Source organism: Sceloporus occidentalis, unplaced genomic scaffold, assembly GCF_023333645.1.
Source record: "Sceloporus occidentalis isolate IW3139 unplaced genomic scaffold, rSceOcc1.0.p SCAF_113, whole genome shotgun sequence".
Classification (NCBI taxonomy): domain Eukaryota; kingdom Metazoa; phylum Chordata; class Lepidosauria; order Squamata; family Phrynosomatidae; genus Sceloporus; species Sceloporus occidentalis.
This window is the reverse complement of record NW_028317093.1, coordinates 1,515,836-1,660,014: the sequence shown is the minus strand read 5'-3', so window position 1 is coordinate 1,660,014 and position 144,179 is coordinate 1,515,836. Positions and strand designations below refer to the sequence as shown.

At 38.6% G+C, this 144,179-nt stretch overlaps 2 protein-coding genes across 2 annotated transcripts; one reads left to right on the top strand and one right to left on the bottom strand.

Moving 5' to 3' along the window:
• The first annotated feature begins 77,739 nt into the window (after positions 1 to 77,739).
• Positions 77,740 to 101,020, top strand: LOC149282540 (islet cell autoantigen 1-like). The gene is made up of 15 exons (XM_089498110.1): positions 77,740 to 77,756; positions 78,368 to 78,539; positions 79,827 to 79,899; positions 83,653 to 83,776; positions 84,908 to 85,106; positions 88,826 to 88,951; positions 89,062 to 89,192; positions 89,703 to 89,754; positions 94,910 to 94,995; positions 95,602 to 95,717; positions 95,994 to 96,038; positions 96,138 to 96,194; positions 96,453 to 96,713; positions 97,498 to 97,593; positions 100,899 to 101,020. Exons 1-15 carry the CDS (start codon positions 77,740 to 77,742, stop codon positions 101,018 to 101,020), a joined length of 1,677 nt encoding a protein of 558 aa, XP_089354236.1.
• Positions 101,021 to 107,350: 6,330 nt separating this feature from the next.
• LOC149282539 (glucocorticoid-induced transcript 1 protein-like) lies at positions 107,351 to 133,003 on the bottom strand. The gene is made up of 8 exons (XM_089498109.1): positions 132,679 to 133,003; positions 125,648 to 125,799; positions 119,244 to 119,333; positions 117,578 to 117,685; positions 115,044 to 115,196; positions 111,831 to 112,044; positions 109,075 to 109,195; positions 107,351 to 107,714 (listed from the first exon to the last, which is right to left on the bottom strand). Exons 1-8 carry the CDS (start codon positions 133,001 to 133,003, stop codon positions 107,351 to 107,353), a joined length of 1,527 nt encoding a protein of 508 aa, XP_089354235.1.
• Positions 133,004 to 144,179: the final 11,176 nt, after the last annotated feature.

The following is a 144,179-nucleotide window of genomic DNA, read 5'->3' as shown; positions in this document are numbered from 1 at the left end:
AAGAGGCGGCTTTGACACTTTAAGGCCAGCAGCTGCCTGATGACATAGGTCCGGCCATTGTCTGTAGATCCTTCGCTCCACTATACATTATGAAGGTCCAACCCCAGTGAGTGTCTGCTGCAAAAAAAGCTTGACTGACCCTATATAATGTATGGTCATACCAGTGGGAGTCTTTAGTCTCCTCATCCATTAAATTATGCATTATGCAGGGCTAGCTGAGTCCTTCTTGCGGAAGAAACTTGCCAGTGTTGGGCCTGAATAGTGGGGGAGCTGAAACGACAACGTTCTTGTCAACTCTTTACCCTTTAGTGAATATAGCTCATTATCTTTGTTCAAGGCCATTGCAGAAGTACATTTTAGGTATTGATCTTATTCTACAGCACATTCCATTAAATTAAGAAAAAATCTAATCACATTTCATAGTAAATAGAATCTAACCATTCACGTGGCAATGGCAAGTTAATGTTAACATTATATTCACTAAAATAAATAACATGATGTTAATAGAGGTTAACTAAGTCTTAAACATGTTCAATTAAAAATGATAGACATTAATGAAAATAAGCTCCAAGTTGAAAACTAATATGGCAAAATGATATAAATATCCTATTCCCCAGTCTCTGACAAAACCAGATACAATTTCACTATTTAACCAACAGCTGAATCTGGTCTAAATTACATGGAGAAAATATGTATTATGCCTCCTTTCTACATATTTTTTAACATAATATATATATGACAAAGATCATAGTTAACAGTTTTTGAATGAAGAACAGGGATATTGCTTTAGCAAGATAAGAAGTGAATGAATAAAGCAAAATGAAAAACACACTCAGAGGTGTTGACGGGGCACACTTACATCACAGAAAGGGTTACAAAGCCAAATGGTTTTTTTTATTATTGTATTTATATAAGAAACTACAATATGTGACATTAGGCAGAATTATTGTTGCCTAAAAACCTTTTAATGGTGCTGTAAAATGGGGAAGGGACCTTACAGTGACTCCACCCATGTCCCCATATGCTCCACCCATGTTTTGCCAAGCCCCACCCACTGTCACATATTCCCTGTCCCTTTTTCTCCCCTGTCGCTAGCCCGTCTTCTACTTATGCTCTGCATTCAAAACCTTTTTTATTTTATTTTTTAACATACAGGAAGTTATGTTCTACCTGCCTGAGTGAAAATGTTATGTAGATACTAATATTAAGCACAACCTCTTCACCTCAACAAAACCTCTAGATGCAGCCCAAAAAGTACCTAACGGACCCTGGATTGTTAAGCCAACAGATCTTGTAGATCTTGATAATTTTGTTGTCACTGTGGGCGAATCAATTTTTTTTGTTCTCCATATCCTCTTAAACACTGTTTAGATAATGTCTTTCATGTGACCTGATTTTTTTCACTACATACAATCAACATACCTGGAAACTTCCTGGGGTAGGCTTCTAAAAGCTCTCCCTTTACTGGGGGAGTAGCTCAATCAAAGGACACCCATTAGTGGGTGGTTGAGAGGCCAGGGAGCCGGTATGATCAAACACTGCTTTCCTGCTCAGAGAAAGGAGAAACTGACCTGGGGACTCTGAGTCAAACCTGAACAGTTTCCAGGTGTAGCATTGAATCTAGATATTTTGGGACATAATAAGTTCCATTTTTTCCATTTTGTTTTCTCTTTTAGTGGATTCAGTTTGAAAGAGGCTTTCTAGCACAATAGGCACATTGTCCATCTGGTACCCCTTCTTGTGTGCATTTGCTTGTTAACAGGGGCATAAAAAGGTGGGTGCTGCAGGTGCACGAGACCCAGTCACCCAGTAACCGAGGCACCCAAAAGGGTCAGGTAACATGCTTTATTTGACACTGCAGTGGTACGGCAGCAACACACACTTTCCATTGAAGGCGGGGCTCTGCAAGAGGAAAAAGAGAGAGGAAGGGAAGGACAAAGAGGGAAAACTGCATAGACTGCATTGATGGAGAGGGAGAGAGTGTGTATGTGTATGTATGTATGTGTATGTTATATGGTTTTAGAGTGTGCGTATGACCGTATGTGTTAGTGTATGGGGGTAGAGTGTGTGTGTTAGTGTATGGTGGTAGAGTGTGTGTGTGTGTTAGTGTATGGTGTTATCATGAGTGTGTGTCAATGTATGATGTTAGAGTGTCAGGCGTGAGAGTAGGGTTAATAGTGAGAGGGAGATTATGTTTATATATATGTAATTGTATGGTATTAGAGTTAGTGGGTGTTAGAGCGAGGTGGCCACCCCAGGTTAGCACCCAAGACAGCCACCAAGGTCGATTATAAGACTGAGAGTCAAATATGGTTTTAAAACCTAAGCAGTCTTTTCTTCTAAAAGACACATTCAAAAAAACACATCAAAAGTTAGTGTGATTCTACATTTTACAATATGAATGGCGGTTCACTAAAAGATATGACAACTGCTATAGAAGTATCTGTTTTTACACTCAGAAAATGACCCTTTAGCTTCTTCCACTACTGTATATAGAGCCAAATAATAAAGACTATGCTTGCATGACATTGTTTTAATAATACTAGCAGACCAGGAAAAAAATGTCTTTTTTTAGTTAAGGTGCTTTGATTTTCATTGCAGCCCAAAATAGTACCTTACTTTTCTTCCAAAATAGTTTATGTTACATAATATTGAGTGGTTAATTTGGGGTAATTTTGTGAAAAATAAGGTAACACTATGTACTAATGAAAAGCGTAAATCTTCTCTAGAATGAAAAAGCATCTTATTAAAATAGTGAACTCCTAAGTGGGTTATCTAAAACAGGAAACTTAGCTACTCAAAGCTAATTGAGCAAGACATTCATCTATAAGAAACAACTCTTATAAACATATTAATCTAGTTGAATCCATATTGTGCTGTGGGAATAAACTGTTTTATTTTTTTCATTATTTAGACTTCTACAACTACCATATTTAAAGTCTTCCTGTACTGCTCGTGTTACTTTTACATATTTTGCTACATCATTCAAAGTAAAGAAGACTATGCACTTACCCAGACAAGAGGGAATTCAGCGGTGGTGGCAAGGTGATTTACAACCATTGACAATCATTGAAAATAACCAGGGATGGACTGGCCTGGGGGGTATTTCTCCCCTGTGTTGATACAAGATTGTTTACAAAGGGCTGGTCCGGCACAGACCAGTTCAGTCCTGGAGGTGGGAATGCAGCAGGGTAACATAATGGGATGTTATGTGGCCCTACTGTAAAAGTGAGGAAGAATGCTGCCCACGTGGGGTAAGAGGGTTGGGAGGCAGGGAGGGAGTGAGAGTGTATGTGCTAGTCTGTATCTATAAGTGTGTGTGTGTTAGCATGTATGTATAAATGTCTGTGTTAGCATCAATGTCTATGTGTAACTGTGTGTTAGTTTGACTGTGTATGTGTAAGTGTGTGTTAGCAACAATTTGTATGTATAAGTAGGTGTGTGTTAGAATTATTGTGTAAGTATGTGTTAGCATGAGTGTGTACGTTAGCATGGATTTCTGTGTGTAAATGTTTGAGTGTTAGCATGAACATGTAAGTGTACGTGAGTATATATTAGCATGAGTATGTAAGATTTTCTTAGTGTGAGAATGAGTATGTGTAACTATGTGTGTATATTTGTGAAAGTGTGCATAAATATCTGTGCCAGTGTGTATGTTAGGTATCAGGAGCAAGGGACTGATTGGGCTACTTGGCTTTACCTGCCCCACAGGTCAGATTGTCAGCCCTCCCCTGACAATAACCCACCCATTTCTTTTAGAAAACTATTGGTAAACTATTGCTGTTTATTCATCTGCACCAAAAAAGGAACTTGATAAACTGAATATTTTGTACAACTTTCTCTCTGCCGCTTTACTGTATGTGAATACAATACCCATTTTTGTGAGAATGCTAAAAAAAAAACCTTAACTGACTTGAATCCAGACGTACTGTTCACATTTTATGTTTAGTGTATGACCACTTCTCTGGAAATGTACCCACTATACAAGCAGTATGCTCACTTTAGGTATCTCCTGTTATCTTACAGCAACCTACTCATGGTTCCATACTGCATGAAGGAAGCAAGTTGAGCCACCTTGTACTACAGATCTCCCCAAATGTAGAACAACTTCCATTATTATTGATATATTGATCATTGATGCATTAAATGCAGCTGGATGACGTCATTTGTCATTTGTCGAATTGCATCACAATTAAATTTTTAAAAGATTGGCCATAATCCTAGACTGGACTAGATAGCACATATGCCAGACTAGACATGTGTGTAGAAGACCGTTTTTTGCTTTAGAGTTAACGTGAGGTTTGCTGTATTCATATTATACTTTCCCATTTCATTTGAATTAAATAGAATTGGTGAACTTCAAATGCAATAAATATTTTCTTTTATCCACAAGCTTTTACTTATTTCTTCTGATGTTAGAAGTAGCTAAATGGATTTTTAAATGAAAAGTGTTTTAAAAGCAATGGACTTAACAAAGTATAGTATATTCTGTCAAGGGTGTTCGGAATCGCGTTATAAACCATTTTAAATATTCCTCGGTAAATCAAACAAAATATACCTTTTTATGCACAAAAACACCTAAATCATTAATGCTAAAGGAAATGTCATCTTTCACCGTACAGTTTTGTTATCTTGTATTTATGTCATTACAAAAGATGTATCTATGTTATTGAAATAGGTGTTTGGTAAAACATTTCATGAATTTTACCCAATAGAGAGAATGGCAGCAAATTATATGTTTTTGTAGGTATAAACTAACATTACTTTGTGTTTATTCTTTAGGTATGAAACAGTTATTGTAATGTATGACGGGTGAAAATGAGACATGAGCTTTTTACTAATTTTTTTTCTAAAAAGATGCCATGTTGTAGTTTCTACCTTCACTTATTCTCGATAATGGAATTTTAATTTGCACTAAATTAAATCATTTAACTGAATATCCCATGGAAGTTTGCTTGGGATGGTAAGTGTTTGGGAGGAGTTCATCCAGTTTTGCATGAAATATAAAGGACGGTTTAATGTCCGACACTATAGAAGAATGCATATTAAAGTAGGATCACCATATGTGAGTATTTTAATATGAATACTTACAAAAAAAAAAAACCTTTTCCTGGCAATGAATTTGCCGCCATAGCGCAAAATCTTCATTCTTACGCCATGAAATGAAATTTCTTGCCAATGACTGGCTGCTTAAGCTGTCAATCACTGGCAGTAAGGTACTTCCAATTAAATCAATATGAGTATTCTGTTACTGATTGACAGCCAATCATTGGCAATAAAGTTCCTCTATTGAAATCAATTATTGAAATCAAACTTTACACATGTGCATTGGCGTGTTCATCAAAACGAGTACCGGAGCTGACTGGAGGTAAGTACATTGCATGCAGAGAGATGCATTCGGACAAATGCATCTTCTGCAGGGCATTTAGCTGGGGGGTGAGGAAAGGGGCAAATGCATTTGATGGGGGATTCTGAAGAATGCATGTGCATCATGAAAATGTGCAAATGATGGCTCAAGTGCCAAGAAGCTCTTTGATACCGTGAGCTTACACACTGCTTCTTCTTTGCCAAACAACATAGTAGAGTCATGGTTAGAAGCGTAAATACTTTATGTAAATATATTTCTGCAGTATAGTTGAAACAGTACTTTAACCCAAAAATGAAGAAATAAATGTCTTTGCAGGAGTGTTCTATAATCCATGGCTATTAAAATCCAGACACCTTCCCATAAAAACTGTTGTCTCCTAAATTGCTTGCAAAAGAAAAATTCACGGTGTGCACAAGGAACTTAATTACAATAAAAGTGATGAGATAAAGAGTAAAATTATTTCTAGAGAAAAATCGTTAATGGAGAAAAATCATTATATTTTTATAGCAGTTCAGCCCCATACCGCTTCTGTCCCTAGAAAGCTTTGCAGCTTTTGCCAAGATGAAAAAGATCAAACTATTAATTGTTCCCTATTAAGTACAATCTATATTTTTTTGTGCGATGTGAATGAAACCTTGCTATGTCTCAAAGAATGGATTCTGTGTAAGGCATTGTACAGCTTGTGTTACAAAACTCTCCTGGGTAGCTACTCCAGATTCATTACAATATCCGCAGGCACAGTTTGCCGTGTCTTAGCACTTTATATGATTTATGGACATTGAAAAGCACAAACATCTTTCAAATGCCTTTCGTATCCTGCTTATACTGCTAATCTTTAATATTGCCTATGATCAGCAAAGACTGCCAAGGCCAACACGCCATTTTCTGAAGATCACAGATTGAAAACCATGATGGAACATCCTGTCATTAATAACAAAAATGGAGCTTTTCACGATTAATACCACGTATCAACAAACTTGTAAAGCAACATAAAAACTGGAGACTATAAAATGCTTGAAAGAAAGCCTACTGCAGTCCTATTGAATGCATTACCTTCTAAAGGAGTGATCGGTCAAATGACATTTTGAAATACCATAAAAGACTATGACCTTCATACATAACATTTTCAGGAAGTAATGTTATTTACATTTAAGTTCTCCTAAGGGTGAATTATTTCTTTGCAGCAAAATGGAACTTATATTTATAACATGATCCATAACCATAAGAAGATTTCTCTCAAGGTCAAGTAGAATACATGCACAAAATTAAGATGGTCTGTTTTTTTTCTGGAGAACCAGTATATTTTGCATTATTCTTACAGTTTGTGCTCACAGCCTCATTAGATTCCGTGAATAAGTGAAGCTATGAAGTAGAACATGACATCTTGTTAAAGAAAAAAAAAATGTTAAAATTATGCACATCAAAGAATATTTAAATTTAACTGTTTCTCGTTTCTGTTATTTTTTATAAATATGTTCTGTAGAAGAAACTATGGATTTTATTTTAGTTAACTGAGAAACAGTAACCCAGAGGTCCATGACAGTTCCATAATTTTGAATTATAAAATGCAAATGCTTTCAGTACGTGCAGAATACATACATTAATTAGTGTTATGTATTTTTAGACCAAGGTTAGTCAACAATAGTTCTTTAGTGGCTGATGAGAAACAAGCCACCTTTTTTGTAGAGCACAGACTGGTTGACAATCTCAGGAATTATAGTTCAGCCACAGGAGGTGGTCTTCCTGTTTTAGACAGCAGATTGATTCCTTGTAATGTTTTTGGAGCTCAACACATAACCATTAAAAACATTAAAATACTACTTGAACGCAGCTCAACAAGACAAACCTTGCCTGGATGAGTCACAAACATGGATGCGTTAATGATGCCCAATGATCAGCTTGCCCATGGCTAAGCTAAACCACTTGGAGTAGTTATGTGGCTTTTGGTTGATGATTTAGGCAGCAAATTATCATAGTTTTCAGTTAGCAGAATTCTACTAAAGATTAGAATTTTAAAGCATAGTACAAATCTATATTTGAGCTATGGCAATATGGACATCTGCTTAAACAAATCCTATATTAGTCAAAATAGAAATAGCCTATCGTTTGTGCCTTAAAAGGCTTAAAACGTAATCAGTCCTTTGTCTCGTCTTAGATTTAGGATAGCTGTATGCTTACCCCACGCATGCTTAAGTTCCCTCTATTAACTCCCACTACTTCTTCTGGGAGGCTGTTCCACTTAGCTACCAACCTCTCAATAATGTAAAACTATGTTACAATACATCTGACCCTCTGACCTTCTTGTTCTAATATTTCTCCTTCTTTGAAATAAACTTCCCTCCTTTACTTTGTTAAATCCCACGATGGTACATTTAATGGTATGAACGCACATAAAATGCTGCTCTGAAAGCTATTCAATGAGGTGTGTAGTTTGTATGACTACTAAAATGGATACATTTTCGCATATATAATTCAGACCATCCGTTTTTTTCTCTAACCTCCACTAAACCTGATTAAGCTTAATGTAGACGTTGTAGAAGAAAATAGTAAAACACACTGCACATGCGCAGTCAACCAAACCGAAAACGCAGCAAGGACATTTATGCATTGTTTCTGAGACAAAAACTTCAATTAACATCAATCAGAAGAGACACATGTTTCTAATCTGAGCTGGCTGAGCTCCCAGGCCTATTCTGGGATCTCTGCCAACTCGATTGTAACTTGAAAAGCCAATTATTGAGCTGTCAGAGATTCCAGAATAAGTCTGGGAATGCAGCCAACTGCTGTAATCTGCATTTTCTATGTCAAATTAGCCCCTAAAGTAATTTCATATCTTTCATTTCATCTCATTGGTGGTTTAAGTGGCTTTGCTATTCTCAATGCGCATGTTGTGCCAATACGGTAGAATTTTGTATGAGACTCGTTGTTGTGCATGGGCTCAGGAGCATTGAATTGCATTGAATTTGTATCTTGAATAAACATTCTGTGTTTTCCAATCATGACCAAATTTAATCAGGAGCACTGAATAAGCCCAGGGTCTCTAGAACTATACACAATACTATAAGTAATAAGTATAAGTAATACTGGCTCTACGTCCTGCTTGGTTTTTCCAAAGTCATTATATTTTAATCCCCATTAATCATGTTATCTTTTCCACTACGTATAAAAATATAATAAACTCCAGATTTGAAATATGCATTACACAATGCTATTGTTTTTGCTGTTCTGATTTAATTCACTGTTACGTGAGTTGGTGATGGATAAGTGATTGGCTGTGTATTTCTACCACGTGTACTAAGACAGGGTGTGAAAGTCAACAAAATCAGTAAGAAAGAGTATTACGCACCTCAATATTGGCAAACATCCATTTATTTCAATAAACTCATTCTCCAGAAATTTTTTCTGCCTAAAGAAATAGTTCTGTCCTTGAATTTAATGGAGTGGGCCAAAGACAAGTATATAGATGAATGGATAACTTTAATAAAAAAAAAGTAACTCTAACTAAACATATTAAGAAGTCACCCAGAGTGCTAGCACCTTAGGCAATGCTAGGCAAATGTTAAGCTTCAAATAAATGGAAAAAATATTATTTCAACAATTGTTTGCATCATATCATTATGTCATGTGACATGGCATATGTTACATTTCAGGAAATTATATGTGAATAATCAATTAATGGTCCTGAGGAAGATATTATGGAAGCAGGCAGAAACGTGACCAGATTTGATGGTCGGTAGTTTTCTACATTGAAGCATTTGGCTTCAATGCATTGAGACCATCCTCTCCAGAACATACTGTACTTTATAATAAAAATAAATGTATTCTTCTTGGTATTTTTTTTTTCCGAAATATAGACATTTCCGAGGATTGGGTCCAAGAAAAGATGCTTTATCTTATTGCACAAAACATTGTACAAATTACAAGTTCAAAATATACATTATTTGAAATACAAACCTCTTTGTCTATATTGTCAATGCTAAGCAGTTTAGTTTTGGCACAAGAGTATGAAAAGGTGAACTACATCATGATGAGAGGTATTTAATACTATGTTTCTTGGAGCATAACAAATAGATTGCTGCTTATATACCTTAACATCCCTGAGAGGTGGCTATTGGAATAGGGACTTCTGAATTAGGTGCGTTTAGTGTTTTTTGATCATTGTAAAATATCAGGTTAGAATTTGGAATGGTTTCTTACAAATAGGATCAATGGGAAAAAAACAAGAATAAATGGAATCAATCCAGGCTTTCAATTATAAAAGCATGGGTACAACTTCCATAGCACCCTATGCTCATTCATATTATCTACTGTAGTCTACAGTAGAGATCAAGTTATACATATTGAACAAGAATTGCCTTGAGACATGTTCGTATAGACCACGCATATGTACGGAAACAAATGTAATCATCACTGCAGAGTCAATATTGCATTAAAAAGTAAATTAAAGCATAACATACAATTGTGAGCATGTATCAAGTCAATATGAGTCTAAGTGTTCAATATACAAATACCGTATTTGCTCGATTATAAGACGAGGTTTTTTTCAGAGCAAATGCTCTGAAAAATACCCCTCGTCTTCTAATCGGGGTCGTCTTCTAATCAGACTTCAAATAGAGGTCTGATTATGAGACTAAGATCCAGATCCCCCGCACCGCTGCAGGGGACCTGGATCCTCCTGTCTCCCCCCCCCACACTTACTTACCGGTGCTTCCTGCTGTATTGCCGGGGCAGCGGGTTGACGTCTACGCGATCCGCGTAGACAACGTCCGCTGCAGCCGGAAGGAGGTGTGGCTAGCAGCGGGGGTTGTCTGCGTCCGTCGCGGATACCTTCCCCGACTGTCAGAAATCAGAGTTCCCCGCACAGGTGCCGGAACTCTGATCTCTGACAGCCGGGAAAGGTATCCGCGACGGACGCAGACAACCCCCCGCTGCCAACTCCACCTCCTTCCGGCTGCAGCGGAAGGAGACGTCAACCCGCTGCCCCGGCAATACAGCAGGAATTTGGAAGCACCGGTAAGTGTGTGTGCGTGTGTGTGTTAAATGGGGGACATAGGGCATTTCTGGAATGCCTTATACCCCTATATGCCACTCTGGCACTTAGGGGGTTAAAAGGCATATTATGGGGCAGAGTGGCATATAGGGAGTTATAAGGCATTTCAGGAAGCAGAGTGGCGTTAAGGGGGCATTTAATAGAGCACTCTGCCTCCTGAAATGCCTTATAGAGTGCTCTATACAATGCCTTTTAACTCCCTTAATGCCACTGCCTCCTGGAATGCCTTATACCTCCCTATATGCCACTCTGCCCCATAATATGCATTTTAACCCCCTAAATGCCAGAATGGGATATAGGGGTATAAGGCATTTCTGGAGGCAGAGTGGCACATAGGGGGTCAAAAGGCATACCATGGGGCACAGTGGCATATAGAGGGTTAAAAGGCATATCATGGGCCACAGTGCCATATTGGTGTGGCAAGCCTGGGGGCAGATGTGCGTAACTGGGGGACAGGTTGGAAAATACAAGGAAATAAAAACAAAAAAAATATTTTTCTCAATCATAGCTTTTATTTAAAAAAATAGTTTACATGAATTAACATTTACTGGTAAAACTTTTTTCCTTTAGGGTCGTCTTATATTCAGGCTTTTTCTTTTTTTCCTAAGTTAATATTCAGATTTTGGGGGGTCGTCTTATAATCAGGGTCGTCTTATAATCGAGCAAATACGGTAGTTGCCTCTAGCTATAAATGTAGTACAGCCACTAAATTATGAGTTTATTATGACACTTTCCGCAATAAGCAAACCAATTTAATCCTAGCGTTTACCAGTAAATTGGTATCTACGGCACAGAACAAGTACTGTCATCAAAGAAAAATGTAACTCCCTAAAACCAAAAAAATAGGGTAAATGATGAACTCCCAACATCTATTTTTACATAAAAGCAGGGCCAGATTGGCAAACCAGGCAAATGCAGCAGATCTTGTCTTTTAGTGTGTGGCAGCGGGCTAGATACACGTGGCAGCACACCGCGAGACTGAAAGAACACGGCAGCACACGGCTAATTTATCAGCCACTGGCCTTAAAGTGCCAGGACCAATTTTATGTTTGGCGGATTTTGATTCGGAGATTTGTACACGAAGCAAACACATGGCCATATATATTATTTGTTACATCAGCAGAAGAAATGTCGGCCCCTTTCATGAGTCCGTATCATGTGATATTGGTTATAGTTACATGAATGACCACTGCCAAAGAGATATGCTTGTGAGAAAAAAAGATAATCCACGAAAGGAAATATATTTTCAAAACCAAAACACACATAATTTAACCAGGTCCCCCTTCATTACAGATCGAATGACTAACTTATAGCATACTCTGATAAACTCTTCCCGTAGCCAGGCAATAGGTGTTTCGCCAGGGTCAATTTTAATCCCAAATCCATTCCTAAATGGAAGCAAGAGGTAACATTTTTATGAAACTAGAACAGATAGAAAGTTTGATTCTGAGTTTCAAAGAGTCTAGTCTACGTATTTTTACAGTGAATTATACAGCAAAATAGCTTATTCATTATAGACACTGATGCAAGATATTACAAACACCGGCTATAAGATGTATTTTATGTTTATAAAAGTGATGGGGGTTTTTTTGTTTTTTTTTAAAAAGCAGATCAAAGTGTAAAGAGACCACATGTGAACACACAATGTTCACAAAATAATTGCAACAAATCTCTTCTCTCTAGTCCTTTTATCAATCAAAAGCTTTGAACTAAGGATTCACACTATGAATGTTGTTAAAAGAACAGCTATGCATTATTCTATTGTGCAGTAGCCCAGACAAAGGTAAACTACCGACACACAGCTGATTCTGTTAACGGCAGAAACGTCTGAAAAAAAGGCAATTCTTTCTCTTTTTTCTAATTTTAGGAAATCAAAACCAAGCAGAGGAGGCATGTAATAATGTGTTAGACACATACGTCACCAGAAATTCGGAGAAGTTATACATATATATTGCGTGTATTAAATATATATATATATATATATATATATATATATATATATATATATATATATATATATATATATAGCACTAAATACTAAAGTACATGCACAACCTCAACATAACATTGTATGAAAATAAAAGTTAAGATGACCTGTTGAAGTAGCCAGTGATTAATTGAAATATTTGTTTGCAAGTCATGAGGTGAGAGACAAACAATTCATCTTTCCAACTTTACAAAGAGCCAACTTTGGAAAGTTTTTCTTGCAGGAAGTGTTGTACTCATACTAGGCAAGAAAATGACCAGTAGCCACTAAATGATGTATGCATGGCCGCTGGCTGGATATGTGTGGCTGTAATCTATGCTTTTATACCATTTCAGCATAAAACTGCGTAAATCCTGCCAACAGCCACACATCGACACACCTGATGCTGGAGAGGCAGTACCGTTAAGTGTGTGGCTCTGTTGGCCACCAGACCGCTGGGCATTTGTGTTGACCATGATTTAAGTAAAGCTAAATTTGGGAGATGACATTTAAGAATTTAAGTCACTACAAGTCCCTTGTTGGTTTAATTAATCACCAATATTAACGGGGTTTTCACCTTATTTCTGTAAATTCACAGTACTGCATTGTTCTACTGAAGGCAAGTTTTGCACCAAAGGAATATCCTCATACACTGCGTCTAAATTGGAGGGGTCCTAAGGGAGGGGCCCTAAGGGTCAGGTTTATACCATCTGAAATTTCAGATCCATCTACACCATTTACTCTGGAATTAGAAACTATTGAACATCAAAGGGACTGGGGAAAGGGGGTATATTAGGCTAGTTACAATGAGACAATTAAGAGAAAAAATAGTACAAATTGGCACAAATTGGAAGTAACTAAGAGAACTTGGTACCTGTACTGGTAATAAAAAGTGCAGCTTTGCAGAAACCACGTAAAATACAATAGGAATAAACTGTGCCGTTCCACTTAAACAAAACATTAATAACACTCTGTGGTATGCTAGACGTAGGCAACTTAACAGATCAATTATGTTTTCAGTTTAATCATTTATGTTTAATCACATCGAAACAATACAGAAACGTTTAAGAAGCTTTTCTGGTTTCTATGGCAACCACTGATCAACACCTGGTGTTCTGTCACTTAACAACTCAATTTTACATGAGTAAAGAAGTATCGGGAATAGTTTGGGGTATTCAGCAGTAGCAGGATTGGAGTTGGTAGAAGAGTCATTTAAGGACTGTTATCTGGGGTTGCTTAGACATTTTAGCTGACCATTGTTTCGCGGAGCGGTTTAACTTGTGTCTTATATTCCTCAAAACTGGTAATCACTTTATTTATCACATTGTGATTGTATTGGCCACTGAAGAGTAGAAGCGAAATTCATGTTAGAAGTTGTTTCTTTGTGATTGTGCTGAAATTGTCATTGTTGAAAAAAAAAAAAAAAATCTGATATTTGACTTCTGTCACATTCAAGCTTTTATTGCACTAAGTTGTTTCTTTCAACAACATTACTATATTCACCGTGAGCAATCCCACACACTTACTGAAATACTACTGACTGCTCATTTTCTACTGCTTGGCCTATTATGTTTTTCAATTACATCCCTACTTGCAGTTCAAAAACTATTTCACACTTAAAGGCTGCTTTTAACTTTTCCTCCCACATACTTCGATATGGAATTGTGCATCGGCTTTCAGTTTGGAAGGAAAGCAAGAAAAAAAAAATGTATTACCTGTAACTGCTTTGGAGACTAAAAAAAAACAGATTCCGGTCCAAATCAGTTGTTTTCACCCAACGTCATTGATGGAGACAAATAGGTTAATTTAGGTATGTCATTGGGTAAGAACAGGTGGGTAAGCTGCAATAACTAGTCATTGACCTGCTTATGCTTGTCCGTGGATACAGGGCAGGGCCGAGGATAACTAAGCGGCCCCGTCACTATAAAATAAGCCACTACCAATGGACGTACATGCAGCCACATATGACATGGTTAAACCCTTTCAGTGTGCGGTCGCTCGTATCCAGCTGCAGGACCCGATCTGCTGTTGGAGTAGCAATATGGGCCTTTTCAGCTCGGTGTGCCAGCTGGCCAGTTCGGGCCTATATGGATACATTGCTGGCTGCACTGTTTTGAAGTCTATAATTGGTGTTGAAAGCTAATAGACATGATCACCGTAGTCAAACCCCCCCCCCCCCCGAAGACATTCTTCCACTAAAAACCTAGTATCAGTGGTGATGTTTGAAACAGCAAACTATAGCCGGTGTATCTGTCATCTCATACACTGTTTTGACTTCCATAACATAATTGCACAAGACCGTCCTTTCTTTAGTCTGAAATTTATTTTTCTTTTTTCATACAGAAAAACAATGACATTTTCTCGCGCATTGTATTATGCATAAAGAATAAAGACAAAGTTGAAAAAGTTAATTTATATCTACCAAACAGGGAGCCTTGCTGCCATTATATCTACTGGGTTAAGTTCATTGAATGTTTTTACCAAACAATGATTACAATGACATAGATAAATCTTTTGTTGTGACATAAATACAGCATATAAAAATGTAAGATAAAAGATGACATAATATCCTTTGGTATGAATTTATTAGGTACTGTACTTTTTTGCATAAAAGAGAAATGCATATTTTGTTTGCTTTATTTAATGAATAGTCTTTATTAACCAAGGGTACACATGGCATTTACAGTGACATATAACTAAATTGCAAACACCCTTGACATACTAGACTTTGAGATGTCAATTGCTTTTAAACACTTTTCATTTAAAATCCATTTAGCTACTTCTAACATCAGAAGAAATAAGTAAAAGCATGCTGATAAAAGAAAAAAAAAGTATTGCAGTTGAAATTCACCAATTTGATTTAATTCTAAAGAAGTAGGAAAGCATAAATAAGAATACATGATGACTAAACCGGGGCAATACCCGCAGATATGAAGTATTCCCTCTTATAATTTTAAACATTCTTTATCTCATCTAAAACCTATATACATACATATATATATAGTAATAAGGTAAGTGTATATATATATATATATATATATACACTTACCTTATTAATGACCCGGGGTGATCTAGATATATATATATATATATATGTATATATATATTATAGACAAGCCCATTGCATTATTCCTAAAATGATTACCCTTTTTTATAACAGCCCTAAAACAGATCATTACATGGAAATAGGATTCAAAATCGTAAAAATCAAAAGAGTAACCTAAATCCCTAAAACAATCCCAATATCAAGACTGACATTTTTTGTTTCGAAAGCAGCATTATAAAATTGGTTTTAGAAATACCAAACCCATAACTCACTTCCCATTTACTCAAAAAGAAAATACAAATATTTTATATGTAGGCCATGGAGTGCTCTCTAACATAGAGATATATAAAGAGAAATACATATTAATACTCAGTTCACAATTTTATTAAATAAACTGGTCTATCTGCAATAGTTAAACTGCTCTACAGCACTTCCAGTCTTCTGGATAGATAGATAGATAGATAGATAGATAGATAGATAGATAGATAGATAGATAGATAGATAGATAGATAGATAGATAGATATTGATTGCTTCCTGAAATAGGATTGCCATCTTGGTCTACTGGTACCAGAAGCTCCCTAGTCACTCTAAAAATAATTTGTTATATTATGTACTGGACTATTTGCAACAGTTAAAATAAACTGCTCTGGAGAACTGCACGACACAGCTTTAAAACAATGGATAACAATCAATACAAGACGAAGACGTACACACTCTGTATTAATTAAACCAGCCAAATACTAGTAATATCAGTAGGAGACAATTAGCTTTGATACAAAGTGACAGGTGAATATTATGAGACATTATAAATTATTTAACACAAGCAGTAGAGCAGATAGCAAAGGCAACATGCCAACAGTGCATTCTATTTAACATGGGAGTGTAATATTCCCTCTGGGTGTCTCTTTCCAGAACACAATAGAGCAACTCTGTCTATGGAAGGTAAGGATTTCTGTAATGACTGGATATGGAAGATGATTGCTGCTTATTTAAACTACCAGTGAAATGAAAAGTCTAACAACCTTTTTATTGAATAAAAATGTGCTCCATTTAATGTTTCGGATCCTTCATGGAACTTTTATATCTTCTTGCTTGATAGTAAGTGGCTTTGGCTGCTTGTTAAATCAAATCTGCTGTGCTCATAAAAGGCTTTCACTAAATAACAGAAGGTTGTTAGAAGTCACTCACAAGAGGGTGAAGTGTCAGTATTAATGACTAGGAAACCATTCTAAGCTGTGGTTTACTTCAAGCAACATCTGAACCACCAATCAATACTATGCTCTGGGCACATTTATCAAAATTAAATGGAGCTCATTGAATTCTTATGACTTAAGTATTGTATCAGAGTTAAACAATGAGGCAAGAACAAGACTGTGTTGGAAATCAATAAAGATTCCTGTACATTTCTGGCAAATGTCTCATTTTTTTCATAGATTTAACACTGAGGTGGCCTCTTTCTATTTTGTGACAAGCCTACCCTGTATAGCTTCAAAGATAACAGAGACACACTAAGTACAGACTGAGTTCAGGGCAAAGAAGAATTGCAATCCTTCTATCTGCTGAAGCCATCGATCAGTGCCTTATACTCGAGTGCAATTAAATTACTATTTTAACCCTATGTTTCCACCCCTCTGGAAACTCATATAAGACATAAAATAAAATAAGGCTACAGGGAGGAGAGAAGATGATAATGTAAAATAAGGATGAGATTATCTCCACAGTATAAATTTCCTTTTAAGACAGATCTTCTTTATCTTTTACTGGTTTATTCATTTTAGAATCAAAGGGAATGATTTTCATTTTGTCACCCAAGGAACATGTCTTTTTTTTCTTTTTTCTTTCTAACTCGACAGGACCTTCCTTCTCTGCTTTATGGAAACTTATGAATCAATAGTGCCGGCTTGTGAGATGCAGGCGGATTGAGACGGTTCTGATCTGAGAGGAATCAGCTGTGGGAGCTCTCCGCGGTCCTGAAAGATCAGCTTCTCCGGCTGCAAACGGCCGCTGATCTCTACATAACGTCCGCTAAATGACAACAGCCCGAACCGTCACTCGGGGCTAGGTCCGTGTCTAAGCATGACATGCAATTTACTTTTCTAGCTGCCCCAGACAGTTTTCTTATCTACTGTATGATAATGCAGTTTTTCATCACAACTCACTAAAGCAATCATGGGTAACAAAAACGTAATGTTATATATGATATATAATAGTTATCAGATATCATATATTATATATATAGCACATAATATATAGTTATGTTTCCTATATTCATTTAAAGGCCATGCCCTGATTTACAAATTATAGGCATAAAGAATTATACACACATGCTAGAAACACACATACTGTATTGGATAGATGGAAAGATAGAGAGAGATGATTGATGAGGTAGATTGATAATACACAGATAAAGCTATATATATATCTATATATATATATATATATATATATATATATATATAGATGTGTGTGTGTGTGTAGATAGATAGATAGATAGATAGATAGATAGATACATACATACATACATACATACATTTTAGTGGGTAAAACATTTTAACAAAATGATAACCGACCGCAAAAGTTTAGCACATATTGTCTCCTATGGTTTCTAGCCAGAAATGTAGGAGCCAGAATGGACACTGTCAGTATATGTCAAAAAATTCATTTCACTTATATAGATGTAAGTGACCCTAATGCATTTAGTGTTTTTCGCTCTCCTTTGGATGGTTTTAGATCATTTATCTGTTACCCATCACTGGTAGCCTTTCTATGCCTCAGTAACGCAGGGAATTATAAAGATTCAAAACCCCAAAGCACAGATGGTTTCTAAGGAAACACCATTTTTTTCCAAAGCAGCAATTTATGTTATTGTGAGTAAAATAAATAGACCAAGACAGCCCTATAACATGGTCAATTCTGCAGCAGCGTTCATTTGGGGCTTTTTTTAGGGGATGGCTTTTTGTGTGCTTTTCTGTTTTTTTATGTATCCTTATTTTATTCTTTTTCATAACATTTTAAATGTATTTTTCATTATTTATTTTAACCTCAACCTTACCATTTTTTAATATATGTATGTATGTATGTATGTATATATATATGTATATATATATTTAATTATATATAATTTATATATAATTCTTTTTAAAAAATAGTCACATTGAAATTGCCAGACAGGGTGTCTTGCAACAGACAATGGGGGTGTAATTGACATTGAGTTTGCAGAATAAAACACTCAAGAAAGATTTTCAGTTTCTGCATAATGTAAATTCGCTGGTTGGTGGGGAATTAACCAGATATTTTATCCCTGCTCCAGAAAAGATGATTTGGGTGGCACAGAAATATATCCTATCAATAAAGCCTGCTCTTCAAAAGCATGCATAGTAATTGTGATTGGGGAAAGCTTTTGCTGTGGGTTGGCATTTCCTCATATCAATCTGACAAGAGCCAACTCAGGAAATTGCTGGTAATATTCATCTGGGGACCACTTTCATTAAACGTAATTCATTCGACTTTCACAATAAATTGAGTGACATCCTTAGAGCACAAGCTCTTTATCTTTGACGGAGTGCTAGGCAGGTCTTGTGTTTTCCTTCTTCCTTTATTGTCACATTTCTTAAAGCACAGTCATCAACATGTCAATCTGATGCTTAAAATTACTAAATCCGTATTTACAAAGCACCCATGAGGTTGTTTGAAAGCTCACTTACAAGAAGAGCTAGTCCAGAGCAAACTGCCTGATAAATCACAACCATAACTTGCCAAAAAAAAAAAAAAAAAGGAAAATGAAGTCATATGTTATCAGAGGCAAGCACCCAGAATCAGATTACAGAAGAAGAGGTGACAGCTCGGTACAAGTATAGGAAGGCTCCATGATGGGAAATAATTCTTAGGGTCTGGGTTTTGTTAATTACCCTTAAAATACTTGGTACAACTGATTATCCAAGTATCATATATATCGATTCTCTTCTTAATTTACAGGGACCATATTGCTTGAGAAATACAATCAGTGTATTTCAGATTTGTTATAGTTTCCCGATAAGCAGACTATATATATATATATATAGTCTGTCACAATGCGACTACATATAGCGTTAGAATAGCGTTACTGAGCGGCTAGATGCGTAAATATAGCGCTACACAATTCTAAATCATGAAATCGTGCTTGTACAGGATTACCTATGAAATTCAGATAGTAACACATATTACAATATTAGTTGTAACATGTTACTCTAACCTCGTCTATATAGAATTAAAGCTGTTTAAAGGGACGGTAAAGGGTTAAATCTATGGGACCAATAATATCTATAAGAGAGCTATCTGAGTGCTATCAACTACAAAAAATCCAAAAGGTAATTTACCTTCCAGCAAAAGACTAAATAGATGGTTACTTTATTACTAGTGTGACCTTTAAAAAAGAATGAGCTCAGCCTATGGTTAATATGAAATATATCATTATATAAGGTCTATTTTAAGCTTTAATTAAACGTAAAACTTTCTTCCTTCTTTAGGAAAATTATACACTACTCCCAGTGAGTCAGTATAGAACAGATAATCCAGTAAATGTACTATTTTCACTTAAATATGGCTAGATATTTTGGGGAGTCCCATTCTTAACCCATTGAATGCCAGTGGGCTGATCTGGGCATCAACAAAAATATTGAGCTACTCAATATGTTGTGTAAATTGTTTAAATTGGTTCATTTTAATCGGCTGTTTTTTCATATCTAATATAATCATTTCACAATCCAGATTTTAGTTGTTTAAATAATATGTAATATTGTGCGTAGATCACGTGGTTCCCATAAATAATGATTTAAAATCTTTTAAGTGCTCGGACTAAAATCTGTATGGGACTTAATGTTCAAAACTTTCGAAGTTTCGTTCACTTACTAATTTCTAGGTGTGTGCTCAACATAATGTTGAGAAATTAGATTTGGTTCTGTAATTCCTCACAAAGTGTCAATTGATTACAGTAAAATGTATCTAAATTATTTAGAAACACAGAGAGCTGAGTTTAAAAGCTTTAAAGGCAGAAGGCGTAAAAGCTCTTTTTTGCGAACTCCAAATAAAAAACTCCTTGATAAAATAAGACTAATCAGACTATGAAAGTCTTGTTTCTTTGTCTTTGCAGTCCTTTAATGGAACATATAATGGAACATATAAAATATAAAAAAATATTGAAATATTGAACATAGCATTTTTTACAAAATATCAGTTGCAAAAACCTTCTGAGCTGTGTATTTTCTGTGGCTTTTTCCTTTATGTTCCTTAAGAATAATATTATAGGTGTAGGTACCTATACATCTAATACTGACATTGGGCCTGTCTTGTCTCCAGGGAGTATGGATTTTGAAACTCACAGAAATTCTGAAGGTATGGCTAGAAAAAAAGTAAAATTTCTGATCTCAGCACCCTCTCCTCTATGGAAATTTTTGTATTTCCTATATAAATATGTAGCAAAAAATACATTTAAACACAAGACCAGGCAGAAGAGATGGTTATTATGGTGTTTTAGGTCCTTGGCATATTATGTGTGTGATTTTTGGTATTGAGAAGTCTTCTGACTTTCCAGTTGTAAAAATGAAAACGGTGTATTATATGCTGATAAGGCTTCCTGTATATCATTATGTTGGAAATGTATTTTTAAGTTTTGGGGCAAACACAGGAATTTTATTTATATTATTTACTGTATCAAATTAATACAGTATACTGCAATACGTATAATACAGCCTAACTGGCCTATTAATTTTCTTGGTGCAAAGTATGCTACTTATATTGAAATATTGTTTAAAGCCAACATGTGGGGTCTATGTATAGGGCAAAAATAAAATGAACAGGGTAAATTCTATCCTTTTTTTCTTGCCATTTACATAACTCATTGTACAAAGACTGGGCAGTTGGAATATCCTGGTGAAATAGAATGGTTGCCTTTGGTCCTATTTTTATGGCACCCCCTAAATAATGAAAACATATATATAAAATAAAAACTTTAATTTTTTTAAACTTTTTTATTTTATTGCTCCAGAAATTGTCTTGAGCGAAATTGGAAAATTGTATTCCTATTCCACAATTGCTAACCCCCTGTGAAAAGGCATTCAGGTAATGAAGTCTGTAAGTAAACGGTAATTGAATCAGCATAATTTGCACACTGAATGGTTTTCAAATGCTCCCAGTTCACAATTAAAGCAGAATTAATACGCTTGTTGTTCAGACTGTACTGCATTCGGATAAATCCAGCACAGTTCTTATAATGAGAGAAAATTGTACTTTAAAGTGCAAGAAAACACATTTCAAATTTAACATAGCATATTGATTCCATTCTGCTTTTGGGTAATTATTTGCCCATGTTATTACAATGTTAAATATCACTAAGTACCATAGAGGAGGAAACAGCCAGTGGTATCATTTCTATCTTCACATTTTTATACACACTGATTCACACTGTTACTAAACAGAGTTCCCAGGTCTAGTTTAAGACTAGAGTCTACTTTCGAGCCTAGTTTAACATATGATTCTACCGAGTAATGTTAGATTTAGCTGTTCAAATTGTCAGTCCCATTTAAGAGGTTGATAATCAGTCTGAATGGATAATTCTTCTTATTCTTCTTTGCTAGTAAAAAAAAATCAATGGGTCAAAGTATTTATGTTTGCACATTTCGTCCCACACCATCAGCTCTATAAAAGAAAAAAAGAAACATAATGTCTTTGGAAGACATTCATTTCTTGAATGTAATAGCATTCTGATGAATATTAATCAAGGGAAGATAGGGATAGGGGGATAGCTGTGTCTTGTGGTTAGTCTTCACCTGGCCAAGCCACAGTGCCAAGTACCTCTAAGTGTGATGCGCAGCGCCCTCTAGTGGCACAATTGGATCCAGGTCCCTAAGCGCAGGCGAGTCATACCTGTCTGGGTTTCCTTAGTAGCAAAGGTTAACTGCCATTATCAGTTCATTTCAGACTACAGCACCGGGATCACTAGCAACGCACTGCTGGGTGTTTGGCATTTATATGCAGACAGAATTCAGAGGTCATTGACTTCATGTGAATAATACCCCGTCACATGAGCTCATCCAGACACACGATTATGGAAATCTCCCAATCCAGCCCTCACACACATATGCTACAATGACACCTTCTACCGCCACCTGCATATGAATTAACCCTTTCTGAACAGAAGTGGAAGGCTACCAGCAGTAGATCAATAATAGTGTGACCCTTAAAGCACTTTAAATCCCATAATTATTACCATGGTCATCATTTATACTGTCATTTACTAGATTCATTAATATTACCTGGACATAAGCATTATGCCAGTTCGCAAACACACACAGGGGGTAACCCCTGTATGAGACCCTTTTCCAATTTAAGAGAAATAGTTGAAAAATACTATCATGTCTATAGCTTATTATTAGCATCTTGTAACTAATCATTCTATAACTAGAGGTCTTGTTAACCAATCTAATAAAATAAATGATTCTTGACAATAGTCCATGTTTCAATGAGCTATACACAACTTCAGGCACCCTTTGGTGCATCATTTTGAAATTTTTGCATTTTAGGATATCTGTATGGAAGCTAAAGTTTATAATGGAGAAAAGTCACTAATATTTTTGATGTATTTGGCATAAACAGGTTAACTGGAATGTTAGGTGAAATATATATATATATATATATATATATATATATATATATATATATATAGTGTAAAGTTCTAACAGGAGATTGATAACTTGGAATTCCAGAATCCAGAATGACTTTGTTAAACCTTGGCTGGCTGAGCATACTTAGTGTTGGCGTGAAAAGCATCTGGGCTACCAGAGAACTCTAAATTGCAATTCCCTGGTCTGGGAGCCTGAGAAAAGTAGTCTTTTACTTGGACCCCTATAGTGGAGGATGGAAAGGGAAGGGTGTTCAACTAACACTGAGCAATCTAGATGATATGCAGCAGGGGCATATGTACTTTTACCCAAAGCTCCTTAAGAAGGCAATCAGACTCATGAAAAGGTGGTAATTGCGATGATTAGCTGAGGTTATTACTTGTAGATTTGTCTGCATACATTATTAGGTATATAGAGTCAGGTAGGAAACTTACCAGGTGGAGGGTGGACTGAAGAAGAAGAACGGAGAGCCAATACACAGCCTGCATCCTCCCGGATCAAACTTACTTGGGATATCCTGTTTGATCTGTCTGTTCCTTCAAGAACATAAATCCAAGACAGGCATTCACTTTACAGAACCAGGAGAGCTCTCACCAGCCTAGATAAAAACGAAATTATAAACCCCATGACCACAAGACACAAGGGGGAGAAACAGTAAAGTGGAAGGGGTTGGAGATGAGAAAAATACGGCTAGATCGGTTAAAATGAAGTTAATCCAGCAGGGAAGCAAGGCGATCGCACCGATGTTGGATGCCAGGATAATTCTGCAGATAGATCACTCACGAACAGTCCAAGTGTGAGTGCTTTTGGAGGGTTGGGTGGAGGGGGTTGAAGCCAGAATGCAATAGGTTGCTGAGTATGAATAGGCAGCCCTTGCTTGCTGGGACTGAGCTTTTACTGATTGCGAGTCTTGGCTTTGCTGTTTGATATCTCTCGGGCTAAAAGCCTGCAAAGAGAATCACAGCCACATCCAGCAGCTCAGCATCAGAGTGACACAGAGACAGAAGGGGACAGAGCTGCTGGAGAGAAGATACCAAAGAACCAAGGGTAGGGAACAGCGACTCAAGACTTTCACTACATCTGAACATCAAACAAAGTCAAGCCCTATTTGCATATAGGGGACAATAAAAAGCAAGTCTTGTGCAGTAAAGAACAAGCCATGCCCCCACCCACATAAACGCAGTTCAACAAACAGTGATCACAACACAGAGGAACTTGAACCCACTTGCCTCCCTTTGCATCTGGGTGTGTGATGTGGCACTAGAGATCCACTATCATGGTGCACCTGGGGTGATCCAAGCTGTCAGGTTTAGCAGATGGCAGTCTGGGGCAGGTTGGTCCACCTTAGAAGGAAGGTCAGCAGGAAGGTCGACCTGTGGCCAGGTAGAGTGCTGCAAGGATCTCTAATACACTCCGATGAGGTTAGTGGACACTGTGGTAGTCCAGAGAGTTAAGAAGAAACGAAGTGTGGGTGACTTCTGTACTCCAGGTCATATAAGTTGAATGGACTGGTCATTTTTGGCTTGGCTGCACAATCTTTGATATAGGTAACCATGTCCTAACATGCCTTCTACAAAGTGAAGTGTGTGGAATCAGAAATAGTCAAGAAAGGTCAGAAAACACCCAGGAACTGTTTACGCAGGTGTGTAATGAATTGATATACCGTTCTTCTCCAGAGCGCAATGGGGACAAGAAACGTTTGCTTTATTACATAACCCTACCACTAGGGGCGCCGCTTCCATTAATATCCTTTAAGATGTAGCTGGCAGTCTAAAATGAAGAAAAAAATCTAAGCAATATGTGTAGGGGGCTCATTTAAATTAATTATCACACAGAGAGTAATTTTGATTTGCATGTTGGATGAAACAGACTCTGCTTGCAAGAGAACATTTTTTTTCTTGGATTCTTCCATGCTGGTCTATGGCATCAGGGAGGGTGGAGGAGATGTGAGTTGTGCCAGCTCTGTGGAGATAATGGATGATTTCTTCATTGAGAGGTACAATCAAAAGCCTACAACAAATAAACACAGTGAATATCTGGCTACCACTCCAATCTAACACTAATGCCAATCTGGAGACACTGCTTCAATATATATATATATATTGTGTATACACTGATTGTGTATTATTTTATCATTATTTCAGTTTGTTATAGTTTGCAATATGTCCAAAGGCCTTCACATATGGAATGTCAGATCACTAGCATGTCTTGAATTGAGTAGTGAGCCCAGGATCTGGAACATTGGTAGCATAATTACTTTAAGATTTGCCCTCCATTGATCCCTGCTAAATAACCCCCTTTCCATGTGATGCTATATAGAGTATGTGCTGTCTTCTCAATGTGAACACAATGTAAACAAGGAATTGCATTAACTATAGCACATAAATTGTGAACGCAATCCTGGGACAGCCAGACTTTATATTAACTATGGAACTAGATAATAAAGAAGTTTCTGTTATTTACATGAACTGCACTTTTTCTGTCTCTCACTAAGAGGTTCTGGCATAGTAATAGGATGTGGATGATTTCCAATTTTACATGCAATGTATCATGTTTCCTCTATTGGTGTGAAATTTAATTGAATGCATTAATAGCTACATGCAATGTCATGAAAGATTGTTTCCTCTTAGCAAAGGCTAGACAGTCTCTAGTATTGCTAGGATCTGCTGCTTGCACAGTGCTTAGCCAAAGGTTCAGTAAGCATGATGGGAGTTAAGCTTAAATGTACAAAATTACAGGTAAAAAGACTACAAATTATATAAATAGTGCTTTTGAATCTGCTGGTGCTCTATAATTCAATGTGATATATATATATATATATATATATATATTACAGTATTTATATACAGTATATAAATATCTGTTTATATATATACACACTAGTGATGTAATATTTAAGTGTGATATTTACTATTCTAATGATAACATGACATATGAAATGGGAAAGAAATTCATTGCCCATAACATGGCATTTGTATTTTTGTTATTTTAATTTTCTTTCTCTGTATATAATTTTTTTTAACATATAATAAGACAACATTCAATTATTACATTCTACTGTTCTTGTTTGCTGTATCTATCAATCATATCCACAATATGCTGCAAACAATGTCATTGAGTGATGTGTATCCATGAAATTAGAAGGGCACCTTTTTCCCTCTAACATATATTGTAACTAGCCACAGACATCAACAGGGCCAATTGACTGAACCCAAAAACTTGCAAAAAGGGAGTTCAGCTGATACATGCTATAAATAAATAAATCTGCTTACACACAAGGTGAATAACCCTCAAATATAACCAAATCCTAATAGGCTTTCTTAGCAGTGGTTAGCTTTCAATGAAAATTGTTTTGCATGAAAGAGAGAAATTTGAGTGAATTAAATGAGTAAAAAAATAGCATGATTTTAACCTTTTGTGTGCCAGAGATCTTAAGGAGAAACTGAAACCTCTGCTACTTGCTCAGAATCCATTAAAATTATGGTATGCCCAACCATTGTCCTCATTCTGCATTTATATTATTTTATAGAGATTTTTTTTATATGCTGAAAAATAGTAATTATTGAGCATTTAAATGATTTTTAATCCCTGTTAGAATCCTCTATTTTTCTCTTATCCTAATAGTATTTGCACATTCCTGGTATGTAGTACAATATCTGATCCGCAGTCTCTTAGCAGTGTTATTGTCTGTAAGATTGTATTGGCATTATGGAAACATATTACCATATTTCACCAGATGAATATCCTCTAAAGGGCAAAAATACAATAATCCTTCACATTTATGTCCATTTTATTATAGGTTTAAATTGGGGCCTATTTATATTCAAATATCCTATTGCTGATGGTTAATATGCTGTGACCAGCATTAATATTTTGCAGAATTGAGATTCTAATACTACAGTAGTTTTATTTCCATCATAGATATGGATTTCTGCTGTACACAGAAATTAGTTATCAAGACAACACCCAATATGTATTAAGGTGTAGGGAAAAAAATATGAAATATACCTTCAATAAACTAATGAGCCAGGCTTTACAAAAATTTAAATGTGACCAATTCTTATTACATAACTTAAAGTAGATTAGTATTACATTATTACCTAGAGTGCAGATAATTCACTTGGTCTTACAAATACAGGAGGAACTTTTAAATGTCCTCATGTGATCATGTTTGCAGCACACTCAGCTCTCTATTATCTACCTATCAATCACCTATCGTCTATTTCTACCTAAAACTTAATATTGTATATTATTATATTATGATGCATACGTGTATGTATACATTTTTACATATATATATATATATATATATATATATATATATGTATATATATATATATATATATACAGACACACATTGTAGCTTTTTTCCATATCTTCTATCTTCCTCTTTATTTTTTGTTTTTGTGCGTTATATTTTTTTGTGGGAGGAGGTTTCCAGTTTTCACAATGCTATAACTTTGTAATTTAGCTGTTTTCCAACTGGCAATGTTCAGTATCAGTAGAAGCATGCAGAATAAAAACCTTTAGGCTCACTCTCCGCATATTGCATTTAGATGCTTTGCTGGTTCTACTTCAGTTCCTTTAATGTAAGCTACTTAATTAACTTTAGATTAAAAAAACACAAAGCGATGGAGGCACCAGGGCTGAAGATGCTGAGCTTGAAACACAAGAATTCTAGAGTCAGGGGAGCAGAGTTCAGGGTGCAGCAGTGCTAGTAGTCTACAACAGAATGTTTTTATTATATCAACTTGTTCAGCACTGTAACATGCTACATTAATTTTTCTTATAAAATGTGAATTTTATAAATATGAATTGACTTCCTCTGTCACATCATTTTTAGAAGGTCCTAAACTTCCACATTGGGAGCAACCCTTTTCATAGTTAGGTATTGATATATATGTGAAAAGTCAAGAACTGCCTTTCGTTATTAAATGGTTAATGCTAGATCTTACTCCTGTTTGCCTGTGTATCTGGAAAAGAAGTCTGTGTTTACACTTGGTTTCTTTAGCCTTGTATTTAAGGCTATACATGTTGACAACCTCCCCTGACTGTACAAGCAACCTTTTTCTGAAAGGCATCCTTGTTAACAGCTAAACCCATTTACTGCCAATGCCTGGTGGTGTTACACTGCCACACAGTGTTCCAAGTGGGTAACAACTATTTCATTGTGTTTACTCTAACCAATTGCCTTATGATTGGCACCTGTGCTGTGCAAATACTAATAAAGTTGATAGTTCAAGGAAATTAGTTCCCATTTTTTAGAACATTTTATTCTGTGTTGGCTTTACACATTTCATAATAATATCAGTGAACAGTATCTTATATGTACCATTTGTAGTACTATTAATAAAAAATCAATGGATGAAAACCTGATGAAAAGCCATTTGAATGGGTAAATGTGTGTAATATTTTTGTAAAAAATATACAAAAAAAATTGTGGTCTCAGTCATGAGCGTCAAATTTCTGGACTCAATCATGGGCGTCCACAGGAAGTGGCAAGAGGGGCACTCTCCCCCTGGAAATTTTCTGACTTAAATTTCGCCCATCAATCATAAAAACACAGGGGCATTTCAAATAATTCAGTTGTCTATCTTAACGAGCAGAGATGGTGCTGGACAACCTGCACTACAGCAGAGATAAATCTATTTCAAGCTTTCCTGTTTCCAATTTCATCTAAAAACGAGGCTCCCTGCCGCATGGCCGTTCTGGCTGAATCTTCCAATTTGGCTCAATATCAGAGAGGAGCCGCAACATGATGTGCAGACGCACTGCATCGCCATGCGTGTCCCTCTCCAGGAGATCACCGCTGAGCAGTGCTGGATTCCTGGACAAAGCAACCCCTGGCAGGAATAATAAATAAAATAGACATGGTGATCTGTGTACTGAGTAGGTTAGGCTACTACAGCATCAACTGTAATGATCAACGATATTGGCAGTGCCAGTGTTTCATATCATTCTAATAATACTATGCCCCATTGGCATGAGTGGGGGATAATAGTCCCACGCATGCTCCACCATCTGCTTCTGCCCCCACCTCTTGGGCAGCGCTAGATTTTGCCTCACTGAATATACTCTGTGGACACACATGAAAGGGGATGTATAAAATCATCTAAAAGGAAGACACAACTGATTCAGTCTATGAGTAAATTCTTCCTTAAGCACTTCTTTTTCTGGACACACTGATGGCCTTGTTTGGCCAAGTAAAACACACAATAAAGGTTCTGAGAGTGGCCTAAATCACAGCAGCCCTCCTTGTCAGGGAGCGAGAGCTGTGTGAGCTGCAAGGATGATGGGAGAGGGAGTACTGTATGTGTGAGTGTATGATATTAGAGTGGGACATTGTGTATCTGTGTGGTAAGTGTATATTGTGGCAGAGTGTGCGTGTATGTGTAAGTATATGGTGGTAGAATGTGCATGCGTTAGTATATGGTGTTAGCATGTGTGTATGTTAGTGTATAGTGTTAGCATTAGTGTGTGGTGTTACTATTATTATTTGGTGTCAGTTTGTGAGGGTGCTGCTGTATGGCATTAGAGTTAGTTTATCAGCATATGGTGTTAGAGTGTCAGGGGTGAATCTACAGTTAGTAGTGTGAGGGAAAGAGATTGTGTACGTTTATGTGTTAGTACGTGTGTGTGTGCGTGAATGTGTAAGTATGTGTGAGCATGAATTTGTATGTTTATGTATGGGCGAGAGGGAGTGTGTAGCATGAGTGTGTGTGTGTTAGCATGAGTGTGTAAGTGTGTGTGAGTATGTGTATTAGTGTGAGTGTGTAAATTTGTGTGCCAGTGTGTATGTGAGTTACCAGGAGGGGTGCAAGGGGCAGATGGGGCCAGCCCCCCCATTCTTGTACTGCAATACAGCCGATGGCATTTTCAGATGATAAAGCCTACTGAGTTCAATGCTTGACTTTTACAGTAAAAGAACAGTGCACATGCTCTGAAGCCAGAAGAACATAGGAGATAAGGAACATGGAAGCTAAGTACCATTATTAATGTGATGTGAGATTGTACATTTTGCTCCAATGCAGTGTTCCACGCATTTGAACAGTTATGTAAGGTGTGATGCAAATAAATCTTGCAAAGAGATTATTTTTTGCATATGCTTATTCTGCACTTACTAGTGCTGTCTCTGAACCTTAAGGCTTGTTTTATGGGAAGAATCAGTGATGCAGAAAATTGCCAGTGAAATGTGTTTTGGGAAATATGCAATAAATTATGTCTTAAACTTAAGATCATCACAACTCAACATTCTTTTTATTGAAATAGTTGAGGTTCCAGAAATGCAAACTCAGAAGAGCAGTAAGTAGAAGAAACCTTGAAGATCCAGGTCAATGGGCCATCGCTATCTACTGATGTACCTTGCGTTTTAAATAAAAAAGAGAATAATCAGAGAGTAATTTTTGTATACTTTATGAAATAATAAAAACAGATTTATATAGAACCAGTATATTCTACAGTTCTGTATGGTGGTTGCAAAATTGTCTACTTTTTTTGCAAGGAAAGGCTTACAGAACACACGGCACCTGGCTACCCAGAGCAGGGATGCGTGTAGGAGGTCCTGCTAACATCACGGGCTCACGGGTAAGTGGGGGGGCAGCACGCACTAAAAATAACCCCGCTCCCGGGGTCAATGGAGTTTCCCCTTAGTCACCCGGAGACCCGAGAAGCAGCGCTTTACTCAGAGCTTTCCAGGATATGCTTATAACTTTTCTGCAATCCTATTGGATAAAATGATAGACATTTAGGTAAACAATCTTGTGTTATTTAACACAAAGTAACTGTTGCAATTGCAAAATCATATTATTATTTTTGGACCCCTATAACATAAAATCCCATCATGTTCACCCCCTCAACGTACCCTCCATATAGAAAAAATCCTCCCTTTTCCCAGATTCACATTTTTTTTTAAAAAAGACAACCTCCCCCCAGCATAGGGTGACCATATTTTATAACTGTGATTCTGGGATAAGGGTGTTGCTTAAACAGGGGGTGTTACCTCAATTGGTGTGGCTTCAGCCTGCACATACATAAATACATACATACATACATGCATGCATGCATACATACATACATGCATCCTCCGCCCGCACATACATACAATATTGAGCACAATGCACTTTTTGTGTGTCCTTTCCATCCAAGAGCATGCATGACGTGTTAAGCAGGGATCTGAAGCCTTCAACAACTCTAAATGTAGTTTCAATTAATTTAGAATACCCACACGCAGGGGAGGTGGGCTAAACAGACGTGAGGGCAGCTTGTACCTACCAGGAAGGTAAGGGAGACTGGCGTCTGAAGATGCACCCCACTTTCACAGAGCAGGATGCTGGGGTCTTGTTGCCCTTCGAGCTGTGGCAGAATTTACTGATGCCCCTCTCACTGTTTGGAGATGCAGGTTGCAGAGGAACTAGTTGACAGCTCCTTTAATTTATGACTCTTCTTGATTTAAGGACTTATTCAAGAAATGGTCACCTAAGAGGCTTAAAATGGAGTGATTTTCTTACCAAAAGTCCCATATTTAGCCTTCAATCATTATTATTATTATCTTTTATTTATATAGCGCCAACAATTTACGCAGCGCTTAATACAATACATAAGTTCAAGGGATATGACAAGACGAGAATTGACAGACTAAGACAAACCGATACATTAGGTGGAGAGAGCCCTGCTCGCAAGCTTACAATCTAGAGGGAAATGGGTGACAAACTAAGGCACAGAGAAAGGGTGAGAGGTAGTGCGGGGGGTATCAGTGACGGGTGAGAGGTAGTGTGGGGGGTATAAGGCACAGAGAAAGGGTGAGAGGTAGTGCGGGGTTATCAGTGACGGGTGAGAGGTAGTGTGGGGGTATAAGGCACAGAGAAAGGGTGAGAGGTAGTGTGGTGGTTGTCTCAATGACAAGGAAGTTTTAGCAGCTAAGGTGGAATGCTTCTCTGAAGAAGTATAAACATATACACATTTTTTTTTATCATCTATACATTCTTTTATATCAATAGAATAAAGAATATACAGTACTGTATAAATATTTTGGGAAATATTAAAAACTTTTTTTTATGTGATCAAACGCAGTAATGATAGTCATTTCATATAAGTCTGACTCTGCCATGATGTAACTCGAGATCAGGCCTAAAAAGGAGGCACTTTTTCTGTTTAAGAGCATTAATCCATTGCATCAATATACAGAATGTCAAGGACTGTCTGCATATTCTAAGCACTACGTGGTGAAATAATAGAAAAGAATAACTTCTGTGCGTAGTCTTTATATACCAAGCCACTAAATATAGACATGCGAATAATCAGAGATTAATAAGCAGACATTATAGAATTTGACATTAACAAACAGCACAGCTGGTTAATTCAAGGTAATAAAGAGATACTAGTCACAGGCAAAGAACAATGTGTGGGCTTTACATTGTTTCCAGCATATGCACATCATTTTAATGAGTGTCTCGGAGTGTACGCATGCCTATTCTATTAAAATGTGGGTTTCCTAAATATGATGAAGCTAAACTACGGAGCATCTGCTGCCATGATATGCTAAATTTGACTGCGGGTCATGGAAGATCAGATGGCTTGTCGTTATCACAAGCTGAGCTGATGCGTATGATAGAATGAAAACCTACTTTAACATGAACATAGTGATAGGGCTGCGATCCCCGCGGAGAAGTCTGTTAGGGTGTGCATCTGATCAGAAGCCCACAGCTAATGGGAGCCATCCGCTGATTAATTAGTGTCACTCACATCAAGTAACGGCGCACAATACTTCGCTACATAGTGGGTACCCAGGTAGCACTCTACTAAAGGAGCTTAAAATCCCTGTAAATATATTTTGTAGAACGCTGTGCAGCACAGCGGGACAATATTACTGCAAGGAACCCCGCTGATTTAAAATCCTTGCCTCTTATCCCTTTACAGACTTTATTCTCTGAGTAAATGCAGCCAGTTGACTCCAGGTTCTTGTCTGTTCTCGTAGAATATTATTAGTAGGTCACAGGAATATGCCTGATAAGGTAATCATTAATTTTTATTCCACAGCATTATTACAAATTGTTTATTTGTTTTGGTTGCTATATTATTATTATTATTATTATTATTTCTTTTATTTATTAAGCGCCAACAAAATATGCAGTGGTGTACAATTTAAATGGAGCACTTAACACATACATAACAAATATACATTAATACATACAGACACATGGGGAGCTTGCCATCTAGCCATATCGTACTAATGGTTCCTGGCAGGACTGGTGGGCTTTTGAGTTTACAATCTATCTTACACATAAACTCATTAGGAAATACTGGACACGTTTTAACGTTGATTGAATATCAGTATCAAATTTTAAAAGTGAAATAAGAAAAGTGCTCCTAATACAATGCAGCTCATTTTGTCTACTTCTTGCAAAATTGTCCGATTTCTGTTTCTGATGTCCTAACTTTTACCTTTTTAAAAAAAAAAAGCCATTTACTGTGTTTGCCTCCCTTATATTTTATGGTGAATTGTGATAGATTGCCAAAAAACAGACTGAGGAAATATTCTACCCTTTTACAGAAGACATTTCAAGCACAAAAGGTACGTTGTGCCCTTTCACTATGCAATTTATCAAGAACGAAGCAGTAGAGCCATAAACAGCGAAATAACAAGTGCTATTAGAGGTGTACAAACCACTTCCCCAATAAAACATGAATTATGGTGAACGCTAATTATGTGTAGGCCAGGCATGTTTTACCAGAATAATTACTGACATTCTTTTAACTATGCATTCTCTGAATTGTCCATATCATGGCTAGTTTTAGTACCAAAATAGTTTAAAGACACAATTTGGGCTTCAGAAAAAAAGCTTATTAGATTGAGATTCAGGAGTGTAGCTTTCTTGGGTTTTTCAGCCATTTTTGGGGTCTACAGCGGGCAGAGATTAGATGTCCACCGAGTAGCTTGGTTAATGTGATCTGCATACTGGAGGAGTTTTTAAACATGGTTCACTAGCCCACAATTGTGGAAGCGTTTGCTGGAAAGCTGTTTTTTTTCCTATTTAAAGGCCAATGCAAGATAAAAAGTATAAAGTCCGCACATTAAATCAAGAAAATTAGCAACCCTGAAAAAAGGAATTGTTTTTTTTAAGTTATTAAAAAAAAATGTATTTAAAAAAGAAAGGGAGCTACATTAGTTCCTAGCCTGCTTGATTGTTATCCAATAAAAAAGATAGCGTTTCTAATAGAAAATGCTAAATAAGAACAACTCCCTGCTGATAAATCACCACTATGCATTACTGCCTTACCTTGGAACTCTCCAGGTTTCTCCCAGTCTCCAGGGTAGTTTCTTCTTTCTCAAGGCAGGGACATGGTGTTTTTTCATACCCACTCTTTGCCCGCAAACCCTCTTAGTAAAGGCTTTCTAGGGCTCCCTCGTTCACAATCTCCCTCCCGTAGAAGATAGAAAGCTCCAAGTAGCCTCCTTGATAAGGGCGTTCATGCCGAAACCGGTCGGTGTTTCCAGAAATAAAGAAAAGAACTGCTTTGACTATTATCCTGGCTGATGTTTTACTTACTTCTCATTCATGATTGAGGATGATACATTTGTATCCAGTGAGTGCCTACTCATCTGTTTTCCCTGTCCCTCTCTCTTTAATCTGAGATTAATCTTTTCTATCACACCTCTAGTGATTAGTAGACTGTTTTATAAACTGAATGGATACCTGTAATTTCATATTAATTTAATTAATTTAATTAATTAATTGACTTGCAATGTCGTCGAAATTATATTGTGCCGTGGATTTCACTTATCGTTTTGTAACTGATTTCTCCTGGTTAGTCTTTTATTTTATAAATATCATGTTTTTAATGCATCCATCAAAATGAATGGTGGCTTTAAAGATTGTACTCAAAAACATTATTAAGACTAATTTATTTTTGGAACATAATTATCATTTGGGAAAGCTAATGAGTTGAGCAAAACACTGACCAGACTAAAGCATTTTATGGGGTTCCTGACATATTTCAAGATTCCGATTAATTGAGTAAAATAGGTAAATAATGTCTAGGGACTGTCTGGGGTTTTTTCAATTAAATCACATTGTAAAGAGTCTTGCAGCTAAAGTATTTCAGTTCTAATAATCAGATGAGGCAGATGAGAACTGTAATTATTACAGAATTGCTACAGAGGTCAGTAGTAAAAGGTAATGATATAAAGTCTAAGATTGTATGGCCATGGGTGATCCATAGGTCATGATTTAATTAGTACAAAACACCCATTACCCAGGTTTTAAAAAATATTAGAATATTATAACTTAAAGCGGAATTGTCACAGCTGTAAGTATCATTATATTCTTTGTTTTTTTAAAGATATAGTTTAAATGTATTAATTTAATTTATGGAAGCTGAGATCTGTGGTCAAAGATGCACATTCATTTAATTTTTCTATCCTGGTGTTCTCTTCTTTCTCCGCATCTTACCAAGTTTACCTGATTCTGCCAAACAGCAATCATCATCCTAACCATGGGACAGAGAAGTTAATGAGGAAAAATAATCATAAATATGTTGAGAGTATACATACTAGTTTCTTATTTTAATCGGTGAACAGAATTACATTTACTTAGTGCAACAATCTGTAAACAGTGGTGTAAAAAGTACATAAATATAACCACACTTGTTTGCACCAATATAGAGAATGGGGGGTTTCATAGTATAGATTAGTTTCACATTCTGGATTACAACTCCAGGGGTCCATAGAAATTAGACCATAAAGTCGTTTGAGAAGGACCCTGATTATCTTTTGTTTCTTTAAATGCAAAATATAATGCAATTCATTTGTTGCTATGAACTGCTTACCCATTTTACAGAGTGCTTCAAAATATGATGACAATATATAAGTCAAAAAATAATAATAAGGGCTACTAACCCTTCACACTTAATAATAGAGGAAGAAACATAAAGCAAAAAGGGAGAAGCAGAGGGAGAACCCTTTATGATTCCTAAAGCTTTTGATGCTCTACAATTATTATTATAATTATTATTATTTAGAATAATGAGCCTCGTCTTTGTGATCTAAAAAATGTGTAATAAATGGACAACAGATTAATGGCGATGTATTATATGACAGCCAACGCTAAGACTTCCTTTTTTGAAACGCATTCACCTTTTAATGGATGGATCAGAGACTCACATTTGTCAAGCTACGAGATGTTTCATACATTACCATGAACACATTGCATATGAAGTTAATAATTGTAAGGTATTTGTCTGTCTTGTCATCGTTCATTATTTAATTTGAAACCTGCAGAAAGTAATTATTCTCCTGCTAGCTCATGTAATTTTATTCTTCAAACATAAATCATTCTAAAAAGAAAATTTATGTGAAGAAGTCTACCCCAAAACTACCCAATTCAACTCCCAACTGACCGATCATTTACACAAACCATGTTCATTCCTAAAACCTTAAGTTATCAATGAAAAGGCGGGTTTAACTTTCCATCGTTAGGTTCTTGGTTGTTTTAAACCCCAACAGTGGCTCCAATCAGTTTCCTACAAGACATTTTTTTTGAAAGTCGTACTTTTTAGTCTACTGCGAGATCGTTGGAGGATAATCTTTAAATTTATGCACCTAGACAACTAACCCAGAATAAAGTCATCTTGAGACTCAGGATTTTCAAATGGGATTTGTCAATTTCATTTTCTACAGACAACATCCCTTTTCTCTGAAGATTTGCTGCTGTGCCCACAACTCAGCGCCCTGATGAGCTATCTGTGTTGACAAAGATGGAACGTGGTGACAGTCGTTGTACAGAGAAGATGCAGGGGTCAGCACGATTTCAGAACTGACAGTTTAAAGCACTCTTGTGTAGAATTGTTCTTAAAAACACATTGCATGTAATAGATTTAGATCCATGCGACCAATTTCTTTTAGAACAACTGAGAATGGTTCGCTAAACTTTGAAATATTTCCCTTCATCTTCCATTGATACAGTTCCACATGGTAGCACAGGATCGCTCCCTTGGGTCATCTCCTACCATACCCTTCCTACTCACTTTTAAACTATAACTATAGATTTCTTTTAGACTTCCATAGTAAGATGCAGTTTAAAAATACAATTTAATCTAAGATTAGTGATTTTCTTTCTTCAAAAAATCTTACTTTATTGGGTCTATAACTATCTCAGTATATCAGGATATATATTCAATTAAAAACACCCAGAAGAAATGGACAATAAATGATACATTGGAAGGAATATACTGGTAACCAATTGCAAATATATTTATTAATATTGTAAATAAGCATGAAAAAGGTAGAACCAAAATTTTGCATGTCCAAGTTAAAAGTACAGTGATAGAGCCTACCTGATATATTCTAACGTACACATCTTATTTATAATGATGTTAGAATAATTTTGCTCGTAGACACAAAGAGACGGCTTTGGCCATTTGTTCCCTGCTTTAAAAACTTCGAACCTTATTTCGTCCTTGGACTTTTCCAAGTCCATCCCATGTATGTTTAAATTCTCACTGTGTTAACCTCTACTACCTCTGCTGGAAGGCTGTTCTGCTTATCCAACATCTTTTCAGTTAAATTAACCGCCTTACATTACCCCTAAATATATGACCTTCTAGGTTTAGACTAGGATTGCTTGTTTTTATATTCCTCCTGCTTTGCAATATACTTCTCTAGTAACATATTAATTTTGGTTGAATAAAGGCACAAGTCTATCAATATTGCAGTTGATCCAGAAAAGGCAAAAAAAAACATATTAAAGTAATTTCCAATTATGCCCCAAGAAGGAGAAAAATTCCTTCTTGAATCCAAAATGGCAACCTGATTTCTCACTATATAAAAAAATGAATCCTGTCCTAATTACCGTATTTGCTCAATTATAAGACAACCCTAATTATAAGACGGCCCCCCAAAATTTTAATATTCATTTAGAAAAAAAAGAAAAAGTCTGAATATAAGACTACCCTATAAGAAATACATTTTATTAGTAAATATTATTTCACATGTAAACTATTTTTTATATTTCATAAAAAAATTTGATTGAGATAATTGCATTTTTTGTTTTTATTTCCTTTTATTTGCCACCCTGCACCCACTAATTATGCACATCTGCCTCACGGCTAGCTACTCTGCCCCTATATGCTTTTCGGATATGCCACTCTGCTCCCCTGATATGCCTTACCCCCTATTTACCACTCTGCTCCTCCCCCCGATATGCCATTTACCCCCCTATATGCCACTCTGCCACCCAGATATGCCTTATACGCCATTTGCCACTCTTCCTCCCGGATATGCCTTATACCCCTCTATTTACCACTCTGCCCCCCAGATATGCCTTATACCTCCCTATTTGCCCCTCCTCCCACTTTCTGATGCATCCCTGCACTTGTCCCCCGTGCTCCAGACTCCTTGGTGTAAAGTGGCGGAAGGTCACGACCCACTGGTGCTCCTTCACAGAAGCCCTGGCGGAAGTGGCGGGTAGCAGCATAGGTTTTCTGCGCGCATCCCATAGACGTTCACTGGCTGCCAGATAGGAGGATCCAGGTCCCTGCAGTGCTGCGGGGGGATCTGGATCTTAGTCTTGTAGTCAGACGTCTATTTGAGGAGCATTACAGAGCATTTACTCTGAAAAAAACCTTGTCTTATAATTGAGCAAATACGGTAAATTCCTGTAAATTCTGCTAGATAGATAGATAGATATGTGGCCCTGTCCTCACAACTCCAAAAAAAATCATCATTCTTGTAAGATACATTTCCTTATAGTTTCTTTTGTTTTAATAGGTATCATAGAGCTCCATACATGTTTGCATATACATGATTTTAACTTTCATACATCATGAAAAAAGATTTTATAATCAAATTATTTTGTTTCTATAAATAAAATTGTACATTCTAAAAGGGTTTTTCCAGGGTCCTTTCATAATTTACTACATTAAAATGATAAATTAAATCTCACTCTGTATTAGTATTAAAATACATTTGGCAGAACTTTCTGAAAGATCAGCAGTGAGCGTAAGCTACGCATTATCAGTTTGTACTGGTATTTTCTATTCCTTTAACTTTTTACATCATCTGGAACAGCTTGGATGAAAGGCTGTAAGATGCATACCTGGGAGCTTACCAGGAAAGCTTTGTGAAGAGGTGGGGCTACCTATGTGTGAAGCCAGGGCTAGTTGCATGTATGGGTGGGGCTAGACTTGAGTGGGAGGGAATGGAATAGAGAACAGGGTAAAAGTGGGCAGGGGTAGGCAGAACATGGGTGTGACCAAATGCCACTCCCCTGTCTGGAGAAAAAAGAAAGTGACCCGGAGACCCAGGGCTTTATCCAGAGACTCCAGGTAAAGCCTAGAGATTTCCCAAGTACTGGAAGATAACGATTCGCGGTCAGCGGCAGTTATGCTGGTGGGGGCTATACAATATTAATGTAGCCAAACAGCAACTGTGGTGATCCAGTTGCACACCATAGAAACACATCTTGTATTTTCCATAGTGTTGGTTACTAAATCAGACGTGATCCAATACAAAGCAAATTATGTTTTGTCTAAAGAAGCATTTAAAAACGTCACATGAAAAGTAATATTAAGAAATATAATTTGAATGAGTCTATTAGTCTTTCTTCTGCTTATCTTATGCCATTCATTAGTATTTTACTATCTATATTACTACCAAGAATAATGTACACACAGAGATCATTAATTTATTTTTTTTAAAAAGGCATTTTTTCTTGCAAAGGAAATACATATTTGCGCATAGTTTGTTTAAGAAGCTGGCATTTTACATTCTCCTTTTATCTGTGGACAATAAGCAAGCCACTATTCATAGCAGGCAAGGTTGCAACGCTTTCTACAAGAATGTTCAATGTGCAGAAACCTAAAGAGCTTTCTCATTTTTATTTTTTTTTAATGCTTAATGAACTAATCTTCATGTATCTACAGGAGACGATTCTCATCTCAAAATAAAATTTAAAAAAAACAATAAATTGTGTGTGATCTGTTTTACTTTTTAAAGCTTTTAAGATTTAATTCACCTTTTCCATCTTAAAATCATATACTGGCATTGAGGCGATTGGATGGTTATTCTTGAATACTTGTATACGAGGCTTTTTCCAGCGATGGACTTGTCTTTGTTTTTTTAAGCAGATGTTCTTTTTCTCTTTGTCTGGTGACTGCTAGCATCGTGGCACCTTATTAAACAGCTCCTTCTGGTAATGATGCCAATCCTGCTTTGCTATCAGCCAGCAGAGTGGCTGAATCAATGAGACAGCTGGTGCTATCCTCCCATGAGAGTAAGTGCGTTACCTACATGATTCATGCAGTTTGTGCTCGCTTGAATTCAGGATCACATAAATGATTTTTCTTAGAGAGAGGGAAATAAATGAAAAGAAGAAAAAACGCTTTGTAAGCCTAATTCAGTAGGAGTTGGGAGCCCAGATGCTTTTTAAATGTTTTCAGATGATATAGTGAGATTGTATTTTTCATTTTATCTTTCTGTACAATTTTGGTATGTGGTTTTATCTGTCAGCTAAAACGTACAATATCTAAATCTCCAGATTTAAACCTCAACTATAATAGAATATCATACAGTAGGTCCAGCTGAAAGAAATATAAAAAGGGGATGTTGACTCTATAACAGTGCTTCGGAAACAAAATATTACCTTTGAACCAAGATAAATGGGGCATATGTTACAAATGTGCAGCTTCAAAAAATACATGTGAACGTGAAAATAAATAAAATAAGAAAGCTACCAAATTAAAGGTGGTTTTATCTAGATATATCTGTTGCATGAATATCATATAATACCACAATGAAAATGTAAATATAGCTTATGAGTATTTCAAGAAACTTGCTTGATTTTGGTATTATGTGAGCAAGACGCTCTTTTATAGAAAAGAGTCCACCAGATCCACCAGTTTCACAGCAAGGTCCCAGTTCTTTCCCAATAGCATTCCATTTAGACGCAGCCTGTTTTTTTTAACATGCTCAAGATAATGATTTCAGAATTAGTATATAGTACAAAGAAGACGACCACAGGTGACCATTCACTAATGAACCCAGCAGGACTAAGAAAGCAGAGAACAAGTTGAGCCATTCATTCAGCAGTGTATTTACCGTGGGCAAGGCCTAGGCCTCGCCAAGTATAGCACCACCAGCTGCTCTGTCCATCCATCTTCGTTGAGGAGCACCAGGTTATAATGTCTTATCCTGCTTCTCCATGACTTAAAGACTACGCAGATTGCATGGAAAGATGGACAATGATTTAGCCTACTAACGAGTCTGACAGGAATTTCATCTATCTATCTATCTATCTATCTATCTATCTATCAACATCAAGGATGCCACTAATCATATCAGAGGAGTTCACAACACTACCTTCTACAGCAGTAAACAGACTGATAAGCTTTCAGAGAACTGGCTAAACAGAGCTGAGGCTAAGGTTCAAGTCCTAACTTCACCTCAGCTATAGATCTTGTGATAATGTTCACAGATTTAGAGAGAATGTCTTCAAATATTTTCCATTGATTATATTAGGAGTCAAAAAGGTGCAAAGCAAAGCAAAGAAAACAAATAAAGACACATAAGAAGAAACCGAGCTCTCACCCCTGACTAATACCGGCTGGCTAAATTCACTCACGAGCAAATCAAAATCAAACTTTTCTCTCAGCTATCAGGAGAAGCATGGAAGGCCCTGAGATTCACCTGCTTGGAGCTTATAAAGCCCATTTCTTTAATTAGTTTTGGGTAATTAGTTTTGGCATTTTACCACTGCCTGATCTCATGTATTACCTGCTGAGAAGTGAGATCGGACAAGTGAGAAGTGAGTGACACTGTCACTGTATATATATATATATCTATATATATATATATATATATATATATATATATATATAGTGGTATACTTTCTACTATCCCACTCTGTAAAGATCTTACTAAATATATCTGGACAATGTTTTCAAGGATTTTATATTCTTGAACATATACCAAATCTTCAACAACTTTACCCACTTCCAGAATTTCTATATTGGTAAAAAAAAGTCAACAAGTTTTGCAATCACATAACTTTCCATCGCTGCAATTGAACTACCGTGTCTCTAATTTCTTCAGTTCCCATTACATAGCAAAAAAACAGCCTCTCCTAAGTTATACCTTATATTAATATAGAAAATAACTAAGCCTGTATTAATTTTTCCAAGCTTTTGTTTAAAGTGCTCAATCAATTTTCATGCAAAATCAAACAAGGTCTTTTTTTTTTTTTTTCATTATTTGTTTTTGTGCTGCTTGAATTTATGGGCACCAAGGTAATTGCAACATGGCTAACAATTAACACTACTTTTGCCATGGAGAGTTTACGCCCAACATTACCCGCATGGGAACAAGCTAGCAGTAGCTGGATTTGAACTCACAAGCAACAAGGTAGAAGGCCAACACCTTAACCCCAACTCCAAATCAGAGATAACAACATTGAAATGAAATAAGGTTTTAGCCACAACCACGGACACTCTTAAGAAACTATCTTGTTCTTTTTTTATATAACATTACATCTGATATAAGGATACATTAGAAAACATTTTTTTGTTAAGTTTATTTTGAAAAGTACTGGATTTGTATCAAACAAAAGTGAAATAAAATAAAGTCAGCAGCAGTAGACAGAAAAACCGCAGTCAGAGTGAAATATACAAAAAAAAGAGAAGCAATAGAGGAACATTTCTTTATTTTTTTTTCAAGTGGATATCAGACTAATTTTTCTCTACAAATGTTGACAGGCATGGAGCACAAATCCAAACACAGTGAATATTATATCCTCTTACAGCTACAGAGGACAAGAAACATTGACTCCACGGGGTGTTAAACATCAGCTTGCACTGTTGGAAACATTCCTTAAAACCCTTTTTAGTATGGATTATCAGAGCATTTATGACCTTCTGTGTACATTTATTATTGAAATCCCATGCTGGGGCATTCATCCTCTGTTAATGTGTTCAGATGGGTACAATATCATGGGTCAGATCGAACAGTAACTACCGCTATGCTCTGGTATACCTGTATTAAAGAAATACCATCTCTCTGGTATTCTAAGGTACTACTTAGTTTATGCTTTTACAAAAATATTGTTGTTTACTTAAAAAAAACCAGGAACCTAAATAAATGGTAAATGGTGCACCAGAAACGGTACTACTTTAATATAAATATTTCAATACGTCTATATCCAGTGTTCAATTAATATAGGATCATTGTATGTCATAAATTGTACTTATTTTATTTATTGTCATGATTACCAACAGTTCAAATGTTTTTGTACTTAAAGGCATTGTCCCACTTAGGCAAAACTTAGGCCCCACATTAGGAAAAGCTCTGCATGCAAGGCAAGAGGGACTGCTGTGTGAGCTGCAGGGCAGATGGCACAAGGAAGATATAGGAGGAGAGAGGAAGTGAAAGAGAGATGAGAAAGGGGGAGAGGAGAGAGTGAGAAAGGAAATGTGTGTATATGTACATGTGTGTATACTGTAAGTGTATGGTGTTAGAGTGAGTGTGTGTGCTTGCTTCTATGGTATTTGTGTGTGTGAGCGTATGGTGTTCATCATGAGTGTGGTGTCTGGGGTACGCCTATGGTCAGTAGCCCCTAGGTAAAGAAAAGAGAGTGTGTGTCTGTGTATGTATATGTAAGAGTGTGTGTTAGTATATGGTTTTAGAGCAAGTTTGCATGTTAGACTATGTCCCATTTCTGAGTCTCTGCTCCCTTTGTGTCCGCAGGCATCACACAAAACGATTCAGGCTTGCGCAATCTCACTCTTTTTACTCATTTACTTACCAACTAGTGACCACTTCTTCCTACACCTCTCCCCTTATTTCTTAGTAGATTTAGCCAGTTTTTCATAGTGTAAGAAATGATGACCCTTTTAGGGAAATGTGTGACCAATAAAGCACAAATACAAGCGTATAGAAAAATGTATATTTATATTGAATTAGGTCACATGGGTTATAAAACATAACATACACAAAACATTTGATATTAATACAAAACAAAAGGGATACTTATTATTATCTTTTATTTATATAATGCCAACAATTTACGCAGGGCTTAATACAATACATATATTCAAGGGGTATGACAAGACGAGAACTGACAGACTAAGACAAATCGATACATTAGGTGGAGAAAGCCCGGCTCACAAGCTTACAATCTTGAGGGAATGAGGTGACAAACATAAGGCACAGAGAAAGGGTGAGAGGTAGTGTGTGGTTGTATCAGTGAGTTTTGAGATGTTTGTTGAATGTTGGGAGGGTGAATGCTGAAGGTTCGGTGGAAGTAGATTCCAGAGATATGGGGAAATCTTGTAGACGGGAAAAGGAAGAGGTGAAAAGTAAGGAGGAGAGCCTTAGCTCTCTAGCTAAACCCATGACACCAAGCCAGGCCTGGCCATCAGGCAAATGTCCGGCGGCTGGTGCCCAATGCCCCTTCCTTCCTCGTACATTTGGATCATAAGATCTCCCTTCACCAGCCCACTGAAATGCCCACCCTGTAAGAAGCTCCTTTTTTATTCACATGTTAAGTTCAGTAAGAGTAGAACCTGCATGGATCTCTGCTTGTAAGGAAAAGGCAAGAATCATGGTTACTTTGTGAGGATCCCACAGCCGTCAACCTGCAACTACAGGAAGCAGGCCCGGACTGGCCATCAGGCACACCGGGCATTTGCCTCTACGGCCGCATTGACGCAGAGCCCCTTAAGCCCGCCGCAACTGCGACCGGGTCCGCCACTCTAAGGGACCGGGAAGCCCCCACCAGGGCCGGCCTTAGGGGTGTGCGGCCGCACAGGGTTTAAATTAAAACATCTGGGGTTTTTTGTGTTTTTTTAACTTTATTTAACATCCTCCATGTTAAATAAAGTTTTTGTTAACTTTATTTAACATGGAGGATGCTAAATAAAGTGCGGCCGCACACCCCTAAGGCCGGCCCTGGTGGAGGCTTCCCCATCCCTTAGAGTGGCGTACCCGGTCGCAGTTGCGGCGGGCTTAAGGGGCTCTGCGTCAATGCGGCCGTAGAGGCTGCATAGGCCCAGTCAGTCCGGTCCTGACTGGGCCTATTTTAAGGTAGGGGCCCGGGCCTGGAGCTGCAGTTCCATCAGCCCCTAAGTCAATCCGACCCTGCCGCGGGCCTGGTCGCAGTTGCTGCTTGCTCCGGCAACAAGGTAAGTAGGGTGAGGGAGGGGGGTGCAGTGAGAAGGGGCAGAGGGGGGTTAGATAGTGAGAAATGGGGAGAGGGGATAGGTAGTGAGAGGGGGTACATATTGAGAAGTGGTGAAGCGGGGAACATAGTGAGAAGGGGCAGATAAGATGGGGAGAGGGGGTAGTGTGAATGCGTATGAGAATGAATGAATAAATGTGTGGATGAATTGTGTGAATGCGTATGACAATGAATTCATGTGTGGATGAATTGCTTGAATGATTTGTGAGACTGCATTAATGAATGTGTTAATGATTTGTGTGAATGAGTGAGTAAATGCAAAGATGGTACATGAAGGGTGGGCTTTAACAATAAATAAATAAATAAAAATGGGCTGCTCAGGCTTAAATGACCGGGCCTATTTTTTGTCCCAGTCCGGGCCTGACAGGAAGAGAGATACTCTGCAGGTCGAATCGGCGGATCTGTGTTTATGGCAGTTAGTGTGTATGCAGGTGTCTGTGGATGCATTTATGTGGGGAATGCATGAGGTTGTGCTTATTGTACTTCTTTTTTCTTTTATGCACTACTTGTTATGTCTTGTTTATCCATTGTACAGTGCTGCAGAATACGATGGCACTATACAAGACAATAATATATACAATAATGTGTAACATTACATGCAACAGCACAATGACAAAAGCAACTTCCATGATATATGTAAAGATTTATTTTTATACTGTTATACTTGATGGCTGCTGTGGGTGTGTGGGGGGTAAGCTTGCTTTGCATGATGCCCCCAACTTTGTCCGTGGCCCATTCCAGCATCTTGAATATTATTCCTGGTACCAGAAGTCCTCCAGTACCAGGCTGAATTATGTTCTGACTGTCTGTTGGTGAATACAAAAACAACATAAAGTCAATGTAGGAATTTAACTACATTGAGCAGCCAATGGCTTGCTAATGCGGTGTGTGTGTATAGACATATATGTGTATATTTATCCTGGAAGGGGCCCCTTGTACCTGTGTTCCCCCATGGCCCCTTAGTAAGGGGGTAAAATCAACAAGGTATTTCACATAAAAAAATAACATTCGGGTAAATTATCAAGGAATTGGAAACCAAAAAAGCGCAACTGAGGTTTTATCCGTGAAAGAAGGTCCAGACAAGATGACTAAAGGATTGTCAGAAGAAATGAAAGACATGTTTCATCCACAGAGGAATATTAGTTTAGCGAGAAAAACAACGACACAATAAGAAAAAAGTATGTATGATTGAATTAGCACATAATCCAATTGTGTGATTTTCACTAGGAGTAGGTTTACTTAGTGAGTCTATTAGATTATTTTTGATCAAACAAGGAAACTCATCTATATAATCGACAAGTCAATCATATTGATATTGATTTATAACTTCAGATTAAACACAGAACCATAGTTTTATATTGGAAGATGAATTTCATGTAATAGAACCGTCTTTATTTTGGGGGGGTTGTATTTGAACAGCAGAGGATTCTGATGTTCCCCCTTAAATCTAGAATCCAATCAAGCTCCAGATCCATCAATCTCTTTTTTGTTACAAAGCCATACGAGTCGCTGAAATGTTCTAATATTTTTCTGCGCCACTTATTTCAATCGTTCCTTTTCTCCTTACATAAATTAACTTTATCTGTAATGGTAAATATATGATTGCCAAGCATGGGAAAAGAAAGCCCCAAGGGTACCATCTTCTGCTTTGCAGCATGGTTCTAGTTTAGCAGTTGATATAATTTTGAATTAATATAACTTATGCCCATTAACCCCTTGCTGGAGGGGGTTTTTTTTGCATTACGACAAGACACATTTACAGTCCCTGCAGCAAAAGATTTAAGTACAAATGTAGATAAACTCATCCATGAAATAATAACTGCATAACATACTGTGCCAATCCGTGCTCTTCTTAAATCCCAGTTACTTATTTTTCATTTGATATATTAACCCTATGCATTAAAAATAAGCTCAAATAAATGCAGTTAATGCTACACAAAATATTACCAAATAGACAGCTAAGCAATTTGAATTTGTGCTGTCCTGCGTCAAATTGTAAGCAAGTAAAACATCTAAACATATTCTCGAGTGGAAATCAACGAAAAGGATGTGTTGAGTTTTATTGCTGGGAAGAAGCAATATAGATTGTAGGTCATTACAAAACGGCATCATGTGGACAATGTGCCTGATATATACAATCAAACTGTCCATTGAGGCATGGAACTACATCGCAAAGGCAATCACCGCAGAAAGCTATATGGTAACAATACAATTTGAAATCCATTTGAAAGGCAAACTGGATCAGTTGAAACTTCTAAGGGTGAATGGGTTTAAAAGTCATTATCAATATTGTGGTGTATCCCAAGACACCAAAATGTTTATCCTGATAGAAATTCAGGAACATTAGTAGACAATGGGAAAATCTATTTACTTAAATCAACGTTCTTTGTTTGTGTTCTTTGCGCAGGGGTTTACAATTCATCAATATTCCATTTAAAAATAACATGGTGGAGTATTTATCTTTTTACATGGTCAGTAAGCACATTCAGGATCACAATAATGCCATGTCAAAGAGACTATTGGATTTGTGACGCTTGTCATTAAGCGCTCTTGTATTACATATTGGTTCTTTTGTTTATTAATTTCACACCACTTTATTTTTAGCTGTGATTAACCATTCAGTCACAACATGTAATTTTAAACATTATCTCCTACACTCTTTTTTTTCTTTGGTTGAACCACACTGACAAAATTACCACTTTTCCCCAGACAACTTGACATGTATGTGCTGTTTATCTGTTCAGACATAAATAATTGTTAATTTGCACACAAAAATACTGAAGTTAATACAAGAGAATAACCACCTCTTCGGAAATACCACAGTCCAGTAACTACAGCATGTATCTGTATGCAGCTAAGTGAAATGGCATTCATAAAACTGACCCTTTACAAAACAAGACCAACCATCCATTGTGTTGGTCCATTAGTTTACGTTTTCACACATTTTTGAAGATTCGGTAAGTCAGAAAATTCTAGGACACAGTTTGATTTTTTTAGACTTCGTAATGGGATTCAAACATAGCATTTCAAATAATACAAAACGTAAAATGTTAAGAGCCATGTTTTCTGGGATCTGTAGACAAGGAATACTAACAACTTTATAGAGCATCAGATTGTCAGAGAGATCTGAAGTTTTAACCACTTCCTTGCCACTTTTGCATTGTTCTACCTACAGAACACTCTTAGAGAAAATTATTAAAAGTTTATTTTTAATTCAATTTATTTTCTTATGAGTTGCTTGAATCTAAGTATTATGTGAGGCTGACGATCTGGAAAACCATATTCTATCATATATAAAATGGATTTAGATATTATTGTGCCTCTTCTATTACTATATCTTCCTTACTTGTATATATTTGATCATGGGGATATTCTTGACAATTATGCACTGCAAACCAATATAGATGTATACTGTCATCTAAATAATGTATTTTTAATTGTTGTTAGTGCTGTATATAATCACGTGAATACTATATAATGATTATCTGCTGTACAACAGCTCCATTGCCTGGTTCAGAAAACAGAAGGATACAAAGAGTGAACTGCAAGTGAGCAAGCAATGTGCGCTGTATGTTCTCGCGAGTGGGTGATTCTGCAGCCTGATGATGCATCATATTCAAGCCAGGCTTCAGCAAGATAATGCTAAAACTGAGAAAAATAGGAAAGGAAAGAAGTAGGGACAGGATGAAAAGGAGAGGATAGGAAAAAAGATGCAGAAAACGCAATACCGATGGAGCTAATAAGGAAAGAGAAGAAGAAGAGATGGGAAAAGGGAAGAAATGTCAGGCTAAAAATCCCGGTCAAAGAATTTACAATTTCTGGCTTTCCTCCTATATATTTTGCTGTAATAGTTGAACCCCATTGGATGCTTAGGGTCCTGGGAGGTAAAATTAGTTGTTTAATGTCAACTTAAGCTTTTCACATAAAAAAATGAAAGTGCCTAGTTACACACATACAAACGACTCCTAATAAATTAATCAACAATTAATGTGAAATCGTACCAGAAGCAACATACTTGTTTCGAGCCGCATTTATTTTAATTGATGTTTCATTATCTGTAGGGAGAGTTGACTGAATTAGTAATACACTATTTGAAACATCTTGATGCGTTTCACAGTGATTTTATTTCCCAGACATATAAACCTCACAAATAGGATTTATCCAAGCATAACCTATGAGACGAAAAACAAACTATTAGCTTTCTGGAAACTGAATTATGCTATCCTGCGCCAAAAACACAAGATTCACAAAAGCAATGTGGTTTTCATTGATGAAATAATGTACGTCTTCGAGATTTCTTTTCTGAATTTTAGAACGCATTTATGTAGTTTGGGAAAAGGGAGTGGCGGGAGTGGAACACACATGTTGTGGGAGCAGGCGGTAATGGTCAGAAATTCAGCGGTAGTTGGATTAAGAAAACAGTCCCGCGCAGGGCTCCACATGGGATTGAAGGGAGGTATACTGGGGGACAGTACCCACCCAGGTTGCTTTAATTGCTCCACACTACTCAACACATTCATTTCTTTCTCTTTTTGATTTATAATTATAAATAAAATAGATTTATTTATTACATAAATTGGCAAGGACATGCAAGTTTTCATTCAACTTGCAAAATTTAAAGACACTCTCAAACAACTCAAGTGAAAATGCAACTTGTTTTACAAGTGCTTGCACGCAAAGAGATGTGACCTCATTTGATTCTGGTCAGTTGACTTAACCCTTAACTTTACCGACCACATGACTTTTTAGCAAATAGACTAGGTGTTTTGACAGAACCATATCATGAGACATTTGGATGACCTTGAGTTTGAATGGTGGATACACCTACACCTAATCCCAGTGATAGTAAAATCCATGTTTTGGCACCATCTGAGGTTTATAAAATGATTTGGCCAGGCATTGTGCCTTATTTTAGTGAGAATGTCCTGTTACTTAGAGCCCGGGTGAGGATGACGAGGAGGAGCCTTGCTGCAGCAGATACGATGGAGAGCTTGTGGTGTTTCAGGAAAGCTTTGATATCTTCCAAGGGGCTACTCTTAACTATATTATCCTGGCTACTTTATAGCATGTATACAAATATAGTCTGTTCAGGGCACCCGTATTCATATCTTCTATTGATGATAAACATACAAAGAATGATTCTGACTTTTTAACATAAGTAAGAAATTTAACCTGAATCAAATGTAACTTCAATTGGACATGATGTGCAATACAAAAAACACACCACATAAGTGAACTCGAGAAACTGAATTTGTAACGGCAATAGCTTCGGCAGAAGCTTACTGATTAATATATGCAACCTGAAAGCTTCAGGCCACAAAACAACTACAGATAAGAAGGTAATTTTCCTATAAGCAGTTAAAAGGAGGTAGAGAACCGGGAGAAATGTTTATGAGCCAGAATAATTTCTAATCAGAATTTTAATATAGTTATGGAAATAGAAATACAAAGTCATTCTGCTTTTTATTAAACGTAAAAGTTTTCAGCAGTTGTAAAAGTTCTAAACATAGTTTTCCAGTGTCTAAAATAGTAAAAAAAAAAATAAGAATTTTAAAACCATGGTAAGATTCTGTATGATTTCAGTACAAATGTGTAAAAAAAATATACCCGAAAATGTGCACTAAATGTACAGGCATAATGTTTATCATTCATTTTATTATTCTTGGTATAGTAACAAGTAAAAACATCTGTACTAGACTTGGGCACCAGGGGGCTCTTCGTGCTCGTCTTCGGGGAAAAAAAAATCTTCGCATTCCGCGAATATTCGCCTGTTCCTGTCTTCTCTTCGGGCGAATATTCGTGGACATTCTTCGTGTTCGTTTTTTTCCGGTTAAGGGGTTAATACGGGGTTAACGCGTACCGCAGCAGCTCTGGCGCCAGGAGTTTAAATGTCCGTATGAGCAACTCTATTGGTCATCAGCAGGGGGCTCGTCTGCCATTGGTTGATGGCAGACGAGCCCCCTGCTGGCGACCAATAGGGTCGCTCGTACAGACTGTTAAACTCCTGGTGCCGTAACTTGTCCGGCAGATACCATTGGTCTCCCTGTTCTATCATTAACTGATAGAACAGGGAGACCAGTGGGATCTGCCGGGTAAGTTGCTGCATTAGGGTTTTTACAGACTTTTAGGCTCCTGGTGCTGTAACTTACCCGGCACATCCCACTGGTCTCCCTGTTCTATCAGTTAAATGTCCGTACGAACGACCAACAGAGTCGCTCGTACAGACTTTTAAAACCCCAATGCTGCAACTTACCCGGCAGATCCCACTGGTCTCCCTGTTCTATCAGTTAATAAATGATAGAACAGGGAGACCAGTGGGATCTGCCGGACAAGTTGCTTCATTAGGGGTTAACTTTTTAAAGTCTGTACGAGCGACTCTGTTGGTCGCTCGTACAGACTTTTAGGCTCCTGGTGCACTTGTTGCACCTTAAGGGGTTAAGGGGCCGTGCGAGTGAGCCTATTGGTCGCTTGCACGGCCCTTTAACCTATGGATTTCCACTCCCGTTATCTAACGCAGCATCAAAGGGGTTAAATCCATAGGTTCGCTGTCAGGGGTTACAAAGGCTGTGCGAGTGAGCCTATTGGTCACCTGCAGGGTCTTCCTCTGGCATCAACCAATTGGTTGATGCCAGAGGAGGTCCCTGTAGGCGACCAATAGGCTCATTCGGACTGCCCTGTAACCCGTGACGGCGAACCTGCAGATTTCGACTTCCGTGAACTGCCGCGATGCCAAGGTAAGTTAGAAGGGGAAGGGACCGGGGAGAGTGGTAGACGAAGACGAAGACGATCATGAAGATCTTCGTGGTGTGTGTCTTCGTCTTCGCCTACGTTTTACCACCGCTGTCTTCTCTTCGGGGTGTCTTCGGAATGAACACGAAAACACACTCTTCATGTTCGTTTTCATGTTCGCCTGAAGACGAATGCACAAGTCTAATCTGTACTAGTCTTCTCAATTGTATTCATTCTGAAGTTTACTCTGATGTCAATATTGAGTATTTGTTCATAATTTAAGGCGTGGTGGAAAATTGTCAGAGGAGAATGCAGGGACATATTCCGAGATAACATCAGAGAAAGAGTGAATGAGAGTGTGAGAGAGCATGAATGAGAGAATGAGTGAGTGCACCGAGCATTCAGTATATATTATCATCCATATTATATGCTCCCATATAGTACAGCTCAGCATATAAACCTAACTCAATTGTCTTCGACAGGCTCAACTTCAAAGGACACATTCTGTTGAATTATTTTCTAAAACAGACAAACATTACTTGAAAAGTTATGCAAATGTACATACTATCAATATAATTGTTATATTAAATATACCTCTGGTATGTGCTCCTGATATTTTATTGCTGATAAGCCTGCAGAGTCCAATGCTTCGTCCCACAAGATTCAAAAATAGCTTTTGTATGTGATCTAAATACCTAGTTTTTAATTTTATGGGAACTACTATAATGAGCCTCTATGCAATTTACTGCTTTTATTAGTGGCATTTCATCTCATTCAATAGATTTTACACATGCTACTGAAATCAGTATGCTTACTAAACTAACACTTGCTTCGTTAGCGTTGACTTGTCCTGGTCCACAATTATTCCCAAGTTACCAGAAATATAGCCTTACTCATATTCTTAATAATTAGTGCTGGATATAATGTTGCTTGTTTTGTGAGGATGTGAGAGATATTTACATAGGAGGGACTCTTACGTTGGGTTAAGAGCTTTTTTTTTTTTTTTCGTAATAATATATATTGAGAATTATTTTCCCCAGACACTTTTTCACAAGGAATGCAATATATACATGACTAGATATCGTTCACAACATGTATAATCTCCGTGAAGACTTGACTGGAGTGTAATTAGTACAAGGTGTGCTATACAAGGTGTGGTATATTCAGGCTGAACAGTTAAACACCGTAGTCCCACTAAGTATTATTAAAAGCCACCCACCAAGTATTTTCTGCAAAATGAGCTGAGCTAGTCCTGCATCGCGCATAGTTAAATAGGTGAGAAAAAATGGAAAAAACAGCTATTTACTAATGTGCAGTACTTTACTTTTTTATTCTTTAGTTGACTTATTTCTGATGGTGTTTGGCATTACCACTACAGTAATTCAATTACTGCTAAGGTGCAGAAGCTATTATTTTTAAAGTTAGATTGCCATGATTTAAACCCCAACTTTAGCACATGCCAGATTATTATAAATGTCAAACCAATTTATACAGTGCCTTAATTTACTCTACATGTCATAACGGGAGTGTCACATAGAAACCTAGGATACCTCTAATTGCTTTGTGAATGTAGAATTTAAATTGTTGGCCATTAAATCCGATTTTTATCTAAATTTAAAGTTCCGACATTTAAGAGAATACGTATTTGCTTGGGATTTTTTCTGTAAAGCAATATAATGACATTATACAGTATGACATTATGGATATTTCATAACAAATGTTTACTATAGTAATAAGTAAAATATATATTCACATACACAATAAAACATTGCCATAAGCATCGCTATAAAAGCATATTTTTGTGCAAATATATATATATATATATATAATTTTTTTTGTTGGTTTTATAAGATATTATAAAAGACATATTAGAAGCTCTACATTTGTTTTTACCAAATAATGCAAAATAATGAATTTCGTTTTCTCGCAAGCTACAACACATTAAACCTTATATAAGGTTGGCTATGGTGATTGATACATGTATGTGACAGATGTCACTAATTCTTTCAAAATTAATCAATTAAAGGTAATCATGGTGGATAATGTCCACCAAACAATTAATACATGTTTATCAAAGTAAACTTGGTGTTCTTATTAAAGGATTGAGGCGAGAAACCTAAACTTAAAGTGACAGTGACACAGAGAAAGCACGATGCAGTTTATTCATGATGATAAGAATGTATTTTGAGCATATTTAATGGATTCCTTAGATCATGTAAGGATTATGTAAACATAAATCAATTATTATAACAACTAGACAACTAGGAAATCCATATGGATGGATGATCCGGGGCGTCTGTCTCAGGTGAACCAGTAGGCAGCAGGAATCCAGTATGGATTTTGCTACGGACCCTTGGGGTATAATAGGGTGTTATAAACATGTACGTCGAGTCATTGTTCTTGCTGTTTCTAAGCCAGTTTACCATCTAAAGTGGTTGAAGTTGGTACTAAACTCGGGTGCACCCCATGGGAACCACAATTTCAAGTCTCGCTTAGGAACCAGTAAGAAAAAGCAACCTAACCATTCAATTAAAGTTGAAGCATACTACTTTATTGTGGACAAACTGAGTATGTTATTCTAGGTACATGTTTTACTTTACTCTAATTGAGAAAAGAATAAGAAGATGATATAATTTGTATGTACTCCAGAGAATAGAATCATTTGCTTTGTGGGCTATCTTGTTTGGACTTAATTCAATAAAGTGAAACTAATAGCCAAGATGTCAAATTACATGACTACCATAATAAAAACAAATATGCCGAGTCTATCCTTCCCAAAAATTTGGAATGTGAATTCTATAAAACATGAGTAATGGGCATCTTTTACTCTTTAATCATGTACTTCAATGTGCTAAAGAATAGATAATCAGAGCATTTGACATTTTCCTGTACCCTTCTTCTGCTCTTCATCTTTCTCATTGGTTTTCATGGTTGCTTTGTTGGATCACTATGTGAGTCACAGATTGAAATTTTTAATATACCTGAGGGAAATTAAGAACAAGTTAAACCATTTTGATAGCACACTGGCTGAAAACAATCAACTAATTCCGTGACCTTTCAAACAATTCTTTTGTACCTGTGCTGATTTAAGCCTTTAGTAGGAAAGTGTTTTTTTTATGTTATACATATATGGTTTATATATATATATATATATATATATATATATATATATATATATATATATGGTTTATATTTTCAGTATTGTGTTATTTCTACTTGTAGTGTGTCCAAAAAATGAAGAACTAATTACACAACCTGTAAAACGGGCTATCATTAATTCATTATAGAACACACAAGACTAATTACTAGAATACATATATCTTTTAAAAATGGTCTCGCACAAACATATTAATCCATGTATCAGTTTAAGTAAATGTTCTTCATATATGGGATTAATGGACCATGTCTATAGCACTGGGAATATAGTCTTGTATAAAACAAGTACATTCCTAAGAAATATGATTTTTATTGTGAGTCAGAAGAAAAAAACAAAGAATCTTAAATATTGTGTATCGCCTATGTGGGAATATACTAGATGTATTCTCCAAACTTCAAAGTGCAGAAATAGTTTTCGTTGTTAGGACATTTTTTCGAGTTATGGAATGGATTTTTCTTGTCGAGAGAAGGAGAACAATGCACTGATTCACAAGGTCACAATCCTATGATGTGGAATAATGAGGCACAATAGGATTCATGTTGTGCTATTTCCAATTTTCATGTAACCTTTGACACCGGAATGAGGTTTCAGAATTGAGATAACCTGTGTATTGTGTGAAAGATACTTTGACCTTTTCAATAATCTCCAATTTGATTTCAGGCCATTTTAACTTTCCATAGCCTTAGTAGCCCCAGGCCAAAATTGCAATAAATGGCTGTGAAAAAACAGAGAAGATTAGAAAAAGACAATACTGTAATAAGTGGGGCATTAAAATTCATTGTCAGGAAAAAAGAATGTACAATAAACAGGACAAAGCATAATGCGAAAGCGCTCTTTGTGAAAGTGAATGCAGATGGCACTGCTTGTAGAACTCAGTATGTCTTAGAAGCTGTCACACTGCCATCTTGTGGTGAAGTTTATTACACCTTACCACACTCAAGGATGTAATTTCCTTATCTACACCAGTCAGGTTCACTCAGGAAAGTGAAATCATTTAGTAAGTGACACAAATGGTTTATGTGCTTCCCTATGTTAGATTTCAAAAATAGAAATAATCAAATGTTGCTGTTTTGCAGTCTAAAAAATAACTAGGAATTACTAGTTAGTTATACCGGTAATTATATTTTGGTTAGTATTGCTATCTAAATTCTACTTTAAAGGTATCTTATATTTTCAGCTGTCTTGATCAATTATTGCATCTAGACACACATGCTCCTGTGAAGCTTATGTAGGTAATGAAAGCTGACCAGATGTTTTAGGTTATTCCTGAAGGCACTTGGGCTGGTAAATTGTGATTTTAAGGTGACTTTTCCTTATATATAAGAATGCTTACCTAACTGAAGATTGCAGATCCCTGTGCAAAAGCACTATAAACAGCTTAAGATGTTAGCACTTGGCTTCCTTTGGTATCAGAAAGCCCTTTGTCTGACATCTTGCACACAAAGATCTTCCCATGAATATTGCTAGTGGACATCTGTTCCGTTACCATATATGGGCAGAGAAAGAGGACATTGACACATAAGGATGCTAGTGGAACCCCATGGTGGTGTGAGCTATGGTAACGCCAAAAGGCTGTGCATTTTGTGAAATCAAATGCAGTATACTTTTGGCAACAGTCAGGCCCAATTTCCAAGAAAACATAGATAGGCGGAAAGATAAAAGAACTGAAAAAGTATCTAATTTTGTTAGAAAATAGCATTTTCTTTATTGACAGTCTGAATGTGCCAAATGGTTCCCACTAAATCTCATGTTTATATGTGAGTCAAAATGAAAACTTGCCTATACTGTATTTTTCTAAAGTTCTTTATTTGTACAGGTATGATAAAGATATAAGTATAAGAAATGAGGCCAGGATATGATTTCATGCAATTACCCCTTTTGAGGCAGGCCACAAATGGTGACTGAGGGAGATGCCATTGGCCAGGCTTAGAGAAGCAAACCTCATAAATACATCACTGTCAAGAGGAGGGTTGTAAATGTTGCTTAAAACTCTAACTTCATTAGACACCCCAGTAGCTATAAGTGGAAATGTTTGTAAAGCATATAGAAATTGGCCCAAAATACTAAAATTAAAGAGTAATTAATATCATGTTGACTGCTATATTCATTCATTTGGCAGAAATCTTCCATTGCTTAGATGCGATATATTGGATTTGTAGAGAGAAAAAAAAGAACCTATATGGAAAACATGTGGCATGAACAGTACAAATAAAGAAAGAACATATTTTTCTTTCAATAACCTGATAAGGGGAGGTGCTATGAATAACGAGAAAGTATTATCTCAGTTGATGAATGAGTCTCATTAACGAGCTCTGACAGGAGTCCCCGGTATGAGGTTGTAAACAGGAAATTAATGATTGTATTATGAATGTTTACCTTGAGGGCACTATCAGTAAAAACATGAATGATGATCACACTGCAGATAATACAATCACCCTGGTCTCATATTTACTGTCCAGAATTAAAAGGAATGCTCCATGGTTCCATTGTAAAACCAATACATCGGCAATAGCCACCAGCCAAATTAATTAATCAATACCTTTAGTTCATTGCATGCTTGATTAAAACCTATTTAACATGATAGAATGGATTTTCCCCTAATTTGTCACAAAGTAGCCTACTCAAGAAGCTGGCATGCTGTGCATAGCTAATGTGCACGCACACATCATGAGAGTTATTTGTGTAGCTATGAATAAGTATTCTTATTATAATTGATATTGTGCCATCATATTCTGCAGCTCTGTATATCTAGCTTTCCAAGTGCGTTGTGGTTCATCCTTGACTTTTTTAACATGTGTAATGAGTATGGTATTCAGGTTTGTGATATTTTGCTTAGTGGTACCCAATTTCATTTTATTGTGGCTGTTAAGATATAGTTGGATGTCATATCTTAGTCTCTTTGAGGCTTTTGCAAAATGGCTGCATCTGTTGATGTTTAGAGAAAGTAAAAAGTATTGTCCAAAAGAGATAAAGAGATAACCAAGCAAAAAGCTCTGAACTTTCATCTGAAATTCACGGCCTCACACTCACTCTCTCGCGCTTTCATTCTCGTTCACTCTCTCTCACGCTCTCGAAATGTTTCCATAACTTCTCTACTGACCACTTCTGCCGACCACTTTGGTTTCCACATCTTCTTGTTCTTCATCTTCTATCTTCTCTCTTATCTTCTTTTTTCTATCTTCTATCTCCGTCCGCATCTCTGCAGACATAACCTGACATGCTTCCGGGGACGTCCTCTCACCCAATACTCCAATGGGGGGGGGGCTTTTTTTTTGTGGAAGTTCACCTTAAGGCAAAATGGCTTTCGGTGACGTCCTCCCACCCAATTGGACATTACCTGGTGTGAACATCCGCCAAAATTGGCGCGCTTTCAATGACTTGATGCACCACTGGAAACACAATTCGTTGTCCGAAAATCAATGTTTTTTTGTTAATTTTTGGCACATTTGCACCTGTCTGCTGAATACTCAAGGTATGCCATGGTATGAAAAACAGTGAGAGACCCCCAACAAAACAAATAAAAATAAAGCAATATTTTCTTTTGCATTTCCTTTTTTTTTTTTACTCTCATTCACTCTTACTCGTGATCTCTCAGACTCTCTGTCATGCTCCCTTCCAATGTCTCACTACATTCGCCACCAAACGCTTCACTGTCCTTGTCTCCTTTTCCAAATCTCCGCTTCTTGTTTTGCCTCTTCTTGTTCTTCTGTCTCCTTTCTTCATCTGCTTCTCCTTACTATCCGCCTTGTTAACCGGGTCTCCTGGGGCACTTCCACAACAGGGCTTATCTGGTGCTGCAGCATGCAGCCAGCAGTTGAATATGCTACGTGGCCGCAGCCAAACTTACGTCATCAGGCGGCTGCTGGCTTTAAAGTGCCGGGGCGTCCTCGTAAGCGCCAGTCCGGCCCTGTCTACAATATGCACAGATAAATTCTTAGATTTTCCATTTAGGATCATAACTACTTTTGCATGTTAAAGCACTTCAGTAATGGTTTAAAATTGTAACAATATTATGTGTAACGTTCTGTTTTGTGCATGTTTCGAATAATAATAGCATTTGTAGGGCTACTGTTCAAAGATCTTAATACTGCTGTATTCTGCTACGCACCGGAGCACATATTGTTACAATTGCTTCTAAAGCACACCCAGTCAAAATAATATATATATGGCTTTTGGCTACTTGAGTGGAATTCATTTTCCAAAGCAGTGTAGATACTATAAAGTACATACTTAGTAATCTAGAGCATCTTTGAAAACCTCTTCTGATTTATCAGCCTTAGATACACAAGTGTTTAGTTCCAGACAAAGAACATGAAATAAAAAAGTGTTATCTTGCTTTTTGTTCCTTCCTTCTGAATTATGTGACGCTGCAAATATAAAACGTTTTAAAGAAGTTCATAGAACACTACTATTTAGAGCCTGATTCCTAATAAAATGAAAGACATAAAGTGGTATGTTTTTTCCTGCTGTGATCAACATAAAATAATTTTTGTATTGCAAAATCTTTAAAACTGTAGTTTGGGGTAGCCGTATTAGTCCAGTGTATAAGAATGCAAATGTTGCAGAATCTTGTAATACCTTTTTTATTGGACTAACAGTATTTAAAATAATAGACGAGCTTTCGGGAGTCCTCCCTTTATCAAGTCTAAAGCATTTCTCAATGCTTTTGACTTGATAAAGGGAGGACTCCCGAAAGCTCGTCTATTATTTTAAATACTGTTAGTCCAATAAAAAAGGTATTACAAGATTTTGAAAATCTTTAAAAAAAAATGCAAAAATAAAATCCTAAATTTAGATAATTTTATTATTATTTCATATTTATTAAATTTAATATTGTTTACTGATTCATTTTACCATATGAAATATTCCAGTGATTAGATGCAATCACAGTGACAGAGTTTTAGAATAACTATTATCGCGTTCGATATTCATTTCTCGCTTTAGGTAGCGAATTCCATATCTCTTCTGTTCTTACTGTAATGAACCCTCTCATCAGCTGTTTCAGAGTTTTACATCTAAAGTCTCAATGGTCCTTGTATATTCCTTGGTATTGTCCATGTATATTTATTTGTAGATGGTTACCCTATCCATGCCTTATGTGCATCTTTTCTGGAGGAAAACCAGAACCATTACATCTGAACAAGAGACTTCTGGAGTTCTGAAAGCAACTTTACGTTACTTCTATCTGCATTTTCTTGGAGGTTTGCCAATTGACCAATAAAGATGCATTATATTTTCCATATGCATGTATCATCAATATCCTTTTTTCTATAATATCCGACTGGCCGTCGCAGACGCTGATTGATATTGCAGTTATTTATTTGCATTTAGTGATTCTTCTCATAAAAGCCAATTTATTGTGTGCATTGCAAGCGTATTATTTGTTCAAAATGCATACCCTTGCATCTATCTTTGTTAAATTCCTCATGCTACTTATTTGCCTGTTCTCCAAGCGTTTCTACATTTCTTTGAAAAACAGGAACACTCTCTCCTGTGTGTATAACACCTTTAAATCTGCAAAGATATGTAATTATTTATGCAATCTGAAGAAGGGTACTAAAATGGTACTAAAAGCCTATGCAATTCTATAGTTTGCAATTAACCCCTACAACAAGTGACATCTTTTGTCTTCTGGAACCAGGTAACATTATTTTGCCCGTAAAGAAACTATCACAGGATCAGAATTAACACTAGAACACAGGAACAGGGTAGTATGTGCACAAAGTAAAAACACAGTATCCACAGAGTTGGGGGCATTTACAGCTTCCAACGATCATTCCTACTACTGCTGTTCTTCACATCTTAAGCAGAGATACAGCCTGTCATCTCTAGACACTTCAGTATATATATATATATCCTTTCTCAGGTATCCCTGTTATAAAGAATATATGCTAAAACATTGAGTGATACCTTAATGCCTCTGGATTTGTCCTTATCTATTTTTTGACTTGTGACAGTAACTGGTTACTTTTCCGTTTAATTCTTAAACAATTCTACATTTGGCTCTGCTATCTGCCACAGTGGCCTTAAGTATACTCGCTGATAGTCAAAGGGTCATTTTTTTTGCCAATTTTTTTCTAACTACAAAAAGGTCCTTGAAATCTTAGTTGCTGAGAATACCTGTTCCACACCATATGGACCTTAAGTACCCGAAATGAGTATTATATCCAGCTGATTTTACACTGGTAGCTCCTGTATCAGTACATTTTTAGTGGCTGACTGCACTGATAGCCTGTTAAAGCCATTACCACAAGGAAAAATGTATAACGTCTACAAATGCCTCTCATATCGATGTTACACAAGGCAGCACAATATTTATTATATACGTTATGTCCTTCGTGTGACTTTTTAGCCTGTTCTGTATTTTATGTTTGTATTATAATTGTGATGCAATGTATTCTACCTTCCTTGCTTGGAAGCTGAAAGGTTCTTTGAAGGTTTGAAATTGTTCTTTGTCTTCAGCAATGGAGAATAATAATAAGAGAATAATTAGCCCCCTGTCGGAAATAAAATCCCAGCAGTGGCATTTAAAAGGGAAGACATTTTTGGGGATGGATTACAATACGTCCAAATAGAGCTTTTCCTCAAGGGACCTACTGTAGATTTGGCGGGAGGGCCACTCCTATAGGGAATGAATATGGCTTTGGCTTTTCTATGCCTGTCAGTTAAGTGACTACATTAATATTTAAACACTCTGAATTAGACCCTGACTGTGTTGTCACAGCAGCCAATGCAATCTTAATTTTCTTATGTTTATAGTCGATAACAAAATCTGCTATTGTATGTAAGACATTCCCAGGTTATAGAAATATTTTGTGTCATTGAGTTAGAAGAAGGCATGGCCATTGTTTCAGAGAACAGTGATATGAACTGCAATGTTTAAATTAGTGCCAGGCCAGAACTGGACATAAGCGCATCCAACGTCTGCATATGTGCTGCTGAACGCTATGTTTTTATGCTTGCAGGACGTGCGGCCAAGCATGTCCAGCCAACCGGGCATTTTCCTGGTGCGCCAGATGGCCATTCCGGGCCTGATGAGTGCTGCTCACTCATGAGCCAGTGGCTTCCTCCTGATGCACTAGGGACATGCTCTTTTTAGGTGGGTCCATGAATAGACAACACAGGCACGCTGATGACACAGGTAAAGCTTTTGTACATGAAAGTGTGGTGAGCATACCTGGGAACTCTCCGGGTCAACTCCTGGTGAAGCACTGTTTCTCCCGTTCTTGACAGGCCCCCGCTTCATGCTCATTTCCCCCTTAAATGGGAATGCCCCCAACATCAGCAGGACTGCCTACCAACGTCAGCGGGACCGCCAAACGACGTCTGTTGGTGTCCCGGCTGCATCCCGCAATGGTGGGCTCCGGGTAGCCGAAGCCCAGAAGTTCCCAGGTATGGAGGTGAGTAACCACAAAGCTTAGTTTATTTTACCCAAAAACAGGAACATATAGGTTACAGCTAACTCACTAACAAACACTGCAGCTGTATAGATACCTATCTTCTGAGCTATACGTGTGCTCACAGTTTCACTAACATAATAAGAAAATAGCATGGTTTAAAAAAAAAATAAAAGGTCTGTCATTGGTTCATTAAATGTCCCTTTTATAAATATGAAGAAAGTTTGAAAAACCCAGAGAAATCCCACCACCAGGTCTTTGTGTTTCCTAATATAATATCCAATATTTACCACGTTTAACACCAGCCACAAACATACCAAACCAGGTCATTTTTTGTACTTTTTTTTCCCAGACGGTATGCCTGCAGCTTGCATTTCTGACAACGGATTTGCCATTAAAATTGCAGTTAAAAAATACAGCTTTGTAATTATAAAACCTGCCAAAGCGAGACAGAAATCTTGAAGAAACAAAAAAAAATAATGCCGCTACTCCAGATTTCTGACTGTGCACCTCCATTAAAGTAATCAGAATAAAACTGTGGGATAATGGAGAACAGATCTCATTAAGATAATGAAATGGAGATTATGAAAGTTGTTGCTCAGTGTCTATAGAATTTTAAAATACTGAATTAATAAAATGGTAGACATTAATAAAAAAAAAAGAGATCTTTTTTAATTACTAGCGTTGTATGCGCTAGTCCATCTAGTCATGCTGTGTATCTTCTAAAACACAGAAAATGGCTTTTGAGAGTAATGAGACAAAATAGAGACAGTGTAAACAATGAAATCAATATTGTTGTTTTACTACAAATAATAATAATAATAACAATAATTATTATTATTATAAGAAATATAATAATAAGAGCTAATATATATATTTATTTTATATATATTTTGTTTTATTTAATATCAGAAGCATACAACAAACGCTTTCTTGAATCAATGCTTATTTTTTCATTTTAGACTTGAGGACCTCAGAGCCACATCATGTTCCTTTAATATAAAAAAGCTTCCTCTGCCTAAATGCGACTGATTAGCATATTAATAGTGTGATAGGTGATTGCCTCTGAAGTTTTAGCCTGGCACTGGGCCCAGAGGAGAGATTTAGAAAGCACTTAATTAAAAAAGATTTTGTTATTTATTTATTTTTGTTGTTGCCTGTAGATGTCTTGAAGACTTAAACATATATTATTGGATTAGTGTAACAATATATTCAGGGCCGGATTAGCGACGCAGCAATTGCTCCTGGGCCCCGGCGTTCTAGTCGGTCCATGCCTCTCGCCTGTCACTCGAAGCGTCGTTCTCATCGGGTCCAGCGACGTGCGTCAATCATCTTTCCTTACAGGCACTCCATGCCCGGACATGACATCACTTCTTGCCGCGCAGTGTCAGCCAAGGAGGATGATTAGGGCACGTTGTGGACCCGATCTAATGGCCGCTCACTGAGGGAGCTGCAGGCCACAATGAACATACAGAAGGGGAGTGGAAGATGCGGTAAGTACTGTGTGTATGTATTTGTATGTATATGTGTATATACAGTATATATGTGTCTGAGTATTTGTATATGTATGTGTATAAATATGTGTGTGTATAAATGTGGCAAGTATGAGTGTTTATGTGAGTGTGTATATATATGTGTGTGCGTGTATCTGTGTATATACAGGTATGAGTATACATATATGTGTGCATGTATATGTATGTATGGGAGCAGAGTCATTAGAAAGAGGATGAAAAATGTAAAAGGCAGACAAGCAAGATGAAAAAGTTAGAAAAAAATGGAGGAAAAGATGTTAGCAAGTGAGATGAAAAAAAGACATAGGGCAAAACAAGCTGCCAAAGAAGTTGGAAAGAATGGAACAGAAGGACAAAAGACAACAAGAGTCAGAAAGCAAGGAACAAAGAGGTAAAGGACAGGTTGCTAAAGCCAGGGAATGCAGTGAAAGGGCCCTACCTAATTGCCCCAGGTCCCAAAGCTCCTTAAGGCTGCCTTGGGTTTATTCCCACAAAAGAGATGCATCTAGATTTCTGTCCACGGTGTTTCAGAGTTTCTTGGAAAATATTTTAAAGGGTCTCCAGAATTTAGGTCATTTCTGTGGGAGGGGAACAAGGCATTTTTTTCAATTTTCTTTCCATTTTTATTTTTTTTTACACCTTTTTGACTGGAGATCCATTGTGGTCATTAAATACCTCATGGGTCTCTCCTGGAACTGGTTGCTGTCAATTATAATGTATGGTGGCATCACTGGAGTATAAATATTTATTATTTTTCATTTTATTTTGTTTTTTAATATTTTCACTTTGATCCCCATTATTGCTGATCACAGAGTAATCAGGAAGCAGGGATCCATTGCCATACATTGCTGACTACAGGTACAGGTGGCTCATCAGAGGTTTCAGGAGGGTCTGGATAGATCCAATGGGAACCTTTTTACATTTAATATTGTTTCCGAGGGTAATTGGTGCTTGCGTGAGGGCTGTGTCATTTAACCTGTCACTGCTGGCCAGTATACATAGTAATAATTTCTGATCTAATCTTCTGCGCTATATTTATTGGCATATTCTGGTCGTGGGACAGTTCGGGAGATCAGAGGTCTACCTTGTATCCAGCTCATATACTTTATGTAGTGCAGTGATACAAAATAGAATGCCTCTGTCTCATTTACCAAACTACTACCTGATTGCCTGTAATAACAACTTCTATGTCTACAGATAAACAAAATGTATTGTAATATGACACAAAAGCGAATTTTCTTCAGTGCTACTCTACATTATAATATTTACAATACATATAATATAAATGCATCACATAATACAAACGGGTACATAACGCATATTTACTTGCTGTAATATATGTTTTTATGGGGCATTCTATTTAAATATTTATTTGATCATCTTTGATTATATGTGTTAATGTATTCAACTTATTCAGAAGGCTTATTCCCAGTAAAGCCAACGTGGATCAACCTACACCAGGATTTCAGAATTTAAATAAATCGGGCCTTTCTGTACTCTAAAATATTCAACTACAAGTCCTCCAGACCAAAATCAGTTTAGATTTTCTTTAACCAGAATCACGCGCTTCCTCAAGAAAACGGTTACAAGACAAGATCAAGAACTGATTAAGACTTGAGTCTTACATCATGGAAAATGGGCAGTCTAGATGGGCCAAATTGCTCTTATCTGCTGAAAAATTCTGTTTCTATGGCTTCCTAACTATAACCATTAACAGCCACACGATGTCCCTACTGAACTGTAGAAAACCTGTTTTCCAGAATATATTTATCCTTATCATGTTATTTAGCAAATTATGTAACGGCACATAAACACATGAAAACAAATCAAAATTTCAGTAAATAATGTCTAATTTGCAATTTAATATTTCCCAATTATTATTTATTGTAACCTTGCACGGTTTACTAATATTCTACAGCACTTTGTTTTGTATGCTGTCAGATACTTTGTTATTTACCTTTTTTTGTTCTTCTTTGTTATTATTTTATTAAAAGTATCAGTTCTATTTATGATAACCCTGTGCTCTGATCATTTCATTGTCTTTTCGGTTTGTTCTGTTCCATTGCGTTAACATCATTTCTTGGTACATGTTGTGAATATTTTAAGAATATTTGCATATTTCAGCTGTAAGACTGCATAATATCAAGTCAAATAGAACAATATAGAACAATGTGTGTTTCAAAATTAAGAAGTCGTAATTGGTTCAAAAGGATGTCTTTTCAAAATCAGTTCTATCGCATTGGTACCTATACGGTTAATTTTCCAGTCCTGTAAAACGAAATTGAAAAAAATGCGGGAAAAAAAGTTTTAATTTCTATAAAAAAAAGTCAGACTTAAGACGACCCTGGCGGCTCCATGAAGCCTTACTGAATACAATATTTGGACACACAAAGATAACAGTAACTAATAGACGTTTTCGTGCTGAATTTTGCCGTTACCTTCATCTTCGTCCATTCATTGCCGTGGCCGCCATTTTAACTACAGAAGGAGAGTCTCACAAGAAACAAGTCCAGGCGGACAAATCGGATTTCCAAAAATGAAAAATGTTGGACGAATTTCATCGAATACGAAGACGGTGACAGATGGAGTTTGTTGAATACAAATCATTTTTTTCCCGCCGAAAACGAACACAAACTTTCCATTGGTGCCTAAGTCTATTAATCAATTTAGGAATGTATCGGGGTAACGTTACGTCACATGAGGCTGCTCACCGACAGAAAGCTGCGGGAGCGTGAGAGGTGCAGGCGGGATGTATGTATATGTGAACATGGATGTGTAATATTGTGTGTGAGCAATCCCACCGTCAACAATACTTGAGTATCAAAACAAAGGATTGGGGCCCACATCACCAGAGAAAATGAAAGTCATTCAATACGTCAATTTTATTTACCTCATTCGGCCAACACACAGTAGGTGAACTCCTTACGCGCTTCGCCACCAACAATGGCACTTAGTCATAGGCATGACCCAAATCATTTTTTGACACCCCAGTAAAAAGGTGGCAAAGGCTGTCTTGCAGGATTACTAAACGCAACCTGATCACAAGGCCACAAGCGTTTGACACTCAGGGCTGTTATACCTGAACTTCTATCCTTGGCCACCAGGTGGCACCAAGGGGATGCAGATAACAAGAAGCCGATCACCTCGAGCTCTTATCAGTTTCTCTGTAATCCCAGGTAGCCACTTTATCTCTAAATTTCCGTATCAGTTATGTAAGGCAATAAAAGGGACCAATTTAACCGTTTCACCTGTTGCCACAAATATACCTGAGTGAGCGGCAATTATTCATTAAAATACAATTTCCTACTTTGCTAAAATACAAAGCCATGAATGACATTTACTACCCTCCTTTATATGTGTTTTAAAACTATCCCTTTTTTGTTATTATCTATAGAGCTGAATATACGGTAAGTAAACGCCTTTGTTCTTATTATACACATGTGCTTTTTCTTGTATGATGACCAGTGTTCCCTCTAAGCTGTGCGCTTGTGCGCGCGCACATAACTTTTCGAGGGAGCGCACACGCTCTAACATTGTGCGCACAGTACCTAACGGGGAGCTGGGGGGGGGGAGTCCGTCCAGGGTGACGCTGGCACTCCTCCAGATACGGACATTAATGTCCGCCGCTGGAGGAGCAAGCTCGGTTGGGGAGATCAAAAATCTCACCCCAACTGGCTTAAAATCAATCAAGGGAGCGGGAGGTCTGTTAATACAGACCTCCGATCCTGCTCCCTTGCTATGCGCGCGGCAACTGATGCTGTGCGTCGGGATTTGATGTCAGATCCCGGCACACAGCACTGAAGCCACGCCCACCTTCTTTACTGCACCGGAAGGACAGGACACAGAAGAAGAAGAAGAGTCAAGAGGAAGAATGAAGAGGAGGAGGAAAAGTAACTAACAGAGGAAAGGTAGGAAAACATTAAGTGAGAGTGGATTAGTAGGTGTGTGAGAGTGATGGGTGTTATGCTGTAGTTTATGCTGAATGTTTGTGAATGAGTGTGTGTGTGTGTGATAGCATGGATGTGTAAGGGGGGGGGTAGCATGGCATAGGGAGGCTCTAATCACATTAATATGATGCCCAGGTTCCAGCATGTACTGGCTGCCTGGGCATGATAGGAGTGTGATTGCTGTTAGCAATTATATATAAGTATATATATATGTGTGTATATATATATGTATATATATATATGTGTATATATATGTATATATATATATGTGTGTATATATATGTATATATATGTGTATATATATATATGTATATATATGTGTGTATATATATATATATGTGTATATATATATATGTATATGTGTGTATATATATATATGTATATGTGTGTATATATATATGTGTGTATATATATATATGTGTGTATATATATATATGTGTGTATATATATATATGTGTATATATATATATATGTGTATATATATATATATATATATATATATATAAATAATATTGTTGTTGTGGGTTTTTGTCCAATTTTGGTGTGTTATTTTTAATAAACTGATTGCTGAATTTTCGGTCCAGAATTTTCATTTCGGTGCATCCCTATATACTAAGCCAGACACTGAAGGAGTAGGCCTACACTACATCAATGTTTGGCTTAGTATATAGTGATAGGGGTTATGCTACATTATTGGCAATGTCTGGCTCAATGTATAGTGATAGGTGTTGTGCTGTGCCTCAGTATATAGTGATAGGTGTTGTGCTGTGCCTCAGTATATAGTGATAGGTGTTATGCTGTACCACCGTCAATGTCTGCCTCAGTATATAGTGATAGGTGTTATGCTGTAGCCCAGTCAATGTGTGCCTCAGTATATAGTGATAGGTGTTATGCTGTACCCCAGTCAATGTGTGCCTCAGTATATAGTGATATGCTGTACCCCAGTCAATGTGTGCCTCAGTATATAGTGATAGGTGTTATGCTGTACCCCTGTCAATGGTATGCAGTTTTTCCCAATAAAAAAAAAAAATAATATATATATATTGATCCTTTATGCAGCCCGGAGCCCCCGCTCATGATTCGCTCATAATTAATTTTTGCGGTGAGAATTTCACCTTTAGAATAGACCATGGAGTCAAAAGGGTTGGAAATATATAGCTCCACCCCCTTGCAATGTGATTTTTTTTTTCAGCTCCACCAACTTTATATGGACTGGAGAAGCATATTGTGCGCACAAAATTTGGGCTCTGAGAAAAATTTTGCACAACAGAAATTTTCTGCGCACATCACCCAAGAAAAATTAGAGGGAACATTGATGATGACCCCTTTTCACACCTGTTGTCATGCACCCCCTATTCATTTAAATGATGATGGACTAGGAGCGACCCATGTATTTCAATTCCTGGCGTCAGGTCGCCATGTGACTTCCTGGGGCCACAGAGAGAAGAGGTGGCAGGTCTGGCTGAATGACGTCAGAGGGGACACCAGGTGGGTGCTGTGTACCTGCTGCGCTTCCGGTGGGGAGGGGGTGCACCTGCAGCACCGCAGAACTTATAAAGAACTATATTGCGCCTTCGCCCGTTTAACCCTTTGGGCTTCAGTGAACATTGGGGCGCGTGAGCCATGCGTGGAGGTGCGTCACCAGTGGGAGTGCTTCTTGTATCATCTGATTTGTTAAAGATGTGATTTCTGTTTAAAGCAACATGAATGGGGTGATGGTGACTAAGCAGCCCCTGCTGTGGTGTAGTGGCCCCTGTGACGCTCATGGAGTTAGTTCCGGGTTGTCCTAGTGGCCCGTTTGGCACTCGGGTGTTGGCAGCCCTAGGGGCAGGTGGGTAGGTAGGACTGCCTTCCCTGCAGCGGGATAAGGACGGCGTGGCCGCTGAGCCTATGGGAAGAGGGAGGGAGGAGAGCAGGAGGAGGGAAATCCTGGTGCTGGGGCTGACGTTGCGAGGGATCCGCCGTGTATCCTCCCCCCGTCGGAGGCCCTGGGATCGGCTCCTGGAAATCGGCCTTTGCTGCGGTCGAGCTGATTTCACTGCTAGGTACCGGCCTGTCATATACCGCTTTTTTCTCCGTGTGATTGGGAAGGGTGTCTGCAGCCCTTGCAGGGGTAATTCGGGGGTCCACCGTACATGGCCGGGCAGTGGGATGCAGTCAGCGCCTGTCTGGCCAGCAGGACTCCTCTGTTTCCATCTATCTGGGTTCTGCCAATCTCTAATAACTCGGGGCCGGATGGTGGAATATAAGAAGTTGTGTCTATAAGCGCTGTGTGCTGACGGGCTTTTTACGGGTGTATTTCGTATGGGTGTATTGTCAGTTTGGGTAGAGATAGCAGGTTGTGTGAGTTTCACAAGTGATGTAAATCTGTACTATTGCTTGGTGGGACTGTGCCACCAAGAAGTGGGGCAAGACCTTCAGATCAGGTCACTGGTGGGACTGTGCCACCAAGAAGTGGGGCAAGACCTTCAGATCAGGTCACTGGTGGGACTGTGCCACCAAGATGTTGAAATAAATGAAAGCATAGAACAACCATAAATGAAACCAAAGCATTAAAACCTCTCAGTTAATAAGATGCATTCACCTCATTGACATCTATTTCATTATTGGTGTGAGCCGGGTGTTTCATGTTGTTTTAGAAAGGATTGGGTTAATCTGTCAACATACGTGTTGTTTGTTCATACCTGGCCCAGCCCACAGCCCTGTAACAGGTGTAAGAAACTTCGTGATGCACGTCTTAAGTTCCTGAGTCACCAGTTTAACGTATCGTGCAGTAGCCTCCAGCGCTATAAACACACAGTGTGCAAAGAGATCCAACATTTGCATTATTATTGCACATGCAACACCTTAACATTTTGAAATATTAAATAAATCTGGCTTTTTTTTTTTGGGGGGTACGGATAGGGGAGCATAGAGAGGAAACATATAAAATGTGATTCTGGTGCAGAGTTTAATATATGGTCTTATCACCGTAGCAGTGGAATTATCCTGGTGGTTATACCCTGCCATTGGTTGCTATGGTGATAAGACCACTTTTCCGGCAATGCACCATAGTCACGTTTTATACGTTACATATGTTCTCATGTTTCTTGTATACGTTTATTTTTTTTTTTATTGGATTTAAGTCTAATGTTCTCCAGCCCATCACTAAGTGCTGGAGGAGTCATGTTTATATAGAATGCGTTTTCTTCTATAAACCTGATAAAATCCATAGTAACACAAGCCAACCGAGACCTTCTGATAGGAGGAACTTCCAAATGTTGATCATTTTTGTAACGGATAGTTTGGAGAGGTGACACGGTTTAGCTCACCATAGGCCAACTAATATTCATACTTTCATGAATAAATTACATGGGCTTCACTGGTCCTTTAAAAATGCAATGTATGTTATTGATATAATTTTTTATATTTTTTTCAGGTTATAAAGTGTACTTCAATAAGCCATCTCCGGTGGATATGGTACATTGAGAGAAGACAGATCAGTTAAGGTAACCCAACTGCCACATATCAACTATTATGAAAAAATATTGTAAAGTGAGAGAACAAGGTAAAGAAGGGAGGGAGAGTGTAACAGTAACCTAGGGATTTATTCATTTAACATTAATCTATAATGAGAATTAATGTCTCCCCCGTTGACACTGAGAGGGATACAATGGTGTACCAAGATGAGGTTTGTTTTCTTTGTAGAACATTGGTCGGGGAGGCTAGGCATAAGTGACAATATTTAGATGTAAATTTTCAGGTTCATTGAGTTGTAAACCTGATTTTCAAGTTCGGGGATGGAGTTCGTAAATTCAGTAAAGAGGGTCAAAATATTTGAAATGTTAAAAACAATGGCTAATGTGATTTTTCTGATCTACTACTGGGGGTTTTGGTCACCAGACTGTATGTGGCTTCAGGGGACCTTTTTAACGTGGATGTTTTCGAACTTCCACTTATTAATGGCATTAGGTTTGGCAGCAGAAATAAAATTGGTCTCTTTTAGCTACCAAATAAGATGAGTTGAAATATTTATAACTTTGTACATTATTAAACAACCTATGTTTTTGATTTTTGTTTTACTTTTTGATAACGATTTTTGGAATGATTTGGTATAAGATTGAGTATTTGAGTAGTGCTGTCAGGGTAAATTGAGGGACGAAAGCACCATAATAAATAAATTCTTTCCCCGAGTTCCTCATCATACACTAATTTAACTAAGTGCAAGAAACCTCCACCAAAGGGAATAATAGGAGGACTAACCATGGTGGAGAACAGGACATTAAGATCCCTGGTCTCATGGAATACAAATACAGCAGTTTGTTTTACTATTGCAGGTTTATTACGTATATTAGATAGGGATAATCTGTTGTAGCTTTAATCTCAAAGGTTGGTAATGAAACCTTCTTTAATGTAATAGAACCAGTGGATTATTCAGAAAGCCTTGAGGGAAAAAAAACGAGCCTTGTTGAACCACCAGATGGAAAGTATTAATCAAGTCTAATTTATGTGGCCGATAAAAGTTGTATCTTGGCCTGTGATAGATGGGGCAAAAATGGTCCTCTGGCCTCAAGGCTGAGTACATCAGGAGGAACATCACTGGTTGTGTCTTTTGAGGGCTACACATGCAGTCCTGTGATGGAGCTGATAGGAGTGCTGGGCAGGATCTTAGTTTTTTTTCCCCCAATAGTCTGGCTCATGGCTGGTTTATTTTTAGAATGCCAGCCATAGACAGTGGCCTGGAATGGAATGAAACTTTTTGTTGTTGATTTATTTTTATTTCATCACTGGAAATGCCGCAAGGAAGCTGGGTCCCCAGAGACTTGAATTTTATTAGCGAAAGGAAGACTTGAAAGATCCCTTTATCTACCCTCAGCTAGTGAACAATGAAAAGGACTACATCCCTATGGAGGGGGGGCATTTGTGGTCCAAGTAGTGGAAGATCGAGAAAAAAAAAATATGCCCATTGGCATGTATTACAGAGCCCTCGTGGACATGAGTAGTCTGGGTTCATAGACTGTTTTATGTGGCTACCTCTCCTTGCAGTAATGCATGATTCTGTTTGTAGAGTTTTTAGTGACATTGTATAAATATAAAATATTCCCGTTAATACTATCATTTAAAAGGAACTGGATTTCATTTCTTTACGTTATTTCATAAAAAAAGACTTCCGTAGCCTTCCTGTTCCATTTAGGTTGTCTCTTTTTTTTTTTTTTAAATAGTTTTCTTTACTGATTCGCCAAAAAAAAGGTATTATTGTCCCTTTAAAAGCTGTGGGTTTCGTGATCAGACTTACTTTTGATGGACCTGGAGTAAGGGTCCCTGTAGGTGGTACATGTAGTTGGCATCATGTGACTGTAGGCTTGCCATTGGTTGGGAAGCACTTCATGTATGCATGTGCTGCATCGTGTCTGTCTTAACACCCCCATAATAACTCAAATACATCTAAAATAATGATGAATCCTATAGGTTATGTTTAAGGAAGTCCAGCATAGTCTTGATAGAAAATTGTAATTGTAAATTTCATGGTTTTGGCATGAAATAAATGTCATGTTAAGTGATACCTAAATGTAGGCGACTTGTATCTTACGGGATAAATGCATATGGTAATGCAAACAGATGTGTTTGCGTGGCAGTGAATGTTCACCCCTCTTGTATTGTGATCTGCAGGCAATTGAGTGGTGAGACGAAAGCACGTTGCAGAAGGAGAACATAATTGATAATTACTCACGATATACACGCAAATAGTGCAACAAGTGGCTTGCTTCTTCTTGCAGGGCTTGTGTTTAGTCTTATGACATCGCTTTCTGTTTGACTGGTAAATATAATAATAGAGCAGGTGTTTCTTCTTCAGTTTAAAGCGGCGTCCCAGCATCCTATGCGTCTTCATCAACTAAGACTGCATAATAAAGTACTTTTGTGATGTACAAAGTGCCCGAGTGATGCCAAAGATCCCTGAAGGTGTCCGAATTCTTTTACACGCTTCATAGGGCAGTTATAATGTCTATAAGTTGGTTCTGTATGGATACATATGTTGGCAGAAGATTAATTGATTTTCTAATTTGACGACAACTTGACGTGTATTTATGCGTTGGCCAGCAGTGCTTGGATTGTATCTATATATTCCTCTTCTGGACTTCCCAGCCTTTTTTCCCATCTACTTATTGTTTTTCTGTTCCCAAATTTATTTATTTTTTGCCATGTGACACAAAAGCTGGCAATGATGGCTTAGATGCTAAAACAAACTGACATATTTTACTGAGTTAAAAACGTAGAGGAAAGAATACGGTAAAATGTTAAGGTTAAACAACTCAAAAATGGTCTGTGTGTATAGGTGAATGTGTATGTTATGGAATGTGGAAATGTATACGTTTTACTCCCATTTTAGTTTGAAACCGGTCAGGATACAGATATAACATCATTATTACAAAATATTATTTTTACTTATATGTCTTATCTCTGCCTATACATACATTGTTTGTTCTTGAAGAGACATTTACAGTTGAGAATTACCCCCATTTTTAACGTGTTGGTAAGAAATAAGCTTGTATCGAGCTTGTTTGTCCCCAAACTGTATTTTTATATGCGATCAATGATGTGTGTGAAGGGAGCAGATGGTACAAGTGGGAAGGCAACTGGTAAAATTCTGTGTGATTAGCAATGCTGTTGATTTGTGTGCGGTGATTATAAATCCCTGATCATAGACATTGAGCTTCTATAAGCTGCCTTCACCCATGGCAAACAGGAGCCTACCGAGGCCAACAACATTTCTCTGTACTACAGGCATACAAGGGCTTCTCTTGTTCACGGATGTGAAAGTTGCGTAGATGGGAACGGGGAACACGGCATAGGCTAGGTGAAGCCACACAAGCACGTCAGATGTAGCATTTCAGCCATTTTTACCTGCATACCAAATACTGAAAAAATCAACGGTGTATGAGGAATTACTGCTATGGATGTTGTTCTTCACTTGTTAGTTACTAATTTTGATCTCCATGAGGGCGTCTAAATGGAACAGAATTTCTGTATCTGCCCGTTAAAAATAATTAAAGGGACACTCCAATGTCTTATACAGACCCACCTAAGAAGACTGCGTATGAAAGTACATCCTGTAGGGGGAAAAAGTTAGCTACCTTTAGGAGAAGCTGCAGCTCTTTGATTGAATGGGCAGGAAACTGCTCTAGTTGAAATCAATGGGAGTGTTTTCTGCACATGAGGGTTCCTAGAACTCTTACACGAGCCAGCGCTAGCAGTATGTGGAGCTCACTTGGGTTTGGTGGACAAGTTTTTTTGTTTTTTTTTGTTTGTTTGTTTTTTTTGAGGGCCGGATGTATTGTAAGCCTGGGAGCAGGGACAGGGGCAAATGTGTAGAGGTTTATGCTAAATCTACTTGCAAGGGAAACTCTAAAATGACCACTCGTATGAATTAAATGCTTTAACTTGATACTACATTTTCTTTTGTTTACCTCCATGGAGGTAAAGGTTTCTAGGGGAGAACTTGCACATCAACTATATTCATGCCTAGAAGAGGGCCCACCAAACAGTACATCTTGGTGCAAGTACCATAATATAATTTACACACCTGTAAAACTGTGAACAAACGTTAGTGTGTGTGTATATTTGTTATATAGAAAGTGACGGCAGATAAGAACCATTTGACCCATCAAGTCTACCAACTATGGTATGGAAAGAAGCCCTGGTGCCAGTAGCGTACCTAGCGGGGGGGGCGGTCCGCCCCGGGTGCCGCTCGTCAGGGGGGTGCCACGGGCTAGGGTGACCACATGTCCGGATCCCCGGCAGCATCGTCACGTTTTTTTGGGGTTTTTTTTTTTTTACACGGAGGAGAGAGAGAGGGGAGCCGAGCGGTTGCTGCTGGGGATCCGGGACATGTGGTCACCCTAGCCCGTGGCAACGCCCCCCGCTAACTCAGTCACGGTGCCGGCATGTCATGCTGGGCGCTGAAATATGATGTCATATTTCGGCGCTCAGCAGTGAAGCAGTGGCCGAGCAGGAAGACGGAGGCGTCGTGCTCCCACCGCAGGAGGGGGGGGTAGATAGTGGGGAGGGGGGTAGATAGTGAGGAGGGGGGTAGATAGTGAGTGAGAATGAATGAATCTGTGGATGAATTGTCTGAATAAGGGAGATAATTAATGAGTTTGTGAGAATGCATTAACGAATGTGTAAATTTGTGTGAATGAGAGACAGAATAAATGATTGTGTGAATTATGTGAATGAAAGTGTGAATTAGTGAGTGACTGTTAAAGTGTTTGTGTGTATGATAGATGTATAATTGATGTAGAGCAGGATGTTTGAGCCTTGGGGACCAAGATGATACAGGCAGGGTGTTTATGGGACAAAGTTGACTCATGCTGGGCTGTTTGGGGACAAATATGGTAAATCCTATGTGTGTAATCTGGGTGCTGGTCAGGTTCTATGTGGGCAGTGTGGATGCCAGGGCTGGCTTTGGGTTGTGCAACCTATCATCTATGCCTGTAGTTTTATCTCTTGCTATGTTTCCATACATTATTATTGTGTATCTGCAAATACGGGATTTGTATGTCTGATTCTATGCCTCTATTGCTGAGTTCACATGTGAACAATATATACGATGTAAAAAAATAGAGTATTGCAGAGTATGCGGTGATACCTTTTTTTTATTGGACTAACATAATATAAAAAGACAAGCTTTCGAGAGTTATCCTCCATTCATCAGGTCTGAAGCAATACTAATCAACATGATAGAGGTTACAACTTAAAACAAGTGATGGTATAAGGGGGGGGGGGGTTGAGTGGGGTGTCGTAAATAATAGGTCTGGAGGTGAGAGAGGTAGAGAGATAACCCAGGGACAGAACAAATAAACTTAGGGAACCAATAACCACAGTAAAACATCAAAGATAACAGCAATTAGACATATTATATATATATATATATATATATATATATATATATATATATATAATGATTGCTAACAGCAATCACACTCCTATCATGCCAAGTCATCTAGTACGTGTTAGGTGTTATGCTGTACCCCCGTCAATGTCGGCCTCAGTCTATAGTGATAGGTGTTATGCTGTAACCCCATCAATGTCTGCCTCAGTATATAGTGATAGGTGTAATGCTGTACCACCATCAATGTGTGCCTCATTATATACTAACATTAATGCTGTACCACCTTCAATGTCTTCTTCAGTGTAGTCTCAGGGACAACTAGCCAGCCCATTCCAATAGATATTGCTTAGACGAAGCTGCAGCTTAATGGTATTCCAGATACTCGTTTTGTCTGTATTGGGAACTCCTGGAACTTAAGTTCTATGGGATAAAGCAACCACGTGTTTCATTCACATACACTAAAGCACTTTAATACCGCCATCTGCTGTTCAGAAATGATGTAATCGCGTACAAAACATACCAAGCTCTGGGAATTGTTCTTGGCGCCTGCCCTTCGCTACATAGGCATAATAACCATCTTTACCTATCAAAGCTGGTTACATACCTATCAAAGATGGTTACATACGACTCGGGCTCACCTGTATCTTTCGGTAAATGTATAAATGTTTCCCCATATGTTCAAGGAATGTGTTTACTAATAATATTTTATTATTGTTTTATATATTCTGCAGTGTTGGACAAGAATTACTTCCTTGATCTACACTAATCTATTTTTTTCTTTATTTTTTTTTTCCTTTAGGTGTCTACAGACTGCATCAATATGGACGGCCACAATTAGTAAGTTGACTTTAAAATTTCTACATGTGTAGGTTAGGCTTATATTTTTGTTTGTTGTCTTCAAACAAAAAGCTTTGTCTTTTTATTACATCTGTGACGGAAAAAAGGGAGCATTGCTGGTATTTAGGAGGATGCACCAAAAAGAAATTTAAAATATGGATATGTATGGTTTCCAAGACAAAAATAAATCTGTTAACCACATATGTGGTTACATATGTAATGGTGTTTGAGTCTAATCGTAAAAAAGCTTTTTTTTTTTTTTTTTTTTTTTTTTTTATGAGCTAACATTTCGCATTATCTCAAATTATCTGATTTTTCTGAGATTTTGTAAATGCCATTCAGAATAGAATGCATGTTCCTATTTTTCTTCTAACATTGTAGTTTATGTAGTATTATGGTCATAGTTATGTCACAATGGAAAAAGAGACGCAGCGGGGTCTTTTTTTTTTTTAAACACGTGGAATTTAATTTTTCATTATTTTTTGAAACCACATTTAATGTTAGCGTTATTATCACAAAAAATTCTAAAGCATCCTTATTTTCATACTCTAGCCAAATGACTCCTTCAGATATTTACTAAAGCCTGAATATTCATGAACTTTTTCTTGCAGCCAATATTCTAGGGAGTTCTATGACAGATATGCCCAAGGCCAGGAAAAATCTGTGGTAAACAAAATGCAACAGAAATACTGGAAAACAAAGCAGACTTTTATCAAGGTCACCGGGAAGAAAGAAGATGAACATGTCGTGGCCTCTGATTCCGATTTGGATGCCAAACTAGAGGTTTGTGTTGGATGTTGGTTTCTTGAGCTTGTATCCAGCTGATCTCTTGAGAGTAAGAGACACTCATTTATTTAATTCATATACAGTACCCTCCACTAATATTGGCACCCTTGGTAAATATGAGCAAAGAAGGCATTGAAAATTGTATTTTTTTTGTTTAACCCTTTTCTTCAAAAAATACAAACACAACACAAAAAAAAGAAAAACTGTTAAATACCATATTTGCTTGATTATAAGACGCCCCCCCCCCCAAAAAAAACATTGAATATTAATTTGGGGGAAAAGCCTGAATATAAGACTACCCTATAAGAAAAAAGTTTTACTAGTAAATATTAATTCACATGTAAACTTTTTTCATATTTAATAAACTGATTGAGACAAATGAAATTTTTGTTTTTATTTCCTTATTTGCCAACCTGTCCTCAGTTATGCACAAATGCCCCCCAGATATGCCTTATACTCCCATATATGCCACCCTGCCTCCCTGATATTCCTTTTTTAGGGGCAGAGGCCTACCATGTCAGTGTTTGGCTTTAAATTTATTTTTCCAGAGTTCTGTTTTTTCTAGTTGACATACAGTTAAAGATTTCCGTTCCAGCTCATCCCAAAGGTGTTCGATGAGGTTGAGGTCAGGGCACTATGTGAACCCAGTAACGTTCCTCCACATCAAACTCACCTAACCATGTCTTTATGGACCTTGCTTTGTGCGCTGGGGCACAGTCATGCTGGAATAGAAAAGGACCCTCCGCAAACTGTTCCCACGATGTTGGAAGCATAGCGTTATCCACAATGTCTTAGTATGCCTCAAGCAGCCAATCAGTGGCATGTACTGTTGGGCCTCGGAGAAATAATTCATCCCTGTTTTCTGTTTGGCCCTTGATGAACACTGTTTAAGGTGATGAGAATCATAGCCCCTAGAGAGAGAAGATTTGATTAATTCCTCTACTCTGGCCTCATATATGTTCCCGTTATCAATGATGCGGCACAGCCAGAGAAACTTACCATAGGGGAACTTGTTGATTAAACGTTTTGGGTGAAAAGAGGATGTATGCGGGAAGGAGGAACGATCTGTCATAAATTGAAAGTCAATTTGGAACTGGACAGGGAATCCTGAACATCAGGAAACCGAATACATGTTTTACTATATTCCAATCTACATGTAACCGTCTCTAGAAGAAGGTAAATCCTGTATGTGCATAGAGTAGCCAATAAGCACTTTTAAGTATGCTGTTTCTTTTGGACTGAAGAATTACATTGTGTGTTTTTTTTTGTTTTTTTTTCTTGTAGCTTTTTCATTCCATTCAGAGAACTTGCATGGAGTTGCTGAAAGTCATTGAACAATATCAAAAGCGTATTTGCTGTAAGTAGATTCTTCATTCATGCTGTAAAGGAGGAAATATCTGTGTTGAGTGGTATGAATATTTTCAGTATACATGGTGGAGAGCTGTTTTTTTACATTATATTGATTTCTAGAGCGCCAGCAGATTCGGTAGCGTTCTCACAAAGGGGAAGGGAAAACTAACAGCATCAATACAATTGATAATATATAAAATGGTCAGTGACCTTAACACACGTTAATATATAGCAGTATAAAAGAAGAAGAAAGCTCTGCCTGTATAAGCTTACAATCTATTGGCTTGAGAAGCTTTCACGTCTATTTTTTCTTATACCTAAATATTTCGGGTAAAATAATCCTTTTCAACTAATTTGTCTCCCGCTAACACAAAGTGCCATCCCATCTTCATTGCATTTTAAGTTTGAGTTTTCTTAATGTCTATTAACTTTAATAAGCACTTGGGTTAGATTCTGATCTTTAACGTTCCGCTGGGGGTTCTCTGAGAGTGACCTAGATGTACCAGAATTGTTATTTGTTTTCCTAATCTAATTAAACGGAAACTAGATTTTTCTGTAAAATGATAGTAACGCATCAGGACATTTCTGGCGCCTGAAGAAAACAATTGCACATGCTAGTTAACGAGTTACAGAATTAATGGATGCCTGTGCGGTCCAAACTTGTTAATGTTATTGTATACAATGCCTTAACCCCTTGATGACAATTGCCGGTCCTGGCATGTCACGGAAAATCAAGTCGTTAACGACAATTGACGTGCCAGGACCAGCACGTCTTTAAACGGGTGCAGAAAGCGATCTACTTTCACTTTCTGCACCCAAACAGCGTTGCTGTAATGCCTCGACCTCGAGGCATTCAGCAACGCCACGATTGGCACTAGGGGCCCCTCCCCGGGGCGTCAACATCCGCCATACTTTTAAAAGCGTTTAGGAGGCGATCAACGATCACCTCCTAAACTTAAATGGTGTCGCTGGAATGCCTCGATCAGGAGGCATCCAGCGACACCAAACGCTTACTTCTGGATGGACTGTGACCGCTCCGGAGAGCAAGATGGCGGAGGCCCGGGAAAAAAACAGACGAAAAAGTTCGCTAGATGGTCTCCAGACCCTCTAGAGAACTCTGGCTCCACTTGCAGGTTGAATACAGGTACTGCATTCAACCATGCAAGTCAATGGAGCCCAGCTTTCTAATCACAGTGTGATTAGTAAAAATAAATAAAAAAATAAAATAAAATTAATAATAATTAGAAAAAAATTGTAAAAAAAACAGTAAAATGTAAAAATAATTTCTAACTGATGTCACTATCAGGGGAACCTTCAAGTTGAAAAAAAAATGTTAAAAAAAAAGGCAAAAAAATAAAAAAAAAAAAAATATATATATATATATATATATAAAAAATATATTTTTGTGAGCAAGTCCTAAAATTAGCATATTAGCTTAAAACAATTCTCGCATGGAAAGAGTTAAAATACCGGCATATTAAATGCCCATGGGGTGTCTACTTTAAAAAAATGTATGATTTGATGGGGTAAAATAAATTGGTCGGGTTCAACAATGTCCCAAATAACACAGGGGGAAGGATGGCCACACATCTAATTTCCAATTAGAAAAATGCACACGTACCAAATGTGGCCTTTTAGTTCCCCCAAAAAATGACAAACCCATGCATGTGGGGTATCACTGTACTCAGGAGATGTTGCTGAACACATATTGGGGTGTCGTGTGACAGCGGCATAAACCAGGAGCTGTAAATTCATACATTAAAGTAGGTGTGTGGGGGAAAAATACACACAAAAAAATACTACTGCAAACTTTGAAAAAATTCTGGTGGTAAAATGTGTGCATGCAAAGAGTTAAAATACCCTGGGGTGTCTAGTTTTCAAAAATATATGGCTTTATTGGGCATACTGAAATGGCCCGGCTCAAAGATATACCAAATAGGGCATGGGCAGTGGATCCCCAAATGCCAAAGTTCAACATTGGAAAATGCGCATGCCCCAAATGTGGCCCTTTTGCCCCCAAACAGCCAGGCAAAATCATTCATGTGAGGTATCGCTGTACTGAGGAGATGTTGCTGAACACATATTGGGGTGTTTTATGATAGTGACATATACGAAAACCTTTTAATTCATACCTGAAGTAAAATGTGTGTGACAAAACAAATGCAAAAAAATGACTACCACAAAGTTTGACAAAGACTGGTGGTAGATATGGTGCATGGAAAGAGTTAAAATACTAGCATTTGAAATACCCTGGGCTGTCTAGTTTTCAAAAATATATGGCTTTATTGGGCATACTGAAATGGCCCGGCTCAAAGATCTACCAAATAGGACATGGGCAGTTGATCGCCAAACGCCAAAGTTCAACATTGAAAATGCGCATGCCCCAAATGTGGCCCTTCTGCCCCCAGGCAAAATCATTCATGTGAGGTATCGCTGTACTCAGATGTTGCTAAACACATATTGAGGTGTTTTATGATTGTGACATATACCAGAACCTGTTTTCACACAGTAAAATGTGTGTGAAAAAACAAATGCAAAAAAAATTACTACCATAAAGTTTGACAAATGCTGATGGTAGAATTAGTGCATGGAAAGAGTTAAAATACTAGCATTTGGAATACCCTGGGCTGTCTAGTTTTCAAAAATATATGATTTGATGGGGTAAATTGTGTGGGCCGGCTTCAAATATACCCGAAATGGCACATGGGGGGAAGAATTACCAGATTTGGAAAAATGGCTTTGAAATAGCAAAACACTACCTGTACTTATTGCTCCATAATGTGTAGAAAAAAAAAAAAAAAAAAAACATTGGGTATTTCTAAACTCAGGACAAATAGTAGAATCTATTTAGCAGGTTTTTTCATTACCTTTTATAGATGAGTAAAAGATTTTTCAACTAAAAGTTAGAAACAGTCATTTTTTTCTAAATTTTTCACCATATTTTATACTTTTTTTAATAGTAAATAATATGATACAATCAAAACAATGTCATCTAAAGAAAGCCCTTCTTGTCCTGAAAAAAACAATATCTAATGTGTGTGGGTTCAGTAAACAGGAAAGAAGAAAATTACAGCTAAACACGAGCAGCGTAGAAATGTTAAAACGGCCATTGTCACGAAGGGTACAAAAAGTAAAATCAGCCTTTGTCACGAAGGGGTTTATTATGAAATTAAGTAAACCTCTAAATGGCAAGTAGGCACTGTTGGGAACACGAGTTGCCTCAATATCAGTTTAATAGGTGAGCCCTTTGTGGGAAAAAATGATATGGCTCCACTTCATGGCAGCTCCTTCACTGCAACCCTGAAAAACCATATCAGAGACCAATAATCCAATGTGTAGCGTTCCACCAGACACAGAGTGTCGCCTGCCGAGCCATGTGCACGGACGGCATCCTTCAGTGGCATGCGATAATTGTACAGTTATGCTTTAGGTGCCACAAGAAGGCCATTGCTGTGAGCTTGTTGATGTTCTGCTAAGATTTTTGGGGTGCAGACCTCCTTATTTTATTCACCTTTAGAATGGTGCCCTGGAGCTGCAAAGTCTTCAAAGGACTATTTTCTACCAATGTCAATACGACAGATATTGATAGTCAATATGTGGCTTGTAACGTGTGCGTTTAATGAAGTGGACTAAAAGTCCCTTGAACTTGGAAAGTAGTCTTTCATAGAGTTGGATGGTTTTGTTAATGATCTACTCTTTCGTCATACAGACCCAGAGCTTGTTACTAATTATATTTTACTGTTTTTTTTCCTTTTCATAGTTTTATCTCAAGAGGAAAATGAATTAGGGAAGTTTCTCCGTGCCCAAGGATCCCAAGATAAAACAAGGGCTGGGAAAATTATGCAGGCCTCAGGAAAGGCCCTCTGCTTTTCATCTCAGCAACGGTATGCCCTGTAGAGCTGTGTTCTATACAGCATGGTGTTCATCTGACTCCGTACAGCTTAAAATGCCAAAAACTATGGGCCATTTCCCCTTAATTTTAGTATATTTAATCTAGTGACAACTTCACATTTTGCTGGATCTGTACACAAGATGGAAAATTACAAGAGGTCTTGTTTTCCGTGTGGTTCTGTGCTAGGAAAATAGCTGCTGGGCTGCTTGTTTTAAGATAAGATATAGAAATGTTCCAAAATACACATACTGTCTGTGCCAGAAACATGAATCATTGTACTGCCAGGAGCACTGCAGAGCTTAAAAATCCCAGTGCCCGTCTAATAAATATAACACAACTGGGGCAAAGATTTTGGGCCTGCACCTGAAACTTCAGGTGGTGTTACCTGCAATTCCAAATACAGCCAACAGGCTTTCTAGTCCTTTTTTTTTATTTTTTTTTTTTTTTTTTAGGCAGCATTTACATGACTTGGTCCTTTCTGTGTTTCCTTTAAGGACTTTCTGTTCTTTTCCTTTCATAAAATATGTTTTAAACAGAGCTAAAAAGCAAATTTAGAACACATTATGTGCTAAATATGCTTTGGGCTGCATAGATTGAAACGCCCCTCGGGCTGAATACCGACATCTTTCCTCTAAACGGACCTTCAGGTGTACAACTGATTTAACCCTTTAGACACAAGGATCAATTACACCCAGTTTTCAGCAATATATCTCAACAAAGCAGCCATGCATGTTACTCTCAAGCTGAAAATCTTTTCATTATCCTCAGACCAGATAGTTTTAAAATACTGATTCCTTCCCCTCTGGATTGTTGCGTGTCCCTACTAGCTGGCTTTTCTCTCTCCCACTCTCTGGCCAACTATTTTTCTTATCTCATCGCTCTTCATCTGCTGCCAACCGTACTGGGTCCCTTATGGGCTTGTTTGATGCCACCCAGGCTGAAAAATACCATCCCTCTACTATATCTACCCTTTCCAGTGTTCTTCTGGGATCTCACTTCTGATTCCTCTTCTTCAGTGTTATATCTTTAAATTTAGGAAATGAGCCTCTAAAGGTCTTGAAAGGATATGTTCATTGGAAAGATTCCGCTATAATTTTCCTTTTTGTTTTGTCAATGTCTCTAGGCTGTCTTTGAGAACTCCTTTATCCAGGCTGCATCAAGAGGTGGAGACGTTCAGATACAGGGCTATCTCTGACACTTGGCTGACTGTTAACCGAATGGAGCAGTCTAGGACAGAATATCGTGGAGTTTTACTTTGGATGAAAGATGTCTCCCAAGAATTGGACCCTGATATTTATAAGCAGATGGAAAAATTTCGAAAGGTAAAGTGTTTTGGGAGTGTTTTGTAGGGGTTAGTAAAGTCTCTTTAAAAAATGTAATTATAGGTAGGGCTGATGCAATTTATTGTTAAAAAAGAAAATAAACCACCACTGAAGATCTGTGTTATATCGCAACTGCTTAATGACACATTGGGCACAGAGAAATATCTATGTGGATAATTAAATTAATTGTAGGCCAAAATCCGAATTTGTTGTTGAGGTCAATTAACGGTTTCTGGGTCCTGCAAGGTTCCTAGGGAAACCTGAAATACAGAGAATTTGTTAAGCACTTTTATATAGATGAGATTCACCCAGGTTTAGTAAATAAACCACTTAAGTTTCCCAATCCGAGACAAGGGGAGCCCTGGTCAGATGTTTTTAGGATAACTAGGGCCGGAAGTGCTCTGGGTCTGTTAAGGAGAAGCGTGAACAACTGAGCAGGCACAGCCGATCCGCTGTCCAAAATTATCCCTTATCCAAAATGCTTGAGACCAGAAGTATTTTGGATAAGGGATAACCTGTACCTGTAATCCTAAATTATTAAATGATTAAATATTTTATTTGGGTGCACTGTGATTCTAATTTACTCCATATGAGTTTGTTATTCAGACCACTTGATTCATTTAGCTCCTAGGTCGATGGCTGTATTTAAACAAATAATTGCACCTTTGTGTCTTTATTGCACCAAAGTCCCTGTCCTCTACAGTATTACTGAATTTCTAGTTGCTTTATTCATTCAGTTCAGTTTTTCTTTTTGTGGCTGCATTTTCCAATCCAAACACTAGATGGAAACCTAGACCAGCAGATATGATGTCTAAAACAGGCAAACACCCCACATTCATGTACACAACGGGGTCCAGAGCATGTATGTACCTTTTTTTCACTTATCGGTATACGTACCGCATTGCAATGCAATCATCGGGTTATTTCCACCAGAAAACAAAAAAAAACGCTCAAGAGACGAAAGATGCTCGAAAGATGAACGGACGAGCTGGCGTCTTGCTGTTGTGTCCGTTCTCGCGAAGCGACCGTACGTAAACAGGGGAGGGGTTGTGCTGCAACTATGTCCTTACTCATGAGTGTTCTTAAAGGGGGGATGCCCGTAGCCATTAAAACCACACGGCTAGTTGATTTTCTTGTTGAGAAGCCTTGCATAAAGCAATAATGAACAAAGAGGAAAAGGAGATGCATAGAAAATGAAAAAACACTATTACAAAGACATATTTGCACTGAAATGTTATGTTATTTACATATCATTTATATAGCAGCAGCAGATTCCTTTTTTCACCATTACATTATGAGAGAATTAAGTTAAACAAAATGAACAAGAACATGAACACATGTTCAGACATACTGTTACAGACGGCGAAGAAGAGCCTGTTCTTGCAAGCTTACAATATTGTATAAATGTCAGTGATGTCATCAGAGTTACCGGCAGGGACAAGTGTTTAAGTATATGTATATAAACACATATATATGATCAGAGATGCTAAAAGCAATGTCTTGACATTATATATGCGTAGGTAGCAATACTGTCTGATGTTACATTGGCCAAGTCTTATAGCTTATTTTAGAACTTGCTAGATGAAAGCAAATAGACTGCTACTGCTAGCCCTATGAGAAAGTATAGCTTAAAAATAGAACCGGGCCTGTTGGAAGGCATTACGTCAGCGCTCAGGTTGATGCATACCCTTGAGGTTCCTCTTCATCTGTTCAATTATGTAGGAGAAGGAATTAGAGGTCATGCATGAACAGTTTGTATCACCGAGTGCCAAACCTGAGACTCGTTCCTTTTCATTTCATGTGAAAAATGACAGATGGATTCCTATATTTAAGATTTTTCTTTTCTTTTTTTTTTTTTTTTTTTTTTTTTTTTCATCCCCTTTGGGTATACTTTCCAACAAGAAGCCTATAATGAGCGTTCAACATCCAAATATATTTGCTGGTACATTAGTCATATGTACCACTTAAAGGGGCAGATTAATATCCAAGAAGGCATCGCCAAAGAAGAATGCATGTTAAAGTAATTCAACATGCATTCTTTGAAATGTTAAATACTTACCTTATGAAGAAGCATCCACTCCAGAGCTGCAGCAGCCTACCACCTCCATTGTCCAATGACGCACCCTGAGCATTCAATAAAGCTGCTTGGTGATAAGGAAATGGCGCATCAAGACATGTGAAGCAGGGCTAATAGCTCTGAGAGATCATTAAAGCGTTCAGGTTTGGTTTGAAAAATGCATCAGGTGCGAGAGGAATCGTTCTTGCGTTAGAAAGCATACACCCCTGACCGAGGGAAGAGAAGCCAAGATTTCCGTCACCAGTCGTTGACATGCAGGCTTAGGTGTTGGCGTTGATTACTCTCCAGCGAACCTATCCAAGAATCATAAATACAGAAACTTCTGTCACGTTCTAAGGCACACATCCTCTTCTAAACCATTAATGGACGGCTAAAAGCAAATTTCCAGCAGATATTTTCAGTCCGTTAGTTGGATAGTGCCAAATTTTCAAATTTTTATTTTCTCTGCATTACTAGTTAACACCTTAACTTCTTCATGGGGGAACATGTTAAATGTCCCTGACACCCCATTATAGAAGTATGCATAGTAAAGTATTCTGTGAGTACTTTATTATGCACCCTTCCAAAACCACGGGAAAAATATGAAAGCACTGTTGCTGCGGCTGCCCCCCTCTTCCATGGTCCGGCTAATTCTTGACCCAGATTGGCTGCCTTTGGCACCCAATCAGTGACAACAAAGTACTCCTATTGCAATCAATGGTCGCACTTTCCACAAGTGCATATGGGAACATGAACCAACGTTCACCCTCGAGCCAGAGCTGAAGATGACTGGCGGTGAGCTGTGCTCGAGGTGAGTGCCTCTCTCGCCTCACCCTTCCTACGGACCTGTTATTGAGTGATGTTAAACAAAAAATCATCAACTTTAGCAAACAAATCTGGACCTTTATCTATGGAACTGTATTCTTCTTTTTTTTTTTTTTTTTTTCTTATTTCTTTCATTGGGTTCATTTAAAGCACCCTCATATCCCCACCATCTTTCAATACCCTTTAAAACAATACTTACAAAAAAACTATCTTTTTTTCGCCTTTTGTTGTAGAGAAGTTCACCGAGAAAAGACATTTTAATGAACCCCTAGTGTTAGAGCGTCCTGTTTTTATAGCAGGAAACTGGAACATTTTGTAGCGTTTGAATAATCAGCTTTGACATATGAGACATATGGTCGTGCAGCACACGCTAGGTCATGGACTGAGTAGTTGGAAGTAAACGGAAATATTTTGCATTTCTGTTATTTGGAAAGCGTGCAAAGAAAATCAGTGATTATTTTAATACCTTAAATTATATTGCATTTGCAAATAAATGTGTTCTAGAAGGGTGAACCCCATAACCATAACAGAGTACGACGAGATGTTTAAATATAATATGAAATGTCCACGTTCTACATCTGACCTTTTAACGTCAGTCAGTAACGCCGACTTAACTTGAACAAAAAGGACCAACTTTAGCAAACCAACCTGGAGTAATTCATGGGTAAACTGACCCGTTTTACCTAGAAAAAAAATGGTAGGTTTCCCATTTAAAGATTGAAATGTAACTGTCCTTTTGTCGCTCTAAATCTAACAATTCTTTCCAGAAAATCTTTAATTGTTCCTTAATATGCTTGGTGTATTTTTTTCATTATTTTTGATATTTTGTATGTATTAGGTTCAGGCTCAAGTACGTCATTCCAAAGCCACCTTTGACAGACTGAAAACGGACGTGTGTGAGAAAGTAGACCTTCTAAGAGCCAGCAGATGCAACCTTTTGTCTCATGTTTTGACAACCTACCAGGTAGCGGAACATTCAGCATCTACTATGATTTAAGTGAGAGTCTTAATTGTTGGTGTCGCCAAACATTGCCATGTACGATGTGATCTGATGTTTGTCTTTCTCCTTTAAAGACAACATTACTCCACTTTTGGGAAAAAACCTCTCACACCATGGCAGCAATTCATGAAAGTTTCAAAGGTTACCAGCCATATGAATTCACCACAATCAAGGTAAGAAACCAAAAGATGGAGTCTTCAACGATGTAAACATAATGACATTAAAGTTGAAGGTGGATATATAATATATATATATATATATATATATATATATATATATATATATATATATATATATATATATAATATATATCTATATATCCCTTAAATGAAAACGATACTGTTTGCACAATAGCCAAATCTCTGTCGCTAGAATTAAGCTCTCCTGTAAACTCTTGCATTAGTGAATAAACCCCAATTGTATGGATTGTAAATGGGGCCTTCCTGCTTGGCCTATACACCTCAAATACACTAAAAGGTTTTCTTAAAATAATAAAGTATTAGATGTCTGCAATAGTATCTCTTTATAGCAAGTGCTGTAGGAAATGACTGCAAGTTTTGAATATTTTACATTTCCAAAACCGGTGGTATTTTAGTTGTGAGAGACCGTCCAGGCCATTTTTAACTTCTTCTTTAAAGTGTAGATGAGCGACTTGAGTGTTCCAAACCCTTGATTTTCACCGTGGACTCATAACTTTACGCGTTTTATTTGGTAGGATTAGTATACATAAGGCTGCCCTTTGCATTGTCTGCTTATTCTCATCCCAGGTAGGTAATGGAGCAGAGATTATTGTTGAGTAAAGATATTTTTTGAAAAGCTTTTAGGAAGAGCTTGCCCATCAGTAGACCACTGCTCCTCCTCCAATATCTTTTAGTCTTCCATAAAGGATTTGCCTTTATTTTGGATTCTTAGTAAGTAGAAGTAACCATTTTGGTGAGTTACTGGTCCAAGTAGACGCCTGGAAAAATAAGATCTAGATTAAAATAGAAAATCTATCATGGAGCAGCCAGACTGGTGCACCGGTTTATAGTATAATTGGATGAAGATAAAGTATTATGGAAAAAGCAAGGCATTGTATCTAAAATAATTAGGAATCTTGGCTCTTCTGAACTGGAAATTGAACTAAGCACATTCTAATGAGCTATATTTTATTGGAGACATTTAGTTCAGTAGCTACAAACTGTTCGTTAATAAAATACAGGGCTTCAAACCTCCACAAAAATATTTGTTCTTTGGTCTAGATCAGTTAATTAACAGTGTGTGTGGGTGTAGAGCTAATGGCAGGAGGAGTAAGGCTATTTACTATTTTGACAATTTCCATGCCTGTTCCCTAGTTTATTTTCATCCTCACAATCTCATACCAGGCGAATAACGTGCTTTCTGCTGCCAATTTTTAGATAACAAGATATATATCGCCAGTGTCGCCCCCCCCCCCCCCCCGTGTCTATACTCTTTGCACCAGAACTGAGCCCTGTCTTTGGATACTTTATATAAAGTACATTTGTATTAGTACAGTGGTTTTCCAATGTATTTCTGGACTATCTCTTAACTCTGTTTATAGATGGTCAGTGTATGCAACACCTTTATGAGAGTTGAAGTTAAGTTATCTTATCACTCAATTACCTCCTTGTACACTCAATTAAGCACCTTGTACACTCTAGTGTTCCACACGGTAAAATTGAAATACTAAAAATCAGATAAAATATTTTGCAATTAGGTATATTTTCCTTCACATCCCCATAAAATTCAGCGCCATAACGGAAGCTGCAGCTCTGTTTATAAAATATATAATAAAGGAGAGACGGTTCACTACTGCTCATCTTGCAGTCCATTCTTATGTTATATATAATTATGTTTTATTTATATAGTGCCAACAATTTACGCAGTGCTTAATACAATACGTATATCCGGGGGTCTGACAAGATGAGAATTGACAAACTGATACATTAGGTGTGTGAATGGGGTGAGGACAAACATAAGGAACAGAGAAAGGGCCCTGGCATTTATAACATTGACATTTGTTTGTTCTTTATGAATAGCGGTAATTACCTGTAGCTATTATATATAATTAATATTTTTGTAGTTGTATGTGTTTGTTTTATGTGTTCTGTTTCTGTTCCCTGTACCAAATAAGTGTTTCTTTAGTACATAGGTGGCAATGGTAGGAAAAGCAGTTGGCTCATGTTACCTGCTAGACTTGATTCCTACATACTTAAATTTTAATGAAATTTGCCTATTTGGTCAATTTGGACGAGGAGGAGGAACCCCCCCAACGAAACGAACAAAAACAGAGCTCCAAATTTTCCTTTGAATTTCAGTGATTCTTTCACGCGACTCCATCTCTCACACTCTCTTCGTGGATATAGCCTCCCACTAAACTTCTGCAAAAAGGCAGAGCCTCTGTTCGCATCCTCTCCCCGATTGGAGGAACAGAGGAGTGGATGTGCGCAGAGGCTCCTCCCTTTTAAGGAAATTCCCCAAGAGGCCATGTCCACGGTGAAGCAGGCTAAGAAAGAAGACAGAAGAACAAGATGCAAGAGAAGCAGCAGAGATGCACACTGCCTCGCTCATTAATGAAAATGCTTTTCTCACTTTATTTAATCCCTTGACATGTTGTGATAGTTGATTTCTGTCATGTCTGCCCCTTGCTTCTCTTTCATGCATTCTTAAAGTTTCTACGTAGTTCCTGGTATGTTTTGGCAAGACCATGTACCGTTTTAGTGGCTGTTCTTTGAATTCTCTCAAAATGTGTTCCTTCACAGTAGCATTAGTAGATCTTCCATCTACTCAGACTTCATCATATGCACCCTATGAAGTATGCCAATTGCTCCACTACACAGTCTGCTCACTCTCATCATATATCCACTAGAATTAAGATACAGCACGCCTCGTCAATGGAAGTGACAATTTATTCCATCATAAAGCAGCCTTTATTGAGACGAAGCGGGGTCCTTGAATTATTTGCATCCTCGTACAAGTGTTGGTATATATCCTGGTTTGGCGAAATGCCAGCTATTGTATACATTTTTACACCTTTAAATCAAGTGAAATAATAACCCAAGCCCCTTTCTTCTTTGAAGCTGTCTGCAAAGACCTTGTTGTGGGGGGCTAATATCCTAGCACTTGTTTGTGCCACTAGCAGACGGTACCAACAGGGAACCATTAGGTTCTTCGCCAAACCCAGGCACAAGCAGGATATACATTGTGACCATTTCCCCAACATGAAACACTGTTTTATTTACTAAATTGGGTGTTGGTAAGAACTTTGCAGTTTCAGGTATATAGGTAACCATGGCAAGAATGGAACTGGCCCCAAATTTGATTGTAATTTATAATTTTCTGTTTTGAGAATTGGTTTCAAGCAATTTCTCTTCAACACAAGTTGCTCTCAATTCTATCAGTAAATCTTTCAGTTACGATCGTGTTGTAGATCACTGGGTAGATTTGTGAATCCTTATACTGTAGGTAACGCCAGCAGAGATATGGTCCGTATTGTACCACGTTCTTTCCAGTAGAAATAGACTTTCCTTCAAGAGAACAAACTCCGTTATAAGCTTTCAATTACCTGTTTTAAATTCTAACAATTGTCTCAATTTAAGCCAAGTCGAGAGTCGCTATAGAACTTTTAGGATGCTAAATAAGTTTAGATTTTAGATAAACATGGCCTTATGTGACAGCAGAAATTGGCTTTTCTTGCATAGATGACCGTATAAAATGTTATGCTAGTTCTCGGAGTAAAGCCCTTTACTGTGGCAGAAAACACAGCTGAACTTTCTATCTGTTGATCTGCGTCTGGAAAGTGCACAGAAAAACATTGAGTTGGGAATGTAATCCGGGTAAGTTTTTTGATACCATAAGGGAGAGTAAACGAGTGACTCTTACTAATGCAGAATGGATTCATACATTCAGACATTTTCAGAGCAGTATCTTAAGAATTAAACCTCACCAACATACAGACTTCCAGTCTGCCCCTCCATAATACTGCCATACATTTAAGAGTCAATAAACATGTTTTCATTATTGACTCCTAGATGTATGGTAGTATAAATTTAAAATGCACGACTTAAAAAAAATAAAATAAAATCATCTGTTTACAATTACAGATTTTTTGCCAGGTTTAATTGTAGGACATAGCTGATGCCCATTCACAGTGGGTTTCTGAAGGGATGATTTGTTCCTGCAGTAACTCCGATGCCATCAGCCCTAATATACATCTGCTAAGGCCACTTGGCATATAGAATTAAGGGGGGAGGCGATGGAAACTTCAAAAGTTCCAGTTGTTGTTGCCAACAGTGCTCTCGCCAAAAGTAAGTCTCCTTGCTGCGTGTAATATGGGGACATGTTTGAAGCCATCTGAATAAACCAGTGGGAGAATTGGAAGGCGAGGTGGAAATCTTCTCAAGGGCACAATTCGCTCTTTCTTCCGTATAACCCTTTGCAACGCCTTCCTAAACCACTTTTTTCCATACTTTTTTTCCCCCCACATATAGAATCTTATTTAATACGATGCGATTTTAGTTTTATGAACAATATTTGCATAAAACCGTGATTTACACATTTACCCTTTCACGCTTGGAGGATATTGAAGCTCTTTTGCGGGGCTTGGAAGTATCTAGATGCCGTTAGATGCTCTCAGTAAAGTAAAACTTCCTTACATTACATAAAAACCTTTGACTCTCTAATGTTAGGTTATGACCTCTTGTTCTAACGGCGCTCCTCCTTTGTAGTAAACCTCCTTCCTGTGTATTTAAGTCTCGTCGGATATTTAAATGTTTCTATCATATCTTCTCTCTTTCTCTTCTTTCATACACGCCATACATAATGAGATCCCTTATTATCCCTCATAGAAACTATGGCCTTCTCTTATTTGAGACACCTTTTTTGTGGCCTTTGTAAAGTACTTTTGTAACCAAACAGCATTAGAAACATTGTTGCTAATAGTGCAACACCCCAGAAGTACCGTATTTGCTCAATTATAAGACAAGGTTTTTTCCAGAGCAAGTACTCTGAAAAATACCCCTCATCTTATATTCAAGTCCATCTTATTATCAGACCTCAAATAGAGGTCTGACTAAAAGACTAAGACCCAGATCCACCGCAGCGCTGTAGGCGACCTCTCTCTGGTAACCTCAGCTGCTGCCGGCACTTCCTCTGGGGAAGCATTGGTAAGTCGGGGGGGGGGGCAGAGTGGTATATGGGGGGGAATATAAGATGTTATTACAGAGTGGCATATAGGAGGTTAAAAGGCATATCAGGGAGGCAGAGTGGCATATAGGGGGTATATGGCATATCTGGGGTGCAGATATGCATAACTGGGGGGCAAGTTGTCAAATAAAAGGAAATTAAAAACATTTCTCAATCATAGTTTTTATTAAATATGAAAAATAGTTTACATGTAAATTAATATTTTTCTTATAGAATAGTATTCAGGCTTTTTATTTTTTCGTAAATTAATATTCAAATTTGGGGGGGGTCGTCTTATAATCGAGCAAATATGGTAATTCTTAAATCATATTATGGTTTTGTCTCGTTAATAATTTCTTATGGAATGTTTTAATGTCATGTGACACCAAAGTAGGCACTGGTAAGTGGTTGTAATAGAGATTATAAATTTTGCTTAAAAGTTTTTAGTTTTTCTTTTATTTATTGGTTATTTTGATTAAACATTTAGAGGAAATAATTAAATGACAGATCTGCTTATTTCCATCACATGGTGGAGAGCTCAATTAATGATTTAAGTGGAATAGCAACCTTTAATAATGACAAACCGTTCTTCCATAAGATGATGTTGAAACATTCAACAAGATGTAAAATTGCATAGACTTTTGTAATGCTATGCTGAATACTTAAGCCTTGTTAATATTTTCAAATACTACTAGTAAAGTTATCCAAATATGATATTATGGCTATTCTTTGCTTTAGAGCCTGCAGTTCACCCTGGACAAACCCAGTAAGGAAACCAAGAATACAACAAATCTACGAGAAGATACATCAAAGAACAATGATCAGTAAGTAGCAGTGATGGAGTGTGTTCTCTACAGTGAACACAGACATTTGGAATTTATTGATTATAGAACATCTCTTTGGGTGAGTAACCAAAGAACCCGACAACTGTGGCATGTTTCTTGTGGTTCCAAGATGTCCAAGTGACACTGACCATCGTCGTATGATGTCAGATCCCCACACGCAGCATCTATATGCTTCTTGGAAGATGTGCTTGGTGGTTGTGACCTGTGGTCCTTCCCAAATAGCCCTTGGCCAGGGGATTGCTGGTGGTGATTAAGGGACTGAAACCTTGAGTATGTAGACAAGAAAGCAGACCATGGTGGGCTTAAGGATCATATGTGTATGTGTATACATAGTGTATTAGGTTGCATAGTCAGTATGAGCTCAGCACAGCGCTTAATAGCGGATATGGAAGAACAACGCTGATCTACCGCTGCCCACACAAAATAGATCAGTCATCTGGCAAAACTCGGTATTTGTGGAGTGTATGTTTTGCTACTACTGTTCTTAAAAAAAAAAAAAAAAAAAAAAAGCAAAAGGTTACTTTGTCGTTGCAGGCATGGTTTCATCAATCTTTACTAAATGTTCTTGCATACCTTGTATACCAGTCTATTAGACAGTATGATCACCTACAGCCTTTTTCTCACAACACTAAGTACTGTTTTTGGTTACAGACTAATTTCATTAGATGACGATCAGCAGAATAATGAATTTGGGTCATCAGGTAAATATATAAGATGTTAAAATTCTGTTGCGTTCACACTTTTTTTTTTTTTTTATCAAAGTGTTTCTGTATCTCTTGACTTAGTGTTTCTTTTTCCTGTTTGTGATTCTTCATCCTAATCTTTCAAGCAATATAGCCATTATAAAAATTAACAGGATAAACCTATTACTCTGTATTGTGTCACAATAATTATTTTAAAGTTGTGGTGTTTTAGATAATGCTTTGTTTATAAATGTCCATTCTGAATTATGTATTTTTTATCTTCATTTTTTAAAGCTGAACCAAGTAAAGGAAATCCTGTAAGCCCGATGTTATTTGAAGGTAAAAAAATAATTCTATTTAGTTGGTAGCAGAATAAATAAATACGATTACTGGGGAATCTATGCTGCTTCTAAATTTGATGATCATTTTTTGTTACAGGGTCCTTAGATGATTTGTTGGATCTGAAACCTGACGAGAAATTTTCATATGAAGAAAGTGGTATGTAATGTTTGAGAGTCCGTTCTTCTAAGCTTACTGAAGAAAGATTTATCATTTGTTGTATTAACTGACAATACTGAACATCTATTTGGCAAATAATAAAAGGTATTTATGTTGAACAGTTAAAACTCATTTTATTATGTATAATAGCCACAGATGTTACCTGAAATAGGAATGTGGCCCCATTTCACTTTGTTGAGACCAAACTGCTGGGTTATTCTGGAATAATTTAATGGCTTTATTTTTTCCCTCAAGCGAGTTCAAGGGAGCCACTCGATGGAAACTTTGGTGATAAGGATGACATGCAGCTTCTCAATGAAATTCTAAGTGCTTCTTCTTTGGAAAGTGGAGACCTGGGTAAAGAATGGACAGCTGTGTTTGGCGAGCCTCTGTTTGGTGCTCAACCAATGAGCCCAGAAGCTGAAGAGAAGGACCACGGTGCCGATTCATCATCTGGCTTCCTCCCTTCACAGCTTTTAGACCAAGACATGCTCGCTCTACAGTCTTCATTGCAGGGCAAGTTGAAATGGGTTCTGTTTACTGTCATCTTACCCAACTGCTCATAGTCTAGTGCATTCGCACATTCTAGGCATTAACTTGTCACCCGCAGGGAGCTCCTTTGAGAAGATAGTGATGCTTGAGGCACAGAATCTTTCTATGTTCATTTCTCAAACACCAGATTACATGTCCTACGCAGATATTTTTCCACAGAGACCATCTTTATGATGTGTCACCTTGAAACACTAGACCATTGGTGGTCTGTGGACCACAGTTCGCAGCGGTGCGAGTGGTTTAGGTTGACATTAGAAAACACAAATACTAGTAGCTGGTATTTAGTTTTATATTTGAAATTGTATTTTGGTCCTTCCTGGTATACTGCAGTTAAAAAAAAAAATTGTTGGGTATTGGAGTAGTGGTATTTGATCTATGAGATGTCTTGGAATTTGGTTGAAATGCATATTAGAATTTAGTGAGAATAGATGACTTGTGAGTTGTATATTTTATCTTTTTTGGTTCCTCTTAGAGTCCAGAATGTTTGGTGTGTATTAGTGAGTCTCTGTATACTATAGTGTTAATACAGGAAAATGGGAGTACATATATTTATATAGTTACATTATCTTCTCCTTAATGGCTTAGAGAAATGGCCATGAACATTAGGTCTTGAAATTCCTGACACTGATGTGATCGCTGGTCACATACAAAAAGGTATCTCTTGATGGCTGTTTTATGACAAGAAACCAGAATCTTCGGTAGTAAAGCTAAGCGTGTTAGATTGACGGTATTTATGGTTGAATTCCAGGTTGGACTGCCAGCGGTGGGATATCTCCACCAACCTCTCAGTCTGCTCTTCCATCAAGCTACCTCAGTACGAATATTAGCAAGACTCTGGCAAAGGGTAAATTCTTGCATTTATATTTATTTCTACAGAAATATTCCATATGGTTACTACATCATTCCATTTCTTCCTGTATTAGGGTGCTTAATACAACACCCTAATACAAGGTTTTTGTGCTTATCATACTATAGAGTGCAACTAGTGTTTTCTCTAAGTGGAACAGCATTTTTATGTTGATCCTGGTAGACAACAGTCGATTTAACTCTTATGTACTATTTCCATCTTTATTAGGCTGCTTTATGTCAGGAATTATTAATATAATTATAATTAACCTCTTAATATGACTCATAAAATAGCATGTTTTGAAAATATATATACCGTATTTGCTCGATTATAAGACGACCCCCAAAATATTAACTTAGGGGAAAAAGAGCCTGAATATAAGACGACCCTAAAGGAAAAAAGTTTTACCAGTAAATGTTAATTCATGTAAACTATTTTTTTAAATAAAAGCTATGATTGAGAAAAATATTTTTTTTGTTTTTATTTCCTTGTATTTTCCAACCTGTCCCCCAGTTACACACATCTGCCCCCAGGCTTGCCACACCAATATGGCAATGTGGCCCATGATATGCCTTTTAACCCTCTATATGCCACTGTGCCCCATGGTATGCCTTTTGACCCCCTATGTGCCACTCTGCCTCCAGAAATGCCTTATACCCCTATATCCCATTCTGGCATTTAGGGGGTTAAAATGCATATTATGGGGCAGAGTGGCATATAGGGAGGTATAAGGCATTCCAGGAGGCAGAGTGGCATTAAGGGAGTTAAAAGGCATTGTATAGAGCACTCTGCCTCCACAAATGCCTTATACCCCTATATGCCACTCTGGCATATAGGGGGTTAAAAGGCATATTATGGGGCAGAGTGGCATATAGGGAGGTATAAGGCATTTCAGGAGGCAGAGTGCTCTATTAAATGCCCCCTTAACGCCACTCTGCCTCCTGAAATGCCTTATACCTCCCTATATGCCACTCTGCCCCATAATATGCCCTTTAACCCCCTAAGTGCCAGAGTTGCATATAGGGGTATAAGGCATTCCAGAAATGCCCTATGCCCCCATTTAACACGCACACACACACACACACTTACCGGTGCTTCCAGTTTCCTGCTGTATTGCCGGGGCAGCGGGTTGACGTCTCCTTCCACTGCAACCCCCGCTGCTAGCCACACCTCCTTCCGGCTGCAGCGGACGTTGTCTACGCGGATCGCGTAGACGTCAACCCGCTGCCCCGGCAATACAGCAGGAAGCACCGGTAAGTGTGTATGGGGGGGGGGGACAGGAGGATCCAGGTCCCCTGCAGCGGTGCGGGGGATCTGGATCTTAGTCTCATAATCAGACCTCTATTTGAGGTCTGATTAGAAGACGACCCCGATTAGAAGACAAGGGGTATTTTTCAGAGCATTTGCTCTGAAAAAAACCTCGTCTTATAATCGAGCAAATACGGTATATATTTTTTATTTACCGTATTTGCTCGATTATAAGACGACCCTGATTATAAGACGACCCCCCAAAATCTGAATATTAACTTAGGAAACAAAGGAAAAGCCTGAATATAAGACGACCCCAAAGGAAAAAAGTTTTACCAGTAAATGTTAATTCATGTAAACTATTTTTTTTAATAAAAGCTATGATTGAGAAAAAGATTTTTTTTGTTTTTATTTCTTGTATTTTCCAACCTGTCCCCCAGTTACGCACATCTGCCCCCAGGCTTGCCACTCCAATATGGCACTGTGGCCCATGATATGCCTTTTAACCCTCTATATGCCACTGTGCCCCATGGTATGCCTTTTGACCCCCTATGTGCCACTCTGCGTCCAGAAATGCCTTATACCCCTATATCCCATTCTGGCATTTAGGGGGTTAAAATGCATATTATGGGGCAGAGTGGCATATAGGGAGGTATAAGGCATTTCAGGAGGCAGAGTGGCATTAAGGGAGTTAAAAGGCATTGTACAGAGCACTCTGCCTCCAGAAATGCCTTATACCACTATATGCCACTCTGCCATTTAGGGGGTTAAAAGGCATATTATGGGGCAGAGTGGCATATAGGGAGGTATAAGGCATTTCAGGAGGCAGAGTGCTCTATTAAATGCCCCCTTAACGCCACTCCAGAAATGCCCTATGCCCCCATTTAACACACACACACACCCTATACCCCCATTTAACTAACTAACACACACACACACACACACACACACACACACACACACTCTCTCCCCCCCCTTCCCCCGCTCTCCCCCATCTCTTACCGGTGCTTCCAGCCGGGGCAGCGGGTTGACGTCGCCTTCTGCTGCAGCCGGAAGGAGGTGGAGTTGGCAGCGGGGGTTTGTATGCGTCCGTCGCGTATACTTTCCCCGGCTGTCAGAGATCAGAGTTCCCCGCACCGGTGCGGGGAACTCTGATCTCTGACAGTCGGGGAAGGTCTATGCGACGGACGCAGACAACCCCCGCTGCTAGCCACACCTCCTTCCGGCTGCAGCGGACGTTGTCTACGCGGATCGCGTAGACGTCAACCCGCTGCCCCGGCAACACAGCAGGAAGCACCGGTAAGTGTGTGTATGATGGGGGGGGGGGAGTCGGGTGAGACAGGAGGATCCAGGTCCCCTGCAGCGGTGCGGGGGATCTGGATCTTAGTCTCCTAATCAGACCTCTATTTGAGGTCTGATTAGAAGACGACCCCGATTAGAAGACGAGGGGTATTTTTCAGAGCATTTGCTCTGAAAAAAACCTCGTCTTATAATCGAGCAAATACGGTATTTACTGTATTGGACAAATTGTTAGCCAGCCTAGATGAGAGACTGCATCAGTAGTTAGAAAATCATCAGATGAATGAAATTCATATATTAATACATTTAAAAATGATAAATATTCATGTATATAAAATAAATACAAGAAAAATTAGGCTGATACTGTATGCTTTAAGACGCTTGAATATTGTATGAATCACGGATTATAAGACTAAAAGCTCATTGTTCCTCGATACCATTATTAACAAGGTATACAAAAATTATCTATTACACAATTAAAACTAATGAAATGTTAATGCTCTATTTTATCTGTTAAAATTTTGAGTTACTGCACTCAGAGAAGTGTATTGCTTTTTTAAGAGTATTCTGGTCCAGAGCGCATGTAAAGCCAAGTGGCCTGCTGGCCCCCATCTCACCATTGTAACCAAGATGCACACGCTAACACATGCAAACTTACTCGCCTTGAGACCCGCCTTTTTGGAGAATTTGCACGGGTCGCTCCTGCCCCGATCTGTATTTATTTACTGACTTTAGTTTTCCTGTTCACTTTTCAGAGAACACAAAAACAACAAAAGATCTGAGTAGTTGGTACAATCTGTTTGCTGATCTGGATCCATTATCCAACCCAGACGCCGTTGGGAAAACCGACAAGGAACATGAACTGCTCAATGCGTAACAAAACTCTCTCGTAGGCTTGTTTCAATTCATTTGTTGTGGGGGGGGGGACAGTGGAAGTGCCACTACTTATCTTTTCTACCAATAAAATTGTTGTTGTTCTTGTTGTAAATTATAAATAATATATAATATATCTGATTTACTGTACTTGCCAAAAAACGCCTGGATTACTACTGAATTATTTTAAGGGAAAATTCTAGCAAGCTATCTTTTTTTTTTAAATTACATCCACTGTAAAAATAGAGGTTTCTCAAGAAAGGCTGTCAGAATTTCAACATATTTTGTTTCTGTTCATACAATATTTTGTTGATTAAATGTTTGTTCTGTGTGACTACTGACATAACTAATGGTCTTGACATTTTTGGGGGGGGCAAAAGTATAATTAATAACACAACATGATCATAAATAACGCTGCCATTAATGTCTGCTTTAAAGCATAATATTTGGGAACAAAAGTCAAGGGTCATCCAATCGGACGTTTAAAACTGGACACCTATAAGGTCAGCTTCCTGCAGAACAGCCTTTGAGCAGTTCTGCTTTATTGTATTTACATTCATATGCTAATTTATGTTACGCCGGTGTATTGTTTTACATATAAATGGGGGAGGGGCACTGGCCTGCTTGAATGTTAACATAGGAGATGTAATATTTTTTCCATCATTTCCCATCACAAAGTTTCACAATAGAAATTTCAAGTGACTTAACGCTAAAGCATGCTTTCAATGTTGCTAAGAATATGGTTTAATAAAAAAAAAAAAAAAAAATTGTGTGCGGTGTCATTATTTAATCTTCTGTTTAGTGGAATGCTTACAAAAAAAGGAAGACGCAGAACCTCTTACTATATATAGCATGTAAAACACTTCAATACATCCCATTAAATTTGTGACCCAGTTATCACATGGAGTGCCTGCTCCTAGTATACATGGTGCCCTCTGATACTTCTAGTCCTGTTTCCAAAAACGTCAAAGCTGCATCTTACAGGCTACTGTTGGGTGGAAATTTAAGTTTTGCAAGAGTCTGTTGTAGAACATAGACATACCTGGGAACTCTCGGGGTTTGACCGGGTGAGTGCTGGTTCTCCAGGTCAAGACCCGAATCCTCCAGGTCGTGGGAGTGGGGTCTTGACATGCCCCGCTCCAGACCCATTTTTTCCATTAAATGGGGGCGTTTCCCACTGCCGTCGGTGGGGCCGCCCACCAACTTCGGTGTGTAGCCCTGGCTGCGTTCCGCAAAGGGAAGGCTCCGGGTAGACGGAGAAGTTCCCAGGTATAACCATAAATAGAAATAGATTATATAAGGGTTTTGATGACATCTGCACATGCATGATAAACCAACAAAATAATATCAATATTTGTGACAAGCATATTACATAGAGAATAAACTGAAGATCTTTAATCTGGTATTACTATTAATACTATTAGATTAGATATTTTGGCATAAATTTAAGACAAAATATGCCCTAAAAAATAAACAGACCTAACTTTAAATATTGAATAAATTTACATAGAAGGATGGTTAAAAACAGTGGCATAAGAACTATTAAGGATTTATTAGTAAATGATACTTGTAGGGCTTTCTTACAATTATATACCAACTTCTCTCTTCCGAATAAAAAAAAAAAATCTTACATTTTTTTGAGAATAAAAAAAAATTCCTTAAAAACATCTATATCAAGCTCATCAAAAATTGTTACAGAGGAAAGGGTGGCATCAATAAAGTCTGGAAATATTTACACTATTTAAATCTACTAAATAACCACTCTACAAGGTTCCAAATAGATCATATCTGGTTCCAGCCAGAATTGAGACGATTTCAACCCTCAATATCCAATACGCGGCAGCCTAAGCAATATATGGCCATTTTTTTGGGCCGTGGTTTTTGGTATTCGCTGCGTATGCACGGATTTCTTACTCTGTTTTGTGTACTTTGCACACTGATATCATTTGTTGTGCTCTCCTCCACTGTGTATTTAGTTGTTTTGTGGATAACAGAAAACATTTGCTCATCCATACTTTTGACCCTTGCGAATATGAGCTGAAAATCCTTGATCTCGCTCCCTTTTTTCTCTATGTTGTTATGTCGAACGATTGTAATTTAACTTAATGCTTTAAGAATACAATGTTCAAGATGACACATGAATAAATATGTAATTTACATTGTATTTTGTACATGCTGACCAAGTTCACACAAGAAAATAATGAGATTAATCCACCCATGTTCATACAAATACATCCACACCCTTAAATGACTTATTTACCTGAAGTTTGGGAACGTTTTGGATTCTGGTGGAAAAGGAGTGCTATTCCTTAAACTATAAAAGAATTTGATGTCAGATAATCATTTGATCCATCAAATTGCTGTAAAGGCTCAAATGTTAGTTTGTAATAGGTGAGACAACTACAAAGTTAAGTTTGTAGTAATTCTATTCTCTTGTAATTTGGGTAAGGTAAGGTCGCTAGATATAGCCAAAGGTACCCGCTGAAACAGACCAAGACTACTCCAATGTTTGGAAGAGCATTTTTACTTATTGCCCTGGAAGCATCACATTATTGGTCTAGTTCCACATTGCCCTCAATGTTCTATCATAGTCTTGATTCATTTGGGCTATCAAAACAGTTCTCGCTATACTTTACTTAGTGGAGATCAGTTCAATTCTATGTAATCATGTTTAAAATCCAGATAAATTGTTCTAACATTGTTTTTTTGTCCATTGACGCTGGCACACTTCAGGGATCAGAGATGTCCTCAGACATATCCACAGCTTGATGTTCTTCATGTTACATGAAGGCTGGGAAATTGTTCTCGGCATTTGACCAAGCGATTTCACGCCATCCATCCTGGAGCTAGACAAGATCAAAGACGAGTGGAAAGATCAGGGGATGGGAAATAGAATGCATTTGCATAAACACACAAAGAGATGTGGAGGCAGAACAAAAGTTAATTTTGAGTGGCAGAGTTGCTACAAAGCCAAGTATTCATGCACCGTACTTGTGCATCAGCAACTGTTTTTCTTTGTTATGTGTTGCATAAAGTGGAATCTAGCAGATGAGTAGATACCCATTAACTGGATGGCATTTGCAATAATCCTTAGAGAGAGCAATGGACCTTCTAAGAGAAATAAATAACTACATAATGTAAATATACATAATATGTATATATAGTACTCGAGTTTTCAGAAAAAGTGACATACAAAATGCAATTTCAATTATGTTTTCATTTTTCTTTTTATTGTGTAAAACTATTTCTAAAGTGTAAATAAATTGCTCATCATCCTCAAGCAGTATATACACCAGTCCCACCAAAGAGGACACGTTGTCCATCACAAAACTGGTAATTGAGGCAGATCATCATGCAGCGGTGATCTGATCTGGTCTCACCAGTAAGCGGATAAGGTTTTCATAGGAGGTAAGCGCTTTTTTTCCTCCTTTATTTTGGGGAGTGGGTTACATATTAAGTGGGCTGAATATATTGTAGGGGTATTTTGCATCAGTGCATTAAAGTGATCTTTTGATAAACAAACCCTTGGGTGTGAGGGGTTAAACCTGACCCTATTAATTTCCAATCATATTTTTGAATGTAATCACTTAAGCTGTAGTTGCCTTTGCAGCAGCAACACTTTTATTTACACAAGTTTACAAGACACTTGACAAGGACTACGCGATTATTGGGATCTGCGGCATGTTCCGTTAGGGTGACTTGTTCTATGCCAGTTTAAGGTTAGGTTGCACCCTTCTTGTTAAGGAATTGTCTAGATACGGTTTTCTCACATGTAAAAGCTTATTTTAGTTCATGTACCAAGGTGTTTTGTAAAGGTTCTTATAAATAGAACAGAATAACCACTCTTCATCTGATAGTTGTGTTGTCCCATTTCTTCCTATGCCCCATGCAAACGAATGGAGGGATTCTTCGGAATATACATTTGCCCCTTTCGACCCCCCAGCTATATGCCGGATAGGAAATACATCTGGTAAGATGCATGGGACAGCAAACTAACCGCTAAATGGTAATGAATTATAATTTAGCAATCCAAACACAAGACAACAGGATTATCTTTGTTTACAGGGCTTGGGCAAGCCTTCCCTCAACCCGGTCCTTCATGTCCCAGCTGCTGACTGGTGTCGTAGTGTGATGAAGGTGAACACCAGGCAGCAGCTGGTATTGACTTTCCAGGGACAGCTGTCATAGGAGAGCCTGGAACCATTACAGCTGACCATTTTGCCTGGTTGAAGACTACCCCGATGGGTGGGACATGAGACATCGGAGACACAGAACAAGGACACTGGTATACACACACTTAACACAGAAATCTACATCGATACTGGAAAAAAAAAACCTCAGACCTGCTTTTTTTTGCCAATAACTTTATTTAAATAAAGACACAAGAACTTCTATACTGAAAAAATACAAAACAAAATCCACACATTCTCTTTTCCGAAGCAATGTTGTGTGGTAACTGGAATACTGTTAAGCACGTTGGCTAAAGTTAACAGTAATAATGTACAAATCTTAGTCAACAAAATGTCTGGTTAGGATACCCTGGAGCTAGGTTCTAGGACGCGTACATGGGATATGAGGAGGTCTTCTACAGCCTTCATTCAACGCACAAGAAATGTAGACAAAACATAGATAAATGGATAACGTTAATATTTATCTTCTCACGGTAAGAGGACAATGTGTCAGAACGGGAAATTCACCCTTCAACGGTATAATGTTAAGAGTTAAAACATGTAATTGTCGTGAACGTTACAGGGTAAATTAAAAAATAATCAACATTGTACTTGAATTTTTCTTTGTATCTATCCACAGTCGTCTTCAGATTTATCTTTGAGACCTGAGATATGTTGCAAACAGTGCAGTTTGTCTGCAGCGTTACTAAATACTGAACAAACTTGCATTACTATAGTAGAAACATCCCCGCACACAAAAAGAAAAACAATTTGCTACTTCTGCCTAAACACGTATAAAAAAATATAAATAGAAAAAAAAAAAAATTAAATATTTAAACTCTCCACGTAGGATTCATTTACAGTCATTCAGTGTGACAGAAAATTAAACAGACAAGGCAACACTATACAGGGAGATTACCGTGAGTAGCCACAGGCCTTATTGAATATATGAATGGGAAAAAAATTATTCCGCACATCGACAACTAATAACGCCTACCTGCAGAGGTTATGGGATATGGCGATGCCATATTCAGCCGACAGTGATTAGGAATATGTGTAAAGGATACATACAAATTGTCAGACAGTAGCAAAGTTTACATGTCACCTAAGAAACTATAAAAATAGAATCCACCGCTACGGTGGTTTTTGAGACATTTTGATTAGCAAGAGTTCATTGTATTGCTTGTGCTATCAAAAACGCCTAATTTTTTATTTTTTAGGGCAGCTTGATTTTATAATTACAGGAGGTTGAGAAGTCGGGGGCTTTCAGAAAGCTTTCTTTGATGCACCTGCCATTTCAGCGTACTGTGCACCTTATCGGCAAAAGCCAACAGTCTTCCAGACCATGCCAAAAAGGCATTTAAAAAAAAAAATATATATATATAGAAAAAAACTCAAAACTTACTACTAAGTTGATGTGTCACAAGCTTTGCTGGTTTACTTTTATTTTGGGGTGACCCGTGTCGAAAACCTTCCACCTGGAATCAATTCCAAGATCGTGGAATGTTGTGAAAAATTAAACAAAAAGTTATAAAATAAGAGCTATAAGGGCTGGTTCCCCCCCCCCCCCAACGTGGTTTACATTCCAAGTCACCTGAGTTTTATAAGTTCGAGAGAAGTACCTGAAATCTAGGCCTTAGGACGGGCGCTGTGCAATCGGTGTGGTCATTGACTTTATCTGCATTGTATGTTTAAATCACTTAGTATCTGAGAGGTCTGCAAACAAATGTAGACAGGGAGCCTCTTTACCAAACTGATACCGAGATGTCCAAAAACATCTAGATCAATCGTAAACATAATCCTGAAGTACAGTATTCTCCATAGGACACGACACAGCAGGACATTTTGTGATATTTCAGGATACTACAGAGCTTATTGTTACTGTAAAGGTTTGTGCACACGAAATAGAATTTACCTGTTCCAACTCTGAAATGCATAGTCCACACTGAAATAATTTAACAATACGTGTGGGTTTTTGTCACTAGAAATATTAAAGGGGAACGTAAAAGCTCAGTTCTGGTCCAAGATAAACAATGGCGGATATGATAGCTTGCAGTAAAGCATTTTTTTTTTTTTTAAATCAGGATTTACCAATCGACATGCAGAGGTTTGTAATGCAGATTCAAGTTAGCTTGCTGGGAAACAGAGGCCTGCTCTGCTGAAAATTAAGTTACGACATGGTTATGGGGAGAAGGAGATGAGGAGGACAGCTGATCTTCAGGCATCTGCTCCACCATTAGCTGCTGGTCTTGGGATGATGCGTGGCCATTGGTCTCGCAGTTGTCTACTGTGCTGGTGGCATTGCCGAAGAGAGACGAGGAGGAGACCTGAGATGAGAGGTGCTCAACAGTCACACTGCTCACAGGCGAGTTTTGAACAGTGTTTGGAAGGTTCTTGAGAGTCAGATCTGAAGCCGGTAACAAGGGCCCTAGCAGTTTCACAGGACAGAAAGCTGATCCCGTGGGGATAAAATTTACTTTGTTTTTGTCAGGGCATGAAAAGAGAGCAGTAGAGGCTGGCTGGCGTGTCCTGGAGAAGACAGGAGAGCAAAAAAAAAGTTTTACAAGTTTCCCCAAGATTTGAAGACCATATGTTACATCTACAGGAAAGCAAGAACAATCATTCTAGCTGTAATGTAAATGAATGACGGTGGATCTATTAAATGGCAAACATCTTCCATATTCACAGGAGTGGGAAGATTACGCAACGCATATGTTTATTTTAACCTTCAACCACAACCCTTACTTACTGCAAAATCTCACATACACAACTCAAAAGTCTTCCCCATTTTAAAAAGGTATGAAAATTCAATGCATATTTCAAATTAGTTTAAACACAACAACCCTAGTAATGAACAAAGGCACACGAGAATCTTTATATTCTGACTTTAGGAACTCTGCCAACCAGTCATTTTTACTTAAGGCTGTTATGGGAACATACGCGGCTGTGTATTTAATAACACTTAAAGTAAGATCACAGCAATCTCCCATCATGTGTTCCTTGCATTCCTGCCAGAGTATTTGATCGTTATATGGATATACATGTTTGGACATCTACAACTATAAAACAGATCTATTCTACAGAGGTTTAGCTGGCTGGCTGTGGAATTAAAAAATGCATATGCTACTTCACAAAACGAGGATATGATCTTAAATCTACAAAATGAGCTTCCGGCACAGAACTACGGGCGAAGGGGCAGAAACAGAAAACGAAGCTTCATGTGAGCAATACGTGTATTTGGATGCTTATATTAATGCGCTTCCAATAATCGATCTGTGTGAATATTGGAGGTTGTCTCCCTCCCTACCGATCTATTAAAACATGAGTGATACGGGTCATCGTAGATGGCAGCAGCTCAAAATATTTATAGCCTCCTACAAAGTGTTGGATTGTTTACCATGATGGGGGGGGTGGGGACATATAAATAAGCAAAGCTCTTGCAGACACTGTACACAAGCCTCTTAGCCTTATTTTTGCTTCTGCATTTGATGGTAAATATCATGGAATTATTAAACATTAATATTTTATGGCAAAATGTGTTGGTGTAACTTCTCATTCTTCAAAATACTTTTCACTAAAAAACAAAAAAACAAACATCTAGTTCACTGGGCAATTTTTTTTTTTTATTTATTTTTTTTTTTTTTTTTTTTTTTTTTACACATTTCCTAATATGTAAATCACGTTTAGGACTCTAGATACCACTTCCTTGGTGGTTTTCTTGTTTAATTTATCAATCACAGCACGCAGGTGTCATTTTGAGGCAATACATCGGCTTTGGCCGCAGTCACTGACCAGCTGGGATTTCTACACATCTTTACTGTAAAGGCTGAACACAGAGGAGAGACGTCGCTGCTTAGCGGCCACCAGCTGACAAAAAAGGGTTACTTACGACATTTCCTCAAAGACCTTGACTCGCTCACATCCCTCTGGGGGCTCTCGTTTGAACATGTAGCTGTTGTTTGGTTTGGGAGAAGAGGCATACTTGGGCAGCGGTGAACTACTCCCACTGTCTGAAAATTTAAAGCAGCCATATTACTAGAGATTGAAAGCCAAGGATGGAAAAAATCTGCTTTCCATATAAGCAGAACTGCATACTGAGAACTACAAATAACCCCTCGTCGTGTATTCAGCAAAGAGGAACGATCGGCTTAGATTCAGTAAAGCAAAGCAGAAGCAAAAACGAGCAAAGCATACGGATATAAAATAGATGCAGAAGCAGTGCATGTGTGCGCGGAAATCACAAATCATTTCATATACTACAGCCCGCCCTATCAGTTTAAGAGGATCCAATTTTAAATAATTGATTTTGCTGGAGGACCTTACCAGATACTTATGACATACCGTCATTCTCAGAGCCTTCAGCGAGACTAAACCCCCATTGAAAGTACTTTTTTTGCTTTGTAAACGAGTAGTTTTATTTAATTGGTTTAAAAAAAATTTGTAAAAATACTGCCAGCAACATATGGTTTGATTTACTGTGACTTAAAATCAATACTTATTCATGTATATATGGCCTCGTGTTTTGTTTTTTCAAAAGCAACAGATCAAACTAAAAGGAAAGTCAGATTACGGTCTGCCGCTCGCTGGGCAGAGCCAAAGTGCCGAGTGGCAATATGATGCGATAGAACGCCCCATCCGGTATCTTGTGATCTCCTGATTTTCACCGGCAGACAGAAGTGTTGGTTCTCCAGTGCTTCCAGTATCTTATGTCTCTGGTGTGTCCTCATTCTCCTTTTGCTTTGACCTTCGCCTATTCACAAGTTTCCTCACTCAGACGGTGAGTGCCGTGGGTTGAATTTATCGGACTCCGTTACAGAGTCTCAGCAACCCCAATCCTCAAAGTGAGGTAGAAGCGCGGTGCCGTTATGCTGGGAGGTTAGTTAGCCCTAAATATTCCTGAAGAGCAACATGCATGCAACTTCAACAAATAGACTGTGCACATAAATTCTTGCACACTATAAAGCCAAATTATACGGTACTATACTTTTCAGATCACATTTTAACCTCGGAGAATCTGAAATCTGTTGCAAGAGAAGTTGCTTGTTCTGAAATAGATCCAATTTCTCCTTTTTGCCGTTTCCAAAGGCTGTTAGAACAGATCCCACCGAAACTGGACCAACTTACTGTGACTTTAAAAAGTACTGGGAGGAAAAACCTACAAATCCTTAGAAGATGATTTTTTTATAGTACCAAATCCACTTTAATGCAGACCTACGGTAACCATAAGTAGAGACTCAAGAACAACCGTCTAGAAGTGGGGCTGCCTGGCATTCACAGGGACGTTTAATGAAATATTACAGGATGTTGGTGAAAAGTAAAAAGTTACTAAAGCGTGCAACCTCTTCAAGGGCACATTCAGCTTGCATTGGAACAAACGGCAATACACTGGTCCAAAAGGCCAAGTACATTCTGATCTCTAAAGAGTAGGTGAAAAAGGCTTGGGATCCGGTATGTGAAAAAGGGCTTGTGCGTATATATGTGACAGTCAAGGTGTGTAACAGCTGTGCTTTCTATTTCAGGCATCTTGACAGGGGAAAAGGTAATGTTCCTGGTTTTAGAAGCTACTTGATTTATCTCAGATATTAAATCCAGTACATCAACTAAATCGGCAATAGAATAGAATTTATGTATGTGGTGAAATTCTGGTGCAAAGTGGCAAGCGTGGAGTGGTGCTCTCTCACTCTGTGTTATGGCGACTGATCCCCTTTCACCAGAATTATAAATTATACACAACGGCCCTGCGCGGGTTCACATGCATCATTAAACACAGTTAGTAGACATGCAACTTACGTGAACTACTGCAGGGAGTTTGTACATTTTAAGTATGTTTTCACATCTAACATAAAAGCCTCATTTAATTTATGTAAAAGAAGAACCTCAGGGACAAAGTGCAGCTAAACAGGGTGCGCCTCACGTGTCAGGAAATTAAAAAAAAAACAAAAAACAATCAGAACAGACAAGAAGATTGAGTTTCTCTTCACGGATGTTCCATGAAGAGGAAGCGAGAAACATTGTTGCAGAAAGGTTGCCAGCAGTCACAAGACTTAAATCCCACAGGGTGACCATACCGGCCAATTTGTTTTATTTCAGTAAGCGTATTCATTTCCCGTGTTTCTGACCCGCACATGTATATATCTAGGATGTATAACTGGTGATTTATACATCACAAATACTGTAGTGCAGTACTTTACCCGTCAGCAACACGTAAAATGCTTCGGCCCCTGGGGCGCCTCATTAGGTTAATTGTGCCCCCCCCCCCGCCGAGCAAGTTACAGGTCCTGAAAGCTACGTTTGTTATGTTGCCCCCCCCTCGCCCGAAAAAAAGTATCGGCTTTCACTCTAACACAGCTATATTGGCTTTTCTTATGATTCATCATAAATAACACTACTAATAGCACACCATAAAATGCTACCGCCATTAATACTACTTTCATTTCAGCAACTATAGTGGGGAAGCTTCTCCTTGCAAACTTACCCTAGTATTTGTCCAACTAATTTATGGAAGATGTTTGTAAGAAAGTCACAATGGTAGGAAATGATTCAGATGGTAATAAAAAGAAACATTATATACACATGGTTTGTTTCGATAGACGCCAAGCACGTTGTAGAAATGAAAAGGAGCGGTGTCGGTCTCTGCAGGCTCACCTTTGTCACGGTCGTAGAGCAAGTCATCTGCCGAGCATGGACTACCTTCCTGCGACCCATGCGGACAAGAGGGAGATGCGCATGGAGAGTGATTGCTGCTGCAGCTACTGCTCCTTTCCTGGACAGAAGGCGTCTGTGTGTCAATGCTGCGCGTGCTACTGCTGCGATAGGCGGAAGGTAACGGTGCTCTACGGCCATCGGGAATTTCTATTGGCTGTAGTATGGGAGCAAATATAAAGCTAAGCTTAGGGAAGCAATCACATTATTAGATGCACCAAAACAAATGCCAGGTTAACAAAAAAAAAGGGTGATAAAACCCTTTTTCAGATCTATAAGTGAAAGAAGACAAAATAAACCAGGAATAATTAAACCAAACAGAAACGAAGGCGATTATATAAATGATAAAGATCTAGCTGATCACGCTTAACCCCTTAAGGACCGGGCTAATTTTTTTCTTTTTGTACCCTGTGGGACCGAGGCTGTTTTAACACTTTTGCGGTGCTTGTGTTCAGCTGTAATTTTCTCCTCACCCATTTAGTGTACCCACACGTTATATATTTTTTTTTTCAGGGCAAGATGGGCTTTCCTCAGATACCATATGTTTTGATCATATCACCTTATTTACTATTAAAAAAACTAATAAAACATGGTGAAAATTTGAGAAAAAAAACAAAAAAAAAACCACCTTTTATGACTTTTCTTTGAAAAATCTTTTACTCGCCTACAAAAGGAAGTAAAAAAACTAGCTAAATAGATTCTACTATTTGTCCTGAGTTTAGAAATACCCAGCGTTTTTATGTTTTTTGTAAGTTATTGGGCAATAAGTACAAGTAGCGTTTTATGATTTCCAAACCTTTTTCCCCAAATCTGGTAATTCTGCCTCCATCTCCTGTTTGGAACATCTTTGAAGCCGGTTAACTCAACGAATCCCCATCAAACCATATATTTTTGAAAAACAAACACCCCAGGGTATTTCAAATGCTGGTATTTTAACCCTTTCCATGCACTAATTATACAACCACACTTTGTCAAACTTTGTAATAGTATTTTTTTTCACACGAATTGTAATTTAGTTATAGATATACAGGTGCTGGTATATGTCACTGTCAAACAACACTCCAATATGTGTTCAGCAACATCTCCTGAGTATGGCGATACCCCACATGCATAGGTTTGTCAGATTGTTTGGCTGGTAAAAGGCTACTTTTGGGACATGCGTAATTCAGGTAGTCATTTTGTCATTCTGCCTCTATATCCTCTTTGGAACATCTTTGAAGCAAACTACTTCAATTTACCCCATCAAACCATATATTTTTGAAAACTAAACACAAAGTATTTCAAATGCTGGTATTTTAACCCTTTTATGCATGAGATTCTACCACCTGCCTTTCCCAAAATTAAATTTTGTATTTTTTTTCCACACAAATTGTACTTCAGGAATGAATTCATAGCTCCTGGTATGAGTCACTATCAAACAACCCCCCAAAGTGTGTTCAGCAACAACTCCCGAGTGCAGTGATACCCCACATGCATTGGTTTGTCGGGTTGTTTGAGATTTAAAATCCCACATTTGGGAAGTGCGCTTTTTTTCTCTATTTTGGTCAGTCTGTATCTATGCCCTATCTTTGAGCCCGGCCACTCCAATTTACCCCATCAAGCCATTTTTTATTAAATGAGACACCCCTTGGTTATTTGAAGTGCTTTTATTTTAACTCTTTGTATGTTGAGATTTTTTAATTTTTTTTAGAAATTTTAGCACTTGCTCAAAATAATAAACTTTATTTTAATTTTTTTTTTTAACACACATTTTGCAGGTACTGGATGGTTCCTCTGGTGACAGCACTGCATAATTATTTTTAAATGTTAGCACTTTTTTTTAAGCATTTTTTTTTAAATATTTTACTAATCACACTGATTAGAAAGCTGGGCTCCATTGACTTGCATGGTTGAATGCAGTACCTGTATTCAACCTGCAAGTGGAGCCAGAGTTCTCTAGAGGGTCTGGAAACCGTCTAGCGAACTTTTTCAACTATTTTTTTTTTACTGGGCGGCCGCCATCTTGCGGATGGTGAAGATCACCGGCGGCTGGGACCGCTCTCCGGAGCGGTCACAGCCCGTCCTGGGGTAAGTGTTTGGTGTCACTGAATGCCTCCTGATCGAGGCATTCCAGCGACACCATTGAAGTTTAGGAGGTGATCGTCGATTGCCTCCTAAACTTTTAAAACGGGTGTCCGCCGCCATACAATGTATGGCAGATGTTGACGCCCCAGGGAGGGGCCAGACATAGCCCCTGATGCCGATCTCGGCGTTACTGAATGCCTCGACGTCGAGGCATTACAGCAACGCCGTTTAAGCGTAGAAAGTGATCGTTGATCACTTTCTAAGCTTATTTAATTTTTTGACGGTTCAGGACCGTCAAAGGTCGTTAAGTGACCGTTTTTCCATGACGGTCCAGAACTGGCAAAGGTCGTTAAGGGGTTAAATAATTGTTCTGTTTTTACAGGGAAAGGGAAAGATGAGGGACCAGTGTTAGCAAGGAGTAATACGGTGACATGTGAACAGGTGTGTTTAAAGAGGAAGAGGTTCTACTTTAACTCAAAGCAGAAAGACACAAATAAATGGGGCCCTACGGAGATACACCCAAGGTTATTAAAAGAGCTCCGGAGTGTCCTGGCAAAACCATTGGCAACCTTATATAACCAGTAGCTATTGGCAGTAGTAGTTCCAGAAGATTGGAAGTTGGCAGCTGTAAAAATGGTAGCAGGGAAGACTCGGCCAACTACAGACCAGTAAATCTTATAAAAGTAGCTGGCAAATGTAATGAAAACCATGCTAAAATGATTATGATTGTAAAATATCAAAGCAAATGGTTTGCATGATCAACAATCCCAAGGCAGATTATGGCATTGGGTTACCTGTTCTGTCGGTGACAACGGGAGAGAGAGATTTAGGAGTAACTATTTCTGCTCTCTTGTGGACATGTCTGACTAATTAGTCAGAGAATTAATACAGCTACAGCTTCTGTATGAAAAATGGCCAACACCAGACCTTGAGTGGGCTGAAGGACATCGCCATATTTTATTTACAAGTAAACTGTAAAGTTTATGCAGCCAAAGTGCTTGACTTGAAGCTTCTAGTCAAGTCTGTCAGTACTTGAAGAGAAGCGATAAGTCTATGTATGAATGTTCTAGAAAATAGTAAAAACAAACATACCTTTACTCCATCTTCCTTTTCATTGGTATCCCTAATGAAGACTTTTTCAAGTTCTGGACTTATTCCTTCAACATTACATGGAGCTCTGGAACCTATGGATTTTGGCAGAGGCATACTTGCAGTGGGCATGGGGACAGATCTAGACGCTGAAGTCTGCAACACATACAAAAGAGATGGCGTTACATTTCTTGTGCATTTCTTCTAGAAGGAAGAAAGTAAGGAAAGTTGAACATTCAAAACATTCAACTTTATGCATTTGGCATATTTACCATATAAAGAGTTACCATTCAAATAAAATTTGTTTTTTTAAACTTCAAAAGAATTTTACATTAACTTTAGTATTTTAAGTGGGTGAGAAAAAACAAAACAAAAAACAAACAAAAAAAACAAAACGTAATAGCCTAGATGTCCCACCCTCTCTAAATAAAGATTTTCACTAAATAATGAATGAAATCTGGGCACAGCTTGAAAGGCCATCAGTGCTAGAGGAGGAATTACAGACAAGGTGGTTTTCTGGTATTATTCTGTAGTAATTATAAAAAAAAAAAAAAAAAAAAGCCATCAATCTAAGAACCTCACGCATCAGAAATTCCACTTAACATGTAGAATAATTACGTGCAGGTATTCTCAAATCATGAATCATATGTGCCTCAATTTGTTTGCCTAGCCATGTTTGGCTATGTTGAGTGGAAATTTTAGAAGCACAAAACTGCCGCAGCCACACCGTGTAACAAGATGATTAGCGTACTCCTCCTGCCCCTGGTGACTGCTTCACACAGAACCCCACGGAATAAATGTAATGCTGGAAAACATATACCCACAAGCTATTATTCCAACAACGTAACTAGCAAATAATGGATCTGAGCATTTAGAACTTAACAGAATGTTATCTACGGGATAAAAGGCTGCACCCCCAGAGACCATCACTGATTGGTCATCTCGTGTTGCCACTCAGCACTTAGGGAACGGCAGAATGTAAAGCAAGATTTAGGATTGTCAAAATACAGCATCAAGGGAAAAAAATCCATGAGACAGCCAGACGGAATACCATTAATCTTCAGAGTGCAGTTCTGTCATTATAGAGCAATAGTCTGTATTCACTAAGGCTCATACGTTTCGTTGTATTAAAAACGTTTTGTAGCCCTTATAAGTGGACTAAACCATTGTGCCACAAGCTCCAGCTTAATCATACTTGATGTAATCCAAATTATAGCATAGGTAAGAAGCAACTTAATACCAAGCATAGTACCATGTTAAAAAAAAAAAAAAAAATGAAAAATAAAAAAAAATCAGCGACATTAAAATACAGGGATTCAATTACTGAGATCTATTCTTCTATTCAAGGGCAGGCCTGGACTTGCCCGTTTTGTACTTTGAGTAACTGCTTTAACAACTAGAGAACCAACCAGTCTGCTAAATCCCATCTGCCCCGGGGCGTGGAAATTGCACGCTTTTCACGCGTTTTGGCCCCTGCATTTGCTTGGTATAAAACCACTACCCCCTCCAGTCATGCAAATCCTGGTTTTAAACCAGCTAGCGGTAAAAGATTGCACGTTGGGCTGGTTTCGTGCTTTCATAGACTTGGTGGAAAAGCTTTATGTGAATCTAAAAATACTTTTCACTGCAATTCAACTACTGTGAGAAATTTCCCTTGAAAATCTTCCAAATATCCAGTGCAAGACACGTGAAGGACTTCAGTTCACTGCAAAGGTCTATGTCCACGTTTCGCCTTTCCAGCGTTCACTTGCTTGCTGAATATCTAGTAGTAGATACCCTGGTCAGAATATTTTATGATGCCCCTTGGGACCCACTGGTATTTTCTCAGATTGAAGAACTAGTCACATCACATGACAGGGTACTGATTTTTTTCTCTTTAAACGCGTTATTGAAAAGTGGCGACATTATAAACCTTGCAGTCAATAGTTGATTGTACAATAATACATATTTCTGGAAATTCTTAACTAGAGATATAAGTTGTATCCGGCTAATGACACTTTTATTCAATGCTCCATGTATATACATAAAAGAATAGAAAATAAAAAAAAAAAAAAAAAAACTTTACACACCTAATATTGAGTTTATTCACTAAAGTGGTTGTGGTTTTAAACTCTCTCACTCCACTCAGTATACATCATGAGGTTTCTCAAGCAAGAAGGGCAACGTGAAAGAAGCGTCGCCAACTACACAGGGCCAGCCGGTCTTATCCTGCAGCAGAAGCTCACCTCTTAACATATTGTGGATTGAAGGAGTTGAAACCACAACTTGCCCCTTAGTAAATAGATACAGTTCATGATACAAGAAACATGATACTAGAAACAGACAAACTAAGGTCAACTGTAAAGATGCTACAGGGAAGTCTACTGCAACAATAAAAAAAACTAAACAGAAATATCACGAAAGACTGCTTCACAAACCACATTTAACAACTTAGCCATATTTGTACGTTTCTAGGTCACAGGAACGTCAGCAGACTTTTTTGCGACGCAAAGAGTGCATCCCATAACAATAAGAATGAGCTCATGGTGCCGTGTTACCTGAGCATGACTGATATGGTTTCCTTGGAGAGGCAACTGGCCGTCTTTCTCTTTGATGTGTCGACTGCTGTTCTTGGTACGTTGAAGCTGCTGTCTCAGCTTGGCAATCTAATTAAATAATTTTTTGAAGATTAAGCAAAAATTGGAGGATTTAAATAGGTACATACAGTATAATCAATAGGAAATGGCTACATTTAAGAATGTAAGACTGGAGCAGTTCTATGGCAAAGTGCTAAATGTTGAGAAAAAAAATCTAATGGTAATAATAATAATAATAATAATAAAGCCTTGGTTGTTAGTTATAAAGAGCAATTCTGGTGCAAACAGCCAACTCAGCAGAAACATTCCAATGGATGCTGTGGTCATGAGACCACTTTTTAAAGCCCTCAAGAACCTCTGTGCTCCCACACCCAACATTTCACAGTTCAATCAGGCCATAAAATATTTGTCTCGAGAATGAGACTGTTGTGTTATTTTCCTCATACACCTGGCTGCCTCTACTAAAAGCAGGAAGTATACTTAAGTACACTTCCCGCAAGTGTTAACGTCATGGCAAATCTCAGCACGCTAAGGGAAAATAATCCCTCGCATTTAAACCAAATATCACTACAATTATAGCAATTGATGAACAAAACCTGCAAATGATATGCAGATACCATAGATATGTTACCAAGCTAAAGGTCACATTTAAAGGAGCCGCAGCTGGATAGCCGTTCTGCTTAGGTCCGTATACCGAGTCCTACTAGAAAAGTAAGAACTTGCTAAAAGATGTACCCTCGTCCCTTTCTTGTATGAACTTCTTTCCTTAGTCAAAGGGAAAAAAAACTACACAAAATATTCCTCCACTACCTCTACTAGCTTTGCATGTCAACATTTCAAGCTTATCAGTAGCAAGTTTCTTGTAGCTACATTCAGGAGGTGCTGGGAAGCAGGACTCTTGAACATAACAGATCTTGAGCAATGAGGATGATGACTAGGTTACCAAGAGTGGGTGTACAGTTACTAGTGAGAATTGTAAATCAACGGGGGTGTACAACATTTGTGTGACACGTAGTAATTTGCAACCTGCGTCTTTATTCACACTGAACATTTTGCCCGTTCTCAGTGACAGATTTAGGTTTAGAAGAATTTTAATAGAGATTAACCTGAAATAACATTAAAATGCAGAGCTTAGTGAGAAAACTATTCATATCTCTAGGCTGTATGGTTGAAGGGTCCTGTAAATGCCCTACACATACAATACATATTGCTGTGCTTGTGGTAGCTGCTGATAAAGCACTTCCAAGAGAAAGAGGACCTTTTATCTTAATGGTACTATGGGACTCCCCTGTGCAACCACAAGAACTGACATCAACCTTCCCCGCTTGGAGAAAAGAAGATGTTTTTATACTGTATCATTGTCTAGGAAGATCTATACTAGCACCGATTTCTTTTACAGAGCGAATTATTATGTTACTAAAGATCATGCTATAAAGATAGAAAGAACAGCAGGTGATCTCTTAGAGATGTGCTCACATTATAAAGAGTCAGCCTCAATGAGCTTCTCCTGTAAGAAAGACTTTTTAACTATGCATTTTGCAGGGCCAGTAAACATCATTAACACTTGTATTTAATATTTATAATCAAAAGCAATGGGTGGTAAGAGAAAATCTTAAAGTTGATATACCTCTTTAAGCTGATCGGCGCTACCCCAAGATGCAGAGCGCTGATGGCTCCTTTTCTTCTCTGTGCCTTCCTCTCCCCAGCAGCTAGGCGTCTAAGTGAAAAGAAAAGTTTAAGAGGTTACTTGTCACAGTTAGCTAAAGCGCACCGAATCAACACCAACCCATCCCATTTAATACGCTCAGTCAATGGTTTAGGAACAGTTTTTGGTTCGGGTTTCAGAAAAGTAATCATTGGAACAGTATTTGTTCCCAAAAGCTCTTGCCATCTGGCATGTCTGATCTCCCAAACTGGTCCCATTAAGCATGGAGCTAGATCACCCAACACAGGGAGGGCACAGTACACTGTCCCAAAAAGACACGTATGTAAACTCAGATGCTCGTTTAGTTTCTTGCTTGGTCTCTTGGATAGATTTAACAATTCTCAACAAACACCAGAGACTATGGATAGCGAAGACAGGGGAATAACCAGAAGATATTGAGCCCTATGTACTGGGATACCACGCATGATACAACTCCAGGAAGACAGGGAGGCAAGCAAAGAGAAAGGATGAGGTGTTATGAGAGGAAAGTGTGTCATCAGCAAAGGCATTATACTGTATTCCAAAAGAAGAGATTAGTTATTTGAGGAACCTGCACCTGCTGCTCCAGAACCGAGCCCGAGGCACACCTAAAGAGCCCTGAGTCGAAAAAGGTCCTGACCCATTTAAACAAAGGAATAAATACTAAACGACCAAAATGAATTATGTGGACACGCTTCCTAATTGAGGTTATGTGTTTGAAACACACCCATTGCTAACAGCAGTATAAAATCAAGCATGCAGGCAGCCATCTCCATATGCAAACATTCAGCTTGTACTGAAGAGCTAAGTGACTTTAACCAAGGCTGTGCCATAGCTTCACTATCTGGAAGATTGATAGGTCGCTCTGGGTTTTTCTGGAGGCTGGAAGAACGCTACGTACCAGAACGCATAGTGTGTACTGTAAGGGTTTGGTTAATTGAGTGATAATGGTCTGGAGGGTAATGTTAACATTACAACATACAGAAGACATTTTAGAAAACAATTTGCTTGTAACTTTGTGGCATGAGTTCGGTGAGGGCTCTTTCCTGTTTCATCAAGCTCGCCTGTGCACCAGTGCTCAAAGTAAGGTCCATAAAGACAAGGTTGGATAAGTTTGGTGTGGAAGAACTTTATTGGGTCCACATAGAGCCCTGACCTCAACCCCATCAAACACCTTTGGGGTGATCTGGAAAGGAGATTGCGAGCCAGACCTTCTCGAAGCTGCTCTGATCAGAACGGAATTTGGCTGAACACATCACCTACCACGTGATATTGTATGCATTTTTTATTATCCGCCTGCCTAGGACATTTTACATTCAACCCTCCAGTGAATCACAATTCAATCGATGCAGCGTTGCACTTTTGCAATATGAAAAATGAGGCGACATTATTTCTGTTACTTTATTTGTGGTTTCATGCAGCTTGCTAACATCCTGTTATGTCAAAATGGTATTCGACTTGTGTAAAGCTCAAGGCTTCTGATCTCAGCATGGTCAGACACTATTCTATCTCTCCGACTTCCTTGGCTGGTTGTTCAGAACAATGGATCCTTCAGGGTGTCAATTTAAATTATTTAAGAAGCCTGCATGCCAGAGCCAATTTAAACCGTGTAAGGAGTTGTATATTTCACAAAAGAAGCTTTACTTTATGTTGAGTAACCAAGTCCCCCTTCTAATACAAAATGTTATTGAAAAAGCGAGGCAACAGGACAATTACGTACTAGTTAAAAGTACTACTGCCAATACATCTTTACACTTAACTAAATTAGCTTAAATTTCAGATTGCGGTTTTTGTTATTATTGTAGAGATTTTATTAATCTCATAGAAGCAGAGATCATTGGGGGGTCCAAGGGTGGGCAAGCTTACCTAATCAACTTCAAGTCCCGTAGGGCTCTCCCTTTTCTCCCACCCACCAAGAGGCTGCGTGACAATTATCCTTCCTATTGGTGTGTATATATATATATATATATATATATATATATATATATATATATAGTGGGTTTTTAAATTGTAAATACAATTCCAACAATGGCAGTAGAGAGAACTGTAAAATATTTTGGGACAAGTGGCTGATCTGCTCTTTATAAGCTTTGCATTTGTTTACTCCAGTACACTTGGAAGACCTGTAACGCCAGAATGTATAACAATTTATGTTTAAAAGCTATCAATTATACAAATACCTGGGGAACCAAAGGTCAACGTGCAGTACAGGAGACAAGAGCTAAAAAAATCCAAAAACGGAAAGACAGCTTTTAAGGTTGAGGCATCAGTAAAGACTAAGGGGTCAATAGATTTACTAACCATCAGAAATTAAGAACCAATTTAATACATTAGATTTAAATTTTTTTTTTTAAAAAGTGCCTTTAATACCCAGATCCAAAAATCACAACATTTTACAGGCTAGAGACAGACACATATGGACAAAAGTAATAACACTCAACATGCATAGCTTGGAAGACAGAAGTGCAAAAGTGACATATCCTTCAAAAGGACAAGAAACCGCATGGGTTGATTTGGAAAATGTTTATATTAACCCACCGGGTGTTACTTCTACACTTAGGGTTCCTCTGATGTGAAGGAAACTCCTCCATAACTTAGTGCCCGTCACACCGTGTTCATTAAGAATGTGGCACTGGCTGGCAAAGAAAATACCTTCTATACAATTGCCAGCCCCGACATTCCCGATCTTGAATGACAATCAATACTTGAATGATTAATCCCAGAAGTTAGTCTCCCTGTGGGCTACTAAAAGCAAAAATAAGGTACTAGACAGAGGCGCGTTAAGATATTTTGCCCAAATCCACGAAAAATCTGTTGCCAGGCTCAATAATTACACATTTTTACAAGCTAGGCATGTAATCGCTACGGAATCCCTGTTCCTTAAACGAAACGTAAATATGTATCATAAAATTAGACAGCCTGACTATGGCAATTCCCCTGGTAAAAGGTGCAATTACTGAATGTTATTTGCTGGCGCTTTCCCTGGGTCTGCCTGAAGGATTATGCTCAAACCGCAAATGGACTTGCAAAGAAGTATTGATTAAACCGCTTTGGCATTGGATGCCATATCGATTGACTAAGATTTTTCTGCATGATGTCCAGCGAGTTGGAGGGGCTGTGGTGAAAACTGCTACCCTGCTTCGCATATGGCTATTCAGAGCTAAATAATGAAAAATATATTTGTTCCTCCACCCCTCAGCTATTTGCCTTGCAGGAGACGTGCTTCACCGAATGCATCTCCTGTTCAGCCGTGCACATATGCGGATGCTTACTGCCAGCCAACTCCAGCGCTGGCCCACGAGACCCTGTCTGTATGTCCAGACAGCACTCCCATTTATTTCAGGCAGGAATCACAGGGGGCAATGGAGAGGGGGCTAGGGTCTTGGGGATGTCTTTAGCAGGTCAAGGATTTATTTATTTATTTATTTTTTTTTTCCCCCCAGTAGAAGAATACATATTAAAGTACTTCCCAAGCACTTTAAAAGGCATTCATCGTTGGCGAGGCAGTTTAGCGCAGCAGACCGCAACTTAAAAACACGTGTAGCAGAAGAAAACAATGTCATAACCATCAAATTCTGTTTTTGCTTCTGAGAACGCTAAAGAAATTAGGGAAAGATGCAGTTCTCTCCTGTACATGCAACCTAAATATTCCTTATGTATTGGATTTGGGCATTTTAAAATTACAGTGTAAATATATGGGGTTTTACATGTATGATGTCCCATTAGGGGGTGAGCAGGGGGTTTAATCAGTCTCCTGTGAATGTATCCATCCCTTCTTGCTGTGCCAGTTTCTCTTATGACTTTTCCAATTCCTGCTTCCATCGATTAACAGAAATTTCTCATGCTACCCGTTAGCAATATCCCTGCGCCCCGTTTTCCTCTCTCAAGCTTCGCCAACCACAAATTCTTCTTCCGATGCTTAATCAAGGGCAAGGCTTTCTGAAAAGTGCACATTCGCCAGCACTGGCAGAAGCTTATCTACTCTCACACGTTGGTTTATTTCTTGATTCTGTGAACTTTGCAATATGGACTAGTTTCCCCCCCCCCACCCCACAGGATTCTTAAGATGGAGGCATCTAAGCAAAACATTAGAGGGGCAGGAGAAGTGAGCTGGTTCTTCTACCTTCCAATTTTAGCTATTCTCCTACCCTGAGGCTATCGAGCAAGCAGGACAATCAGACTAGGGGCACAGTGGAGATTCACCAAATGAAATACAAAATTACAGACGCAAAACAAATCTCCTAGTGAAGAGCCACATCTCCAACATAAATGATGTTGCAGAAAAAACATTTTGGACAATCTGTAGGGAACAAGGTACTAACGATTCATTATATTGTATCGAAGTTCCATCAAGTTCAGGCAGTGTATAGCTCTATATAATTGGACCAAACAACTACTCCACGCTTGAATTTTTTCAAGGCTATTTTCTTAGTTGTGTCCAAATGCCTAGATTTAATCAATTTACCTACAAAGTTCTTTCTTGTCTAGTATTGATTCAAGGCTTAAGAACAAACCTGTAGTTTCCCCTCTTTAAATAAGAACTTTGACAAGAAGTTTTAAATTCCTAAATCGTTAAGTTCTTTAGATGGAATGTAGGCGTCTGTCTAATTGTTAAAAAAAAAAGATTAATTGAAGTCTACAATGTGCGATATTTTAGTCAGACCATTCTTAATCCACAGACAGGTCTCAATTTTCAGCGTTCACCAAAGTGTGTACTCGTAATACAGGTAACATTATGATTCAAATCTATTTTCTTTTTAAATTAGTTTCAGGGCTAAAATATTTATATTATTTGGTATATAAGATTCTCATTTATTGTCCCAACAACCCACGATTAAGCATACAAGGCCACAATTGCAAAGGAATCAGAAAAGGTGAAGGGGACTTGAAAAGTATAATGTATTAAAACCACCTAAAAAAAAATAAAAATAAACTCCCATCAGTTAAACAAAACCAGTATGATATAAGCATGGAAATAGGAACTGTATGATAAAGAAACAAAATATGTCCAGCTGTGTAAATACCGACTGCTTCTGTGGAGATATTTTGGCTCAACACAAAGAAATAAAAAAAAAAAAAAAAAAAAAATGTTTCTGTGCTGCAGCCGAGCTACTACGAATACCGGCTTACAGCATTTATACAACTTAGACTGTTTGTTTTCTGGAAGCACAAATGACATCACTTGAGACTTAAGTCGCTAAGAAAGATTTAATTGATTCCTATGATAATACATTTGTGTGACAAGTATGAGCTCATTCTCGTTTAATTGCCTTCACCAAAACTACTGAGCAAAGATATAGATTGTAGATGATGGCACATGGTAAACTAGAAACAGTGTTTGAAAGCTTGGGAGAGAAACAGATATATCATATTAAAATGAAATACATTTAGTATAAAAGGGAAATATCTTTCAAAGAAAGGGAGACAGTATTATAAGAAGTCTTAGTCAAGAACCTAGTCTGAGGTTTAAGTGTAACATAAGGAATGGGATTGTAGATGAGTACAATAGACTCTCGAGCTTAATACAGTGATGAGGTTTAGGCATAATGTTCTCCCGAATGTGAGACAACAGATTGAGAAACGCCTGTATCAGAGTTTTGTACTGTATTACGGAAGTATACGACGATTCTCAAGGAGAAAGACTTCCAAGTCCACTTGTCCAACCGGAGGAGGTCTTTACCGGCAGTTTTAAAGATCAGGCCACAGGAGATGCATGTGCTCCCCTGTACATCTGGTATCAATTCATTATATTTTTAATTCCTACATAGTAGACTATTAAAGCACCTTTAAAGGACGTTAAAGGGACAAATGAAATTTACACACTATGAGCTTTCCAACTTAGCTACCGCAATGAAGTCAAGTCTCCCCTGAAGAGCTAAGATGTTTCAGAGGACAAGTGCGACTAATCATGAGCAGCTCCAAGGCAATTAAACGTTTAATCACTACAGGAGATCGTCATAATTCTGCAACCATTCAGAAAATAGACTTTTATGACAAGAATACGGTTTTACCCCCCACACACATCAGATGCTGGAGGTAGCATCACCATAGTTGAATGGATTATTAGCCGATTTGCAATCAATGTGCTTCATTGTTGCATTTGTTTCAATTCCTAGCCCCCAAAAGAAAGAATTTGCTGCATAACACTAATTTACACGTATCTTTCTAAATCCCAACATGTCAATGTGATGCATACACCAAGAGGAGAACAAATAAAACAAGGTGCAAGAGTCACACATGATAAAATATCAACAGACCGGGCCATCAACAAAACAGGATCTTACTCCAAACAAGAAGTTTCTGTTACATCTGCCAAAGTTTAACAAATTGGCTGAAAAATAAGTTACCTGTGTAGACTTATCATTCATGCATGATGTGTGGTGCACGTGAGGATCCCGGGGCCAGTGTCCAGTCAGGTATTGTCCAGTTATGGTATCCAACGAAGAAGTCCGTCTTATTGTATGGGATGATCTCAGGTGTTGTGAATTTGATCTCTCACCTGGCAAATCAACAGAACAGGAAGGTTAATAAATATGTATCATCAGAGATCCAGTATATTTCCCCAACCAAATGAATACAAGATGTGAGATTTTACTATCCATGGGAGAGGGCTTCCTTTATTGCGGTTCTAATCAAGTCAATATAAAAAATGAAGTGTCAATCAATATATATATTTGTCACATACACATCTAGGGTTCCTACTGCTTTCCAGAAACTAGGTTTTGGAAGTTCACCAAGATTTGGCTTCCTCTCTTCACCCCCAGGAACTATCAAAAACCAATCACAATGTCCTAAAAGCAACAGTTTGTCCTTAAGCCATCCGCATTAAAACCAGACGTTTACTTACGGATCCTGTTTGAGAAAACACTTAGCCGCCCTTTGCTTTAGCGTGTAGGCATTTTGCCCGTGTACACAAAGCCCTTGTTAAAAGCACATTTGGCAATATTCTACCGCCATGTTTGATATTGCATAGGGCATTTTCCTAAATGGGGAGGGGGTTCATGTTCTACACTGAACAGAATTAGAAGCATCTCCAACACGTTACAACAAGACTCTGAAAACGGCACTAAAACAGATACTCACGTTTTCCACCAGCTTAAATTGAATCAGTAACCTGAAATATGCTGTTGGTATTCTAAGAATACCGCACTGCATTTAGGGATGAAGAACACTATTTGAATCTGATTACACCTAAGAGAGGTTAAAATGATTAATTAAACCTATAAATTCTTGTACTGTTTTATAACATATTAAACTATCTTCACAAGGCTGGCAAATTTTTCTTTAGGATCACGCGAAGCAAACACTTTTCTTCACTATGTCACTATTTTAGTGAAATCTGAAAAGCATAACTTCCTCAACGGGCTCCTACCTTTTAAAAAGGTAGTTTTAGGAGTGCAGGGTGTCTGCACATGGTCATGCCCACAGTCTCCCAATGATTTGCCCCTTTGCACCCGGTGGCACTAGACATGATGGGGTAATCAAAAGTGATTTAGCAGCCATGCAAAACCTTCCTTAATGAAGCTTCTGCAGGGCCCAAGGGGGCCAACTATTGAAAAACTAAAAATGGATTCAATGTATTTTGGTTGCTATTGAAAAACAGATGTTTTCTGTAGATAGCTGTGGGCTCTTTGTAGATAAAGTAGACACTGTGCGAGAACAAAGACAATCCATTGCATCTTAATAGTTCCACTCGCCAACATCAAGTTCACTTAGAGTTTGGCTGGAGCAAGGATGTTCCTGCAGAGTAAAGAGCGTTGGAGGAGAAGCGTGGGACATGATATTAATGTGTATGTTAGCATACCAGAAAAGGGTGTTTTTTTAACTAGATCTTCCCCTTGCATGACTAAGTATCTCTGGTGCTGGATGTTTACATGCACCAAAAATTACTTATGGACCCGCCTGTAAGAAATGAACAGAGAAGAAGGGTGAAGTGAACACAAGCAGCTGTGCTTTACATGGTTTTGGAGCATGTATAATGTGTTCACGCAAGCATTAACCTGTGTGGACGTCACCATCGGAGTACCCCAACATCTCAAGTCCACTCCATGCTCTCCCGTGAGCTAACCTCGGAACACACACCTTGCTTTAACACCTTGAGTTTACTATGCATTATAAAGTGCTGTCCCTCAGTGAGGGGACATTGCAACTCTCCCACAACTCTTTGCATGCACATACAGCGGTAATTGACGTTTGAATGTCTATGCCAGCAGGAATATGCCTTTGATGAGAGTATGCTAGATAAGCGGAACAGCCTTCCAGTAGGAGTGGTAGAAGTGAATGCTGTGGAAGATTTTGCATGGCAGAAAATAAATTAATACATAAAAAAGACTAACATCACCATGGCAAATGGACAAACCTAAGAGAAATCTACATAAAATCTTTCTACAGGTCAAAATCTTAGATCCAAATCCGGTGACATGGAGATAAAACTACCAAGAGCGAAGAACGCTTCTATGTTAGCTAAACAGATGGTAGTGCTGTTACTGGCGTCATGGTGTTTATTAGAGAAGTCACGTTGCTCTGTATTCAGGCTTTGGAGGGGGCTGCAGCTGCCCATCCTGATGTGTACAACAGTCTCTAGACATATGAGCTGCTCACATCTTAAAGGGAACCTCCAGCCATCATATGCACCAATTTCATGGTGTCCCCTTGAAAAGGTTTGAATTCTGCAGAATCCCCCCCCCCCTTTACGCATTTGACCACCATCTCCCCCTCGTGTTTGCCCATTAGACCAACACATCTGCAATAAAATAGCTGTGGGATGCTGCATGTATTTGCAAGGGGCACTGCAGCTGTCATATACACTTTAAAAGCCATGCGGTTTATTTAAGATTTTCCAGTGTCTCCCTTTGCAAGTGTAGAACCTCTCCATATGTATTGGCTTCCCCAACACGGCTAGTTGGCTTGCAGGAGACATGTTCAGCTGATGTCAATTGCATCATTTTTTTCCTGCTTCAAAACCACTTCTCTCTAATTACTACTACAAGAGAGTTGGCTACGACTCCCTCTTTTGTTTCAATTATCCATACAATTCGTTTAGATTGTAAGCTCACAAGCGAGGCCTTCAAAAGCCCACCATTCTTGCCAGGAACTTTCTAAAAGAGCCATAAGGCTAAATGGCAGCTCACAGGCAGGGTTCTCAGCTTCTGATGTGTCTGTATGTAATAATGTATATTAGTTATGTATGTGTTAAGGGCTCCATTTAAATTGTACAGCCCTGCGTAATATGCAAGGAGGATACATATAAAAGTACTTAAAAAGTACCTTAATACGATTTCTTTTTATGAAGCTGCATGGGTTACTGGATTGTGGTTTTTTTATAAAATAATTTTAAAAAATGGCGCAGCAACTCGTATAGAAAAACATGCTTCCTAACAATCTGATGTATAGAGACATATCCATACATATTGTTTAATGACCCAGCAAATATTGGGCCACGCAGAGAGCGCACAGTCTGCAGCATTTCACAGGAACGCCTTTCAAGCCGACGATACGAAACCACAAACGCTATTACTTGCAGAGCAGAAACATTTAAGGATGTATAACGTTCCGATCCAAACAGCATATATTCCGTTACCGGCAGATCTGTTACAAAGCTACTGGCAGAATCCGCAGAAAATGAAAAACGCCATATGGAAAAGCACTCCCTTCCAGAGATCTTTAGCAAATAACGCAGGCTTCGAAAGAAAGTAGATAAAAATAAGTTAAGGTATACTGGAGATAGGAGGTTTGGAACGAGACAATCACACCAGATGCTATGGATAGCGAGTAAATGAAAATATCATCTGTTTACAGAAGCTATGAGAGAGGACTTATTTTTACCAACACAGAGTACTATAAATAGTCAGCCTTAATCGCAGAATTTTACAACAGAATAAGGACTGGTGAGAAATTTAAGCTAAATTAATAAGTTTAATGTCCTCTCTCTCTCTCAGATCACCGACTGGGGGTCAATCACGTGTCCCACCACAGCCCGGACTCACACGACAACATGGCTACCAACATTTGCCGAGACAAAGTGTTTGGGATTAGACACGGGGACATAAAAGGGTGTCTGCGTACGTGCGTCACGTCATCGTTCCCATCTGTTTAAACGGAGACTGTGGTTTTAATCCAACGTTCAAATCCGTCTCATTTATGACAAAAGAAAAATATATTGGGGGCATCACTGAATATCAAGAACACGCTGGCTTTAAAAGTCACGCTTATGAACACAGACATCTAATTTGTATTTTATGATAGGAGATACTTTTGTGTTTGGGTTAAATGCACATTATTTTACAGCATGTATTCAGCTGCTGCTCCGGATTGCCGCATTTTCAGTTTAGGACAAGGCTGGCAAATAGACCTTGAAAGCGTATGGTAGGTTACGTTTTCATGGTGTCCCCCTTGCAAAGCAACCCCCCGCCAAGCGCTGTTGCCTCTTCCCCTGCTGTGTTCATGCAGGAAACATGTTCAGCTCCATCGTCAGACCATGGAGGAGGAGGAGGGCAGCTACAAAAAGAGTATTTTAATACCCATTCTTCATTAGTAGGGCTGAGGGGGAAAGGAAACCGTCCCGTTAAGCTGTAAAATCCCATGTGGCTTGTGAGACATTTCTTTCATTTGCAAACTGAAACCCACTCACTTGTATAGTTTGAAGCTGAACTTACACCTGCTACGGCTTACACTTTGTTATGTTTTCTCCATACTTTGGGGTATTCAAAAAACATCATGACATGGAAGTACCGCTCGGTCGTTCTACAATGAAAAACTGGTGAGATGCGTTCAAAGACTTAACATTGTGTTATACCGGGCCATATCCCTGTGCCCTGCAGAGTGTTTCCTATACGAAGTACTCTGAAGAGTGGCTTTGTCCACCACCCACCCTTCCACGGCCTGGTAGCGTTAACTAAATCAGCCGCACTACCTACCATCCACCCTCCCCCTATTTATAGCCAACACCTAATCTAATTTACCAATTTGAAATAATCCATGACTGCTGCACTTTCCTAAAACACACAAATGTGGCAGCACCCAGTACCCAACACTCACACGTTTAATGCCTACGATGGCCGATAGAGCCCCCTGTAAAGGGATGGGAGGGGGGGGGGGTTGCACCGTTTACCAAGTTCGCCACGATTGGGGTCCGTTTACACCCCATGTGTGGAAAGTGCCCCCTTTCCTGCCACTGATTGGCTGCATCAAGCGTTATTTAGGGGGCTCCCTGGGACAAGAGTCATTTAACAGGACTTGGTACTTTGTATACTCTGCTCTGGCGAGGATGATAATGTATCAATGCACAGATCTGACGGAAGTCTCCAACTCACTTAACACCAAGTGAACGCGAACACAGCTGTATGATAGCGTGCTCTTGGGCCTACCATTCTACGGCCACAGAACCAAAGTTACCATCATAAACATACTTAAAGAGATGAAAACCGTCATAATACATGCTTTAGTATCACGACGCGCACATTCCCAGCGATAAACAAACATAGTAACTCCTCTATGGAAAGTCACAGGAGACAACGACGAGAGTCAAAGCTTTCCAACTACAATAAAACGTGAATAATCAGAATAAAATACAATTAATTCAGGCTGCTGGCTGCAAGACGCAGCTTATCTGCGAGCACATTGAAGAGAACGTGTTTTGCTCGGGGAAGCGGGTGTGACGGCTCAAACTCGCACGTCGATTACAATCAGCAGAACTCCCAACGAGAGTAAATCCTGGCAAAGTTAACCCCTATCGTCCCAGAGAGGCCTCCGCCGCATGGCCCTTTTGGGTTTCAATCCAATGAACGTATTCTACGGCGTGGCCGGGTATACGAACGTTTCTTTGCCAAAACAATGGCTCGCGAGCTATAATAAAGGAGGATTGACAAATTTTATTTACAAGAAATAAGTTACATTTTAAATATTTAGTGATTCGGCACAAGCGGAGCATGGGTACGAAACCCGAAATATATTCAATTTCACCTATACAAAAACCTGCCACTCCTATAAAAAAATAAATCATAGGAAATGTATTAACCCATTCAGTGCCCACGGGTGTACAATAATCTGTTCACATTTTATACCCCTCTGGCTCACAAATTCCCAGTTTTACTGCAATAAAAAAATATGAAACTCATGAGTAACACTAAGGGCTTCCTCCCCTGCAAACCGTCAAATAAAAAAAAAACAAAAAAAAAACAATTGTTATATCCGGAATGGGCCGGTTAGACTAGAAAGTTCGGTCAGGCAGTAAAGATGCGGCTCAGCAGAACGCAGCGCATGATTACTTGGCACACAAAGGGTTAGTGTCTGCTGTGTTCTTTACAGGCGATGCCAAGTTAATGCCATTTAGGATTTAGCCAACGCATTTAATAGGCCACATCACCTCTTCTGGTTTCCATATCAACGAATCAAACACGAAAAGTTATGCGAGTACACAAATGCTAAATGTTCGTGTGTGTGTGTGTGTGTGTGTGTGTGTGTGTATATGAGTACACGTGTACAATATAAATATATATATACACACACACACATATATATATGTACACATACAAGTTATATGTAACACTAAATTCCACCTTCACTACGCATCTTGTGTATCTCATGCAACAAGAGTAACCGCTTAGCCATCTCTGGATCTACCTGGCAGCCGCTCGAGTCCACTCTTGATCTTTGTTTACCTTAAACCACAACTTATTTGATATTTGTGAGCCTTCGCTCCAACCACAAGCACGCTAAGAACCTACAAGGCCAACTAGCTTCCTTTATTTATTTCCACCACCGCCGCTGTTGGTAACTCCATACCCAACCTGAGGGGCAGGCAGTTCAAATCACCATTCGAAGAACTAATACAAGCCTGAAAAGCACTAAAGCCGAATTCTTCATCACACAGCAGAATAGAGCGCGCTCAATACCCTCATTCACGGGGCCGGCCAAATCCACAGCTGCTTTCTCATGCAAGCAAGGCCAAGCTGGCAAAACAAAACGCAGCGTTAATGCGGAATGCTGAAACTCCAGAAACCCTCATCACTTCTCAACTGACAACCCTGCGACTAAACCGCACAGCAGGGTTAACCAGGTGGACAACTCCCAGTAGTCGAGACAGCCCCTACTTTTTTTACTGCCGCCATGTAATGTTCTGTGCTACTGCTCCCCAGGTTCCCCGCTTCCAGCTTCTTAAAACGTTCTCTTGCTCTGGAACCCTAAACTGGACTCCAGAACAATACATGAACCCATCTGGAGCTGCATGCAGGGCCATTAGTGAATCTCTTCCTGTCTCCTGCAGGCCCATCTGGTGCCCCTTTGGCTCTGTTTCCCCCCCACAGCCAGGGGTTTGGGGCAAGGGTGGTCAGACTCCCCCAGCAGCAGTAAGTGTTTGGGGGGGGTCTCTCTCGCTCACCTCTGCTCCCGGGGGACCCGGCGCTCCTCCTGTCCGGGGAGGTGCTTCTCCTCCTGCGGAGCCTGGCCCCGGGCGCCTCGGAACCGGGGACATGCTGCGGGAGGAGGGGGGACGGTGGGGTGCCGTTGGAGGGGCTGTGGGGGCCAGGCTCGGTGTTACTCCCCACAGAGGCGGACGGGGAGCGGCTGGGGCTGTGCAGGAGCTGGTAGGGCACAGTGGCCCGGATAGGTTGTAGGAGGCGGCTGGCCCCTGATCCACCTGAGCCCGGGGGCCCGTTTGGGGGGGAGCTGGAGCCACGCTTCACTCGAGGGTGAGTGGAAGACATGACAGCGCTGGGACATATACACAGGAGCCGCACACGCTTTTTCCCCGCACAGCCCCCTTCACAGGGGACGGTTTGTATTCATCCGTTGGACACGCCGGTCGCTGTCACTCGGCAGCCGGTGACGCAGCTCCTCTTCTGGCCCCCGAATGGCCGGTGACAGTCACAGAGCAGGAAAGAGGCGTGACCGGGAAGCTGCGTGTCTGTGTGTCAACACCAATGGGCAGAGGTGAGGAATCCTGACGTTAAAGTATGCACCAATGAGAAGGCGGGGTGTCACATGCATGTAGGGGCGGAACCGTAACGTTGATTTGCTGAATGACGTCAGCAGTATAAGCTGAAGGCTTTGCCGTGCTGTTAGGGCGCAGATCTGTTCGCATGTGTGCAGCAGCTCGTGCATTATCTGCTAAGCGGCATCTAACCTATTAGCATTCTAACCATTAACCCAGCACTGGACTCACATACTATAGCTCTTTAAATAATTCTGCATTTTAATTGCACACTCAATCAAATGATAGTGTACCGCAATTATTATATTTACCTGTAAGAGTACAAAGATTTACGCTGCACTTCTTATAATACATAAATTAAAAGGGTCTGGCAAAACTTAGATAAGTCGATACATTAGGGCTATGGGAACTTTATCGAAAGGCACAAGCAAGCGATAGGGGGGAAAGCATATTACAATGCAGCTAGAGGTGCGCAGATGCATGCGCAGTCATCCGCTTTAACAATGTGCTTCTTAAGGATTAAGCGAGCAATTATTTTTTTATTAACATAGGCAAGCTATAGAGTTCTAGATGATGTCGGCGACTCATAGTGGTCGGCACCCCTTGGAGTTATAGGGATACTCCAGCCATCATATGCACTTTTATGTGCATGATACCTGAGAGGGTCTTTTAAATTTACACGGCGTACCATAAAGTACTTTAATCATATCTCCCAACTTTTTAAATGGCCAAAGAGGGCCGGCATGGTTTTAGGGGGTGTTTGGGTCTGTGGCTAGGGGGCAATGCTTTCCCAATACTTTTTATGTGACTTTGAGCCCTCTAAATTGTTATTTATGTTACTGTAATGCATTTAGAAGAAGAATAATATGTTTCATTTAAGTAATTTGATTTATAAACATATTTCTATACACATTGTAACTTGTAGGGCTCCAGGACACTGTGATACATTCATACCCACTAAAAATGTAAGATAATAACAAAGAGGGACATCACAGAGGAAAGATGGGCAGAGGGATTCAGGGCCTAAAGAGAGACACTTGGGAGGTATGCTTTAATATGCATTCTTCTTTAGTCTGAGACTTTAAACTGTCCCTTTAAGCCACTGACCCTGGTACTCATTGCATAACAACAAAGTTGGCTGGACAACTAAGACTTGGAAAATAATCTTCTTGCAAGTCCAGACAGTCGACATGTTTCATGCTTGAGTCTCGAGTAAACAGATGAAAATTTGATGATTGGTCTCTTAAGACCTCATGGAAACTTGATCACAAGTTTGCTCCACATGTGTGGCGCTAATAGTTCAAAATAATTTCTTACATCAGTGTTGCTAGATATGGAACTCATCCTGTTTTACTGGTCACCCAATGAAGTTCTCTGCCTTCTGATGAATAAATGAAAAATTTCCACCCTACAAATTATTACAGATAAACTATGAATATGGCCCCAGATGCGCTCTCAGTACAATGTATGTATTATATAATGAATCTGAGAAAGGGACATGGTGATTTTGCTATGGGTAACATTGTATACTTTGTGGAGGAACAAGTCATTCATGCCTATATGGATGACAGGTCCACATTAAGACCTTGATGTTTTAGTTGAAACCATTGACAACATAGAATACATCCACCAGCTTTCAGTTCCTGGAAGCTATGTACTAAGCAACCGGACCTACAAAAGTAAATAGCCAAGAATACCAATGCTATTTTAAGATACTGTGACTTAAAGCATGCCACTTTAAAGTTTAAAAATATTGATAGTAATCTATAACGCCATAAAATGACATTGTTGTAACATACATTTCAATAACATACAGAAACATAGAATTAGATGGCAGATAAGAATCGTTCAGCCCATCTAGTCGCCCATTTCTCGTGTGAAGACTCAGACCATAGTTAGTTTTGATCTTGTGTTAGATTCATTGTAGCCATATGCCTATCACATCTTTAGAGAGATGGTGCAGATTTTAGAGCACTGTCTCGCTGAGATGCCCACTGTCCTAATGTTGTAGGTATTGGTGGTCATGGGCTGGTTGGGCAGATCAGAGGATTTCCCCAGACAGGCCCACTGAGCTGTAGAATTGATTTAGGCTTATGTATTTGTAGCACAAACCTTAATCACACCTTCCCCCTGACAGATTGCAAGTTTACAAGAGCAGGGCTCTTGTTGATAAATAGAAAGATGGCAGGTCCTGGTTAAAGGGACATTCTAACGCATATGAGTAATCATCTTAAATGTATATGTTGCCCATCTTGCAAATGTTATAAATACCATAACCAACATTGGCTCTGCAAGAGTTGTAGGGGGGAGTCTAAGGAGACCTCCGTACTCATGCAAGGTAAGCACTCAAATTGATCTCACTGGACAGCTTACCTGCCAATCAGCCTTCAAGCAGCCAATCAGTGGCACAACTCATTGGACTACAGAGAAGGTGGAACACTCTGGAGCTGCAGCATGTAGTAAAAGAAGAACTTTCAAGGTTGGCATTTATTCACATACATATCACAGCTCGTTCCACCCTCCCCCCGAAGAGCTATAAATATTGGTGGGCTCAGTTCCCTCTCAGATGTGCAAGCCTCTCAACACATTGTAAATGAAACGTGTTCCCAAAGCTTAATAAAATGAAACTTGTACCGTATCCAGAGTTAAGCATTTACTTACTAGCACCAGATTTCAGGTACTAGATTGAGTATCTAAAACTCATAGCAACTCTCCCAACTTGAGACCCTAATAAGTTGATGGCTCTTCCCTTAACCTGCCCTGCCCTTTAGTCAGGGCCTTTGCATTGGAGTGTTTAGACCGCTCTGTTTTGGCCTTGAACCAGTGCCTGTAACTGGACTACCTGCCCTGCTAGTGCGCTACTTGCCGTCAGCCCTGTCAGTGGGCCTCCGTACCCATCAGCCCTGCCAGTGGGCTTCCTGCCGTCAGCCCTGCCAGTGGGCCTCCGTACCTGTTTGACCTGCCAGTGGGCTTCCTGCCGTCAGCCCATCCCGTGGGCCTCCGTATCCGTCAGCCCTGCCAGTGGGCATCCTGCCTAGAGACTTACTGCCTTTACTTGCTGGTCCTATCACCTTCATCAATACAGTACCTTTCCAAGTATCCTGTTTGTGCTGTGTTTCATTGCGCCTGTCCGTACCATCCCACTTACCGTCATGCATCGTGGGGTACAAACGGAACCCCTTGTGTCCCCTGCTACTGGGCTCCTACCCGACCTGCTTACCTGGGTCCTGACACTTTAGCAGCCTGCATGTGCCACCTCTGGCCCCCCAATAAGCCTGCCTGTGCCACTTCTGTCCCCCAAAATAAGCCTGCCTATGCCACCTCTTCCTCCCAATCAGCCTGCCTGTGCCACCTCTGCCCCCCCAAGAAGCCTGTGCCACCTCTGCCCCCTCTAATCAATCTGCCAGACAGACTGGATGGGCCTCATGGTTCTTATCTGCCGTCACTTTCAATGTTTCTAGGTTTCAATGCCATTTCTTCCCCTAAACACTAATTCACTCTCCTGCACCCCCTTACCACTGGTCCGGGGGCCGGCCGTGCAGACGTCTATGCGGCCCGACGCCGGCCTCATGGGGGCCCGCAGCTTACAGCTGTGGCGCCCCCGCACACTGTATGAGGGAACTATTTTCCCGCCCAAGATCCTGCTCCCCCTGTGTGGAAAAAGAGTTTCCTCAAACAGTGCCACAACAGTGTGCTACAGGCCCGCATCAGGCATCCGTCAGGCCACCAAGCACTCACCTGATGAGTGGCACCTGGGGTGTACCCCCTTCGCCCCCCTTTAGGTACGCTACTGATAACTTGTATGGTTGCAGTAAAAATGAAAAACAGGAATTTTAGCTAAAAAAATATATATTTTGTAAAAACAAAACCTCTAGGTTTTGGAGTACAAAGTACCCCTAGAAAAGAAGGAGGTAATATCAGTATCTAGAATATTTTCCAGGGCCAGACTGGGTACAACGAGGAGGCAGAGGCTCTGGCACTTTAAGGCCAGCAGCTGCCTAATTATGTAAGCAAGGCCGGCGGCTGGATATAAGAGAATACATGTTATGTTTTTATGTTCACATTGTGTGTGGCCGGGCATATCCAGCCTATGCCCTCACAATGCAGGAGCAGGATTTGGCTAGTGTGCCAGTCCCAGCATGCAATGTACTACCCTGTAGCCCTGAACTAGAAATTACTTGCCATTTCACGAGGTTTGTCCCATTTGTAGCAAAAGTGTTAGGACAATTGGGAGGTATGATGTTTTGTACTTCCAGGCTATTTGTATAGGGTTTGGGCATTCAGCAGTACTAAGAATGGGGTATTACGTTTCCTCCGATAATTCATGCAATGATTCATAAATAAAACTGGTGCATTTTTAATGAGAAATGTTCCTTATTATCGGCTTAAAATGGCACTGTCAGTACCTTCTCTGCCTGCACCATGACATAATGATAGCAATCTCAAAGGTATAAGCATTCACATAGTAAGCGGTTTTGTACACATAATGGGAATGGGGTTTGAATTGTAAAGGGAAAGTATTCTAAAAGTACGGTAATGTGATTTAATTTCTAAATAGCATGTATATGCTTGCAAAACTAAATACTCTACCCTTGGCTATAATATTTAAATACATGTTTTATTTTTTATTATTCTTGTGATAGTGCCCCTAGTGTAGGGTTCATTAGGGAGAGAAAGCATATGATTTCCTAGCAGGCAAGCAGAACAGTATGATCTACTGCAAACTACTTAGTATTTAAAAGCACAACTGAAATACTTTTTTGTGGGTTACTTGGTAGTAATATGATGTCCGAACAGTTGGTGTTTGCGTAAACATTAAATACCAGAGAAAATGGAGAACAAATAAAGTACAGAGAGGAATAAATTAAAAATACGCCCTGCACTCTAACATATATAGACTAGAAGACACATAATTCCTTGGTTCTAAATTAAACTGATTTTTTTATATATATAACTCTCATGTCCACTTCACCAACTCTCCTGTATGACTAAAACAAATAATGTGATCCTTCTTTCTTTCTAATGTAAATGACAAATGTATCTACAACATACTTATTGGACATTAATAAACCCCCCTCCCAATAGTTAAAATACCCAAAGGAGCTGTGATAAAGAAATGGCTAATGGCTTTGCTGAGACTTTTTATGTGACTGTGAACTATTCATAGACAGGGATACTGTTGGTGCAGGGATGAAAATAGAGGCTAGGAAAGAGACAAGGTGGCTCCTCATGTATGGTAGGCAGATGGTCCTGACCACGCCCATTTTTTGGTCTGACTGCACCTCCGTTGCCCCGTTGCCACCCATTATAGATGTCATTATTTTATATGTGGTTTTTTTTTACAAATTCAGCAGTTTTGCTAAGATATAATTACCGGTAGTACTCTTTTTTAAACTTGCACCTCTGTAGCTGATTATGCGCAGCCAGGTGGATCAGACATCTAGCCTGCCTGCTCTTCTGATTTCTGCAACTATTCTAAGGCGAGCTGTAAAGATATAAGACTTAAAATTGGATTTGAGAACCAGTGTAAGCTGGGAAATATGTTTTATGTGCTTTTGGGTAAAGGTGAAGTTTTTCATAGGTTCCCAGTGTGCCCATGCTTTAAAACTGCACTAGTGAGAAGAGCACTGAAAATGAATGTTTTGTTGTGGTGACAGCGACCATGACCTGTTTATGGTTAGGAAGCCTCTGCCAAACTCAAACCACCTTGGGCTCTACAGTCCCCCAGAAATTACCCTGTCCATAGGGCATGCCTGCAACAACAGTTTGGCTCTTATGAATTCTAGGATAGAGATGCCAACCTTCAACTGCAGGCAAGAATACAGATACATTGATAGACGAGTCAATGAGAGGACTGTCCAGATTAGTCCATTATAAACAAGAAAATAGAACAGGTGGGTGTCCAAACACCGCATACAGTCCTCTCTTTAGGTTCCACGCACAAGCCCTCTGCACTATACACATGATTTTGTATTTTTGGCTTTAATTTAATATGGTGACATGATTGAAGAACGTACCATCAGCAGAGAAATGTTGACTTTTAATTGAAATGGATGGGACTCATTGCACCATTAACAATTTATTATCCCTAGCGTACAGCTGCCTTTTCAAGTGTAAAATAAGCACATAGTTAAAATTCTGTTTCCTTTTATAGCAATTATGTGAATCAGGACACAAAAAAAACAAGCTAAATGAAATCCACATTGAAATGTAAAAATATTAATCGATGAAATCAGGACGGTTAAAGCTATCAATTATATATCTCATAGAGCCATCATTGCCCAAGGTCTACGGAGAGATTAATCCAGCCAAACCTGTTTAGTCTTATCTATCTCAAGGATATTTTTCAAGGGCCACATGCATTCAAGGATGCCATTATTAATTATATAAAGCAAGGGGATGTTTAATTATAGATGAATGGTTATGCAACCTTTATTAATGTATGAATAAAACCAACTCACAATACATCGGTAGTAAAATACTAGACGTGTTTTAGAGAAAAGTTTTTTAATGTTTGGTGAGATCTTGGTTGCTTTCTGCTGTATTCCTTTTAATCTAAGTAGTCTTGCTTTCATAGAGGTATCTCTAGTATAGAATCCAGCCCAATGTGTTAAAATGAGGCTCAGGATTTTGCAGAATCGTTCTAAAAGTCAGTTTTGTTGGTACATAATTTCTTCAGGTGTATTTTGCTTTGTGAGTTTGTTCCTTCTAAGAACCTTAAACGGAACAGTCACACCCAACCCTATGAACATATTTACTTTGCAAAAGTGTTTTCTGCAGTTTGCATTCTGTGGATTTGACACAATGTGTGTTTGCCAAGGCAACCTCTCAACTTATCTGGTAAAATAACTAAGATCTGAGTCATGATAGCTTGCGGATTTTGCACAAAAGAACAATTGTATTGTCCCAGGGAAAGATGAAAATATTCCCATATTATCAACTGATATTCAGAAACCAAATGTTTCCTTCCTACCGTTCAAGAGAAGTTCTTGCAGCCACAATAGACCAACGCCAACCACTATGCACAGTGCATGACCCATGCACTACACATTATCATTACGGCACTGTGTATACACTGTTCGAACACCAAATAAATGACACGGAGGCACATTGGATTTAGAATTGGCCACGGCATTTATTTACTAAATGCCGCGACATTGTTTATTACTCCAAATTTAACAGTATTAAAGAAATGTACACGTCTTAAAATTCTGAATTTAAAACTGAACCGACCATAACTTAATGGTCCTATTGACGACACCAGCCCCGCCAGATACCACCGGTCGTTGTAAAACTCAGGACACGATGGGTCGGGGCAATAATGTAGAAAACCTGTATGGGCATCACTCTAACATCTAACATCTAACACAACATGAATGTATGCCCATACCACAAACTAGATCAAGGTCTAAAAACCTCTGGATCACTCCACCAGATCCCAACGCAATCCAATGCAGCCGTCCTCCGCTGAACTCCTAGACTCGGGGAGGGAGGGCGGGAATCTTCTCTCCTCTGTATATCAGTTTGAAATAATAAATATGGTTATTTTCACATAAATTTATACAGTATATTTTCCCTCCAAAATAAATCCCACCCAGGTGATACTGAGTCGCTGACCGATGTTTGACCCCAAATCCTCCCCCAGTTCCTTCCTGAGTGCATGGCTGGGTCATGTAACCCCTTCTGCCTATACGTCTCCAGGGGTCTCTTGAGAGGCTCCATTGCAATGCTGCATTCTATGGGTCCCTATGTGAATGTGACAACTGTCTGTGATGACCTCATATGTTGGCACCAAGCATTAGACAGACCAGCTCGGTGTTCCACCGCAAGAGCAGCAAAAGGGGTCTCCATGCACATCTTCTGCTTCCTCCACTCATAACCAACAAGGCCTCCCCATGCACGATATGCAAGTCAATAGGAAGGAGCCTCATGCAATGAGTGCCTGTGTGTGCATCAGGGCCAATGTGAGTGTGTCAATTTATACATGCGTATCGATGTCAGAGCATGTATGCTTGTATTAGTAAATGGTATGTGTTGTGTATTAATGTATATCAAGTGTGCAACTCTATGTAAGCCTGAGTGTATGCTTATATATATATATATATATATATATGTGTGTATGAGTGCACATATTAAGTGACCCCCTCAATATTGTCAATGCATGAGCTGAATGAACTATGGCTGGATATTATTAATGGGGATTTTTATGTGCTATCGTCAGTACTAGAATGGTAGAATCAGCCCTGACACGTTAAGGTCTGTAGCTGTTAAATCACAGGCATGCGGCTGCACGCTACAATGTTAAAGAGTGTGACCACATGCTAAAGGTAGTTGGGAGGCGCTATCAGGCACTGCCCCAGCAAGTATTTGAGATGGACAATCTAGACCTGGCTGTTGTACATTTTGTAAGGTTAATATTTGTCTGATCCCATTTCAGTATCAAGCAATATTTCATGACCATACTTATTAATTATTATGGAACAAATTAATTAGGATTTATGTTTTACTCTTTTGGTTACAAAATCCTTCCCTTTATTTCAGATTTTTTTTTCTACAAAATCATGACCTATTTTAGTCAATTACATCCCTATTTCTTATGCCCTTTTCTTTTATTTGGTCCACATACCCTTCTCCCCAACATGTTTCTTAACCCATAGCCTTAGCCATTGTACACACAGTAATTAAAACTCTACCATTCTTGTACATGATTTTTAGACATCATCACACTTTAAGACCCATTCCCAGTGTATTCAGATAGATATTTTTTTTTCTTGCTATTTTATACTGTCTAATTTTTCACAATATGTTGGGGTTTTTTTTAACCCAGTTTATTGTGAGGTCTAACTTTCAGGTTCTGGGTGGCAGAATATAAGTTTTTGCAAAAAACAAAATACTGTCTGCACTTCTCACCCTAATAAAGTTGGCAACAAATATATAAACATAATATAAATGAGAGGTTTTGGTTATATGAATTGGCCAAAGCATAATTAAGCTCACCCGCCACGTCAAGGCACACTCAATAGGGTGAGAACCTACTCTCACCTCCTACATAGTGGGCACACAAAGCAGTTTATACTGCTACCAAAACCAGATTAATGTGTTGGGGGAGGTGCAATTAAACCTCCTCCCATTTAACCCCTGGACAGCAAGCTGCAACCAGACTGATGAGGAGCCAACAACCTCAAATATGTGCAAACAGGGAAAAGAAAAAATGTCGGTGCGCTAAGCTAGTCTCAGGCTCAAATAATACAAATGTATAATATGAGGCCTACCAAACAGTGTGAGCATGCTGCAAATACCGTGTGTTGGCTGTACAATGTATACAAAAAACAAAATACTGTCTGCGCTTCTCACCCTAATAAAGTTGACAACAAATATATAAACATAATATAAATGAGAGGTTTTGGTTATATGAATTGGCCAAAGCATAATTAAGCTCACCCGCCACGTCAAGGCACACTCTCAATAGGGTGAGAACCTACTCTCACCTCCTACATAGTGGGCACACAAAGCAGTTTATACTGCTACCAAAACCAGATTAATGTGTTGGGGGAGGTGCAATTAAACCTCCTCCCATTTAACCCCTGGACAGCAAGCTGCAACCAGACTGATGAGGAGCCAACAACCTCAAATATGTGCAAACAGGGAAAAGAAAAAATGTCGGTGCGCTAAGCTAGTCTCAGGCTCAAATAATACAAATGTATAATATGAGGCCTACCAATTGGTAGGCCTCATATTATACATTTGTATTATTTGAGCCTGAGACTAGCTTAGCGCACCGACATACAAGTTTTTGCACCTATGTACTTTTAACATGTTCAACAAGTTTGGCCACAACTGCAGGAAAATCGTAGTACAATAGGGATTCTCTTAATCTAATCCTGTTTACTTTGTACATAATACATTTTTTTTACTTATCTTTATCAATGTTAATGTCATCACCTATTTTTCTGCCAAGTCCAAGAGTTGTCCAGCTGTACACTGTTCGGTTGTCTTTAGCAAATACCTGCTTGAGTTTGTGTTTCCCGCAGTTACTATGGGTGGTAACTGTGCAGGCACTTAAAAACTTAATGAGCCCTAAGTGCACCGCTACTGAGGATATGAGGCCAATCTTGGCAATCCTATATTATTACAAACAACATGACTCATTGGCTAAGCTGGTACTTCTCAAAGAGGCCGCGAGTTTTGCCTACATTGGTTTTTTGAGATAGGATGAGCTTGAGTTGTGTATGTAAAGTATAGCCTAATAGTAGGTTAGACTTGAAAGCAGAAGTAGTTGTGGCAGAGAATGGGCTTTAGAAGTAAAAAAGAAGAATTGGTGGATGGGGTGGTAGAAAATAAGGGAGGGGTTATTTCTAGGTGTCTTTAGAGTAACAATAGGCTTTACAATCTCTACTCTAGAGCCATGGTTTCTTATGGACATCGCCATGAAGTAGACATGAATTTTTAATGAACCATATAGTTCCCCCAGGACAAGGTACAATTTGTGCAGAAATGCATGTTAACGCGATGTGACCGTAATGAATTCTAGGTCATTACATGATTTCAAACATCTAAAGGACAGTGTTATTATCAGGGTGTAAGCTGTAAAGTAACATCATCATTTCTTTGCTGCTATTGTAACCAGTGGTGTATTTGCCACCAACCTAGGGCAGTGCCCCCAAATGCCACCATTCACGGTAGACATCCAAAATACAATAAAAAGGAGTGCCAGGATATGATGTTGTATCTTAAAGACAAACAGATGCCTTTAATGAAGGCAGCCTCTATAGTATAAATAGGCTGTTCGGGGAGATCTCCCATGTAACCGGCCCATCGAGGAGCAGGACATGGGGGGGCGCGCTTGATCACCCTCCTGGACTTGCTGGAGTGTTAGCAAAGTATACCAGGACACCTCCTTACCTTTTGTTTCTGTAAGTGAAACTTGTTATGTTGTGCACTACTTGTTA

What these genes read in the sequence shown, in the direction of transcription:
- LOC149282540 (XM_089498110.1), top strand. An exon ending in ATTTGGATGCCAAACTAGAG is followed by an intron (nt 78,540 to 79,826) that starts GTTTGTGTTGGA and finishes TTTTTCTTGTAG; the next exon opens with CTTTTTCATTCCATTCAGAG. An exon ending in AAGCCCGATGTTATTTGAAG is followed by an intron (nt 96,039 to 96,137) that starts GTAAAAAAATAA and finishes TTTTTGTTACAG; the next exon opens with GGTCCTTAGATGATTTGTTG.
- LOC149282539 (XM_089498109.1), bottom strand. Translation starts at nt 133,003, where the DNA reads ATGTCTTCCACTCACCCTCGAGTGAAGCGTGGCTCCAGCTCCCCCCCA. An exon ending in CGGGTCCCCCGGGAGCAGAG is followed by an intron (nt 125,800 to 132,678) that starts GTGAGCGAGAGA and finishes TTGATTTGCCAG; the next exon opens with GTGAGAGATCAAATTCACAA. An exon ending in AAAAGGAAGATGGAGTAAAG is followed by an intron (nt 112,045 to 115,043) that starts GTATGTTTGTTT and finishes CCCATACTACAG; the next exon opens with CCAATAGAAATTCCCGATGG.